General features: G+C 40.2%; 15 protein-coding genes and 1 long non-coding RNA gene across 25 annotated transcripts in view; 9 read left to right on the top strand and 7 right to left on the bottom strand.

The window, feature by feature from the left end:
* Positions 1 to 6326, top strand: part of LOC135483105 (C-type lectin domain family 4 member D-like) — an 11750-nt gene extending 5424 nt beyond the window's left edge. The window contains exons 2-3 of the mRNA XM_064763637.1: positions 2603 to 3658; positions 4583 to 6326. Of these exons, the coding sequence (XP_064619707.1) occupies positions 3052 to 3658; positions 4583 to 4830 (855 nt within the window). The 5' untranslated portion in view covers positions 2603 to 3051 and the 3' untranslated portion in view covers positions 4831 to 6326. The remainder of the gene's footprint in view (positions 1 to 2602; positions 3659 to 4582) is intronic.
* Positions 6327 to 11582: 5256 nt separating this feature from the next.
* LOC135483017 (adhesion G-protein coupled receptor V1-like) lies at positions 11583 to 16891 on the bottom strand. The gene is made up of 12 exons (XM_064763514.1): positions 16839 to 16891; positions 16259 to 16482; positions 15710 to 15930; positions 15414 to 15567; positions 14528 to 14751; positions 14105 to 14232; positions 13709 to 13837; positions 13255 to 13469; positions 12808 to 13046; positions 12389 to 12646; positions 12002 to 12136; positions 11583 to 11600 (listed from the first exon to the last, which is right to left on the bottom strand). Exons 2-12 carry the CDS (start codon positions 16377 to 16379, stop codon positions 11583 to 11585), a joined length of 1842 nt encoding a protein of 613 aa, XP_064619584.1. The 5' UTR covers positions 16380 to 16482; positions 16839 to 16891.
* A 6383-nt stretch (positions 16892 to 23274) lies between these two features.
* On the bottom strand, positions 23275 to 24854 carry LOC135483016 (adhesion G-protein coupled receptor V1-like). Its single transcript, XM_064763513.1, has 4 exons — positions 24684 to 24854; positions 24036 to 24290; positions 23453 to 23557; positions 23275 to 23304 (listed from the first exon to the last, which is right to left on the bottom strand). The coding sequence occupies exons 1-4, from the start codon at positions 24852 to 24854 to the stop codon at positions 23275 to 23277; spliced, it is 561 nt and encodes a 186-aa protein (XP_064619583.1).
* A 6105-nt stretch (positions 24855 to 30959) lies between these two features.
* LOC135483799 (transmembrane 6 superfamily member 1-like) lies at positions 30960 to 35070 on the top strand. 2 transcript variants are annotated; one of them, XM_064764845.1, is made up of 8 exons: positions 30960 to 31260; positions 31784 to 31985; positions 32328 to 32410; positions 32624 to 32739; positions 32829 to 32927; positions 33198 to 33278; positions 33478 to 33597; positions 33862 to 35070. In XM_064764845.1, exons 1-8 carry the CDS (start codon positions 31062 to 31064, stop codon positions 34096 to 34098), a joined length of 1137 nt encoding a protein of 378 aa, XP_064620915.1. In that variant the 5' UTR covers positions 30960 to 31061; the 3' UTR covers positions 34099 to 35070. The 2 variants fall into 2 exon arrangements, with proteins under 2 accessions (XP_064620915.1, XP_064620914.1); XM_064764844.1 differs by lacking the exon at positions 31784 to 31985 and adding an exon at positions 31536 to 31737.
* A 934-nt stretch (positions 35071 to 36004) lies between these two features.
* LOC135483798 (voltage-gated hydrogen channel 1-like) lies at positions 36005 to 39569 on the bottom strand. 2 transcript variants are annotated; one of them, XM_064764843.1, is made up of 3 exons: positions 39445 to 39569; positions 38516 to 39033; positions 36005 to 38184 (listed from the first exon to the last, which is right to left on the bottom strand). In XM_064764843.1, the coding sequence occupies exons 2-3, from the start codon at positions 39030 to 39032 to the stop codon at positions 37916 to 37918; spliced, it is 786 nt and encodes a 261-aa protein (XP_064620913.1). In that variant the 5' UTR covers position 39033; positions 39445 to 39569; the 3' UTR covers positions 36005 to 37915. The 2 variants fall into 2 exon arrangements, with proteins under 2 accessions (XP_064620913.1, XP_064620912.1); XM_064764842.1 differs by lacking the exon at positions 39445 to 39569 and adding an exon at positions 39271 to 39297.
* Positions 39570 to 39738: 169 nt separating this feature from the next.
* LOC135483797 (PRKR-interacting protein 1 homolog) lies at positions 39739 to 42427 on the top strand. 2 transcript variants are annotated; one of them, XM_064764840.1, is made up of 6 exons: positions 39739 to 39834; positions 40322 to 40400; positions 40636 to 40736; positions 40995 to 41080; positions 41340 to 41398; positions 41654 to 42427. In XM_064764840.1, the coding sequence occupies exons 1-6, from the start codon at positions 39745 to 39747 to the stop codon at positions 41806 to 41808; spliced, it is 570 nt and encodes a 189-aa protein (XP_064620910.1). In that variant the 5' UTR covers positions 39739 to 39744; the 3' UTR covers positions 41809 to 42427. The 2 variants fall into 2 exon arrangements, with proteins under 2 accessions (XP_064620910.1, XP_064620911.1); XM_064764841.1 differs by having other exon boundaries at positions 41340 to 41418.
* An 819-nt stretch (positions 42428 to 43246) lies between these two features.
* Positions 43247 to 53194, bottom strand: LOC135483103 (HEAT repeat-containing protein 6-like). 2 transcript variants are annotated; one of them, XM_064763632.1, is made up of 20 exons: positions 53021 to 53194; positions 52005 to 52112; positions 51457 to 51597; positions 50951 to 51066; positions 50481 to 50595; positions 49870 to 50193; positions 49489 to 49689; positions 49154 to 49276; positions 48804 to 48880; positions 48227 to 48356; positions 47808 to 47907; positions 47063 to 47537; positions 46457 to 46760; positions 46072 to 46319; positions 45610 to 45847; positions 45293 to 45370; positions 44772 to 44993; positions 44443 to 44587; positions 44035 to 44148; positions 43247 to 43715 (listed from the first exon to the last, which is right to left on the bottom strand). In XM_064763632.1, exons 1-20 carry the CDS (start codon positions 53189 to 53191, stop codon positions 43639 to 43641), a joined length of 3507 nt encoding a protein of 1168 aa, XP_064619702.1. In that variant the 5' UTR covers positions 53192 to 53194; the 3' UTR covers positions 43247 to 43638. The 2 variants fall into 2 exon arrangements, with proteins under 2 accessions (XP_064619702.1, XP_064619703.1); XM_064763633.1 differs by lacking the exon at positions 44772 to 44993.
* Positions 53195 to 60113: 6919 nt separating this feature from the next.
* LOC135483796 (phospholipase A2-like) lies at positions 60114 to 62859 on the top strand. The gene is made up of 5 exons (XM_064764839.1): positions 60114 to 60148; positions 60499 to 60650; positions 61063 to 61225; positions 62250 to 62407; positions 62773 to 62859. Exons 2-4 carry the CDS (start codon positions 60518 to 60520, stop codon positions 62395 to 62397), a joined length of 444 nt encoding a protein of 147 aa, XP_064620909.1. The 5' UTR covers positions 60114 to 60148; positions 60499 to 60517; the 3' UTR covers positions 62398 to 62407; positions 62773 to 62859.
* Positions 62860 to 63697: 838 nt separating this feature from the next.
* LOC135483795 (uncharacterized) lies at positions 63698 to 65717 on the top strand. The gene is made up of 4 exons (XR_010446377.1): positions 63698 to 63814; positions 64228 to 64372; positions 64620 to 64785; positions 65490 to 65717. It is a non-coding gene; the product is annotated as an uncharacterized LOC135483795 (long non-coding RNA).
* A 2873-nt stretch (positions 65718 to 68590) lies between these two features.
* Positions 68591 to 71460, bottom strand: LOC135483102 (X-box-binding protein 1-like). The gene is given in 4 exon segments (XM_064763630.1): positions 68591 to 70125; positions 70128 to 70260; positions 70498 to 70815; positions 71116 to 71460. Coding segments are annotated over 4 exon segments (1227 nt in total). The 5' UTR covers positions 71316 to 71460; the 3' UTR covers positions 68591 to 69549.
* A 1132-nt stretch (positions 71461 to 72592) lies between these two features.
* LOC135483101 (major vault protein-like) lies at positions 72593 to 82347 on the top strand. 3 transcript variants are annotated; one of them, XM_064763629.1, is made up of 13 exons: positions 72593 to 72676; positions 74326 to 74487; positions 74809 to 75004; positions 75238 to 75361; positions 75607 to 75833; positions 75997 to 76509; positions 76765 to 77003; positions 77309 to 77506; positions 78364 to 78508; positions 79457 to 79668; positions 79887 to 80130; positions 80499 to 80687; positions 80904 to 82347. In XM_064763629.1, exons 2-13 carry the CDS (start codon positions 74348 to 74350, stop codon positions 81051 to 81053), a joined length of 2577 nt encoding a protein of 858 aa, XP_064619699.1. In that variant the 5' UTR covers positions 72593 to 72676; positions 74326 to 74347; the 3' UTR covers positions 81054 to 82347. The 3 variants fall into 3 exon arrangements, with proteins under 3 accessions (XP_064619699.1, XP_064619697.1, XP_064619698.1); XM_064763627.1 differs by lacking the exon at positions 78364 to 78508 and adding an exon at positions 77823 to 77967; XM_064763628.1 differs by lacking the exons at positions 72593 to 72676; positions 78364 to 78508 and adding exons at positions 73192 to 73377; positions 77823 to 77967.
* A 2283-nt stretch (positions 82348 to 84630) lies between these two features.
* LOC135483100 (tumor necrosis factor alpha-induced protein 8-like) lies at positions 84631 to 89529 on the bottom strand. Of its 3 annotated transcripts, none has more exons than XM_064763625.1 (3): positions 89410 to 89529; positions 87758 to 87815; positions 84631 to 86694 (listed from the first exon to the last, which is right to left on the bottom strand). In XM_064763625.1, the coding sequence occupies exons 2-3, from the start codon at positions 87768 to 87770 to the stop codon at positions 86126 to 86128; spliced, it is 582 nt and encodes a 193-aa protein (XP_064619695.1). In that variant the 5' UTR covers positions 87771 to 87815; positions 89410 to 89529; the 3' UTR covers positions 84631 to 86125. The 3 variants fall into 3 exon arrangements, with proteins under 3 accessions (XP_064619695.1, XP_064619694.1, XP_064619696.1); XM_064763624.1 differs by lacking the exon at positions 89410 to 89529 and adding an exon at positions 88016 to 89352; XM_064763626.1 differs by lacking the exon at positions 89410 to 89529 and adding an exon at positions 88548 to 89350.
* Positions 89530 to 90602: 1073 nt separating this feature from the next.
* On the top strand, positions 90603 to 107104 carry LOC135483099 (clustered mitochondria protein homolog). The gene is made up of 29 exons (XM_064763623.1): positions 90603 to 90801; positions 91704 to 91858; positions 92025 to 92196; positions 92467 to 92610; positions 92897 to 93079; positions 93329 to 93413; positions 94040 to 94118; positions 94329 to 94375; positions 94497 to 94600; positions 94778 to 95006; positions 95216 to 95318; positions 95654 to 95774; positions 95986 to 96077; positions 96183 to 96357; positions 96990 to 97095; positions 97451 to 97553; positions 98832 to 98928; positions 99080 to 99207; positions 99490 to 99702; positions 99839 to 100000; positions 100316 to 100467; positions 100690 to 100876; positions 101292 to 101483; positions 101713 to 101793; positions 101964 to 102089; positions 102402 to 102487; positions 102760 to 102889; positions 103308 to 103516; positions 104251 to 107104. The coding sequence occupies exons 1-29, from the start codon at positions 90687 to 90689 to the stop codon at positions 104492 to 104494; spliced, it is 4020 nt and encodes a 1339-aa protein (XP_064619693.1). The 5' UTR covers positions 90603 to 90686; the 3' UTR covers positions 104495 to 107104.
* A 2058-nt stretch (positions 107105 to 109162) lies between these two features.
* On the top strand, positions 109163 to 115836 carry LOC135483793 (adenosine deaminase domain-containing protein 1-like). Its single transcript, XM_064764835.1, has 12 exons — positions 109163 to 109235; positions 109711 to 110130; positions 110384 to 110731; positions 111083 to 111299; positions 111665 to 111791; positions 111948 to 112089; positions 112317 to 112449; positions 112963 to 113133; positions 113378 to 113493; positions 113743 to 113928; positions 114065 to 114302; positions 114525 to 115836. Exons 2-12 carry the CDS (start codon positions 109734 to 109736, stop codon positions 114769 to 114771), a joined length of 2322 nt encoding a protein of 773 aa, XP_064620905.1. The 5' UTR covers positions 109163 to 109235; positions 109711 to 109733; the 3' UTR covers positions 114772 to 115836.
* Positions 115837 to 116642: 806 nt separating this feature from the next.
* Positions 116643 to 119609, bottom strand: LOC135483792 (uncharacterized). Its single transcript, XM_064764834.1, has 7 exons — positions 119461 to 119609; positions 119212 to 119307; positions 118927 to 118982; positions 118590 to 118646; positions 118197 to 118317; positions 117789 to 117961; positions 116643 to 117529 (listed from the first exon to the last, which is right to left on the bottom strand). The coding sequence occupies exons 1-7, from the start codon at positions 119498 to 119500 to the stop codon at positions 117437 to 117439; spliced, it is 636 nt and encodes a 211-aa protein (XP_064620904.1). The 5' UTR covers positions 119501 to 119609; the 3' UTR covers positions 116643 to 117436.
* Positions 119610 to 119891: 282 nt separating this feature from the next.
* On the top strand, positions 119892 to 139653 carry LOC135483098 (TNF receptor-associated factor 4-like). 2 transcript variants are annotated; one of them, XM_064763621.1, is made up of 7 exons: positions 119892 to 120114; positions 133124 to 133175; positions 133710 to 133814; positions 134688 to 134849; positions 136619 to 136780; positions 137170 to 137325; positions 137671 to 139653. In XM_064763621.1, exons 1-7 carry the CDS (start codon positions 119972 to 119974, stop codon positions 138283 to 138285), a joined length of 1395 nt encoding a protein of 464 aa, XP_064619691.1. In that variant the 5' UTR covers positions 119892 to 119971; the 3' UTR covers positions 138286 to 139653. The 2 variants fall into 2 exon arrangements, with proteins under 2 accessions (XP_064619691.1, XP_064619690.1); XM_064763620.1 differs by lacking the exon at positions 119892 to 120114 and adding an exon at positions 126601 to 127672.
* The last annotated feature ends 396 nt before the right edge of the window (positions 139654 to 140049 follow it).

The raw sequence follows: 140049 nt of genomic DNA, 5'->3' as shown, positions 1-140049 counted from the left end.
AGAACTTCTCAACTTCTCAAGTTCTCAACTTCTTGGGACAAAGGGTTAAGCTGTCACAGCGCCAGGATATAGCGGACCACTCCAGGGAATCTCTCCACAATTTTTACCAACACACATCTCTTAGCATGTCCTTTAACCTCTCTCGACTTAATTACATCAACTGTCAAAGCATGTTAGACGATCACAGAATCTCAGGTCATAGCTAACGGCATTCCGGTTATGGTGTTGTGAAAGACATCTTGAACTGGAAGGCACGATTCTAAGGATTTATTTTTTAGTAATCAACTAAGAGACATCAGTTGCCTTGGGTAACTGATGGCTAAGAATGAGGAAAATGTTAAATTACTTGACTTAGCAGATTATTTGATAATAGCTTTTATGATGAGTTCAAATCTAACCTCTAGAAGAACCTCTCCGCGACACCCTTGGGCTTGACCACTGCTGTCCTTAAGTCAAAATCAATGGAAAGAACCAATTAGAGACCAAATTTAGTGTCCTTGAGGTGTCTAATAAGGGAGGTTCCACTCAACTTGTTTGGTATCATGATGGCGCATTAGTGACAGGTTCAGACTCTTGATAGAAACATTCGGGGCTTTTGGTAGATGCAATAAGTCATGCACATTTTGCTACTTTTTCACACACCTTGACCATGCCAAAGCTCTTTTAAACAAAAATTTCACAAAAGAGCCATTGGATATAAATACTTATTGGAAAACAGATCACATATCAAGCTGTCATGTCAGCCTTCTTAGCCTCCAATTTGTGGCCACAGAATATCCAGATCAATCTGATATCTACCAAATGTAATCTAACTAATCACCAATCAGACCAGAAAAAAACTCACTGAATGATTCTGTCCTGCTTTTGAAAGGACTTCAATCAGTCGATAGTGGCACATTCTCCACAAAATGATTTCCAATGCTACACACAATTATTCGGAACAAGAGGCTGTTGCCCACGAGGCTTGATGCACCGGTATCACCGCACCAATCATTTACCTGATCATACAAATACGATTTAAAATCATATGTCATTTAATTGTCCAGACTTTGATTTCCAATAAACATTGGTTTTCAGTAATGATGATGCACTTGGTGACTGATGCAGGCAAGAGGTAAAACCTGAGTTAGGCCTTCTATTGTTCTGTCACATGTAGCTTCATAACTGCAACATTAGCGAACTACAAGCAAATCGTGGGTAAGCGTAATACTTGAATGGATTACCATCCTTTACCTAATGACGTAGTTTAAAGTTATCTGTTTTGAGTACAGTAAAAGAGCCATAGCGCTGGTTTACAATGAATCCGATTTGGTGCAGTTGAGCAGGAAATCACGAAGTACAGCTACATGCCTTGCCAAAATTACATCCAGTGTAAACCTACCCCAACAAACAAGATTGAAACTTCATATCAAGTTTTAGTCAGCAATAAATGACAAAATTACCCCTTTTTAACTTCAAGGTATCAACCTTCCCAATAAACTCGAAAGTTAGAATGAGAAGGGAAGCAATGCAGACGTCATTCAAGAAGTTTACCAATTTGAGTTTTGAATATTGGCACCGAACATCTGTATTCAGTTCATGGTGCTTACCAGATTTAGTGTCAAAAGCTGACAGTCAGAATATACCCATGAGATATGAGTGGAATTGAAACACATGCCATGGGAGGGGAACACAAGTCTAGAATTCTAATATTCTAGCTGAAAGTTCTCCAAGCTGATGGTTCAGTGGGTGAGACACTGGACTATCAGATAGTCACTCAACCAACCAACCGACCAACATCGGGCTGGAACATATCTGCAGTGTCACGGGTGAGCCACCATGCTTCCTGTATTATCAGTCACTGAGGAGGTTCCTAGCTTAGTGGTTAGCACTACTGGCTACCATGCAATAGAGCATGAGGGTTCGATTCAGAGAAAAAAGTACCTTGAGATGGACTGTTCCTCTGGTTAAAGACAAGAGTTACTTGGTCAATAAACCCAATTAGCCAAACTGTAGTGGCACTAAAAAAAGTGGGTGTCACAAGTACATGAGAGGTTATGGAAAACTCTTCATTATCAGATACATTCCAATACCTCTCAGTCCACTGAAACCTTAACTTATCAATTCCAGACATCAGCTTCGCCCACGTATCTAAAATGCTGAAAACAAAATGATCTTGATCATCATTTTCCCATCATAAAAGAATATGGATGTTGGTGTGTTTGTAATTGATAGTCATAAGACAAGAGCAATATATGAAACTCTAATCTTAGCAACCGCCGGTCTCCGAAGAGATATATTAGCAGTCGTAACCTAAGTTGGCCAAGTGAATGCGAGATTTAATAAGAATGCTTGGGGCGGGAAGAGACACCATCGGGCGTAATGAGGGTACGGATCATTTCATGTAATCATAGAAAACATGTGTTGGAAGTCTCATCGCGATGCCATTGATTGTTTCAGTGCACCGCATTCACTTTAGCACCTCAAAAATGGCCGATATAAATCGCAGTGTGAAAAATCATGATGAAATAAATGATCGTGAAAGTTTTACTGTTTACAGTTTCAGACTCCATATCTCAGGTTGAGAATTCACTATAACTTCAAATAACTTTTCTATTTTCAGATAAAATCATTCGGAACAAAATGTGGTATCTGATCTAATTGCAAGAAAGCGTCAAAAAGAATTGACAGTTTTACAACAAACTCGGTCGGACAGAAACCCAGCCTAACCAACAACCGTTCTCCTGTGAGTGGCAAAGAAAAAGATAAACGATCCACCAATTGAGATACTTTTTGCAAAAGGATAGTTTATGCAGTGCTTACATAGTTTGTTCAGCTTCAGTGAACATACCAAGTAACGATTTGGAATCTGCCAAAAGGATCAGCAGAGGCTTCGCGCTGTGAATACCAATTCAGCGTTATCGGAAACTTTCTAATATCGCTCTCGGAGACACTTTGAATACAAAATAAAACATCCGTCTGTAATTGAGGACTTTTTAATTGAGGATAATTTTGTTTTGGAATTCACTGGTAATTCACGTTGGGATTAAAGTGGAATAAACAAAGATCAAAATGGATTACAAGTTTGTGTTAACGGTAACGATAATCTGTGCTGTCGCCATGACAACTGAGTCTAGGAACATAACAATGAGAGCCTGTGGTCCAAGGGGGAAGTGCACTTATGACGAAATCATGATGAAAGTTTCAAAATGTTTTGCAAATCACCTCACAATAGATGAGGAGGTCCACGGGAAGAAACCTCTGACGACCTTGGATGCATTAGAGGCACGGCTGACCCGCCAAATGGAGGCACTGTCAATCAGAACATTACGAGGCGTCCGGCGGATCGAAACAAAGATGCAGGAGTTGACAAAAACAGGGATGGATCGCCGTTTAGTACGCCTTGATGCAGAAGCTCAAGGTGGTTCTCAAGGTGGCCTCAATGATCAACGAATAATTTCCGAGCGTTCTATTCTCTGTAACGAACGTGGCGAATCCAACAAATGTCCGACGTTATTTACTGGAATCGACGGTTGGGAAACATGCTATCTGTTTTCAAACTTCAACGCCACCTGGCAGCAGGCACGAGACTACTGCGCTGCACTTGGAGCCAATCTTGTCGTGATGGAAACGAACAAAGAACACTACCTGGTGAATCTCCTTATCAAGCAGAAAATGAGTAAGTTAGAATTTCACATACTTTTTGTTATCCCCACCAGCAGTATAGATGACATCAAAAACACATTGATGACATGCATAGATGCCAAATTGGACGGCAACACATGACCAAAGATGGCAAACTAAAAGTTTACAAAATCAAACAAATCAATTTTTTATTTGAAGTAACGTGAAAAGGAATTTCATATGAAAGTGAGGCTTTAACCAAAATTTGAGCCGAGCTGAAATCTGATCAAAAAGCAAAGCAAAACTATATCAAAGTAAAAAACTATCAGGTTTTTATAACACGACCTGAAGCTATGACAATTCCTGATAAACCACCGAGTTATATCAGTAGATACATCCAGAATTTGAATTGAAGTTATAATTGTGCCTCGGAGCAGGAAATGTGATTTATTTTGCAGATAAAGTTTTTTACAACTCAGTCTCATCTTTCTGCTTCTCTGAATAGGCATAACAATGTTTTGAATATTAAAATTGATTTCACTGATGTTCAAGACCAAGAGGTATAAGAAAATGTCGTAGGGACGTAGATCTACATTCGACTTTCGGATGGCTCCCTAATAGATCTACTATACCTTGGCTAATGACATTAGTGCCAAGAATTTGGAATGGGTGTGGCTTGAACATCAACAGTCAGACAATCATTTAGACCTAGTACCACCTCGTGGTTGATTTTGGAACTGAAATGTTTCTCTGAACATCAGAAGATTTTAACCCTGTTACTCCAAGTGGAACATAGGTCGCCAACAAGATTTCTCCCTTTTCTCCAGTCCTGGGCAGTTCTCTAAACTTGGTTCCAGCTCATCCACATCACCCTAGCCTCCTGTTCTGACAATTAACGCCTAGTAGTCATTGGCCTCCAGAGGCACCCTTTCAGGAGATTTTGATATACTTCTCAATACCATTCGCAATTTTTTTCCAGCTAAGGCAAACGGCACAGCTTGGTGGACAGCCGGTAACTACCAGGTGCAGTCCAACACCTGGATGTGGGCAACCCAACTCCATCTGCAGCCATTCCGGTTCCACAAGTGGAAGAACGGCACACCAAAATCTGAAACGACCAAATGCATGCTCCTCCCCGGTGATAACGCCCATACATGGATCAGTGATGTCTGCACCGAACCCTATAACTTCATCTGTGAGACATCTAAGATCATGAAGATGAAATAAGTTAGAACTCAAACATTCTTTGAGTGACAGTGAAAGGGAGGACAATGGTATATGGATGGAATCTAGTCAAAACATGCAGGTGTTATCTTTTAAACTATTTTTCTTTTCAGCAAATATCTGTTGGGTATGTCCTTGTTGGGTACACATATCCCAGGGTCAACAGGTTTCAATTTGCTTTCTCGCAAGGCTCCTTTTTAATTATAGGTTTAAAGAACATCAGCGCCAAGCTATAATGTTGAATGTACGTATAGACTGTGTGCCATATTTCTACATTTATAATATGTAAGCTACAACTTATCAGCTAGTCTTATAAGCAGTAAGCTAGTCTTATCATTTTTAGTGTACTTCAATGTACAGTGTATTGGCAATTTTCTTTGAGTTATTGTGAGTGACAAAGTAAGTTAAATGTTAAAAGTAAACCATGGCAAATCCTATTTGAAAAGTGGACGTTTTGAGAAAAACAACTCCAAGTCTTACATAGAATATATAGGGCTGAAAATATGCTTGTCTCTTTGAACGTATCTTGAAGGCATCTGTGATGACCACTTTTTATAACAGTCACACAAGCTCAGCTCTTTGTCCTTACACAATCAAAAAAACCTACCCTTCCCCATGGGCCATAAATCAGCAGCAAAAAGTCAAGAAAAGTTTGTCTTATATTGTTTCCATTAGAAGAAATCGGTTTCGATGGATTATCGGGCAGTTTGACATGGCAAGATCTATAACCCCTATAACATCATTTGATTCCTGCCTAACCTACTTATCTACATGGAATGACCATTGATTTGTGATAGTTTGTATCAAGGGGGTATCTCAAAGATAATAAGTGTGTACGAGTCATGATCCGGGCAGACATCAGGGCTCGCAAAAAGTCATATAAATGTCAGATTTATCGGTAATAACAAATTTGAGAAATGGCCACTGATACTGCTCACAGACTTGCAATCTTTTTATTGCAGTGACAAATACTGCACATCACTGTGCTAAAAAATATTATCTAAAGTGTGCTTTACCTCATTCGATAGAGATGTGCTCTCAGCAGCCATGTTGTTAGTATAACCATACCTTGGTTGCAATGTTGAAATGTAAGTTCTCATGTTGTGTTATTCAAACAGTAATTTCAAATTGAAATGACTCTTTGACTTTAACCCGCACATTTCTGAAGTCTATTTAGGAGAATTCATTGTTGCTTTATTTCATTTTATCAAATGCCCTCTGGGTATCCATGGCAAGACTCAGTTGCAGCAGGCATGCATTTGCTGAAAAACATGTTTTTCATGCAGATCTGAGGTGAAAATCAGTGTCCTGCTCCCATGACCAAAGATTTGCTAACTACTGAATGACCGTCACTGATAAGGGACAGAATTGTTGTAAATGCTTTGTATATTGCTTTAATTTAAAGTTGTTGTCAAGTCTAAATCTATCAAATCAAATGTAAATACAGATTACTTAATGGTTAAGAGTAAAGATGTATAAATGTTATGTTGTCAGTAAAATGCCTTTTTTTCTTCCTCTCATGTCGGATCTCTGCCATGGTATAAGCACTCTGGACCATTTGTCCTAGCACAAGACTAATTTCTTAATACCATGCCTTGCATTCGGACATACAAAACTCAAATTACAACACTATTGCTGCATAAAGGTGGTATAGAAATATGATTTACGTGCCAAGTTTCATCATGCTAGCTTGTCCAATAACCGGACCACAGGCATCTTTATTACCAATTTCCGGTGGACCACTCGTAACTTTATGGACGACTTGGCCTTTAACACATCAGGAGCAAATTGTTTCTCGATTTCAATTTTGTTCCGTCAGAATTTAATTTCCTGTTGTTAATTACAAATAGCATTGGTACATAGAGTTTGACACCAATCAATTATCATCTGTTTTTAGAGGAAATTGACAATCATATGTTATTGCTAGCTTGGTGAATGGCCAGGGAATTGATGATGTCAACATCAATAACATGACAGGTTTTGGGCTTGGGAACTCATGATAACTGCACAGGAGACAACACAAATCAATAGTGACGAGTTCAGAAGAGTTAAGAAAGATGTGCCCTTAAAACTGAATTAGCTCAATACACACCTAAGCCTTCCTTCAATTAACCGGTAACGTACACACAGATCTTCAGACTTCTTCTATGGAGTATCAATCTATTTCTTGGCAGATTTCTAAGGGGTGCAGACCATTTCACCCTTCTGTCAAGAACTGTGGCACAGAACTCTTCTCTGGAAGTTTGTTTTCCACTCCTAAGTGTCCATCACTCAACACCCTCCAGTATTTCGGCAAATTCACCACACAATTTTTAAGTAAGAGTTCTACTAGATCATTGATCTCTAAAAGTTCGCTGAACACAAATTTCTCGTTCAAAGGCCATGGATTCCGTCCGCTTACATTATTGGCCATTAGCAAGAGATACATTTCCTGCGAGACACCAAACTCATGTTTGAGAGTTTATAGGGGAGATATTTTGTATGGTCTGCTGGAGATAGTAATCACACTGCCACAGAATCCTGCAGTATCTCACAGCAATCTCTCAGACAAAGAAATGTCTGAGTGATTAACCCAATTCTCATTATATTTACTAATAAGATAAACTCATGTGATTCCTCACTAATTATCCAACTCTCATTCACTAATTAACCAAACTTGTATAACTTTCCAGTGACGATCCAAACTTTCTTGACCCTAACTCATGGAGTGCTAATTGCTCCAGGTTAATTCTCCATCCAACATGGCCAGTTTCCCCGTCCTACTAGACAAACTCTTCACATGTTGCCATGACTTGCAAGTATGTGTCATTTATCAATATAACTGACTACTGACATCATCAGCAGCTCCTTCAACCGGCCATCGCTGGCGAGAGGATCTCGCGAGCACCAGCTGATTGATCCATTAATGTGCTCCACATCACAGTCCAACCAACACATTCTGTTACAATCTTTAAACTGACTTAATTAGGCAAGGCCATCATCAGCAATCCCAAAGGGGGAAAGAAGAGCCTGGGGCCCCTGATTTCCGAAAAAATCTTTGAAAATGACCGCGAAATTTCAACAGTTTCAAAGAGAAAACCTGAATTCATAACTAAGAATAAGAATATCAAATTTCTCTGTGATCAATGTTTCAAGTCATTATCAATACTTTATGACAGTCAAATTGCCTTGTAGGCAGCAGTGACCTCACTTACCCCCTACCCTGCTTTATTCACATGGACTAATTGGTTCAGACCCCTTGCCAACTCAGCTTCTTTATAATGAGAGGTCTAATTAGTCCAATGTTTCATGTAGCTGACACAGCACGATTGTTAGAGCTCTCTTTGAAGAATACATTATTGTACCAGCATATCAAAAATTTGCTCATGTGAAGGGATTTTCAGCTTCGCTCTACCAAGAAAACACCCTTGAAGCTTAAAGCCCCCTCCTCCCCTCAAAAGGACCATGTTCTTTCTTTAAATTTTATACTAGTGCTCAGTTTCTCTATAACAAACCCTATATATCATGCTTGCAAAGCCAAACGTTGGAGACACATGTGGGAAAGGAGATGAAAGACCATAAACCAGTGAACTGAAACCAGACATTATCAGAAATCTTTTATGGGTTTTTATACTGGTGCAAATATCATTTCACGTATTCCCGATGCGAATTCCATCTCCAGCAGAGTATGGATGACTTATTGGAGAAAGAAGTCATCTTATCCCCATCATGATGACCCAACCTGCCGGGCTGTTGAGTTTCGTTCTAAGTGTATTGGAATTCAATATTGGTTGTGATGAGGGCAACAGAGATGGTCAATTTAAGGCTAAGAGACTGAGCAAGTTACATTAACCGGGAACAGGTTTCATGTACAGTGTTATCAGTGTGTGTTGTTAACATCCACACAACCTTACCATCTGGAGTTTTATCTGCAGTCATCCAATGGGCAGAATTAAGAGAAATTGAAAAATTCTATTTAATTATTTGCTGGTGAATAGGACAGCAAGGATGCATCTGATAATGGGCTAGCCTGTGATGCAGAATATTTCCAGGCAACAAGTTTGGTTACTCTTGACTTGACCAGTACATGAGGAAAAAGAATACATTGGAAACACATCATGAAATCAATAGGGCCAGAGGGTCATCAACGAAGTGAATATGAGGGTAGAAAAGTCATCAGTCTCATCGAATATTAAATTTTTTCCTCTTCTCCATCATGGCTTGCACATCAGCCGATATCCAGGTATTGGAATTCAATATCAGTAGCAGATGGTCACTTAAAGTCCACTTCACAAGGACAATATTTTTTTCATGCAGTTTGATATGACCAAGCTCCATCAATCACTGCCAAGTTTGGCACTGAAATTTGTCGGTGTTCGCGCTCTGTTCCTTGGACAAAGTTGTCATTGTTCTTGGTACAGAAGACTCTGAATGAAGCGCTTTGCGCAAAGACCTGCCAGTGGAAGTGCTATAAGAAATCTTTTAACTGAGGATCGTCTTCCATCACGTCTGTGTACATAATAAACTTCATCTTTTGTCAATGTCTTCCACCTTGGGGGCTCCACTTCCCTCCAAGTTTGTAATATAAATCACCCAATATTGCTTCCAATTCTGAGCCCTAGATATATTTTTATCAAGATATTTGTCACTTCTTATCACTTATGCCAAGGAATATGAAGAAATATGATGATCTTCAAGTTTCCATTGATACAGAGCTGCAAGAAAAATATCATTATTCACCCAGAAGAAGGTGTACTACATATTACGTTGCAATATCTAATTTGGTATTGTCAAATAGAACAAAGGAAGAGGAGCCTTCTTTCTTTTTCCATATACATAGTTTCGGCTGTTTTTAAGGGCCAACATCCACAAAACTTGTATAGCATGGTGAGAAGGATGCAATTCGTCGTGAGACCTGATCTGGTTTGAAGTTCCTAGATTGGATTTTGAGAAGTGTGGTGCCTGAGACAACCAGAAAGACGTAAGAAGACAAGACAGGCAGACAGAACGGCGAACAGCAAGTTACAGATACTAACAAGATCCAGATCATCTAAAAACTGAATCCCGCACCTCATGTGATGGTGTCTCACATTATTGCATGCCGCACATGCTGTTCAGCAATTACAAAAAACACGACCATCACATTTGCAGCATCATGGGACTACTACCGCAATGAAGAACCAATAAAATCTAGTCAAGTTTATTCAAATTTGATTACATCGTTAATGCAGTTAACTAGGTTGAGGTTTTTTATGGATAAGAATTTTCATTTGATGGATCTGCACAAGAGAGGGAACTAATCTCTTGAACAAGAATTTCAGACCTGGCAATCCAATATGGTTTGTATTAAGTCAGTTATTATCTCCTATTGAACTGTAATATTAAAGGCATGGTAAGATTGTCTACATACTGGTTCAAGAGCTCTTGAGGAAGGTAACTTCAGTTCTGGCTTACATTTTCACCACGACTGTCTGTGATCTGTGATATGTACCAGAGTTCAGAAAGAAAAGATGTTCATCACCTTTAAGAGTCATTAATCTTTTAATGGACATGATTGACAAGACCGGCATATTTCTTAATTGAACGCGGCAACTCTGAGGAACGATCGAATTAACTGATGGTCTAAGGTGTCAGAGCTTGCACATCTCGTACGCGTGAAAAATGTCAACGACCCTAATAACTCGAGCGTACAAACTGACATCTCATTGATAGTTAATGATCGTTAGCAATCGACCGCATGCCCATCTTCCAATTTTAGTGTACGTGGATTCGATTTGCCAGTGCAGTGACCCAGAAGAAGATTACTAGCGGAATTCTGTCAATGTAAACAAGACAATTCATTACAATTTCAATTTCGTTTTATCAGCATTTAATAAAAACCAGAAAGCTTTTTAGACTTTCTTCAAACATCTGAGGTGTCCTGTTTTCTGTTTCATCTTCTAAAATCTCCTTTCAGAACCTGTGGTTTTTACTGGGGTAACCTCATACATTGTACCTATATTGCTACTGCATGACAAGTCTTGCCACCCCACTGAACATACCTTATGAAATCTCTAGCCGACCTGTATGGCTCTTTTCAGATTCCAGTGATAGAATGGGTCAGAGAAATATTCTAGAAATATGAAAGTTCAACGGGAGGCCATAACCTTCAGGGTATTAGCTCAAAAGTGAGTCTTGGAGGCTGATTTCAGCCTTGAGGCTTGAACATAAATTACTAATTCACAATAGAAACAGAAACCCTTTGATATTGGTTTGATATTTGAAACCAGTTGCATGAACAACCAGTTACCAGCCATTGCTACTCAAGTATTCTGAGCACTAATTGATGGCTAATCTGAAATTTGCAAATTGAAGCCATGCCATTCGATCTGTCATTTTGGTTGTCAGAACAGCTTAACAGGGTGCAAAAGTACATCAATCTCTTTCTGAAAGCTTTTGGGGTTACGTGAATGTCTCAACACATTCTTGACATTAAAGCATAAAGTACGGGCAATGCGGGAACAGTAAGACTGAAAACTGAATTGATTAATACACCAAGGGACGTTCACTTTGATTGGAAGGCAGAAACTACATCTATCATTGAGAGACCCAAGATGATGACTTGGCAACTAATACAGCTACTATGTCTTCTGAGCAAGACATGATCGAAGTGCAATGTGACCATAAACCAGATGAACTGAGGGAATGGTACATGCCAGTAAACTTAAGGGGAACACAAACGCAAAAATGACATTACTTTCATTATGATTGTAAACTACTAAAATGTGAAGTGCTGTTCACAAGTTATATGAGCACTGTAATGATGATTGCCATCTATACAATGATCAGGAAAGTTCTAGTAATGATGAAGTTACAAATGATACGATATAAATCCAAGCACTGAAAGGAATCTGGCACATTATCATCTGACTTGACATGTGTCTGGATCAAACTCACGAAGGTGATTACTTAAAGGCCCAGTATACCAGAACTTCTGATCTGGCAAATAAGATTTGAAATGTTCATCTCTGTCTGTATACTAACAACTTCACAACTCTTATCCTATTGAAAGTTGTCCACTGGCAGAAGATTCATCACAGCATAATGGGCATTTGACTCATCATTCCAGATTGGTCAATGAGCAACAATGAACAATAGCAATAAAGGAGGTACCAGCCTTTAAACCTGTTTTGAAAGAAAAACCTAGTAGTCCTACCTGAAAGTCTGCACTTGCCCCCGAGCTGACAGCACTGCCCTCCATGGTCAGCCACTCCACCTTCACAGTGCCCACCACGCCCTGGGCCCTTACAACCATGAGAGTGGCAACACGGGCTTCCTCTGCCACTCGAACCTTCAAGATAATGATTGATAGATAATTATGAACATGATAAAACAAAATTTCAATCTTTTGTATCTGGATTAGCTTTCAAAATCATCAGGAGTAAGGAAACTAGCTGCAAATATCACGTCAGCCCAGACTGTTCTCTCTAGTGTGTCTGCTTATAGTAACTTTGTTCGAACTACAGAATGATTTGCACGATTAGAAAGCAGCCATCGTCGTCAATGTTCACCCTATGATTCAGGGTGAGAATGAGAATCGTACCTCTGGTTTCTGCATCAATGGCTTTACTACAACTCCACTAGGTGGTGCCACTAGGTTTGTTGCAAATTCCATCAAGCCATACGGATGGTCGTTTTCGCCGACCGTAATCTCCGCCATATTAGCCTTTGCATCGATACTAGCTCCACTGATATTGGTAGTGCCTATGAGACCATCAGCAGTTGAGACAGATTCCAGTTTGACGGTGAACCTTTCTTCAAGTTCTGGCAATGTGTCATCCTTCAGGGTAAAGCTCAACACCTGAAAAGTGACAATTGATGAAATATCATTCTTCTGAAATTATCTAATGTTAATTATTTGATATTTTCTCGGCTGACTGAGTATGGCATGGTAACCTTCAAAAGTATACAGCTTTAAATCGGATGACAGCAAATTGATTAGGACATTGTGTATATACCCACCTCCTGTCTGTCGCCAGGCTTGAAAATCACCTCTCCACTTGACTGGACAAAGTCTGCACTTGCCTTGACCAAGGCATCATTAACCATCTGATAAATTTTCCATTTCACTGTAACAGTGTCATGGTTCCCTCTCCTTCTGTCTACGTCACAGTTAAAGGTGATGTTCTCAGTTGTGGCAACAGTCGGTTTGCAGCCACTGCTGAACCCAAATAGCCCATTTGCATTGTCACTTTTCAGAACTGAAAAAAAAAGAGATTTTTAATGCAATCGATGCAATCGACAAAATCAGAATTGGCAAAATAGGGGCTGAATCTCATTCAGATACTGATCCAAGCTCCCTTTTAATCTTTAGCATAATCTTGTGGTTAAAGTGTCAGCTCATAATTTGGATATCATGGGTTTGAGCACTTTGATATCTGACTTGGCTCATTGCTTGTTACCCCCTACCTTTAAGAATGCCTGCGTAATCATTCGTCGACACACGTCCCCCTCCCTTGGCAGAGATCAACCTGACACTGAACACTTCATTGTTCTCTTCCACTGCATCATCCAGGGATGAAAAGTGGATGAAGGCCTGTCTCATCTTGTCAGGGAAGCGGAGATATCCTGACAAAGGGGTTACATCCTTACGAGAGGGTGTTTCAAATATCTCCTTGATTTCACTGAAAATAAAAAATCTCGCCTGAATTGACCATCTTGGAGGTGTGATGCCATCGATTTACCGATTGCAGACATACAGGCAGACACGTTAAGTCACCAATCCACCATTCTCTCATCTCTCAGTTCTACTTCAACGCCTGCTTGTTTCTCTGTAATTTCTCAAAGAAGCACATTTTCAAGAGTATTAGATGATCAGTGGATTAATGAGTGAACAAATGAAAAATCATTTGGACCAACTCACCCTGGCTCAAGCTTCCTGCTATAGACTATAACATCCTGCATCAGTCCCTTGAAGGCCTCAGCACCAGACGGTAGAGCGCCAACAGCCAGGTTTCCTGGTAGATCCTCCGTTTGCTTGTCACCAAGTTGACTGAAAAGGTAAACAACAAACCAAGTATATTGACAAGTGAAATATTCTTTGCCTTGCTCTGCCTTTAATACCAGGAGAGCAAAGGCTCTGGCAGGCGCATTGGTCCCCTCACCTGCTGTATCTCAAGGAGATATCTGATTGTCATTTGCTTGACCTGGCCCATCATTGGACTCTCAGGGAAATGGAATCTAACTTCAACACCAATAATTAATGGATGAGGTTACTGACTTGCTCAAGGTCATAAAAGAGATGGTGAAGCATACTTACGTGTTTCCAATGTTGACACCATCCAGGTAGACTCCCACGTAACCACTATCGACTGTGATTAGGATGCTGTGCCACGTTCCATCATCAAGAGCTTTACCAGTCACCTTGATTGGTGCATTCTGACTGTCCTAGAATGAAACAAATGTCGCTACTAAGAAGAAAGGAACCTTCACCTCCAAGAGTAATTAGAACTTCCTTGCCCATGGATACTTTTTGGTTGCAAGTCCTGAGTTCAAATCATATGGGTGGATTGTACGAAGATTCAAATGACTCTGGGATGTCTGATATTACTTGAATGATTTCTGAATAAAACTGTTTTTTTAACATCCTTTTAAAAACATGTCCAAAGGTGATTTTAAACCTATCTGCCCTTCTCGCTGAAAACAGTGAGCAAAGCCTCAGATTCAATGCTAACTGACTTACTTGATTCCCCTTCAAAGCATATCTGAAGTCAATCGTAGTCAATGGCTCAACCTTCTGAGTCTTGACCTTCAAGCCGTAATAGACCCGGTCTCCTTTGGGTGATGTCTTTGCTACGATGAACCCATCTGTCGCGCCAGCTGGTTGAATCCACGCGCTGATGCTGAAGCCTGATGTGATGTCTGCAGGAGACGGCTGATGCGCAGCCGGTACAGAGACCCATGAACCTAAAATTTGTATGTAAAGCGATGGAGAGTGGATGCAACTACAGAGTTTATGCTGAAGTTAACTTTCATGACTGTTTTGGTTTAGCATTTCAAAGGTGAGACATATAACATTAATCAGGTAGTCGAATACTAAGAGACAGCCTGGCATTAATGGTTTAAAGGAAGCTGCTGTCATTCAATTCAAGTACATGTACATGTACCTCCAGTTATTGAAATTAATACACTTCCCACCCAAGAAAATAAACTGTGCAGGTGAAATGGTGTGTGCAATATGAAGTCATTTGGACTGTTTTAAGTGAAATCATCTAATTTAAATCGAGTATGTTACAGAATCATCTTCAGGTCTGTCTTGATATTACATGCATTTATTGCAACATAGACAAAGACATAGCAAAGGTAGAAGTGAATGGAAAAGGATGATGAGTGAAGACTTTACCAAATTATGGGCATCATCAGCACGTGTCATCTGCTTGTGCTTTTGTTAGCCCACCTTCGGCTCAAACTGCAGCACGACCATGCATCATTTCTTGATGGCTGTCAGTAAATTCACAGCAAAAGCAATATGTGATTGGAAAAGGAGTGAAGATTTTACCGACATGTGGTTGTGCATCACCGTGAAGTGCCGTCTGCTTGTGTGTTCGTTTTGCCAATCTTGTACTCACCAGCTGTGGCCTCAAACTGCAGCACAACCGTGCCAGTACCAAGTCTTCTCTTGGTGGCTACTTCCTTCACCGACGTCGGGACAGTACCCAAGAAGAGAAGGTCATGCATACTTGGTAGGTTGGTACCGGAGTCAGAGTAGATACCCCAGACAGCCTGAAATATGCAGTTCATAATAAGATAAGATAAAGAGACAGCAAGGTTATGGACATGAAACTTAAATGTTTAAATCACAGGGACACCAAAATGGATGTTATCAAAATGTTTCCTAAACCAAAACATCAAGCAACTCCCTTACCTCAATATCACCCACATCTCCCATCGTCCTCTGAACAGTGAAATTTGTCTTGGTTGTATTCTTGAACCCAGGGTAGTAGTCCTCTGCCACATCTCTCTCTTTGGACGTCACTGGGAAGCCAAGTACGCCATGGGGGTCGTCATTCATTTTGATGGTCAGGTTTACGGTCAAGTCCGTCTTGGCGAGTGACGCTTGTAAGTTATCAACATCGTCAGAGATGACTGGAAGGTAATAGGGATAACAAGCATTATACAACATGACACACCACTGCCAATGAAGATACACACCATGCCTATTCTATGTCTGAGACCCTGAAAGATCACAGCAGGGTCAGGTTGGCAATGTTTGTAAACGTTTCCTCAATGTACAACACAGAAAGAGAAGTCAAAAGAACAACACTTTCACAGCTTTACATTGGGGACGAATCAGGTCTTTAACAAACATGTTCAAGATACATTTCATCAAAGTCAGAAGTGCATCATCTTTTGCCACAAAGTAATACCCACAATGCTTTCCTTGAACTAATTCAATTTCCAGTGGTCTACTCACCTGAGGTGTTAAACAAAACAATCTTGAACATCTCATCAAATTCGGGCACGCCATCCGCCTTCGGTGTAACAGTCAGCGCTTTGACCTTTTCTCCTTCCTTGAAGACCACAGAGCCTCTCATGTTGTCAAAGTCTGTGCCGTTAGGGTTGAATGTGTTGCTACTGATGCTGTAGATCTCCCAGAAGACCGCCACACTTCCAAATTGCGCAATATCACGAATAACACTAAAAATAATGGGATAAACCTGTTCAGACACAAGCTGTTTATAGCGATTAGAGCACCATGTTTCTGACAGTGTGGTAGTATGGGTTTGACTCTCATGAAGACCACCACTGCTTAATCATTGTCTCTTTGAGCAAGACGGTTGACTCTATTTCAAACTGGATGATGCTGGCAGAGATCGTCAGTGTGAATGTTTAAAAGAAAGCCAGGAGTGCAGAATCTTATGTTCCTTCAGGGAGTTGAGGTTGATGATGAGCAGACAAAGTAGTATCAAAATAGCAGCAGCTGAAATCAAAATTCTTGTCGTTCTTTCCTTTAACCCTCAACTATGTTATATCTACTGTACATTTCTACTCACTTGAATGAAGTAGGGCTCCCTTCCTTGGCATCCTCAGACAATGGTGCAGTAAACTTGAATACCCCACCAGCCATGTCATTGCTAAGGATGCGGACAGTCGCCTTGGTCGCCCCGAAAACAACCACATCACCTGTAATTTTGAATTTGAAAGAAATTTGTAGAATCAGAATTTGTTTTGTCTTATGATCTCAGACAACTGTTCAGAAACTATCTATAAATCTGTAAGGTTTTTTTCAGAAGAAAACTGTAGTGTTATACGGGAGGCCTAACTTCCAATGTGGGAAGGGTATCAATGAAAATTACAAGAAATAATGTTTACATTTACAGAACACTTTGTATGGTCACATGGAAGTGACAAATTCAGACTCGAACACTTCTGTTTTTACCTTCTGCATCATATAGCTCCACAAAAAATGTCTCATTCGGCTCCGGCAGTTTGTCATTCAATATTTGGATCTCAATCTGCTTCTCCTTCTCTCCGACAGCGAACGTCAACTGTGCACCATCTATTGGCACAAAGTCTAACCCTCCAGAGGCTGTACCATTTACCGTCCTGTATTTGACTTTAGCAACTTGTTTGGCATCGCTGTCTCTGACAACGGTAAATTTGACACCTTCCGTCTCCTGGATGTCTACAGAGGCAGGGGCTGGAAGAACAAAAACATGTACAAATATTCAGGTACTGGTACTCTAAACTGCCAAGGCTATAAATGCAACAGCGTTAATAGAAACATGCACATTGGCTCTGAATATCTTGTTTTGATTGTAAATCACCACATCCTTGATGATACTCACCTTTGAAATAGATTGCATCATCATTCTTGGATATGACAACCTGTGCAGAAGCCGGCTTGCCAATCTTTGCTCCATTGGTTGGGTTACTAAGTTCAACACTGAACGTCTCAGTATCTTCTGGAATCTGAAATGCATAAATATTAGAATTAGATCTCTACGCAATAACCATTTCGTCCTGACATCAAAAGTTAATCCATGCCTTTTAAGTATCCCTGTCGTGTCAGATTAAGCCCACCACACAATCGACATTCAACACATGTCTGTTTAGCATAACAGACAATTTTTTGTGATTCCCTTTTCGAAACCTTGACAATCGTAAAAAGACTATACCTCATCTGCCAGTGTCATAATGTTGATAGTCGCCTTGCTTTGCCTGTTTTCAAATGTGACAGTGCCACTCATGGGTGTCAGGTCTGATGTGTTCTTGACAACCTTCCAATCCACTGTTACTTTCTTGAAGGTTCCTCGTGTCCTCAGGACATCAACCTCAGCTGTGGTGATAGTGCTTCCTTTACTCTCACCTGAAAATGTCACATAAAAACGAAGTTTTTGGTTTAGTCTGATATCGACAGCATTAGTGGCTATCAGCTGACTTAACACTTTAACCCTGGACTTTCTTGAATCTTTCAGCAGACACAGATGAGCAGCTCAATCATACCCATTCATTCACCTGGGTGGAGTGAGGAAGAGCTGACTGAGGGGATCGAACCGGGGATGGATGACACCTGGTGTTGTCTTGATTCTATGCATTTAGATGAATTAACTACTCAAAAGCAATTAAAAGAAAGCAACAGTAACTTACTGACAGGAACAACCAGAGCCGACTTGTTGAAGACGATCACACCCTCAGGATCATCATTGGCTAATATTGTTATGTTGATGAGGCTATTGTCACCAATCACAGCAGGGGTAGAAGCCACAGCCAGATTATAGGATTCGAGTTTTAATTCGAACAGGTTGTCAATCTAAAGGTAGAGTTAACAGTAAATGTGATAATTAAATTTTCACTTTTCCTCAATCATTAAATTTCTTCTTTTTCTTAATGCTGCTGGGTTAACACATGTACTGCATCGAAACTAATCCAACATGCTACTTGGCTAGGTACCAGGTACAAGGAATTTGGGCTTCACATCTCATTCAAAGGACACATTAGTAAAGAGGCTTTCTTGAGGCCACAAGCGCTGTATTCATATTGGGTATCAAACCAATGACCCTTAGATTAGAAATCCCACACCTTAACCATTAGACCAATCTATCCTTGAAGCCAGGCATCACAATCAACTTACCTCAGGTATGTTGTCATCAATGGTGAGGATGGTTCCCGTCTTGAACTTGTCCCCCTGGTTGAACACCATGACATCCTGAGCGCCATAGAACTGTGATGCTCCGTTTGGACTGATTGAATAAAGAACTGACCTCTGCACAAGGGCACCTCCTGATCGTGTCACATTCACATAGATTGGATTACCTCCTTCCTGAAATTGGATGACGACATCTCTTTCTTCAACATTGCTGATAGTATCGAAGCTGTGACACAGTGGTATCATGGTTGTCAATTTGTCTTAAAATAGCTCAATTCTGTGCAGCCAGCTTGGATAGTATAATGTCCCAGTTGAAGCTTAGTGCTCATTGCATCCTATTAAATGCCTACCACTTTTCTTTGAATCTCCCATAAAGATAGCCATCTAGACATACATGTACCTTTGAAGTCTTTGGCAAAGAATTGATATCAACAAACCTTGAGGACATAGTTGCCTGACATTTGAGCCGAGAATTCAAACGTTCCACCAGGGTTGTCATTCTCCTTGATGACAATCTTACGCTCTGTAGCACCGGAGCGGAGTTTCTGTTTTGGTGACGGTTCAACCTTTTCCAATGTGATCATGAGTTGCTCATCAATTTCTGGGATTGTGTCTGGCTGGACGAGCAGGTCGATGAAAGCCTCTTTCTGGCCTGAAATACACAAAGAAATGCTTGGAAGTCATTCCTTAATAGACGTACATCACTTTGATTATCACCTGTGTCAAAACACAATGTTCAACACTGCAAACAGAGAATCAATCTAGACTTAATGACGTACCTGATGTGAAGCTGACCTGGCCACTCCAAGGCTTGATGTCCCCTGTAGTAACAAGAGAAGCATTCGGCCCAGATGCTTTCATACTCCAGGATACTGTGGCATCACCATTGGTACCCTCACGACTCAAACCCAAGCGAACCTGAAGTGCAATGAAATCGTTCTCATAGTTACAACTGTATTAGCAATACATATATAAAGACGTCTTGGTTTTTAGGACAGGTTTGGGATTGTTCTCCTTGGATCCAAGCCTGAATGGAAATCAAACTTACCAACTGAGCCTTATCTGGTAATTCCTCTGCAAGGACATCTCCAGATTGTGTAAATCCAATCTCACCATCAGCATTCTCAGCTGTCACGTTCAGGAGCATCGTCGACTCACTGCCGATGCGAGGACTACTGAAGTGGACAATACCTTTGTCTGTGAGGTCAACGCCGTCAAGCGTTGCCTGGAAATACGCCCCAACGTTGAGGAACGTTGACGCTTTGATAATCAGCTTCAGTATCTTCTTCTGCTCAGCTTCCCCGAACACAACAGAGCCTGTGCTTCCTTGTTCTAATGCGTCCTTGTAAATGGTCCCATTAGTTACGTAAACAATGGTATAGTTGAGCTGGACTTGGCCGATGGTGCCGCCAGATCGGGTAATCGTCAGCTGGATATGTCGGGGCACGACAGACTGAAACATGGAGGTCAGATAAAGTAAGATGAGATCAAAGACTTCAAAGGGAAACCACATTCGAACACACTAAAAGTAATAAAAGGCCTATCCTTGAAAATCATTGGTGCAAAAACCCGCCCCATGATGTTCCTTATTGTAAATCCATTTGATGACTTATCTCAAATGATTGTATGTGTCTGAAGAACTGATCTGCCAGCTCTTCACTCACTTGATTCAAGGTTGTGACATTGTCAGTGCAACACATATTTTTCACACTTACACTCTCCAGCTTCTGTTGATCTCCACTTGCAAACCCAAAAGCACCGTAGGCATCATCGCTATCCTCAATCGTCAAACTCCCAGTAGTAACCTCACCAAGCCTAGCTCCACCAGTGACTGAACCATTAACTAAAGTCACTTTAAACGTTTCAACAACTTCTGGCGCAGTATCCTGTACAATCAAAATTGTGATCGGCTTTTCTGTTTCTTTTTCCTTGAATTCGATCGTTCCAGAAGTAGGGGTCAGATCAGCAACCGGTTTTCCCGAATCTTGTGTGATTTCCCATTTCACAGAGATGACCCCGAAAGAACCACCACGCCGAACTACAGACAAATCTGCTGTAGAGACTGTAGTATCTTCATTGACCTTTATGCTGGGACGAACAGCACCTGATTTAGATTTCACTTCCAAGATTCCATTGTGATCATCATTCGGATTAATAACAACTTCAGCAACTTTTGGTTCGGCGAGGACAATATTGCCAACAGGATTTGCTAGAACTACGGTGAATTTCTCAAAATATTCAGGAATCGTATCAGGCTGGATATAGATTGTTATGGAGTCCGTGCGAATCTTTGGATCAAAGCGTATTGTCCCGTTACTTCCGAGGAAATCCTGTTGATATTTTGCCGAGTTTGACACAAGGAAGTAGTTTACTGATGCAAGTTTGTCCGCCGGTCCAACTGGAGCACTCCCATCTGCAGACATTCCTCTGTATATTGGAATCTGTAAGGTCTTCTGGCTGTTCAGTTCATCAACAATGAATTGGGACTGAAAGAAGGAATTAGGGATGATGTAGGCATTACGCGATCAGTCCAAACATAACAGCCTCATTTCAAAAGAATACAAGAATATGCAAGTCCCATTGATCGAACAGAATCAGATGATCTACAGTTGATCAAAAGATCATCGCGTTGTCTCCAGAAAATAGTATAAAGGCGATTATTTCAAGTTCAAGCCTACTGGAATAATGACTCTATCTGTCAAAAACACAAAAGGGACTTACATGCAAATATTGTTCCTTTACAGACTTATTAACTTTTGGGTGATGTCCACCCAGATTCAGATTAGCCCCATCTCCTCCAGGCTAAATATCTTCTTTCTTGGACCTTTCTTTAATACGATATGTGAACAGATGGCAGGGTATGGCAGCTAGATGAAAGGCCTACTTTTCCCTTCACACAACAATCAATCAACAATCTGGGAAACTGATATATCAGGATTAAGATGACCGGACAATTTTATCTGGAAACCTACCTTAGCAAACCTGACTGGTGCATCATTCTTCACAATGATAATCTCGACCACTGAACTCGCGGTGTTGAGGGTAGGCCCAACTGACTTCAGGGATAGAGTCACCTGATACACTTCATTTTCTTCTGGAACCTATTGAGATAATACATGGTGAGAAAATGTCCGAAAAAATGAAATCAGTGATTTACCACCATTTAAACCTTTATTACTGTGCTTTCTCAATGGGGTTCTAAATCTCTAAAAGCTCTTATTTTACTGATTTGTCAACACCACAAGAAACAATAGGCTTCAAACGATTGAAATATTTTGCTGCAACCAGTTTAAACTATTAAAGAGCAAAAGGCATTTCTATCAAATAATCAGTTCATGTCCCAGTAGAGGAAACTCCATCAACATTTCATAAACCGTTACCGACATTAATAGGCTAGTTATGGTTGTGGGCATTGATTATTTCACTGTCTGCTAGAGTTTGTAGCACTTCATGCACACATAGTATAAACTGTAGTAGTTTCTTGTATACAGTCAGATGGGCGTACCCCAGGTCTGACAAGTTCAAGTTTTGGGAACAACCAAAAAAACAGTTAATATCCATTCAAGAGTTTCATAGTTATTATTCCAATGCCAACCACACCCAAGTTTGGTTCCTCCAACCACTGAGGTTGGCGAACTTGGCGAGATGTATTTGTAGCCATTTCTGGTTTACTATTTGGTTTATCATCAAGAGGTTCTCCTCAAATCAATCTTGCAACAAGTTTTGTAACAATTAGGTGAGTGATAACAAAAGGTCTAAGGGTTGCAGACTTAGAGCAACCCCATGTCAGCTGAGCAGATTCATCTGGGCCAACTCCTGCGACCTTTATCATTATTGTTCCACCGCAGGAACTTGCCATGAGAATGGAATAGCTATAGTCATGGCGTAAAATTTATTCAAAATCACATGCGATGTTTTAGCACTTTACCTCATCTGGTAGGATACTGAAGGTGAGTATAGCAGACGCCTGGTTTTCTCCGAAGATGATCTCACCAGCTGTTGGACTGATGTCAGATGGACCGCTCAATGTTCCATTATTCCAAGATGTCTGAAAGAAAGTCAATTGATTATGATCATGTGCATTTGTCACTTCTGCATAGTAAAGCTGAGAAATATTTATTGTTGACATCGACAATACTGCAGGTCAAATATACCATACACAATATCCTTGAACATGATGGAGAAAACCACATGTTTTTACGAGTGGAGTTGAAACTATAACCCTGAGGCTAGATGATAAGCTCTGCTTGGAAGCTGACTGTTACGCCCGGGAGCGGAGTTAAGACTATCTCTGCTACTTCGTTGGACACCCTGTTGACACAATTAGTTGGTTTATCTTGTCATTTTTTTCTCAAGATCTGAAACCTGAACTGGAAAATCATGGAAACAGAACAGCATATTTCATTGTAGGTTTACTGTTTTCCTTTACTTCAACGGAAGCTTAATATTTGTGAATAGATTTCTCTGTCTTTGAATTACTTGAGAAACATCGTACACATCTTCAAAGACCAAGGTTACCTGAAATGCGACTCTGGCTGATCCAAACAATCCCTGTGTTCTCTTGACAGTCAAACTCACAGGATTTGCTTTACCAATCAGTTCTTCTACAGATTTGGCTGACGGCTGAAGAAATCAATAGCGTTGAATATTACTTGGAATATGGGACATCAAGCCACAAAAACAATCTCTGCATGAAGCCAAAAGAACTGTTGACACTGACTTACTGAAAACCTTGGGTAAGCCAGTGGGACATCGATAAAACGTTTCATTTATAAATACTCAATACAGTCATTTTAGTCAGTGAATTTAAAATGGATGCAAGTAAAATACTATGGGATGTCCTGATCATGTAGTGTAGCTCTAGGATTTAACTTGAGATTAGATTATACTGAAACATACTAAAAGCCTAAACTTTTTTAGCCATATAACTAACAAGCTAATATATCTCCATCAAGCTCATCATGTATTTAACCCTTTGGAACCCAATTCCTAAAGATTTTCTAAAGTAGCATTGATACAACGACCCAGTAAATAAGACCAGAACAGAATTTGATAAGATGTTAATGTAAGTGTTGAATATCAAGCAACAAAACTGACTTACATCTGCAAAGCCAATGACACCAAATGCATCATCATTAGCCAAGATGATGACAGTAGCCTTCGATGGGTCACCAACCAAGGCATTACTTGGCCCCTTGATCACAAGAAGCTCCAGAATAAACGTTTCATTCTTCTCTGGAATCTTATCATCCTTGGTCGTGAAGATCAATTCAACTTCTTCATTTTTGGCTCCCTTCTTGAAGACCCAGGCAAGACTTGTACCTTCAAAGTCAGCAGGGTCGGATTCAGGACTCAACTGAAATATAATAGACAATGCCAGAGAAAAACATGAGGAAGCTTGACAAATAGGACATTACTGTAGAGAAAATACAATTATGATAATATTACATGGCCCAGTCGCTCAAATGACATTAGAGACAAGCATCAGTGTTAGCTCAACTGAGCTTGAGCCTGAAGCTTGAAGGGTTAACATTCACAAAATGATTGCTCACTTCTGGTGTGCGGAAATAAGCACATCAGAACGTTATTAATTTCAACCCTTCAAGCGTCAGGATGAATAAGAGTCATGCCCTTGTGTATCTTTGTGACGGTTGGAAAAGTCCTTACTCTGACAAGACGGTCCTCACCTTTGCTAATATAAAAACTAGAAGAGGAGACACAAGGGTGAAATAAAGGAAAAATCACTTACCCGCACGACCACACTCAGTTCATCAGATGTCTCGCCCATGAGTTTGATTTTCACTGGGAACTGGTCACCTTCCTTGACGTCTATCTGGGGAGTTGTGATGACCACGACTTGTCCATAACAAGGACCAAGCAGCACCAAGAACAGTAGCGACACCTTCAAACAGCTAGACATTATTCTGCCTGGATTGCTGGAACATACAGAGGGTTCATTTGGGGAGAACAAGACAATTTCAGGTAACATGCAGTTCTGTTAAGGCTTGAGTGGATTTTTAGACATTAGAACATAAGCTTTTTACTTCAAACTTTTGGTCGAGTCTGATTGAAATTACTGAAAACAGATCATAACTTCTCTAAAATAGTAAGATTTTATCCAAGCATTTCTTCTTTCACAGCCAATTAAAAACAGCGGCAAGACTGATATGAACTACCACTATGAACTTGGAATGTAACAATGGACGCTCCACTAGTTCGTAACCATGGTGGGTCTCATCAATAATCATCAAACTCCGCTTTTAAATGTCACCACCGTATTGATTAAAACTTGGAGTGACTCACCATACCATTCTTCAAGAGTCATGCCAAACCAAAGACATGAAATCAATGAGCCTGTTTTCACTTTTTGTTTTGTATTTATTTCTCCATCTCTCAACATTAGAATTATCATGAGGCTAAACATTTTTTTTGCACTCACTGTTTCACTCACCTCGATCTATCTTGAGATGAACTAGATTTCACCAACCCATCATACAGGGACTGATTAATCTTTTATATCTGAAAGTAGAAAAGACATGATCTTCATCAGTAACTATTTATAACACAGCTTTCTCTTTTTATGACCCAAGACTTTCCAATCACTTCCCATTGATCCACTTCAAAATGATAACAGCTCATTCTCATTGCTCATCTTTCAAAGACAATAAGGTCAGCCTAATACAAGTCGCACCAGCTTGCTTCATTCTTAGTGATGATACAAGAAAATCAACACCAAGATGCTCCATTATACAGACAGGTTCTCAACACCATGTATGTTTCCCCAAGATCAAGAACATTGAATCCTGATATTTCTAAGTTCAATGGGCAGGAGAATAAGCCTACAAGATATCTGAGTAAAGAAAAGGTCCAGGATTTTGCTACCTATCCAAACAAGCTATCAAATTTGCTGATATATTTTTCTCCATTTTATTTCTTATTGATGAAAACTTACCCAATTCTGCAGGCCCGGAGAAAAATTACCACAAGATATATAATCCAGTTGCACAGATCAACTTTATCCAAACCTCCAAAGAAGTTCAGGGTATCCAACTTCCTACAGAATATATTCCAACTTCAACAGAAAGTTCAAATGAGGCATCCACTTTTTAACATATATGGTTCTCTTAAGCAAATGAATAATCCCGTTTAAAGGTACTCCACAGTGGTGTCACAAACGCTTAGCAAATCATCAATTTGTACGTAGCGAGCGACAGTTGATGTCACTACATATCCGAGTCAAAGAAGTTGTCAAAAACAATGCTGCATGTGTGCAAAATAAACACCACACATGCGCCTCCAGCCAGCAGCCCGTGGAAATACAGGTATGCTAGCCGACCTGCCCTCATCAAAAGAAAAACTATGAATAATTGATTTCATTAACTCCATGTTACTTTTATTATGGATCATGCCCCGGACAATGCAAGCCTACGCAAAGCATATGAAAATTCCAGCACATGATATGAATTATTGCGGGTTATGAATAACTGATTGCGGATTATGAATGTGGTTCATTTAAGATGCAAGCAGTTACACCCAGTGCGTGAATAGCATGAACTTATACAGGACCATGAATTGAACTGCTGGGGACAGTAAACGACTTTAGCCTGAAATCAGTGAGCTTTATAATTTTATCACCAATGATATTAATACTTTTCAAGTGAAATATAACACATCCAAATATTAAGGCACATCCATCGATCTAAATGTAATGGAGGCCTATGCAGCCAGTAATATCTGATGCGTTTCAGGGGTCATCCCTAATGAAAGAGTGGCTCAATGAGATATGCTTTGAGAGTTTTAATCAAATCTTGATAAAACATATGGATGGATTGAGACCACAAGGTTGATGGGAGGCCACGCTCATCAGATCCCCGATAGACCACAGTTTCCACGGTGCTTCCTCACTTACTCTTAGTGCATTCTGTTTGACCTGTCATGTTGAGCACCATTACTGGTTGTTTACATGATTGCCATAGCAACTGAAGAGACAAGTACCGGCCCCATGGGTAACAGTTAAGTCAAAGCACGGTTGAATTTCGATGTATGTAAAGCCAAAATGGATTTCTGAGCAGTTCTGTTATGAAAGCATGCATAAAATTCCTGGTTTTAAAACCTAAAATATATGAGAAAAATCTACTTTCTGAGCTTTCAGAATTAAGTAGAACAGAATATCTCAGATAACAAAGTTTTTGATGGGTCAAGACTGAATGAGTTAAAATATAATCTCTTCTCAACAGGCACACTGTGAAATTGAAAGTATTTTGGATATATCCAATTGGACCACAACCAGCATCAAAATCAATAGTTTCTTTCATGGAATTCACACAAGCCAACCTGTAGCATAATTACTTCAACCATGTATTTGAAGATAAATACAGTAGAACCTCTCTATTAAGGACACCCTTGGGACTGACAAGTGCTGTCCTTAATAGAGAGTTGTCCACTAAGAGAGGTTCTACTGTAATGCATGCGCATGTTCTAAATAATGCATGGTTGCATGTGAGACCTTATAAGTTGTCGGGACAGTATCGGAATTACATTTCTGATTGTTTAATCTCACAGTAAGGCAGCTACATTTACCTAGATAAATTGAGACAATGCAGACATGCCAGGAAGGATCCAACCATCAAAATTGAAATCATCAATTAAAAAACAAGGTTTGCAACCAAATTAAGGTTACCTCCTCTTGGTACCAACGGTCACATCTTACCATAATAGTAGCTGGGTATCAATTCCACAGTGCTAATCAAGTCCAATAGAGGCACCCTAAGATGTTTTAGTTTCTTCAAAGAGAACCAATGATACCAGACAGATGATATGCATATTCAATTTCAATTTATCAAAATTACAGTGGAACCTCCCTTAGCGGACACCTCTCTATTATGGACACTACTTTTGGTCCTAAATTGGTTGTTTCCATTCAAATTGCCCTTTCTAATCAGGACACCTCTCTATTAAGGACAGTACTTGTCAGTCCCGATCGTGTCCTTAATAGAGAGGTTCTACTGTATATAGACCCAAAATTGCCAGAACTGATATTACCATTACATAGACTCCAAGTCATTTGCAAGTTGTACATTCAACTCGGAGATAATCATTCCCTTTTTTTATGCAGCAAATCAAAGTTACCAGGTAATTCAATTTCCCATTTACATTTTGGTCAATACCGTCAATTCATACAGCGATTCTGCATCAACCTCTCTATTCAGAAAATCGTTCAATATCAATTAACTTGACTTGCAGTCCATTATTTGGAGTAGGAATTGTATTTCTGAGGCAGTCTCTGTGAATTGAATAAGCTACAAGCTAAGCATAACCCCAGCAGGTGATGATGGACAAGCCACATTCAGCAAAATTAGATGATTGGGAATGAAATGCTCTGATGGCAAGAAATGAGAACAATAAAGAAATCACACAGCAAACATTATGTAAGACTTGCCCTAACATTTGCATACATTAAATTTCTTTAAATATCCTCGAAGATAACTGCTCTTAAAACAGGAATGCAATAATCTTTGTTAGTGCTGGGCTGCAAATTATCTCAGTACTTGCTGAAAGCATCGATGTTTTGATTTTTCATTAAGTGTAACTTGGGACTTGACTCTAAATTTCCAAGTGTGTACACTGAACACTCATCAGTGTGGAATAATGGGCAACAGCGCTCAAACTTACACCATGCTATCAATATACTGCTTTTGCAGGAGCACAGCTCATTACTGCATGGGCAGTAATCATTACAATAGTGTTTAATATTGATCACACCAGCTAGCTCCAGACAAGAGCTGCAAAGTGTTTTGGTTACCTGTTTGGTTGCTGGGTGTGTGACCATTCATAGTTCAGCATTTTCTGTGTCATTGACTGCGCATATAATCTTTCCACTGGTTCATCTTCACCTAGATTGATAGAAAAACACATTAAAAACTTGTTAGGGAAGCCACATATAATTACACTTTTTCAATGCCACATCATGTCATCACTACCCAGTAACTGACCTGCAATCTCCTGTAATGGCCAAATCATGTATATTTTGACCAGAAAAAAGCCTCATCATCACTTCACTCTAAGCTTTTTCTAATAGATACAGTGGAACCTCCATTAACGTACACCTCTCTATTAAGGACAACCTCTCTATTAAGGACAACCTCTCTAATAAGGACACTAGTTTTTGTTCCCAAAGTGGTTGTTGCCATTCAATTTGACTCTAATCAGGACACCTCTCCATTAAGGACAGCACTTGTCAGTCCCAAGGGTGTCCTTAATAGAGAGGTTCTACAGTAATTGATTGTGCATGCCAGGACTACCAGGCTTAGGCCTTCATCTCTCTATCTCTGTATTGAAGATACATTGATATGCACTACAGGTAGGTTATGCCGATGTGCTGTGTATGCGAGACCTTAGAGTAACCAACCTATGTGACCAAGGCGATACTTTATATAAACATGTACCACTTTAGCACTGCAATACAAGCAGTAGGTCAACCTATCGGATTGTATCACCACCCCTTCAATATATAGAAATTCATGTAGATACTCATACTTTGCTACCTTTCTTCCGTCTTTAATGAGGCTTATTGGATCCTAAACTGCAAAACCCGCATAAAACATCCCATTTGTCACGGGATCCCGATGCGATTAGACTCCCTGGGCAGTCCATTGCGTCATCCTAATTGGATATCCTTATACATGTATTGAGGGACGAAGCCGGTCTACTGCGTCCGGAGCGTTTTAGATGCTACGCGCCATGCCAACACGTGGCCAGATAGCGACGGGCCAACAAAGTCAGCGCGGTCTCAAACAGGCTATACTAGGGAGATCATTATTGAAGTTTACACAAAGAAGCGATGACAAATTACTATGATTTAGCTAAACTTTGCTGATTTTTAATATCTCGTTCCGCTCTCTGCCATTATTATTGTAGTGTGTTTGTTCTTCTGTTGGTTTATCAGGAAACTATTTTTCTGAACGTGTCTGATACTTTTCCAATTTTGTTTCAGCTCTTAGACAGTAGAAAAACGCGTTATTCGTTATTTTCAGTTCGCGCAAGTCCTGGCGCGAAGACCTTTCCCGCCACGTGAGTGCGCGCCGAGATCTCATTTCGCATCACCCCGCTATTAAGACGCAACGTCATTTCCATTTATCGGCGTCGCTGTTGCGGGGTCATCAAACGCCATCAGGGTAGTTCCTAGTTTATATTAGTGCATCGTTCCATGGGGTATCTAGAAACCAAAGACCTTTTTAAAGACCTAAGACCTCTAGAAACCTTGGAAAGAGTCGATGCGTGGAGAGCTATCGGAGTCAACGTCGGAAAATCGCGATAATTCAGTCAGATTTTAAATTTTTACTTTTTTTGGTGCAATTTGTTGATGGGAACTACTTATGTAGAATAGGAGGTGACTGGGCAGCCGATAGCTGGATAATTTTGCCCTTAATCTCTGACATATTGAATGTCATAGGTCTCTATGAGAAGGTCGCCCTCCTTTCCAGCATTCATTAAGGGTATAACATCTCATCAATTCCTCAATTCCATTCATTCAGAGTGACCTGATAAACCCTGGTTAGTCACTGTCGGGGTATCTTTTCGCTAATCTTTCGGAACTGTGGGCTCGGGTGTGGAATACCTCCGGCATGAGTCTGTGGGCTAAACCAGCAGGGTCGTATGTATGAATGGCTGGTTATTTTAGAAATCTCTTACTAAATACAGTGGAACTTAGCGGACACCCCTCTATTAAGGAAAACCTCTCTATTAAGGACACTTGTTTGGTCCCAAATTGGTTGTTTCCATTCAATTTGACCTCTAATCAGGACACCTGTCTATTAAAGACACCTACTAAGGACAGAACTTGTCAGTCCCATGGGTGTCCTTAATAGAGAGGTTCTACTGTACAAGATCCCCCCACACACACACACACACACACACGCAGACATTAGTGATGATGAGATGGTCCCTTAACAAAGCTGGTTGTATTTGCTGGTCATAGGTGGCGTTTGGTACTGGTATGAGTAGCCGAGCACGAGTTTGACAACATGGTTGCCAGGTCCAAAAGTCAAACAGTTTTATCCTTGAAAAACTACTAAAAGTCATCCTTTTCTCCACTTAATTGCTCGAAAATACGAATCTGCACGTTACAATGGGTCTTTCTGCATCGACTGCTGTTTTCCTGGCTTCCCTTACTGGGATACCCATCGCGTATATGTTGAATTTGATGGCAGCATCTCTCGACGAAAAATACGTTTTTGCTGCTGGAGTGATCAGTTTGATTGCAATTGTTGTCTTGACCTACGTGCTTGCTGACAACAAGAAGAAGCTTAGTGACCCACTTTTCTATGGTGAGATGGTCTGTTTTTTTGATAGACATACTGAGTTTTTTAGCTTTACTTGAGTCAGAGTGCACACATGACAAAATGCATGCCACTCATCGCTGTGATTGTGTGACACTGTCCGTGTCACTTGCAGTGTCACTGTTGACACCTCACAACCAATCTCCAACTCCAAAGAAGTATTTACCTATGTTAATCCCTCCTGTCGAAATTGACAAGACAAGTCTGTCAGTGGATTTCAATATGGCCTAACAATCTATACTATTATGGTTTTCATGTATTAGTTTTCAGTATCTGCTGCTTCAGTTCAGTTATTGACCTTCTGATTGGTTTGGAAAATGATGGTGTTCTGTCCGGCTTTGTGTCATTCTATCTGAAAGATGGTGAACCATACCTTAAATCTGCCCATGGAACTTTGATCTGCTACTGGGATGGTATAGGACACTATGTCATGTACCTCATGATGCTCTCTGCTATGGCTTGGAAGTAAGTTGAGGCTTCATTTCTTATAGCTTGCTATTTTGCTTTTAAGTTTTCAGCATTTGCTGCTTCAGTTCAGTGTGTGACTTGTTCTTAAGTTTGGAGAATGATGGCTGGGTGACGGGTATCATGGAGTTCTACCTGAAGGATGGGGAGCCCTATTTGGCATCTTCAATGGGAATCCTTGCTTGTTATTGGGATGGTATTGGACACTATGCTATGTACTTAATAATGCTGTGGGCTATGGACCGAAAGTAAGTCAGCGCGATTGCCTTGCATCATGCTACCTCAGCCCACCTCAAAAACAAACGCGTGATGACCTACTCAAAAAAACACCTTTTCACGTTTGATTTTCCTCAAACTTTGTGATTCATTTAGAAAAAGTCCATTGCTTATCTGCCCCTTTGACTTGTTTAAACTTCAAGCATATTGTATGTAGAGAACATTGAATCTTTGCTTATCTGGTATCACTTTGTTTTGCCTTGCCTCCCGTGATGTTTCCATGATTTATTCAAACGAAGTAATTCGAAGTTTACTGACGCCATGACTTATGATTTGGTAGTATTCAGCATCCATAGTCCTCATTTTTGTTCCAGCCAAGACTTCCGTGACTGCGGTCTCTACTGGGTTGGCTCTATTGGCCATAGCTTGTTTGTCTTCCTGCCAGGAAATGTAATTGGTAAGTTATAACACTGTATGGTGATGCTGTGAAATAGAGATTGAGAATTTAACTTGACACACTAAACAATAATCTTTGCAATGTGAGTATCTCACATCAGATCTGCTAAAAAATAGATCCAATTTATTTTGTCAAAATTTATTTTCGGGAATCAAACAAGCAGCATCTGTACAGTGTTGTTTCACTACATGTACATTACTTTTCTGTTGCCAGGAAAATATGGTGTGAAGTGGTCCTTCCTTCTCAACGTTCCATATGTGATTGTTCCAATATATGCCCTTGCTCGTTTTCTCAATGAGAGGCCCAAGGCTACCATTCCCAAGAAACAGGTAAATAATCCACTTTTAAAGGTCTTGACCAGTTGTTTGATTGTGAAAAGCACTGCCAGTCTTATTCCTTCTTTGTTTTTGCATTCCAGTCTCAAACTGAGTATTCTCCAATCTGGAAAAGACCTGTGGATATGTTGCTCATCCTGTATTTGGCTGCATCTCTGGTGTTGGCAATGTTCAGGGGATTCGTAAGTAAATGACTTGTTGCTTGTGACTATTTGTTCATCGAGTGTCACTGTAAATCAGTGTGGGTGGCTGTTACTAGCGCAATCATAGAGTGATTATGATAAGATTTACTCCACCTGATAAACAAGCAGTTGGTTCAAGGCAGTTTTCAACTGCTGCTACGATGGGTAGGTTCAATGGAGAGTACCTGTCAAAGGTGCATGCCAGTACATGACTTTGACCAAGATGACCGCCATTTGTAATGTATTTCAAAATCATCAATCTTTTTTCAGACTGTTCTCGGTTGTAATCCATGGTACATCAGGGATGTAGAACCATACTTGACAGATCCCACATCATACCCAATGTTGCAGGTAATGTAACACTAGTTTAATGAACATTTTCTGTTTATTTGATACTCTTTTAAAAATGACTGATACACATGCATTGTTAATTTCTCTAAGAGTTCTGCTCCTTCCATTTGTGGTACCCATTTTATGAAAACTTCTTAACAGTTTATGTTGCAAGTAGTTTGACCTTAGCTGACACACATCGTCTTTCTGCATACTACAGATGCTGGTGTACATGTTCTACTTCATTCCCTACTACTGTATGGCAATGTATGGCCTGGTCGTCCCTGGTTGCAGCTGGATGCCAGACTGGGCGATGGTCCATGCTGGAGCAGCGATACAGGTAAGCTTATATGGAACTCGGCTCACTTGGGTGTAGTGCCACAGGGCTAAACTAATAACCACACACTTCTTGGTCAATGTCCATGAACAGTCACTGGTGTCCTGTCGAAGGAGTGAGGGTTTTCTATATTGAACAAGTTGCCAAAACAATTTTTTGGGGCAGGTTATAGATTGCAATTAAAGAGTAAGTAGAATGGAGCCACACTGCTTTTCATTCCTGTAGTCACAGCGAAATGATTTTCGTTGATCATCTTATCATTTCCAGGCACAGATATCCCACATTGGCTCAGCCATACATGACAGGACCCCGTACATCCACCGGATCCCCATGACCTTTGACTCAATGTTGCCCTTCCTGGCGATCAACCTCCCACTGCTGATCATTCCTCAGCTCATGGCTGCCAGATGTCTCATGAGCAGTGAATACTTCATGCCTGTTGAGGAGAAATCTAACGATTCATTGAAGCCTTCTCAGAAGCGTGAGACAAAGAAGATTAAGTAAAGATTTGCTGTAAAAATGTTGAAACTTGATATCTTTGGTTTGTCAAGTTTAATAGGTGTTAGCTCAATGTTATCATGAAATACTTGTGAAATTTTATTGCAAATGGGATATTGTATAATTCTGTGTTAAACATGTTAAACCGATTTAGTCTGAATTACCCAGTCTCACAATTTTTAAATTTTTCATCAGGATATTCTTTTGCACTTGCACAATAATTTCACACACTGACATGATATTTCTACATTCCATTAGTCTTTCTGTTTCTTGATAATATTCATGATGGGAGTGACAAATTATTATTGAAATCATAGACGTAGAGTGTTAGTAGGTCCATGGTTAGTAACAACAATAGATTAGAGCTATCCTTGATGGTGATGAAACACTAGCTTTCATAATGCTTTTTTGTTTGTTTGTAATAATTGTACTACATGTACATGTAGCTTGGATTTGACAATGCTTGTATATCATCTGGCATGCCAGGCACTGTGTCATAACTTTAAGGGGATTTTTGAGGCAGGAGGTACAAGGTTCTGTTGGTGCTATTTGGTTAAACTACCCGGTTGTGATTAGAAATCCTCCTCGCACAAGGGACAATGCGATAGGAGAGACAGCTATCAACTGCTTGGTTTAGTAAATCTGGCCCACTTGAATTCTATCTATTGTCTCCCTTTAAAAACCTTTACTTCATGACATCTTCTAGATTACTAGTCCTTTGCTTAATACTTTCACATATCAAAATATTGTTCAACCTAGCCATCATTACTCATTGCAGCATTGCTATTATATTAGTCAAAGCCTGATTAAACTGCCATACATGTAAGTAGTGCCAGCGATTTGCTCTTGTGAACAGTATGTACATGTTTTTGTACATTGTTTTTTCTAAAGTACAATTTTTCAAAATCATCCACATGAATACTCCATGCTGTCCACTCAATCTTGTGAATCAAATAAATCTATTTTCAGTATTAAAAATGTCTTTCGTCTTGTTTTGTCAGAGCACACAATGGGTTTCCATGGGGTATAAGAGGGGAAAGGGTGTATCTGTCCCACCACTGCGTTTAGAGAAGGCCTTGTCAATCCTAATGGGGGCTTTTAATCCACTGCTCATCCTGAATCCTGATGAAATGTGACTGGGTACATGTATCCAGTACATCAACAACCCTGTATCTTGGAGTAACATTAGGCTGCATAACAGGCAAGACATGACAGGAGTGAACAGAACGGCAACTCTTTAAAATGGTGGGTGTCCTGACTTGAGCTGGGATAATGAGTTACTGTAAGTGCTTTGATTGAAGACCAATCGGAATAAGTGGTATGAAAGTCCGTCTCTATCGGCGATGTACCAACATGCTCTCTTCGAATGAATGTTTGTCAAGGACTGCTAGCCTGCTCAATTATGGAGGGTTACCGTCTTGACTTCCCTCGTCGTAACAATATTCCTTGATTGGGAGGACAACCTGATGAAACTACCTTGCATGTTCTTCAGACCATATCTGATACAGCTAACAACTTGATGATGGTCCTGAACATCAAAATTCAACAACCCCGGGGCTCTATTTCAGCCAGATGGTGAGAAAGGTCCCTACAGCATGTACGTACAAGCTGTTGGCCAAAATAGCTCAAGCGGGAATAACACGATCCATACACACCATATCCATGTACATGTACATGTAAAAACGGCAGTACCTGGCAAGTTATGTAAAGGTGAGGTATGTGGTTGACCACCACAGGCACTTGAAGATCAATCAATCGTCCCTGATCATTCCATCAACCCAATCAATTGATCAAATGCTATACACACAACAGGTGTTCAGAAGGAATATACAGAAATTCTTTCAGCACCTTCTTTGCTTTTGATTCTGCAGACAAAGGAATAGAGCAACAGGAAGCAGTAGGTTGCGTAAAATTTATGCAAAATTTATTTTTACAATATAAATGGTAATCTGTACAAATTACTTTTATCTTGGTAAAAAATGCCCAAGCATTTTAAGAATTTGATATTCCCCTCCATCGACATCAACAACACCATATGCACCATATTTGAATATTTACACTACCATTTTAATTTTTTCCACCTTATGTCACTGTAAATTTTTTTTCATAAAACTTCAAATTATTCAAGAGGGTGTTAAGATCTCCTTATGAAACAAAAAAATTTGAGATTCGGGGATGGAATAATTTCCTCCTGATATACCCCAATTGAAAATGTGCAAGGAATGAAAAACCAATATTTTCAAGGTCTCATTCCACTGAAGCACTTCCCTGCTGTGATCACCGCAGCACTGTTTGAATTACCAAATACCCTTTGGGGACACAAGTGAAATAAGGCCTTTAACACCTTTCGTCTTAGCTTGTGAATTCGTCAAAAATTGGTTACTCTGCAAATCCAATGCAGTAATCAGTGACACAATTTCAAAAGGTTCTATAACTTTGGCTGGTTCATCAAATAACAACATTGAATATGGAGAATACTTATAAAGTTTTGAGCATATAGTTTGATTGAATACTATTTAGTAAATCTAACTAAATGATGTTCTAATACTTGGTTGGAGGTAATCCCTGTAATTTGCTGAATAACATCAAGGATCACTAATTCCATACCTCGAAGTCAAACATCGCAGCAAAAGCCAATGAAGATGTTACCAAATTTTATATAAACCCCTCTATTTACATGAATACATGTACCTGTCTAGGAATTCCTCACAATCCCCCCCCCTTCAATTCTCAAGACCCCTATCATATGGGAGTATTTATTCACAAGGATTTTTTATCAAGAACACATTAGAAATGATGGTTGTCTATGAACCAATTTAGTTAAAGCTATTCTTGTCATGTAGTTAAGGATTTCGGACTTCTGATAACAAACCTGTCCTCCATTGATAACAAAGTCGTCCTAAATTGAAGACAGTTATCAGGAATCAGTGTCAACATCCTGAACTGACCAGAACAGAATTAACAAAGTACATTGTACATTGACAATCTACTTATCAGTCGTATTGTAATAATTGTTTACAAAAATTATCTACAACTTTACAATACATATAGTAATACATGTATTATTGAATAGCACTACCAATACAGGAGTGACAAAGGTAAACCTGTGCGCATGTGGAGCTTTTGAACAAAAACGTATCAAATATATCAAGCTTAGCACAAAACTTTTTTGGTTGATCTGCCTAAAATAATGAGCGCTGTTATAAATGAACTATAGACCACAATGCTTCACTGATTTCAAACTCTTTATAAGAATTTGCATCAGAAGTGTGTAGACATGTATGGCAACAACTTTATATAAATGAAAACATTAATCACAAAATTAACCATACCAGTACATATTATTTAGTTTTTTCACTGTCTTCCTTATTTCAGAGCAATCAGGCCAACAGAATAAGGATTACTTAAGTCCAATGCATTTTCAATTTAAAATTTCTAACTTGAAGAAATTTCTCTCAAAAAGCAAAATTGGATGGATCGTGTTTTGCAATGAAACTCTTCAAAAAAATACATTAGTAATAACGTTAGCCTACATGTAAGCAATCTCTTTCCATCATGTCCTCGATAAAATTGAGTGTATTTCGAAGGGTCCATGGTATGTTTTGAGGTTGACGCAACCTTCAGACTAAGATACCATCAGCATTTTTGAAACACTGACAATCATATCATTCTGAGCATTTAACAGAAACCACATGTATGTTGATATACAATTTTCATCAAAATTGGCAGAATAAAAGCACAAATTTCCATAAAAAATGCATCCATGATTTTTCTGAAGTTGATTCAAAAATTGTTCATTGTCTTATGTCATCGAGAAGATAACTCAAGCACTACTAAAGTTTTCATTGTTTGTTTTTTCAATAAACTCATTGACTTCTGCCACCACATCAATTTTGTTGATCACAACTGGCTTTTCCATTTTTTGAAACTCGATGCCATGTTTTTTTAGAAGACCTTGCAAAATCTCAATTTCTCTCTCCTGTGCTGAACAATACTCCCTAAACTTGGACAACTCCTGTTCAACCGCTTGCCTTGAACAGCGTTCACGAGCCAGTTTTTTCTCTGCTTGCACCTTTACTGATATTACAATGCCTGAAAGGAGAAAACAGAGGGTAAGAACAAGAAATAGAGCACTGAATGACTTTCAAACTACCCGAGCTATTCTCAAACTGTAACAGAAGAAATTTACACTCTGGAAAATCAAATGAGGTTTTGGGTGGGATGTTTATCTCAACCTTTACACCCTTGACTATCATGAATAGACTCTTCTAATGAACTACATTGTAACCAGAATCATCCTTGTCGAGAAAAGAGGGTGAACCAGTTAACATGCTAATTATGATATGCAATTTTTCCATTCAACATATTCAAGTACTCCGAAGTGTGTGGTACCAGGAAGTTACAATCAGCATCATCCACTTACCATTCAGTATTCGTGTCACTCTCCACAAACGCAGCACAATAAAAAGTCCAAGTCCTGAAATGATCCCTTCCTCATTTGCAAATGCAATATCCAAAGCAAAAGACAACACAACCACGATTCCGTCAAACACTTCCATTTTACTTTTAAAGAACTCCAGTCTAAACGCATATATTTTTATGCCAAGTTCCACAAGGAAGATACTCAAAATGGCAATACTGATGTAATGGAGAATGTGCGGTGCGAGACTTTCATGGATGCTCTCCTCACCTCCAGTCTCAAACACCTTCAAATCTATGAGTAATTCTGCGATCACGATGATGCAGTCCAAGATCACCAGAATCACAACAGATATCTGAAATTTGTTTGTATGAAGCAGATGCTTTAGATGTTGACGATGGTCCATCATGGCGTGTTTTGTTTCATCTGATTCGCTTGTCATGGAGCTGCTGGTTTCCTCCTTCTCGATGACCCGCTGCAGATCATCGTCCAGCTTCTTGAAGTTCTTGAACCCATCCATGCTGAAAGACAGAGTGAAAATCAAAATGAGAACCATGCAGACAGGATCACTGTGAAGGTGAATCATGCATGCTGTCACTCATGACTATTAAACTTAGAATTGAAGAGAGAACATCCGGTACTTTATGTTGCTGCTCACGACCAAGTGCAGGACTCATGATCTAGTCATCATGACATGCCACCATCACTTCCATCAGTATGTTAATCACTGACTGACGTGACCGAAGACTGACACTGACACTCATTGATTGGCGAGATCACTTGATCACCGAGGACATCATGACAATGCCATGCCCATGGATTGGAGGATGACCAGTGTCAGTGATGAGAAAAAAACTAAAGAAGATGAACACTCTCACAAAATCCAAAATCATAAAGACACTGACAGGGTGATGGGATTATTCATGGCATACCTTCTATTTCTCTGACACAATAAGTCAGCTCAGCGAAAAATCATAGGCGATTTTCAAGGCTGGATGCTTTTGAACACCTGTTTTTTGTTGAGATGTCTTCTTTGTTGGGGGAGTTTGTTTATATCTTATCTGCGGATAGGGGGCGCTGAAAATTCGGCCTGAATTGTTATTTAGATTTTATTTATTACATTTGATGAATGATACACTTGATATTAGTATATCTACCATATCTGTGGTAAAATCATAATTCGTTAACTGTTTAATTAGACGTCAATTACTCTCATTTCAACGTGATCCATCATGGCGGCCAAAGAAGAAAAAGTTGTAATTGTTCCCCAAACTCCAGCTGAGATACAGCGCCTCAAGCTTCAGAAATTAATGAACAAACCCGTATGTTGATACTTGCTTTCTTGTCCATTGGTGTGACAATTTTAAAAGAAATTGATTGCCTGTAGCGTTAGTTATGATGTAATCAATGTTTAAGGTAGCTTCTTTTCTGTGCTGCACACATACATTACAATAATCGGACGTATTATTTAGTATCTTTTTCCGGACAGACCTAGGCAATTGATAAAAAAACTCTCACTCACTGTACTGTACCTGTTTACTCTGTGCTTTTGGTATTTTAGTATTGTGGTTGATTCCCAATTTTGGTAGACGACTAACCTACTCTAATGTCAAATTTTGAACCCGCCCCCAATTCGCCACGATATACATTTTGCCTGCTTCGTTTCCATTTGCCACTCTTCTCATGACTCACATGACAATGCAAAGGGATCTGCCAAACACCATGTCGGATCTCATATTGAACATGCAATGTTTATGATTGACAAAATAGTTTGATAAAGTCATAGGCCCAATGTACTTAATTTTATAGGATAAACCTGTAGTGATTCCTGATGGCCCCCAAGAAAAGGCACCAAGAGCACCTCCAGAATTTGTCCGAAATGTATGGGGTGAGTACAGTGTAACTACTAACTTTTCATAAATCTTTGGGGGTTGCTCGTTGTGAAGAGTGGGCCAATTCAACTGAAGAAGTGATTTCAATCTTTGTCATCATAAGCGATCTGACTCGCTGTCCAGGGTAGATAAAATGATTGACTTTAATGCATTGTAAGTGGCATAGTAAGCTTAAATCATGTTAAAGTTGTTACTGAATACCTAGATTTAAAAAGGTCAATTTGTTCGCAGGATCTAGTGCCGGTGCTGGAAGTGGTGAATTTCATGTCTATAGAGGAATAAGGAGGAGGGAATATGCAAGGCAGAAATTCAATACAGAAAAGAGTGAAAGGGTAGGTCCATAGAAATGTTCAGAAGTTGCACATTTCATATTGGTGATGACCAAACTTGTTATTGTGAGAATCCAAATTTAGTGGTCTTCAGAATGCAGCAGGTGAAGCCTTAAAACCGTGTCTTAAACACCCTGTGAAACTGAAATCAAAAACTGATTAACCACAGTGAGTAGGAGCAAAATGTGCATTCCACTCAGTTGTTAGATGAGCAGTGTTGAATTGTGGCTACAAAATTATTCAAGGTTTTTTTGTTTCTAGGAAAAATTGGATCAAGAGTATGTTGATAAAGTTGAACAGAATAAGAAAGCAGCAGAGGAAAGAACAGCCAAGAAAAGAGCAAAAAGGTATGAACAGTTCCTCATTTTTATAATGATAATGGTATTGACAAATTGTTATAAAACTAGGTGTGAATGTTTCATATGATAAGGCTTTGTAAAATGTTGAGCTTTGTCTCTATTGTCAGATGAAAAAAAAGATTGATGTTTGGGTGAAAGAAGTAGTTGGCTTGAGTTGACTCTGAAGTCATGAAACTGATGTTGAACATGAGTGCGGTATATGTTTGTGAAAAGTACGCATAATGTGACCGTATCTCTTAACTTGTAGACAAAAAAAGAAGCAAAAGCAGAGGTCAAAGAAACCCAAGGCAACAGAAAAGGATAAAGGTTGGTATGGGAATGTTCTAGTAAGTGATTGTTGTTTAAGTTTCCTCTTACGTAGTACACCATCCAAATTTACTCCTTATCTCAGTAAAATGGACTTCCTCGCTGAGAATTAAAGGATGTTTGTGAACAAGCCTTTTACAAGTTATATGGGAATTGATTACCCTGCTGTACAACTTACTTGAGACATCAGAATGATTTCGGTTCTAAACAAAACAAAAGTTGTGAAAGTGATGTATAGAACTTGGTATATTTCAGGAGAGGAAGAGGAGGAAGAGAGCGAAGAAGAAGAGGAAGAGGAAGAAAATGAATATACCATTCGACCAGCGGATGTAAACAGCACAAAGTCCCTGAAAATTTCTGAAAAACTGTATGTTGTTGAGGAGTCACATGAAACAACCGAGGACAGATGAGGCTGAAAAAACTAAGGAAATATCTTTAAATTGATACATCTATTCTCCTGGTTATCTAGACATTCTCTAAGCCAGTGAGCATTGTCCAAGGTGGACGAACTTGAGTCTGTTCATTTAGTTCAGTCTGTGCTTGTCAGGAAAAGACATCTTACAGTGTGTTCCATTGTTTGTGTCGGAGGTGCCAGCCATATCCAGCTACATGTAGTGGAATCAGACCCTGGGCTGCAGGTTTCTGCCATTGTCTGACCAACGGTGTTGATAATGAAAATACTAAGGAGTTGGGATGTTTTATGCTTAGTTTTGGGCTTGGGACATAGACACCTTAAGGTTTAAATCTGTCTATTCAGCAGTGAATGTACATGTAACAATGACGCATTTGCGTTTGTCATCTTTCTGTGTCTACATGTAAAGATTTCGTTGAGAAGCCACTTCAGCCTGAGCAACTGCTGATTGTACCAGGTACTGAAACTTCTTGTAGGGTCCCTGTATGAAACCAATAATCTGAATACACGTATGCCTTGCAAGGAGTATGATAGCTGAATATATTTTTGTCTCAGTATTGATACCAATAATATGACCCTACATGTTGCTTGTCAATAAACATGTTTTATCAGTTAAATACAGTGTTCCTTTCTTCATTGCCATCTACGCTGTGAGGTACATGTATCGAGCTCATTTTGGTAGATGATCTGGATAGGGACAACAAAGCAGTGAATGTGCAGCCAAAGAGACTTCCCACTCTTTTCGTTTGAGAGGCTTACCCATGTCATCCTACAAAAGAAGGCTATATCAATGGGACAATGTCACAATTTTACAAGAATAGGCTCAGGCGAGTGTGCCTGAATTGGTACAATTATCAGTGGTCTTGGTTGTGATGAAATTAAAGATTTCGCGATGAGCTTCCACTCATTTGATTACTGAAGGTTGCCATGCTGTCTTTCTGTACGAATCTTCAGGTATTCCAGCCAGACAATATCACAATCAAACGCAATGGTCCAGGTTGACATCTGACCAAGTATAAAGCACAACCAAGCCAAAGGGTCAAAATTGCATTGATGACTGTGTCATCACGTCAGGTCTTTGGTAGGCCAATGACTTTACCTTGTTTGCTGAGGAGTACATGTTGATGCACATGTAGGACAAAAGTGACAAATCCTTGGAAGGCGAAAGTGAATGGTGTGCTGTCACTGACTGGTGTCCAATGAAGGATCTGCCCTCCAAAAATGATTCACTTCAGTCCAGGAACATCAAATACATTTATGTTGGGGTATGCATGTGGCTGACAGACATTGTCCATCTTCATTACATTGGGGTATGGGCCAGTCCATAGAAATCCTGTCAGCAGCCTTTGTTAAGACTCTTTCCTATCACTGGTTTAGTGTGAAGATATGAGTAAGTCAAGGAACAAAACAATACAATAGAATCTTTCAGCAAAATACCAGAATATGGTACATGTATATTTATTCCATTTTCTATCACAATTTATCAGCACAATGTAAGCTATGGCATTCATGTTTTTCAGCTCCTGAACAAGAACAATAAAACTACATTTGTATGAGATGAATAAAATTGATCACATGGCCACTCGTAAGGGGGTCTACAGATACGTATTGGTGAAAACTAGTCATTACACGAAAACTCTTCCACACATGACTGCTTGATGTAGGACATAGATATTGGCCAATGGAAGACAATTATTTTATTGTACTCTAATCAAGCACCGCCACTGGACTGATCCAGTAATATGCGAGTTTCAGGATGCACTCATCCAATTTTCTCCTCCTTTGGCTGAGAGAATCGTCTTATCGTAATTTCCAAGGCCCAACACACCTAATCATAAACTTGTCTGAAACCGGATGAAATGATCGTCTTCTCAGGAGTCAGAGATTCTTCGGACAATTCAACCACTGAAAAAGAGAAATATTGTATTCAAATTTAAGACCAAGTACATGACGTGAATAGTGCAATAATTAAATATGATCGAGGTGAAGGTCTTAAAATGAAACATAGACTAAGATCCTTTGAGTAGACCAATCACGATCAACGCGTGTAGGTTGACTCTGAACATTGAACGTAAACTTTCTCAAAAAGACGTTTAAGGTATCTTCACACATAAGACCCTATTGTACTGTCCAGTTTGATGAACAAGATGTCATTTTACAAAGACAGCTAATATCTGGAAGGTCATAATTTGCCCTTGGCAGATCTGCAGAGATAATGACTTACCAGTTTCAACAGTGTACACATCTATTAGTAAGCCTAGGGTTTCAATCGAAGTGGCATCCTGGGTCTCAGATTGCTGGGATTTTAGGTGAGCACAGGTCTTGGATAGCATGGTCACTGAAACGAAAAAGCCACAGTCACAACACCAATATCAGGTTGACAAGCGATCGGAAAGCCAGTTTAAGTTAAATATGTGATAGCTCACTGTTCTGGGACATGGCAAGTAATCATTACACCCAACATGCTGGCTCAAAATCCAGACAAGCCCTGTCCTCGCTTTCACGCATTTTATAAAAGTTAAAGATGTTCCGAAAGTCTTCATACAGGGAAAGTTGATTTTCCCCAATTACAATAACATCATGCAATGCATTACATTTATATTACATATTATAAACATGAACAAGTACTTACTCTTTTCAAGATTCTGCCCATTCCTTTGTTTGTATTTTGTGAAGTAATCTTTGAGAATGGGGTCTTTATCCTTCACTAATCCACCAAGAGTGGGGATATCAGACAGCTGGATGATGCTGGAGAGATGACCCAACGTACCACAAACCTGAAACAGGTCAATATCGACTTAGAATACATTGTATTCTAAACCACTTCATGTGATAATGCATGACCAGTAATAAAATCGATAAGAGATCAAGCTGTCAAAGAGCCATTGATGATCTAAGAATATTTGCCACAGTGTGTCTGACTTCGACTCTGGTAAATTGGAATATCTTTTATCAAATTACCTGATCTAAGAGGTTATCCCTATACCTATATTCTGTGTACTCGTGGACTAACTCAGAGAGTTCCAATGCAGCTACCAAGCTCTCCCAGATCACAGCATATTGTGAGGCATCACCATAATGCCCACGTTCTTTTGGCACGGAAAGGGCAAGTGCACCGTTGATACGCACTTTGAAATTCTTGCTCTCTTTGACAACAGAGCAAAGAGCACTGTAGACATTGCTCTAAAATCATAAATATGAATAAGCTGACATCGATTTAGAAAAAGTTTTGAAAAGCATCTCGCTTACTTAGCAGTTTGTCTCTTCCCCAACTGGAAGGCGTAATACCAGTGTTTTCATGCATAAACCTACATGTACATGTATATTTAGTCACGTGCCAACTCAAGAATAAGTGGTATACATGGTAATAACTTGATCATGTCTTACATGTAGCTGAAAACCGAAAACTTTCCATGTACAATAAGAGTGAATATCGGGATATCAAAATATTAGGGTTTGGCTGAAGAGGGTTTTATACTCACTGTCCAGCTAGCTCTTCCAAGTGGCAGTAGGTTATTCCTGAACATGTTACTAAATGCATAGCACGCATTCCATCGCACCTAAAACAGACAGGACAGAAATACATTACTTACAATGCCTTGTGCAAATGTACTGATTACACTGATAACGCTCATACAGCAAGGCCAAAATCATTTGCAAAATAGATATGATTTTTGGTATCAAACAACAGTTTACGATACATCCTTGAAGTGTACCTGCTATTGCATGTTACTTACTTATGTCAGCACAAGAACTACACAAGTGATTATGTTTTGTTTTATTCAAGATTATCACTCACTTTCATAGTGCCAGTTCCAACATTCTTTATGAGTGCAAGTACACTCTGTTCCATAGTGGCCATCATACTACTCTTCTCCAGACTGCGTTCCGGCATATAGCGTAGGAGATTCCCCAGCGCTCGGACGGAATTCGACTTGACTTTATCATTATCTTGGCTACCCTTGGCGGCAACTGTCAGCATCTTCTGGAGTAACATGTCCGAAAAATCCAGAATGAAGTCAGCATCATTTTGGTCCCTGCAAATTCAGACCAGTGGAAAATGGTAGCCTCTTGTCAGAAAAAGGTATCCCTTAACATTGACCTTTTGACCAAGAACAGGTTTTCCAATACAAGTACAGTACCTCTCACATGCTCACAGTATGAACCATGAACTTGACAGTATTACCGGTACATCCATGTGGTGGTCATCAAACTGCTGAAATCTTTTTCCCTAAAAGGATCACTAGGCCAAGTAACTTACTTGTTCAAACAAATAGCATCACTGATGTTCCCCATTGACCACGCCGCTTTCATTCTCACAGCAATGTTTGCATCTGCCATGGCAACCAGTATAGCATTAGCAACGTCTGCCATGAATGACACGTCCTCCCTCAGACACTGATAGTGCACGTAGACCCCCAGAGCTCTAATCGCAGCCGCTTTGACGTTCTTATCTTCGTCATTGGTGTGGCCAAGCAGTAAGGTGATACACATTATCCTCTTATCCAGCTGAGATTGAAAAGAATCTTAATGTTAGAAGAGTTAATAAAACTATTATTCTGTTTGGAAAAATTGAAAGATATCTTGTAATCGGCCAAACTAAAAATCAGAAATTTGAGCAAGAGATTACAGGGGTAATAACTTACTGGTAACTTTTCAAACACGTCTGAACCAATGGTAGAGAGACAATCACAGCCAGTGGCCCTGAGGGCACTGTTCTCCTGGTTCTGTAGTGCTCCAAGGAGCGGTCTGTTCAATATTTCGATCCAGAATTCAAACGATTGCTCAGTATCCATGTGGGGTGGGGCTTGAAGTGGTAGGTCTGTGTGCTGGGGTGGTAACAAGGTCTGTCCCAACTCTTCAAGAAGTTTAGCACCATGGAGTTGGACAGGGTGTTCCTGGTCTTCTAGGCAGCACTGCACCACACGCTTCAGCAGGAGGAAATTGGACCTACATGTAGAAACAAATAAGTCCTTTGACACAAGAATACACTCTTCAAGGACAGTATGTCTAGGTCTACGTACAGTGTTTGACTTCCTGAGAGCAATTCGTTTGATACGAGAAGTCATCGACATTTATCAGCACAAAAATTCACATCTGTACATGATCACTAATACCCGTAGGTTTTGTTCTTCCATTCAGTTCTTACAACAGTGAAATTGATATTAACATTTAAGTCCTTGTTACTTTTTAACCCAGAGCAACTGGATAAACCCTCGGAATATTTTGGCATAAACTTTGCTCAAACCTACCTAACAGAAGGAAAATAGTGTTTAACAAGCTTATTCAACACTTGAAGAGATTCCAGTCGCACAGGCAGTGGCTCCACAGCACCCTGGGACGCCAATAACCGTCCAGATGCACTCAGGTCATTATTAAGGACTTGCGGTGTCACATTCATGATACAATACTTGGTCACCCACGAAGCTTCCATCACACCCCTGACGTCTGCCAGTCTCGGTGTCATCGACCCGGAAGAAGAAGATGGCGTCGTTATGCCAGAATCTGTCGGTGTCCGATGGCCAGGAGATGGAGGAGCGCACTCAGCACCTTGCGATTCAGTCCTCAGTCTACCATTGTCTTTTCTGGGGCTGTTCATATGATTTGGCTCCACTGCTTGATTAGATGGGTGCTGAGCTTGGAGAATGTGTGTAACTTCCAGCAAGGGTGCCTGGACACTGCACACAGACCCAAGGCACGTCAGACAGGCAACTCGTACATTAGGATCTGAAAGAGGAGTGTTGAGTAAGTTATATAGCTTAAGAACCCATAACAGTCTTCATGGCTGTCGCCTCACAAATATTAAGCCTTTCCTATGCTACATGTAGTAAATGTACTCATATGCTCAAAATCCAGCTAGGCTTGGTCTGACTTAAAATAAATGAAAATCATAGATTGTACGCTGCTTCTGTTTAAAATGAAATCTAGCTAGTTAGAGAAAAAAAACATCATCTTCCTTTTTGCCCACAAGTGCATTGCCTGTATGTGTGTTCTTACCTCTATGATTTAGATATCCTTTTATTTGACGCACGATCCTACCAAGTAGACCTGGCCTGAGCTTGCCGTAGGGAACATTTACAACTAACGTGCCAAGACACTGAAAAGAAACATACCATCATTTACAGATTGAATTTTGATAAATGTAAACAAACATCAGGTAACTGCCTGCACTCAAGGCTGGTTAATTAAGCACTTAAAAGTATGTATGTATTGTAGACTCATCTGACAATTCCGATTACCATACTCTCATTAAGTCATCTTGGCTTTCTGATATATTGGTACTACTATCTCATCTCGATATTTGCCACATGATTTTGTCATGCATCACTTGCAGCCTGCCCTGATTTAGACAAGATACATGAATCCCTCTAGCACCACTGGCTAATTATAAAGTGTATTTGTTTCACAAGTTTTACCTTGATGAGCTGAGTTAGAGTGAGAGAGGCATTCTCAGCAGATAAAGCCAGCAGCAGACAACGATGAATCTCTTTGATCATGAAGCCAAGGGTCACAGAAAATGGTGTGAAAGCAGTCTTGTGTTGGTCACTGAAAGAAAATAATAATATTTAGTTCTGGGTACTTGACTCACAGAGCCATCTACAGGGATTAATCAAAATTCCCCTTCCTCATTGGGAAATTGGCCAAGTGACTTCACCCAGGAGGAGGAATTCTTCACAAGTTACACATGTTCCTCACTTGGATGGAATATTTTGCAAGCCCTAACTGGCATAGTAACCAGAAAGAAGGAATCTCAGTTTTACATCTCATTCAAAGGACATGACAATCGAAATAAAGTGACTTGCTCAAGGTCCACTAGTCAATGTCCAGGTTGTGCCAATACCTGATGCTCTGGCCTTGCATAAGAACTCTGGCACAAGACCACTATTGGGTACATTGTTTAACTGACACCTCACTACAACTTCGTATGCATATGTATGCATTGATAATGGATTGGACTTTCGAGAAATGGAGTTCAAAATTCTCGATACATACCTATCATCAGCCACAGCCAGGTACTGTTTTGATCCATCTAATAAGGCAGTCAAAACTAATAAGGCACCGGTCCGGACCTGAAAGTGGTACAAGGAACTTCTTACAAACACAGTTAAGAGTCTGTTCATCATTCCGCATGCACCAAAGGACAACTTTATGCCAAATGCCCCAGAGAGAGATGGTTGTACCTCCGTCAGATAGGTAAATAATCCTGTCTTAATAAACACTTTTAAAGCAGACAAGAGGGAGGAAGGCCTCCAAATTCAGTGTTTGCTTTGTTTTAGTGTTTGCCTTATTATCTACATACGAAGTCCTAACCCAAAATGAAGAAGAAGTCAAACAGCCCCTACCTTAAAACTTGGATCCCTTAGAATTGGTGTAAATAGAGTGGGTTGAGGTGGACTACCTCGCGAGGTAGGGATGTCTGGAATGAAGTGAGACCAATAGCCAAACATCCGCCTTCTTTCCACTTTCTGCAAGGCAATGAACATAAATAGGGCATATTCTTACTCTCATTTCTTTTACGAAAAGCACATGCATATACATGTTTAGGCGTACATGTATGTACTACAAAATGGAAGAGTAGTGAAGATACATAATGCCACTAACGTGAGAAGTTAAAGCTTTCAGCTTACATGTAGGATATAGCACCCACATGTACACCTTGAATCAAATTACAACCTACCTTCACAATAGATAACAGGCATCCTAATGCAAGCTGTCTGACCTTTGACTGATATGATCTGAGTTTTGAAGCCTGGCCACCTTCAGTGTCAGAGTATTCACTATCCGAGCTGCTGACCCTCCATGCAGGCTGGAGTGGGAAATTGTCTGTCTGGCCCATTGAGTTATCCAAGAGTTTGAGGGATGACACTTGGCTTTCTACCTAAAGTCACAAAGAAAAATGCAAATTAGACAAAAATCTCTCTGCCATATACACACCCTACCACCTTGAAGCCCAGAGGGACAAAATGTGAAGTACAAGCCAACCAAAACAGCTGGGACCAGTAGAAGTTTTGCCATGTTACAGACACAATATATTTCTGTTCATTAAAAAACACCCTACCTGGTCCATATCCTCCTGCTCCCCATCCTCCTTGCCTTTCCTCGCTCCCTTTCTCTTCCTCATCTTCTTCTTCTGTCCCTTTCCACCCTCCTCCTCTTCCCTACCTCTTGCTTCCTGGCTCTTCGGGGATGGAGCAGGGTTAGGGTCATACTGGCTTACTGGTGTAGGATGTAAGGTAGTCAGCTGTGTAGCAGCTGGGGATCCTGGCAAGCCAAGGAGCATGAAGACCTTCAGAGCAGCTAAGACAACACCGAGCTGGTCTGGGTCAATTAATGGACTGTAAGTTAGGATGTTGTTGAGGCCTTTTAGAGATGAGACAAGTAGCTGAAATAAGAGGCAACCTTCTGTTTAATTATATCTAAAAAGGCAGTTTTGAGGTCAGATTTGGTCCTGTCATCTTGTTTGAAGCCAAATGTTGGACATAAGACAGTCAAGGTGCAAGTGTGCCCCGTACATTTTCCTGGTGAACAAAAATGGGTGGCATATCAATACCGAGATACAGCTTAAAGTTTAAAGCTTGCTAGGTTGAATTGAAGGACAATAAATTTGACAACAGGAACTAACTTATTGGGTATTGAACTAATGAAGTAAATACTCGGAACAATGCTTACCCGGCAGTAACTAACATCATCTAAGCCCTCCCTCTTTGGCGATTGAAGAAAATGCAGGAATGTTCGAAAGCAAGTGGCCACATACTGATCATCTGGATAAGGATATCCAACCGTTCTGCGGAATATGAGACATACAATAAGATGAGACATGAACTTGAATTCCATATAGATTCAAAGTCTTTCAAATACAGCAATTAAATTACATGTGATCAAGAGGTATATGTGAAGACATAAAGAGACACAGTCCTTTGCTTGTATTCTGGCAAAATCACAAATAGGAACTCATCATAATCAAGATAAAGATAGGTCTACAAATAACTTCTGATTACTCGCAATCCTAGTGCAGACTGCTACAGTGAGTTGGCACCAATAATTAATGGCTCGTAAGTTCCACTTCTTGACCTGGATAAAGTTCCATTTTCAGTGCTACTCATGCTTGCAAGAAAAAAAAAGGTTTTTAACTATTCTACCTCATGCAGATGTTTTCAATGCACTGGAGGGCACCTCGCTGGATTCCTTCATCTTTGACATCCACATGTGCCATCTTGAGGAGGAGACCTTTCCATCCGATCAGGACATCAAAGAACTGAAACAACATGCACAGTATATTCATCTAAAAACTGACTGCATAGAAGTCCTCTTGAACAGACAGCTGTCGTAATCATCATCACCATCATGCCACCCTTGCGAAGACCTTGCACTTTTGGTGATGTGCTCCCTCAGTAAAGGGAATAAGATTTCTGTCTTTGATCCTGTCCTGTAATTTTGTCAATTAGTGTGTAATCAAGATTTGTAGAAAATCACACAACTTATAATATTCAAAAGATGTGTGCTTATTATTTCAAAAGGTTTCTTGCCAAAGCAATACCAAGACAGTTCTATTTCAGTACGAAACACCTTTGACACCACATTAAATGATACCAGTCTCTGGTGTCTTTTGTTGACACCATATTTGGATTGATGTGTCTTATCCTACCTTTTGAGCTCGGCCTCCATTTTCATAAAGGACTGATCCTAGTGCACGGAGGATGTCAGGGAGAGCCCACGAGTGACAAATCTGCACAGCATTCACCAGATATTCCAACAAGATATCAAATGTGCTTTGGTTCAATGTAATCTGAAAAAGATTGTATGAATTGGATCAAGAATGTTGAAAAATGAGATTTTAGGAGTTCGGGATTAAAATATGATATGACTGATAGCAAGGAAGAGACTGTAAGTTTACTTTGTTGCTCTGCTTGAAAAGCATCTTTAAAATTGTAAGCAATAGCCTAACAGATTTCCCTCTCCGACTATGAAGAAGTATCCACCAAATATGACAAGAAATCCTTGGTTTTCAATGCCATGCCAAAAAGGTTAATACTATGTCTAGTAGCCAAATATGCCGAATATATCAGGAACAGAAGCCGATGAAATCTTTCAAATACTAAATCGTATCTGAAACTGTTTCACTTCTATAGAAGAACAAGACTTGACTATGCTCTTACTTTCACGGAGAGAACAATAGAATAGAATTCACCTCACCTGTTGTCTTGATGTGATGTTGACAATCAGCTGACACACTTTGGTGACCAACAGTTCATCTTTTGTCGAGACCAGCATGCAACATTGGCACAACACACTGAAAGCATCCTGAAATAAGCAAAAGAATGATGTTGAGAATTATCAATGAAAATAATTATGGCTACCAACAGGCCAGCCATCCACAAGACAGGGAATCTGTGGGCCATTATGGAGGGTCTCAACAAAGGGGGGTTGGGGGGGGGTTCCCTCCATTGCAGTGGGTATACGGTAGAGCTATCAGCTATCGTAGGGGGTTCAGGGGTGCTCCCGACATAAAGCCCGAAGGGGGCTCACTAAGTCTGTGACTTTACATATTAAACCTACCATTTGTTTGGTGTTCAATTTGCAAAACTTGGCTGACATTATTCTAAAATTGGTGATATCCAGAGACCAGGCCAGATAACAATACATGGCTTTGATAGCCACTGACAATGTGTTTTAGCTTTGCTCTGGGCCATGGCAGCTAGGCCTGCCTGCGTCAATGTATTTCACGCAGTAACGTTACTTTAGGCAACTGATTACTAAAGTAAACTGATGAACATTGTCATTGATTGACTGAAATGATAACAGTGTGTGGCGACTTGACTTAGTCGAATGAATCATCGACGTATATTGGCGGAGACAATCGGATTTACGCCAAATAGGCCTATATACAGAAAGCTTCTTTGAAGTATTCTTTTAACGTCGTAAGTTTTTTAAGACTAGTGGCAGTAGTGCAGTAGTGGCGACTGGCGAAAGATAGAGCTAGGTATAGGCCTAGTATTAGAGGACTTTCTTTACATTGGCACCAAAATTTATCCTGGCATCTGCTGTCAAGGCTCTGGCTGCCCCTCTCCAACTCGGCTCCCCTCCCTCCCGATCTCAAGAGTGTCAGATTAGCCCGAAACACAATACACAAATAAAGCCACCATAAACCAAGTTGTCACGGCGCCATCTATCGGCCAATTACATTAGAGACAGTTTCCACCAGTTCTTACTTGATCGCCTGCAATTTTTACAGCGTATTCTAACGCATTCAGTTGATCCAGAATTTGATTAAGTTCTACTCTAAAATTTTCATCGTTTCTGAAGACCATAGACGCTAATCTGGAGCTGTAGCGGCGGAAATTTGCCTGCTCATTACGCAAAAATTCTGAATCGTCCGCCATGTTTAGCGCGTTCGGCCCTTAGGTCTCGTTAGGGAGTTTTTCCCGAATGTACGCGATGATGACGTGGGGCCCCATTAACAGGACGTAACCGTAACAATATTGCCATTTGGGATGGTGAACAGAGCTCGGAGCAAATGCGACGCTTATGATTTATTTAAAGAAATAAAATGCCCGGTTTAACATCCTGCAGAATCAGGGGAATCGGGCGTTTCCAGTGATATACGACACAAATAGGAGGTCCTCATGCATTCACTTTGGAAACGCATTTTAAAATAGATGTTACGTCCTGTTAATGGGCACGTCATCATCGCGTACATTTGGGAAAAACTCCCTAACGAGACCCAACACTCGACTGTGAGAATTTCAGCGGGTGCATGTAAAATTTGACAGACGGACCGAAGACCGGGAGACTGGTCCATCACTTCTTTTGATATGTAAAGGCTGGGTGTTATTTTTTTCAAACTAGGAAGAAATGATACATCTCAGTTGTGTATTTTTCTTTTGATATTTCAAAGCACTTGATACTCATTCTAAATAATGTTAGACCCTTCCGATGTCCCCTGTTGCCATCTGTTGATGTTGGTTGAAATCACATCAAAAGAATCACTTGATTTATAAAGACAATGTAACTTTTCAAATCTAGATACATGAGAAATTTCTTTGATATATCTACAATGACATCTTCTCTGATATACTTCTAAATATCATACCACAGAAGAGGTATCGTTACAAGAAAATATCAAAATTTCCAAAATGTAAACCATGGGAAATTTTAAACTTTTTGAAATATATACTGACCCCAACTCTCATATTTCCGAGGACCTCGGTTGTCTGATTACTCTTATATCCCGAAGTGGTGTCTCACTGCTTGAGGGGATTTGGGTTATATTTCCCTAAAGGGAGGGGTCGGAATGTGCCTGCAAAACCCTTCAAACATTAACTTAATGGATCCTCTCTTTATTTTCATCTGTATATTAATGGCGGTAACTGTGGTCTCAATGAATGTGAACGGGTTATATGAAAAAAGGACGAGTGTTTTAAATAAAATAGTAAGGTTAAAGTGTGATGTGGCATGTATACAGGAAGTGCATGTGGTGCCGGACAATTTGGGACCATGGATTAATCGGAACTACGGACTTCATTTCTATAGCAGTAGCCAGGCCCACGCAGGCGCGGCCATCATTACCAGAACTGCTGTAGAAAGGGAGTTTGTGGTTCCAGGGGGGTTAGAGGGGAGAATATGCCATGTGCGCCTGGGGTCCGGCACGCATGTTCTCTCTGTATACATGCCCACACAGAATCCAATTAAAAACCACGATAAAGCTATAATCTTCTGTCAAAAGCTAAAAGAGTATGTGAGGAAATTTAGGGGGGAACAGTGGATTTTAGGGGGGGACTTTAATTTTGCTTCGGGAAGGAACGATAGAGGGACGGGGACTTTGTTACCAGGGGACATCTTGTATAAAAAGCTTTGGCAGGAGATTATAGATTTATTAAATATTAAAGATGCATTTAGGGATTTAAATCCCACGGTAGATAGTTTCACTTTTTATAGAGGCCAAACTAGGTCCAGAATTGACCGTATTTATACGAATTTAAAGGTAGGTAAGGTAGATCATGTCCCACTGGTTTTTACAGACCATTACGGTGTGTTGGGTGCGGTAGAAAGTACAGGGAAGAAGAAAATGGGAAAGGGATTTTGGAAAATTAATAATAGCCTATTAGGGGAAGAGGGGACAGTAAGGGAGGTAACACAGTTTTGGAAGGGTTGGCAAAAAAGGAAGGGAAATTTTGGGTGTCCAATAGAGTGGTGGGAGAAGGGGAAACAAAAGTTACAGGGGATCTTCAAAAGGAATGGTAAGAGGGTGAACAGGGAGAGAGGGGAAGGTATTTTAGCTTTGGAGAGGGAGTTGGACTTTTTGGGGAAGGAGAGGGACAGAGGGGTGGACATTACAAGGCGGTGGGGGGAAGTAAGAGGGGAATTGAGCAAATTGGAAATGGCAGATTTGGAGGGGGCAAAAGTGAGGGCGGGGGCAAAATTCATAGAGGAGAGGGAAGCACCGACCACTGATTTTTTCAAGGTAGAAGTGAGGACAAAGACAGTTATTGATCAGTTAAAGGATGAAAATGGAAAGGTTTTAGAAGAACAAGATGAAATTTTAAAAGAGGTACAAAGGTTTTACGAGAATTTATATAGGAAAGGTGATACGGTAAAGGTGGCTAGGGACAGGTTCGCATCAAAAATCCATAAGAAACTAACTGGGGAACAACAAAATAAATTGGAGGGTTTGTTATCTACAGGGGAGGTTTTGAGGGAATTAAAAAATATGAAGGCGGGAAAATCACCGGGGATTGATGGGTTAGGAAAAGAGTTTTATTTGTATTACTGGGAGCTATTGGGGGACGATTTGGTAGAGACTATAAATAATGTATTTTTACGGGAAAAACTGGGGGGAACGATGAAAACGGCAGTGATATCTATTTTGTTCAAAAAAGGGGATCCGAGGGATATTAAAAATTATAGACCTGTAAGTTTGCTAACGGTAGATTATAAGATTATCACCAAAGTTTTAAAGTCGAGACTGTCGGGGGTCATGGGCGACCTAGTGCACCCTGATCAGGCATGCGGAGTCCCCAAAAGATCAATCAATGATCAACTGTTCAATATTCAAACCGTCATCGAACATGCGGCGGACTCCGGGGGTGCACTGGTGGCCGTTGACCTCCGAAAAGCCTTCGATTTAGTATCTCATGAATGGCTATTTCAATGTTTAGAGACCATGAGGTTTGGCCGAAATTTTATGAGATGGATGAGGGTGCTGTATGATGCGCCGGAGAGTAGGGTGCTGGTGAATGGATTCCTGTCAGGGACATTCAGGGTGGGCAGATCAGTTAGACAGGGCTGCAGTCTGTCCCCGCTGCTGTTTGTACTCTGCCAGGAGCCGCTCGCCTGCGCCGTGCGCTCCGACGAACGGGTGCGGGGCATTAAGCTGCCTAACGTAAAACAAGAGGTTAAAAACATTGCCTTTGCGGATGATGCCACGCACCCGATTGCAGCACCCTGTATACGAGCTCTATTCTCCATATACAATGATTTCGGCCAAGCCTCGGGGTCTGATATAAATATATCAAAGACAGAAATATTATTGTTAGGCGGTTTTTCGCACCAAAACATCCCTATAGAGTACAGGAAATATATAGTGAAAATTTCAAACATTTTGGGGATACCCTGGAACAAGGCAGGGCCTTGTGGGAAGACATATTGGAAGAAAATCATGGAAAAAGTGGGGAAAACAATAAAGTTATGGGAAAATAGACACCTGTCCTTTATAGGGAAAGTTTTGGTGATAAAAACCGTCCTCGTTTCTAAATTATGGTACGGAGCGAGAATTATGAAATTGCCAATGAAATATTGTACCGGGTTTGTGAAATTATTGTTTAAATTTTTATGGTCAAACAAAATGGAATTGATTAAAAGAAGCACTATGGTGCAGGCAATTGAAGATGGAGGGGTAGGGATGCCGCATGTAGCCAGTAAAGGTCGGGCCCTGTTCATGGAAAGGTTAAAAAGACTCTACCGCGTACAAGACGAGGGGGTCACACAGCCATGGATAGGGTACGGCATTTACAAAGCGGGCATAACACTGCGGCATCACTGCCCCGAAATTGCCAAAAATACTTATATGCACAGAGTTATTGGTAGACACGGTGTGTGGGAAGAGGTTTTATACCAGTGTAAAGCGGCAAAGTTGGGTATGGGTAGGTCACAATGGGTTAAAATCACAGCTGCTGCTTTATATGAGAAAATTATGAAAAATGGGGTTCAAATCCCACATACCGTGGGTACCAAAATGTATAATATCAACTGGAAAAAGATATGGAAAAACATATGGCACAACAAAATTTTATATAATAATGAGAAAGAACTATTTTATAAATTTGTACACAGAGCATTACCTGTAAAATCCTTGTTTAAATATTTGCCAAATATCCAGAAGAACTGTGCGAGGTGTAAAATGCAGACGGAATCCATGAAACATGCTTTTTATGATTGCGCTACGATACAGCCTGTTTTGAACTCGTTGTCAAATTTGTCAAGAATACAAGGATGGCCAGCGCCAACCTGGGAAAATATCACATGTCCGGTTTTTGCAAATAGCAAAGGGGTAGATAAAATAGTGGGGGTTTTGGGGATTTATATTCACACGATTTGGACAGGGAGAGCCAGTCTTTGGCAGGGGAAAAATCGAAATGAGCAAAACGAATTCGACAACAGAGTTCAAAACAGACTGTAAGGGGATTCCCCACAATGTGGGAATGGTATACGATTTTAAAAATTCACGTCGTTAGCGTATCGGCTTGCTAGCCTGTCGGGAACGTGCATGATTCGGACGCGGGAGGTCCCGGGTTCGAACCTGCCATATTCCACTGTTCAATTTCCTTCAAAAATATATTTTTTTCCCTCTTGTTTTCTTTTTCCTTCATTCTTTTTGCATTTTACATCTTGCATAGTTAGTAAATATATGTATATAGGGTATTAATTGAACGCACGCACAGAAATGTGAATTTTAAAACATAGTATAAAATTTTTTGGCGACTTAGATTAGCCCAGTTCCCAAGCAGGGGTCAGAATGAGACCAGATGGATGGTCTCGACCCCTTGCACTGGGCGCACATATGTATATACTTGCCATTGAGCACTATAGGCACATTGTTTTAAACATGAGTTATGAATTATGTTATTAATTTATGTTTTAAACCTTTATGTTTTATGTTATTATGTTATTATTTTATGTTAGTATGCCTTCAATTTACACTGGCACGTTTTATCCACATTGATTTAATCAGATAATTAAATGTTCCGTTTCTATTGGTGCTACAACAAAAATAATAAAATGTTAAATATCAAAATGCAATAAGTGGTGCCAATAGTTTTGAATATTCCGTACACGTATATACTTGGTGCTCACATGTTAATTAATTCTTCCATTGGTGCTAAAACAAAAAAAAGTAAACAGTTAAGATTATAAAGTGAAAATTAGTTTCAATGGACATTATTTGGAAGGCGTATATGTATGCATGTTTTGTAAATACTAAGTCTGGGTTCACAGAGAGCGTAAGGGGAGTACTGTGAGGACGGCAACGGGCCGTTTCGGTGCCGGGGTCGGCGACACAAAGTATGACGTCGGTCTGGGCATCGGGACGGTTCGGGGGCGGCTTCGCAGTAGTCCCCCAATTCCATATGGAGTACTGTGAGATCGACGGGGCCGTCGCGACGCCGAGTGCTGTCTCGCCAATAGGGCTTTCAGCACGGGCGTCGGGACGGCACCGGACGGGCTCACAGTAAAATAATGAAAAATTTTAAACAAATAGATACATCTTTTGTAAAACCCCTGTATACAGTAATTGTAAATGAATAATTGTATATGCCCGTTTGGATACGTGAAATAAAAGATACCCACTGCGGGTTTATGCTGCAAAAAAAAATATATTTCCCTAAACAGCTTCTTCTTCATATGTTGCTGCTATTAGGGCTCTGTGACTCTTTGCACTGTGCTGCGGTTCATGGTTTTTAGTCCCCCCCGGCGGCTTCGATGTATTTTGAGATATTCCCTTGGTGGGTGTGCCTTCGCCAGAGGGTGAATTGCAAGTTATCTGATCTAGGATCTTTTGTTTGGACAGTTGCTATGGAAAAATCTGCTTATATTTTAGATCATACAATCACCTTAAAGAGTGGTATTGATTGATTTTCGGTTTAAACTCGTAATTGAAAAGAAAAAACTCACAATGCTAATAAATATAGATCAGGTGATGCGAGAACTGTCGATATATGGTGAATCAGGAAATTGTTTCAATAGGATATTTTCTCCATGGCTTTGGTTGTTGCTGTTGCATCGATTGGCTTCAAACGGTTCACTGCAAGACAATAAGACAATGCCCCTATTTGGTAGACTCCCTGGACAGTCCATTGCGTCATCGTAATTGGATCTCCTTATGGTGAGGGACGAGGCCGGTCCACTGCGTCCGGAGTGAACTCTTTGGGCGACCAAAAGTACAGTTTCCCTTCATCCGGACTGCATTTTGAGTCATTGATTTCAATAGTAGGATCAATCTGAATTCTATAGTCATCAAGTCATCATTGGCATCATAATAATCGCTGTTGAATGGTCATCTGTATCAGAGAGGTTCAGATTTGAATCCGAGAACGAGAAAGAGATCGAGGTGAATTTCTTTTCTGATTGACGTCATCAAATCGATTAACTTGCACTATTGCTTGTTAAGGCGTATTCGTTGCATGTTGACGATGAATATATCGTGATGCCTGTTTCCAATGAAACAGGTGTGTCTAACAGTCAACTTGCTTTGATGACGTCAACTAATAAAGAAACTCACAACTCGCAATTTACTTGATTAGATTAGATACACTGGGTTCTATTTTAACCATGTGTTTGACTCACACAGAGATTATCAACGATGAACAAATAGCAAACTCATGTCGGGAGAAGTGGAAGATCGAGGAAGAAACATGTATAAGCGGGTTTCTGCATTGATAGCCTAGGCAATGGCCTTTCACGAGTTGTGTGCGAGGAGAGGGGCATTTAACATACCCTGGGTTCGAACATGCTTAGTTGAAGACCCGGATGTCTGCATCTGTATTAGACTCTTTCACCAGTATCCTCCATTCACTCAGTACAGAGGGTCGAGGTTACCTGGACTACATATGTGAGTTGGAGCACCAAAAAATTAACCATTATCAGCTCATTTTTTTATGGAAAATAAAGCAGTGCACTAAAAGCTTTTATCCCTGTTGACTTTTACAAACTTGAGGACTCCAAGAGGAAATCTCAAAAAGCCCCACCTGAAATTAAAATCTTATCAGTCCGATACCTTATCCATTAAGCTATAATATAAGTTTTTTTATCAGTGGTAATTTTGTTTTGGTCAAAGGTACATGTAGGTGAGTTCGTCGTATTTTCTATATGTACATGTACTTGATAGGCTGCACAGCCTCCTTCATCTTTTACCTAATTTCTTTGTCCTAAACATCCTTTTCTTAATCCCTGAATACTAGGTTCCGTTGCAAGCTCCTCCCCTCGCGCGCAAGCTTGGTAAAGTGCCGATTGGTTACTCCCTTTGAGTGTGCTGCTCTTGTTTGTTTTGTTCTGAACAAGAACTTTCGGATGACCGGTTTTGATAGACGGTACAGGTATTGATTGAGTCCTTATACATTTTTGTTGATATAAAATATCTCATGACGTCCAAGGCTTTTGGTTTTGATAACTGTATGTTTTTTATTTCTCATTTTAGTGTATACCGGTAGTTCGCCATGAAGGTTTTGATCATCCTCGCAGTCGTCTTGGTGGTAGCTATTTCAGCTAAGCGACCCAGGTTCAAGCTAGCGACAAACACTGAGAAGGATCCCAAGATGACTAAGAATATCTTTCAGGGGATCTGGCCAGGTTGGTATGGACTGCAACCTTGCAAACCAATGTCATTTGCGTGCTGACCTGCTGCAAGGTGTCCCAAGAAACGCAACTTCGCTGTACAGCATAAATACTAGCGAGTTTGTGATGGGTCAAAGTATCACAATGTTTGGAAGAAGTTGAGCATGACGGCCGTCATAAATATATTTGCAAAGTTACATCCTCCACTCGAACGAGGAGGGACTAGCTAACCCTCGGTAGTCGTACAGACGCGCCAGAACCGAGAGATTAAGGATTTATCCGTAACTGCAGTATTACACACATTTTCGTAGGTGACCCAATTGGTTACGCTCAGGGACAAGAGATTGCAACGCCTGAGCGTAGAAAAGGAAGTAGAGAATCAAACTAATTTTCATATTTCACGATACATCATTGCAATATTCTATAGGGACTAAATGGTGTGGGTTGAGCAATATCGCAAACGGGACGGAGTTGGTAGATGGTCCTGGTCGAGCTGCTGATTTCTGCTGCAGACAACACGACAGCTGCCCAAAATATGTTGATGCTTTCGCAACTAAATATGGTGTATTCAACCATTTACCTTATAACATGTAAGTGGAGTAGGGCAGGCCGGATCAGTGAAGTATTGGTCTTGCAGTGGTGAAGAGACAAGGGGACTTCATTATGACTGATATAGATGAGGTGTCTGTGTACCCAGTGTTTGTGTCAGGTGGCATTTTATAGCCACAACGTCATGCCCGTTTATCAAAAGTTGAATGAGAGACTTTGGGTAACACTATGCACGTTATACATGTAGAATTCTGAAGTATTTTGACTGCGAGTTGGCAGCATTTTGTGAGTCTCCTTTGTCTCTCCACAATCATGCAGACGTTCCGCTGTCATTAACAACATAATGGTCAGCGTAAGCTTTCGGAAAAAGTGTTGTAGAGAAATATAATGCAATCGATATACATAAATCTTCTTCCAAATCTATAGGAACGAAATGGTGTGGCGCAGGTAATATCGCCGATCATGAGGACGATCTTGGTCCAGTCAAGGCCGATCCTTGTTGCCGTGAACATGACCAATGCCCTGATTATATTCATTCCTTCAAATACAAACATGGCATCTTCAACTGGAGACCGTATACGATGTAAGATATTCTCATGCTTTTAAATGCTGCGCGTGGCGGCAGCATTAAAATACATGTGCGCACAACCTCCACGTCTGGTCTGAGAAGCCGTCGTTGAAGAAAACCGTTGAACGTATAGTGTTCACCTATGATCCATGTGATCGGGAGTGGATCGGGAGTCACAGCATCCTCATGTAACTTGACCCTTCCTCGAATTCCAGACTATCGGTCTGTCAACACTCCTATACACAGTGGTTAGAAATATCATCTCCGATAGTATTTAGGAAAGACTTGCGTTATTAAAACGTCACAACAGCCTTACGAGTACAACATTTATATTTGGGGGAAATTCTCCTTAAGTCGGCGTGACGAATGACAACGACGATTGTTCATTCGACTGCTTCTCTGACCTTGACTTTTTGACTTTGACCCATTTGCTTGCTCGCTTGCTTGGTTTGTGGCGTGTGACCTTGACCTAGATGTCGTCTGCTTTTACTTTCCAGCCTGCACTGTGACTGTGATGAACTGTTCTTGGATTGCCTGAAGAACAATAATGACCAGGTGTCCAACAGCGTCGGCCAGATCTTCTTCAACTTCATCAGGGTGCCATGCTTCAAGGATAACGGAAAGTTGTACAGAAGCAAATATTAATGATACAAAGGTTTCACGTCGTCCGAATCACCCTTTTTCCACGCTTTGAATTTCATATATTGGCTTCGTATCCCATGATCCATGGTTTTACTTCATGCTTATTTGCTTATTGTCCGATTAACGAAAATAAGACCTTTTTTTCAATTAGTTTCTCTATTGATTCATCAATCAAATTTGAAAGGCGGAGTATATTGAAAACCACTGGTTATACCAGGATCCTATTGATTTAGATATACAAATGTAAAACGAATGCGTCTATCCCGCAGGTAAATAGAAATGAAAAATGGCAATTAATAAATGCTGTAACTATAATGTATTGTTAATCAGTAAAAATATTTACATGATTAATACATGCTAAACAACATTCCTTTCCAGCTCATTATGTGATTGTGATCAGAAGTTCGCCGACTGTTTGAAGGATACGGAAGACTCCGTCAATTCGGACAACATTGGTCACACCTTCTTTGACGTTTTACGAGTTCCATGCTTTACCCTAGATGGAAAGCTTCATTACACTGATTATAACTGAACTGTAAAAATGTGATATTAATAAACTGCTGTGACTGCTTGTTTGAAAATTCGTCTTTACCATCTTTACTAGGATTTGAATCCTATCTAAGATCATTCTGAACGTCCAGAGTTATTCCCTCCGTACCCTCCGCAACACAGTGAATTGGCCTCGACCCTCTCGAAATAACGACAAGCTTGCGCTGCCACGGGACCCCCCTCCCCCATAATTGATGTTCACTGCGGTGCGCTATGACGTCATTTAATCATGATATTATGTAAAATTATTAATGAGAACATGCACTTTCATAGAAACATTCTAGCAGATGTTTCATTACCATGTCATGACAACAAAAGTAGAATACGGTGTATTTACATGAGTTTCATGTTAAGTAGATTTCATATTCGCCATTAAAGTTCTGCACTTGAGCCGAGGTGAAATTTCATAGATTTAACTGCACGACGACGTACATATTCTGCACCTATTCTGCAATCACTGCGGCACTGTATTAGAAAAGGTCTTTTACTACCTCAACAACCTTCATCAAGAACGCGTAAAATTGTCACGCAGCAAATTACCGGAAAATCCCGCTCAACTTCGCCGCCCCTCCCATCCAGCTAACGTGATTTGTGGCTGGCAGAATAGAACATGACAAGAAGATAGGCCCCCGGGATTTTTACGAACTTGGACAATATAGAATGTACTAAACCCCTCACATATGGTTTTGATAAATGGGTAGTATGAAAATTAATAAAGCAATGAATAATTGAATTTTGGAATATATTCTTAAGCGCCATATGGATACAGAGGACAATAAAACCTATATAATTCCCCTTTCCTGCTTCAGTCTCCTGTCCAGTAAGTATTGCTGCAATTACGGCGAAAAAGGCTGTCTCAAACTGATAAGAGGTAAGATATCTTGATAGTCTTGATTCCTTTGGAACGCTATACTCTCCGTTCCGAAATAAGTTGTTGCCCGCAGCCTCGGCTTAGTTTGCTATAGGGAGAGTGAGGTCAGGAGCACCGGCAGTGAAGTGACCCGATGGGGACAAGTCTATACTGAAAACCCACCGAGCGTATACCAGGTTGTCGTTAGCCCCCATATACGCCGAAACCCGGCCTGTGAATTCAATTCGAAGCCTGGTTTTATACATGTATTTTCAAGTAAACCGAAAACTGAGAAGAAGATCATCGCTTAGTAATATACAAAGCAGATGATGTTGACGGATCTCTGACCCCCAAAGATTATGCATGAACAGGCATGGCGAAGGAATTGTATGAATCATATTCAATTTAGCTTGGTTGTCATTTTACCGTAACAGTTCGCGATGAAGATTCTGATCGTCCTCGCGGTCGTCTTGGTGGCTGTCTCGGCATCCTCGTCAATATCTGCAGCTGAGAGGTACCGAAGAGGATTGATCACGCAATCGCGAGAAAAGAAGAGCATTTTCAAAGGAATCTTTCCAGGTATACCTTGATTTTCAGTAGAAAACGCTCGGAAGCTCACCAAAATGACTGACGCCAAATCAAATCCCTACACTAAACCTAGAGTAACCAGACAGACTAAACATCCAGACATTTAGGGGTTTTCTCTCCTACGTAATAAGGAAAATTGAGATGCGGAGTCAGTATCGATTGAGAAGACCGCAGAATCCCATAAACCGTCTTTGAATGTTTACAAGAACAATTCCATATTATCCCGTATCCCTTTCAGGCACGAAATGGTGTGGTGCTGGCGATATCGCTGAAAATTACTCGGACGTAGCGACAGGAGCTGGAGCCAAAGCTGATCTTTGTTGCCGTGCACACGATCATTGCCCAAAATATATCCCTGCCTGGGGTTACAAATACGGTATCTGGAACTGGAGATTGTACACGATGTAAGATATAGTGTCAATATGCAACATACTTGCCTTGTGAAGGGGTTTTGCATGAGGTGAACAGGAATAATTGGAATGATGTTGAAAATTTTTCTATCTACAACATGACGATATACACTGAGGGAGTAAGTATGTATCGAGTGGAATGGCCTGATATTGTCAGGGCATGGCGAAGGTTAACTACACGGGCATGAAAGGTAGGCCACGTACCTGTAATAAAGTTTTAAGCCGTTTTCCCTTTCTACATGCTCATAACTTTTTCCGAGACGTAATCTGGGAGGAACGCTTTCAAAGCCAAATAGACCTATCCTAGCCTGTCAAACCATGAAATTTTCGTTGCACGTTATGCATGATAATTTCAGGGTTTGGGGGGGGGGGGGGGTCTGAACTTAGGGGGGGGGGGGGGGTTGACGGCTTTTAACCCGCGAGTCAGCTTTTTCACCACGACGGGTTATATGGAGCCTCAAAACCACATAAGTAAGCCAATTGGACTGAAACTTCATCATTTTCTTCATTTTAAACACACCTTATTCTCAATTTTAGAAAAATTATATCTTAAATAGAAAATACCATTCAACTGGTATGGTGAGACCACGTGTTGATTGGTTTAATACAGGTGCGTGAGCGGTAGATAAATGGTGCGGTATATACTTCGCATTGTTTATAAACCGGATTAGTCGAATTGTTTGAATTAACTTTTGCAGGTCTCTTTGCGACTGTGATAACGCGTTTCGTACCTGCCTTCACGGAAACCACGACCCTCTCGTCTCTGACGTAATTGGTCATACTTTCTTCGACGTTCTGGGGACGTCCTGTTTCACTTTAAGCGGGAATATAGAGTCCAAGAGATACAACTCGTAACTGCACGCGAATGTCATGTGATTTTCTGTCAGACGAAGCATTACAAATTGAATAAATATTGAGAAATTTCATTTCGTCTCGACTCATTTTCCTTCATCAATTCATATGCTCTGGCTATGATGTATAAGGAATGCTGAAAGACATATTGACTCATTTTGTCCTTGCTCCTTACCAAGTCTCACTCTGAGATTGAAGTGGACCAAACTATTGAAATGCCATGGTCGCTCTAGCCCTAAAACCGAAAAATAGCCCACACAGCTGTCTATTGCTTGGAAACACTGACATTTGGTGAATTACCAAAAACGATACACTGGCTCCCGAGAACGGGACGTGGGTGAGGAGTGAGTCGGTCGCCGAAGTCGCCGCCGACATGCATTTGCCATTTGACGAGTTCGAGAAATCAGTATGAGCAGCCTAAATCAATCACAGTTGGGAGCAGAACGTCCATGATGATGATAATCAAATTGGAACTCAGAGGAAATGTAGTTGGAAGCATATTCAAAGCTTCAGCATTCGTCAGCATTCGTCAATATTCTTACTTTGAACAAACTTTATGGCATTATGCCCGATAAAAAAAACAATGACATTCTTGGCAACACTAGACTCCTATGCAGTTCATTTCGTCACCGTCTTTCCCTTTTAAATGCGTATCAGGCGTCAGGACGAGGCCGGCCAACTGCGTCCGGAATGAATAATTTGTAAGAATAATTAGGATTTTCCAAAAAATCCGTATCTACGTCCACTATATTGTATGACGTTATTCATTCAGACCTAGCGTCACCAATGGCAATGAACGATGACATAGGTGTGACGTCACACGCGTAGTAACAACGCATCAGGAGTCATGAAATCTTCTTTCTTCATATCAGAAACTTAGAATGTCATGAGGTAATGGGATGCATGGTTTAAATATCCGTACCTATGTTGGCCTATTAAATGGGGTGTGTGTTTTCTGAATACTCATTTGAAGAGGATGTTGGCGACAAACAGAATGATGGGCGACCGGATAAAAGGTCAGAACGTGTCGCCCCCCACAATTCCCGGACTCGACCGACAAAATCTGGTGAATCGGGTAAGTAACGCGCCAAGTAGGCCTACTCGTTGGTGAATCCCGGGTATCAATCCATCCTGGCATAAGTGGTTTTCAATATACGCCGCCTCTCGAAATTTCAAACGAAGTACATGTAGTATACTTATTTGTATACGAGGTAGGAGTATCAAAAACCTGAATCTCATGATGGTATCAATCAGGCCCCGTGTCTTTGCTCCAATTAATTAAAGTAATGCCCCGGGAGTATTACTCGTTGGTGTGTCCATGACGAGAGTAGTTTGTCATTGCTTTTCTATAGCGTCCGAATATGAGTAAGTATATGCACCATTGTCACAAAACTGAAAGTTGGACCACTAATTCCATTGTTTTGCAGAAATGATTTTATCTACTGTCATCACAACTCCATCAGAATGGGACAGTATACGAATGGGCCGTCCGGTTTTACCACCTATTGTAAAACGCCTGATGGAAGAGGGACCAAGGAAGAAGTCGTCAAACACTGGCCCTGATGCCAACTCAAGTCAAGACAGATTAAACAAACGGCGAGATTCAAGCCACTTTTAGAACCGGAGCTACATGTCAAATACAAAGATGTGAAAGAAGCGATGCGAGTTCTTGTGAAATAATAAAAGATAAAGTCTGATATCAACAAGAGAAGAGATCATCATTCTTTATACACTACATCTACGGCTGTTATAATTACCAATATTTCAGTGTTTCCAAACAGGTACTCTCCCGGGGAAGTCAATTTTGTCATCCTGATCGTCTCTTCTCGTGTGACAGCCCGGGTGACAGAACTTGAGGAGGAGCCCAGTCCACTGCGTCCGGAGTCTAATATTAGACAGCTATAGCTGGAGAGACGATCGAGGACTTTCCAACAGGCGGGAAACATGGAAAAACGTCACAATCTATCTTTCAGCGTTCTAAAACAATGAGGGGACATAAAAACGGCGTTAGACCGGTCTAGATATAGATATCCTGAAACTTTTTTAGTAGAACTCGGGGAATTCGTGGGTTCATTCGCTTTGTGTGCCGGGCCGACGGCGCGAACATTGACTCGGCTCCTGATGGATGTATCAGGATGAGTAGAACCAGGTTAATACTAGCTGGTACCAATGACACTATACACAGGGTAGAGTAAGGCATGTAAGGCCGAGGCAGACAGACATGCCCCGAGCTTAGAGTAACCAGACTGGGGACTGAATCAGGGACCTCGTGGCTGCTGGTCGATCAGCCCACTACACGGAAGTTTTATCATAGTACCTCCATGGACTACATCACAGCGTCATGTATATTTTCCATGTGAATTTTCTATGGCACCCTTTTCAGAGGGTACTCCTGGTGTGACTAGAATGGTTGAGACAGTTCCCACATTACAGCTTATGGCCAACATGTTGGCCACAGTCGGTCAGGATACAAGCTCTTCTATTTCGGCCAACATTGGTATACACCCATACTATCGACTCCTATGCGCGTTGTCTGGAAGCTGAGCAATGTAAATACATTGAGGGCCAAGATGGACTAAGGCGGCTCATAATTGGACACAGCCACAACCATGTGACAGTCTCAGTTAGCATGTCTAGAGTAGAAGACAGTGGGGAGATATATCAAGGACTCCCACCTCCCAAATTGGGAATATCCCCCATGCTGTCCATTTTACTTGGGCACACATTCTTTGATACTGAGGTTCATGTACTTGAACCTCCTTCCCATCAGATGTGTTGAGCCAATGTATGCAGGTGATAACACCCATTTAGATCCTTACAAATCTGGGTCATTCACATGCTCCTAAAGTTGCAGGTAGCCAAAGGAACAAATAGATATCAGGCTGTTGATGTTTTAAGGCTCATATTGGTGAAGCCAAGATTCATAGACATGTACAAACAAATATCGTGGTATGAACTAGCAACTAAATGCTTTTTATTTCCAAGGACAAATTAGATATGTACACCACTGATAATAGGAATAGTCCTAGGTCAGTTTCTGCAAATTTGTAAAGTTTGGTAATTCCCACAAATGACACCTACTTACATGGTCTCAAAATACCTGTAAAAGAATAGCGGTCAATCAATTTCTCATTGCACTTTCAGTCCATTTGTAAATGTGTAAATATAGGCCAACTCAACCGGAGGGTCAGTCCATGCATTGAGACAATAAGTTCTGAAACTATAACAGCAATACTTTTAACAAGATAACAGAGTCACAAACACCGTGTTGAAAACTGACATCCTGCACCAACACCAACAGCAGACTGGAGAAATGGTAAATTGACGAATCCTTTCATTATTAGACTTCTTTTCCTCCCTTAATACACCACAAGATGAGGAGATGCACGGATGGCATTCTGACATCCGAAGATGATATCTAAATTGATCAGAATGATTACTGCACAACATGATGTATAGTGCAATCTGCACTTTTCCTTTAATATCCATGGTATCGGAAGGAAGAAAAGTTAGACCTACAATCACCAAATGTGTTTTTGACTGTCTAATGAGTAATATGATCCAAAATGTACTTTAGTCTTCAAGATATTACTGGCAACTCCACAGTGGTACAAGTAACAATCTGTTCCTTACGACATTCTTGATAATAGACCTGCTTGTGTTAAACTGATGCAATATATTCCCACATAGACCACAACTTTTTGACAAAAAAATAAATATACTATTTACACTTCTAAATTTTTTTAAACCTCTGCTGTTCACAAAGATTACAATATTGTGTAAAAGACACCATCCTCATCAAAATGAAATTTGACCCAAGTCACCACTACTTTTAAAAGTGGTGAGATTGTGTTCATTTCGCCACTTTACCCCGGTGAACAGCAGAGTTAAAACGTTACATTTAATTTACAATAAACATGGGAACAATTCACCAAATGACTCCTCCCATGCATCATCACTCAACATAGACGAACCAACACTATTAGGTGACCCAACATCACTGTAGCTGTAGTCACTTAAACCAGAGTCACTCAGCGATCCTGCACACATATTGTCCATGGTGCCAACCGGGGCCAGTTTCGTTGTGTCCTGATGCATATTAATGGCATGTGAGCCACTTCTTGCCTGTGACTGCACCTTGGTACAATCTAAGGGCTGGTGTAAGGCAGCACTAGCTCCTGATAATTTGTCCTTGGAAATCGTGTCACAATTGTCTGTTACCATAGAAATCCAATCCTCTGAGAGTAAACTTTCCAATGACTCAAAGTCCTTGATGCTGATAACATTCTCTGGCATATGAGAGTCATTATTATATTCTTGTTTGTTTCCACTGTTTTGCACGACAGGGACAACTCCATCAACAGACTGGGTTTCCATGGCAATTGGCATTTGTGTCATTGCGTTTAACGTTGCTGGTTCAGATTTGAAGTAGACATGATCAAACTTAATCAGTTCATTGACGGATTCCAATTCTTTTGGTGCCGCCCCCACCATTTGTGAGGAGGCGCTGTGTGTTGTAATGGGCTGCTGGGCTCCTTGTGTAGATATTCCTCGACTACTAATGACTGCGTCAGTGTTTGCGCTGATTTCTTCGAGTAAACCAAGCAGTATGTCAGACTGAAAGTATAAAGAAAAAGTAGACATAAGTACAGTCCTTGCACTTTTTAGCTAAAATGGCAACAGAGATTATTTTTGTTAAACAAACAGTAATGAGTAACAAAAATGATTAGAATTTACAACCTCAGCTTGCTTAGCATACAAATCTACTTCAACAAAGGTTGTAGTCACAGACCACGCTACTTTTTATGGCCAAAATGAGAAGACAGTGATAACAAGTAAAGAACCTGAACTCACCTCAGCGTCAGTAGAATTGCCCTGCAATGTGCCATTAGTTGAGAAAGAGCAAACACCTGTTCCTGCGGCAGAGAAACATTGAGTACAGCAGACTCGCGGGGTGTGTGCTCTTTCTTAACCAAGGGCTGTTGCCCAAGCCGATCTCGTAATGTCATGTTTTCTGTTGTAAGGGCTCCTGTTCGTCTCAAAAGTTTGGCATTCTCTTCTGCCAGCTTTTTGTTTTCTTCCTCTAGCTCTGCAACCACTTCTTCTAATTCAGACATCTTGGCCTTTTTCCGGTCACGGGCAGTCTGGGCAGCAACTCTATTCTTCAGTTTTCTGCAAAATAACAAACAGGGAACCATCAGCAATATAGGCGACAGAAGAAAATGAGCCAAAAATGATCGTTATTACAATCTTGCGTTAAATAGGGATTGGATAAAGGAAGATATGACAGGGACGACTGAGACAGCATACAAGGGTACACCTTGCCTGCGTACACTGGAGGACGCACACACTTACAGGTAGTGTACGCACAGTACAAGGTGTCACACTCATATTTTTACAGCGCAATAACAACGATCCCTCCAAACAAACCGTAATATGAAATACGGGAAATGAAAAAAAAACGTGTTTTACCTTCTTAGCATCCGCTCTTCTGGACTGAGATGTGTCAACCGCCGACGTTTTCGAGGTTGTCCATCGGCAGTCATGTCTGGCGAGCCGAGAACAGCTGCCATGGGTCTTGTGATGGCAGACATTTGATGTTGTTGCGTTCCTATGGTCGATTTTCGTGGCAAAGTCGTAATCACAATCGTTTTCGGTGTAACCGCTGCCATCTTTGTATATTTGGTTATTGGCAGGGATCAACGAAAATGAAAGGAAAGCTTCTGAGAGCTCAGAATCGGGATAAATATCGCAGCAATTTGACTACACCATCCTCCTGTTTGTGTATGGATTACTAGAAATGATTGCGGCGAGGACGTGGTGTTTGAGCATTGGCTGGTTGGTGGTTTGACGTCATAAGCTACTTGAGTGTTGATTGGCAAATGAGTTAAAGGTCGGCCTAAAAATAGAATATGATGTCAATTGTCGAGTTTCATCAGAAACTGATGTAACCCTTTCCGTCTATTTTGATACAACAAAATTAATATATTGTCAATTGGCGTTGCTCCAACTTTCAATCAATGCATAGATCTTTGCTTAGAAGATCCTTAGAGATCTTTGTATTAATTTTTACTGCGAAATCGGTTAGGAGCTGTCACGACTGTGTAGTGTTACCACTTCGGGTGCTTTTTCACGTGATTAATGATGTAATTGGCTCCGGACCGATTTTACAGTCTGGTAAATAGTGAATTATTATGACAACATGGAGACCGTATCAAGCGGATGAATTGGTCAGGGGCCAGCACTTGCATTATAGAATAGATAATAAGTGCAACCACATCCAGTAAGTGATGACAGCTGCTAACTAATTTTGCAGCAAAGAGAGAGAGAGTTTCATATGATTCCAGTTATTGATCTTTACTCTGATCATGGGTACATGTACTATTAAACTTCCTTGCTTTGATGGGTCGGCTAGTCGTTTAGAGGGGAATCTAATCAGTAATAAAGATTTTTATCTTTTTATGTTGGGTCTGTTGGTCTGTAATACTTATAGAGGGGAAAGTTTTGCTTATCTGTGAAATCTTTCTTATATCAGACATCACAAGTCAGTGCTTTTGTGAATTCCATTGATGAATCTGGCACAAAGTAAAAATGTGAATTGCCGATCTACCGTCGTTGTGCGCATTTTCCATGGATTGATATTCGGCATGAAATGTGATTGTCGCGTCTTCCATCACCCTGTACATATTGGGAATTCCCACTATTCCAAAAGCCTCGTTTTCAAAACTGTAGGCAAATCTATCCTTTGCACTCGACCACCGTATCAGGTTTGGTTTGTTGTCATGTATTTATGGTTTTTATGACAATTTGTTGTATTTACAGAAAACCATTCAAAAAATAATTACCTGGAAGAAGTTTAAGTTAGTTGGGTGTTATTATGGCTATTCAGCCCTGCAGAAAGATACCAAGATTCTCCGCTGTGGAAGGGGGTAGTCAGTCATATGAATAGAAGAGCCTTGTAGAAGAGCCCAATTGCACTTCAACTTGACTTCCGGGTTGCTCAACATTCCTGACACTGAATTTGCTTGCACTGGTAAATCAATTTTATCTGCTAATTTCTCATATTTCCTATCAATATATTTTGTAAAACTTTGATGCTTGTAAATCATTAGATAATCTGGTATATACTAGTTGATCTGAATTGCTTGCAAAGTACCTGTCATCATGGGAAAATGCTCTCGAATGTTGCTCTTAATTTCAGCTCGACCAACGACCAACGACCAACCACCAACGACCAACCACCAACTTGGGGGCCGGTCATAAATTATCTGATTATGGAACTTCTTTCTTTTCATGATGCATTGCATATAAAGAGGCTAGATCTGTATCCTACCACTACCTTAAAAAAACGTGTCTAACTGTACGACTACAAAAATTGCATGGCACCAGTTAGTTGCAGTGGCATTTGCAACTACTATACTTCACCCATTTAAATGGGGATGATGATGTCATGACTAGCAAAAATGCCAGGCAAGCATATACTGGTATTGCACAACTAACACAGAGATTGTGCCTTTCTAGATTATTCATCAAATTTCATCATTTCTAACTGGGATATAGCCAGTCATGTAAAGCTAGATTCATGCTTAGTAAGCGATAAACAGTCGGCCTATAAAGTTCTTCTTGGACTCCGTTAGTCCTTATATTCTAGGCGTATATTCTATCCATCCATAGGCTTAGTCCCAAAGACTGCCAACAATCTAGTTGTAACTGGGGATAGGGCACAGAACTGTGGTAAGTTCCATATTGATACTACAAGTGTGCATGTTCCATCATGTCTAGTTCAAACTTCAGAGAAAGCTCCCTGGAACTAGCATTCTGATTCTGGAGTATCATTCTTTTATTTGGCTACTCAAACATTTTGCATGTATATAACCTGAAAAACTTTAAAATACTATCAAATTCTTTCATACATGTACCGTATATAGTACTGCGTTGAAGAGAGCAAAGGGGACAGAGTTACAATCAATGAGCCAGTATGGTCCAGTGTGCTTCTTTCTTCTCTCCCACTCTAGTCCCAGTCAACCTGTCAACATAGCACAAGATTGGGCATGAAATCAAGCTGTATAGGGAAGGAAATATATTTTCAAAATATCAGATAGATTTTTTTAGAAGCTATTTTAAAAACCCTATCCTGCTGAATGTTTTTTGACTTTTTTATTGTTGCCTTGCTTGCTATTTCTTATGATTATGCAATTCAGCAGACCAGTAATGGTGCATATGTATGGTAACGATAAGGCTATAGTTTGTTCTGTGTAACGTTGTGAGGATGGAATAACAAATGCTAAGCATATAATGGTAGAGTAAGATTTGATTTTGTCGACCATGATGTCTTATTTGCCATGCTGTCTTGATAAGTCACAAACAATAGAGTGCATTTAGGCAGATTTAATCATACCTGAGTTGTCACTGTGACAGTGGGTAATGCAGAATACCAATTTTATGTTATGTGCAAGATATTTCAAAGGAAGTAGGCCTTGTTTTTGGCCTCGTGTAGTGTATAGGTCTTCTCAGTTCCATGCTTGTAGGCCTTCGTAGAAGATTGAGGGGGTCTGGCTGACTTCGTCATCAGACTTCTTCCATGTGTTGTTTTATGGTCTAAAGGTGCTGAATTGGCTAAAATCTTGGCCCTTTCATTCAGGTTACTGGTATTTAACCAAGAACTGTTTTGTCTACCTTCAGCTGATCAGCTAAACATACTAAGATGGCGACCAGACGGAGTGCAACTGACGATTCTATCGTCCGAATCCCTCCCTATTACTACCTCCATGTCCTTGACCAGAACAGCAATGTCACACGATTGGAAATTGGACCACAGACTTTCATCAGACAGGACAATGAAAGGTAAAGGAAGTGCCTTATGATCAACATTGCATCATCAAGTTCTTCTGCTTTTCCTCCTTTCTTCTGATAGTTTGTAGCGTATTACTACAATTGGGGAGCAGTTGGAGTGACTTCGTCTTTAGTATTGAAGAAGAAGTTCATGACGATGCATATATTTGTCATTTGACTTGGGTCTTTTGGCTGTGAGGGCACCCTAGTTTTCATCCTAAAGTGCATGCTCTGATGATACCACTTTTAGTGCCAAGAATTTTGAGGTGTTTTATTGGTCTTTTCCTTCTAATTTTGATGTGATCTTTAACTGTATGCTTGTTTCTTTTCTAGGGTTGTGTATGGGCCGGATAAGATGATCACAGTGCCCCCAAGGCACTACTGCATAATCGAGAATCCTGTCCTAAGAGATGGTGATGGTGAGGTTGTCTTCGACAAAGTCGGACAGGCTAAACTTCTCCATGCTGATCAGGATATCAGACTGGCCCAGGATCCTTTCCCTCTATTCCCTGGGGAGGTTCTCAAACAGGTTGGTATCATACCTTGGCTTAGTTGTTCAAGTCAAGTTGGTCGTTAGCTTGACCTCAACACCCGTGCCCTATGTCCAAGGTAGTAAAGAGGTATCACCAGAGGATGTTTTGAGCTTTTGTGTGAGCTGCTTAGGCAATTCAAAAGTGGCTTGAAAGGTTTACAAACTCAACCCAGCTAAAAAACGAGCGTACTGTTCTTGGACGTCCCTGTTACAAAATCCTTTCCTTATAGGCTGTTACTCCACTGAAAGTTGTAATCGCTAATGCTGCCATTCGTCTACGCGCTCTTCTTGACTTCGAGGATGCCAGTGGAGATAAACGAGTTGCTGGAGATGAGTGGCTATTCGAGGGACCAGGTATGCAACACTTCTTGTTGTTGTTCCAAATAATGCCAAATGTTATATAAAGACCAAGTAATCACCGGAGGTATTTTCGGATGAATCTTTACATCCTGTATACCGGATGTTTCAAAACCAATGCAGAGTCTGTGATTCGATGTCAATTATGTAGTTCAGCTGAGGCTTTAAAAATCCTGAAAATTGTAGAGGCGTTGTCCAATAGTTAAAGTATTATGAGTTTGTTTCCCATCTTCCTTTGGCAGGCACTTACATCCCGAGGAAGGAAGTCGTTGTGGAAGAAACAGCCCGTGCCACGATTATCAAGCCCAACCAGGCCATCAAGCTGCGCGCTCGTAAAGAGTGTGTCGATCGTGAGGGCACCAACCGCGTGACAGGAGAGGAATGGCTTGTGAAGAAGACTGGCGCCTACCTTCCTGGTGCTTATGAGGAGGTTGTTGATATCGTCAACGCTTACGTTCTGACAGAAAAGGTATGTGTCAAGTTTGTCAATGAGAAATTTGTCAGTCGTCGAACAGGAACATGAATGCATGTCCTGACAGAGAAGTTTTGTACTCAGAATAATCCCTTGGTTGTTTTGCATTCATAAGTGTTCTATCATTAACTTAGCCATACTTTCACATCTTCTGTTACAGAAAGCACTCCATATGCGTTCTATCAGGACATTCAAGGATGACTTCGGAAAGGTGCGAAAGAACGGTGAGGAGTGGTTGATCAAAATGACAGACACAGAAACACATATTCCGGCCGTCTATGAGGAAGTTGTAGGAGTCGTTGACATTACTACACTTAACAACAGGCAGTACTGTGTTATCATGGATCCTGTCGATGCCACAGGCAAACCACAGCTCGGACAGAAAAAGCTTGTTAAAGGCGAGAAGAGTTTTTTCCTTATGCCTGGAGAGAAACTAGAGCGTGGAATCCAGAATGTTTACATTCTTGGCGAGGATGAAGGACTCATCCTTCGTGCGACTGAATGCTTCAAGGATGTTGCCATTGACAAAGAGCGCAAGCCAGGAGATAGGTGGATGATTCGTGGACCGGCTGAATATGTACCTCCAGTTGAAGTTGAAGTGGTAACCAGACGCCAGGCTATGCCTTTGGATAAGAATGAGGGTATATATGTCAGGGATGTAAAGACTGGTAAGGTAGGCATCAGCAGTCAGTTAACGGCTCAAATGAAAGCAGCACTTGTGCTTTATTGTGTCAAGAGCTGTGTATCACACTGGGTATACTTTTGATGCACTTTATACTGTCAATGTGAATTCACGAATGCGAAAAGTTAAATCCATCTCTTTGTTTCCTGGAAATTACTTATAAAATGACCTCCAGTAAACTGTGCAGAAAGGTTAGATATCAACATTGTCTTCCTTACACTTAAATATGTCGAAATTGTCATGCAGGTCAGGGCTGTCACCGGTGAAACATACATGCTCAACCAAGATGAGGAATTGTGGGTCAAGGATCTGCCTCCAGCAGTCGATGCCCTCCTTGCCCAGGGCAAAGACCCTTTGGCGGACAGGAGTGATAGGTCTGCCTCAGGTCCCCCTGGCAAGGCCCGCGACAAGACGAAAGTCGTCACGTTCCGAGTGCCCCATAACGCCGCTGTTCAGATTTATGATTATACTGACAAAAAAGCCAGGTTAGTCATTAGAGTCCAGTTCAAATTTCGTGGGATTTATGTTGTTGGTGCAGCAGTCCACTAATTTCAGAAGAATCAATTCTTTAGTTCTAATTTCTACCATGGATAGAAACTTTTGACCTAATTTAAATGAGAAGAATGCAGAATAAAGGCAGTTTTCTCCTGTCGCTTTTTTTGTCTGCAGGTTGTACAATGAATGCTTTTGGTAGTTTGCCTGTATCATGCAATACTGAAAAAAGATGTGGCAAATGCATAGACATAGTCATTACATAGTGATATTAAGTATAAATCTGGCTCTCTTTCAGAGTTGTGTTTGGCCCAGAACTTGTGATGCTAGGTCCTGACGAGCAATTTACTCAGCTGAGTCTGTCTGGTGGAAAGCCCAAGAAGCCTAACCAGATCAAGTCCCTGTGCCTGCTGCTAGGCCCTGACTTCTGCACTGATATCATTGTGGTTGAGACAGCTGATCACGCAAGGCTGTCACTGCAGTTGTCATATAACTGGTAGGTACAGACAATTGTTAAATTTGTAGTTGGGTAAACAAAATAATTTACAGCCGGGCGCCTTTTGATTATTTTTTACTGAAAGTGCATTCCCAAGTGTTGGGTTGAAGAGCTGATAAGTTTGTGCCCTTTCCAAATTGTGATGTGTTGTATGTGCCGATGGTTAATTTTCCAACATGTACATGTATGGCCAAACAACTGATTGGTTGTTTTCATGTAAAGAGTTTAGAGTACCGTACTCTTCCAATTGGCATTCAGAATACAAGTTCTCTTGTTAGTCACTTATAAACATTTTTAACCTTTGCATCAATTTTAGGCATTTGGAAGTTGCAGACAAAACTGATGCAAACGTAGGGCCTAAATTATTCTCCGTACCTGATTTTATTGGTGATTCCTGCAAAGCCATAGCATCTCGTGTTAGAGGATCAGTTGCAAGTGTTCCTTTTGATGATTTCCACAAGGTAGGCCGTTGTGTCCAGCTTTTAATCTGACATTTTCTTCTTGCAGATTGTAGAGAGTTGTTCTGAGAAATCGTCTGAAATACTTTGAAGTCTCCATTTTGCCACAAATTTTTCTTTTTCTACTTCTTTCACTGAGGCCAACTTGAAGTTTTTGGTTGTAATCATTTGACACTTGTTGAGTCTGTGTGTACTTTTGGTACCAGCCCGGCATTTATAAATACACACTGCTCCTTGGATATAAATTTTATTGAATGCATCCTTGTAATCAACTGAAAACTTGGGATGATTTGCGAAATGTGAACTTCTCAGTGTTCCACACGATTCTCTCACCAGTCCAAGGGGGTCTGTAGATATTCAGCCTATTGATTGTGATGTTATAACAACATTTATTTCTAGGCATTTTGATGTTCCAAAGAAGGATTCTGTGGAGATCGCAGCCAAAATATTCAGTGTTCCAGACTTTGTTGGTGATTCATGCAAAGCTATTGCCTCCAGAGTTCGTGGAGCTGTAGCCAGTGTGACTTTTGATGATTTCCATAAGGTATTTTCTTGTGACATCCTTTTGAGATAGCCTGCATCAACCACCATCTTCCTCAGGAAGGCAGTGTCCATTGAGTGATATCCACCTAACACCTTATTGTTTCTTAAAACCTTCAAACTCGACAGCTTTGAATAAGCTGCCTTCATGTTTCATGAGTGCAGTAGTTTTCAAAGTTGTAAAAACTTGGTGAACCTTCAGCCCTAAGCGGAACATTACCATTTTCACATCCTAACCTCACCATTTGTGTTGAGTTCATAACATGTCATGTCACAGCCAGAAGTTTGTTCAAATACTTGAAAACATGAACCCAGAAATCATATTTACTCCTTTTGGGAGTAGACCTTGAAATTGGTTTGGATGTTTTTAGTGTGGTGATTCAAACGCCAGATGCGGGCAGCAGGGAGTAGATAGTGTGAATCTATTGAATGAAAGCTTATAAGCCATTCAAGTGAGCAGAGGCTTGCTTCACTTCTCTGCACCAGAGAAAAATAAATTTGTCGGCTCAAAAGCCAGCATCACTGCACAAACTCACCCTTCCTGACAACTTTCTGCTCCGGTCAGTGCCATCTTTACCTTTGTGAAATGCTCCCTTGATCCATTACAGTATACCTTGCTTTACTTGCCTCCATCAGGGTTCACTTTCAATAGTAACACACACTTTAGCTCGGTAACACAGTTGGTTTCTGGATGAACATGTAGAATGCTGAGGCTGGGACTGCCATCCATTGCCCATTCAAATCTGTTTTTGGCCAAGTTTTTACCCAAGATATATTTTTGTAAAATCTCAACATTGTCACATCATTTCGCACACTTTGCATGACAAAGTTGGAGATTAAATGATGCTCAATTTGCATGACAGCACTGTAGATTTATAACATGACAATGAAAATGTCTGTCCTTTACTCGGACCTAGGAAATTGTCAATATAACATTGTCTTTACTTTTCAGAACTCTGCAAGAATTATTCGCTCATCTGTGTTTGGCTTTGATGACAAGAGCAAGGTCCGAGATCGCTTTATCTTCCCCCAGAATAACTTGGTGATAACCAGTATTGATATCCAGTCTGTTGAACCTGTTGACCAGAGGACCAGGGATGCCCTGCAGAAGTCTGTCCAGCTTGCTATTGAGATTACCACCAACTCGCAGGAGGCTGCTGCAAGGTGTGTTTCTCTTCAGTTTTCCACACTCAGTGAGATGTAGAGATTGACATAAGACCACAGGGTCAAATATCAAAATCCAGGCTTGTGTAGTTGTTCATTGGCTTGAATACTTAGAAACTTTGATATTAAAAATCACTTCAACAAATTTCATTTCATACCAAAAGCTTTGTTGCCCTTTTGTCATTGTTTGTCTATAACCTTACCTAATTTATATTTAGGCATGAAGCCGAGCGTATTGAGCAAGAGGCCCGCGGACGTCTTGAGAGGCAGAAGATTAGTGACGAAGCAGAGGCTGAGCGCGCCAGGAAGGAGCTGCTGGAACTCCAGGCCAACAGTGCCGCTGTTGAATCGACTGGTCAGGCCAAGGCCGAGGCCCAGTCTCGTGCTGAGGCTAACAGGATTGAAGGCGAGGCTGCTGTTGAGCAGGCGAGACTCAAATCTCAGGCTTCAAAGATTGAAGCTGTAAGTATACATTGTGTTATAATGCTTGGGCGGTAGGATTTTAGTTCCTATGATTCCCTGATGGTGGCCCCACTTGTGGGCCTAACCGAAAATAGATTGAGTGAATGGACAAGTTGTGCTCAACTTGTGAAGGGGGATGGCCTTTGAGGAGGACACCCATTGTAATCTGGGATATTCACACCATATTTGTATCATCTCCCATCCCTTGTAATGTGAGTGTGGTTTGGATTAATTGTCGCACCAATTCCTTATGTGATAGAAACAGTCACCCTATCTCTCTGATATAGTGTAAATTTGCTTCAAGGACTCTTGTTCCCCCCCCCCCCTTTGGTTAACATTTAAACTCATTACATGCCTCCTCTTTCTAGGAATCCGAGCTTGAGCGTCTGACCAAGGCTCGTGAAGCTGAGAACAAATACATTCGTGAGCAGAATGAGCTCGAGATCAGCAAGGCCAGTGAAATGGCGGGCATTGAGTCGGACAAGTTCAAGAATACCGTCAATGCAATTGGTGCAGACACCATCAAGTCTATTGCAAATGCTGGCCCAGAAATGCAGGTAAGTGTGATCGGAAAATTTTGTTGGCAATTGTAGCTCTGAATGCTAAAATCCCACACGCCTGTAGTTTCAAAGGACTTGTGGGGCTCCAGTAAACTTGGGTATTTGTTGATTTTAAATAATATGTAATGTTGGCAGAAATCATCTCGGAGGGCAGAAAGCATATTTATTTATAATGTTTTGATGAAAACTGCATAAGCTTCTTGCTTCTCCTAGGTTAAACTCCTGCAGTCTCTCGGCCTGAAGTCAACGCTGATCACCGATGGAAGCAGCCCGATCAACCTCTTCAACACGGCCAATGGTCTGATTGGTAGTATGATGCCTGCTAATCCGCCACGCCGCCGGGAGAGCGATTATGAGGATTAAATCGTTAGAGTCTGAATACAGCAATTGTTCATATAATATGGTGTACATGAACGGCGGTATATTTCAAAATTAGAAATGTGTTTGAAAATTTTACATTTGTGTTATTAAACACTGAGGTTGATTGCATTAAAATTAGAAAAAATATGTTTCTGTCTGAAATCATCTTTACTTCCTTTTAACCTCATGGTACTGACAGGTTGTATTCATATACTGTATGTCTTAGACACCATATTATTATGTGCTTGTAGAAATCATTAGTGGAACTTAACCGGGCTTTTTGGGCATTGATGTCTGAGTGAATTATAACGGGCAGCTACAACAAATAACCAAGAAGTCGTATGTAGTAGATGTGAGGAAGTACTTACGATAAAAAGTACATTTGTACCACCGGAACATCGTGTCATGTGTTCTGGATATAGCTTAGCATTAGTTGTGTACTGGCATGATTTAGATATCTTTTAATGGATCTATAAATTGTGTAAAATTAATCGGAACTCGTCATATTCATCATGAATTTGATTGTTTTGCGTGGGGTTGTGATCAGAATTAGAAAAAAAGTAGTTTTCATCTTCAGGTATCCAGGGTGTAGGTTTGTTCATGCTGCCTTCTCCAAATGCCCGGTATAACTTTTTCTCAAAAGAATTAGCAAATTTGATGAGGAGGACTGTGTTGAGAATGATATTTGTGAAGTCCATCCTGGTGGTGAAATATCCTTTTTTGGGAAGTGCACGTATTATTGCTGCTGATTAATTGGTCCTGTTACTTCATCTCATTTTCATAGAACTGTGATATAAATACATGTACTGTAGATTACTTATTGCATACATGTGCTGATTTGCATGAACCTTTGAGAAAGGATTAACGACATGTTTTCATCCCTTACCAATGGTTTTGATGTATTCTGTCGGTGACATTCATGGTCTTATGGTGGACTGAAGTCAGGAAATGCAACTCGGTCACGTTGCTTGTGATTGGTTCCACCATTTGACCAAAACAGTCACTCCTCGTGCCGCAAAATATATGACATGCTTTTGCATGTGATAATTCTTGCCAAACTTAGCTCCAATTGCTTTCATGCAAAATATTCATCTTGTATCTTTCTATTTTTGTAGCAGTTTACTCAGATTCTCTTATCCTAGATTTGAGTGAGTTGTATAGCCGACTATTGGTGAGCTAGCTCGGAACGACTTGAACTATTTCTTTGTTTGGTTTTCTGATCAATTCTGGCTGTAGATTTATTGTGCAATTGTGTTTTGTGATGTAGACAAACTAAATAAATTACTTATCGCATTAACTCTTGATTTTAGTGTTAGATCATTTGTTTTATCAGGTAGACCCCATGCCATTTTGATAGTGCGGTCACTTTGTTGGTGCATGTTGATCATTCTCAAACATAAGTTGTGTTAACACCAACCTGGCAGCCAGAACATCGCCAGAAGGTGCGAGATATTTTTTTGCGGCACTTGCTAAGTTGTACTGAAGCAGCCCCTGGTGAAGCCAGTCGTCCATTACATCTATTGGAGTGTCAACTTCAGCCACACTGGGATCTAATCAACAAAATTTATTGCAGCTCTGCAATCTAAATGATTCATACACATGGGTAATCACATTGTTAGGTTTGCTCAACTTCAGATACAGAATTAACCCGATATTGATACTTGGGTCATTACAGGGTTATTTGTTGGCCATGTGTGCATTGCACAAAGTTAGATCTATTTCATGGAAAATTTTGTATTTGCTTGCAAAATCTACACTTTGTGTGGTAGGCTGACCATGCAGATCTGGTGTGAGGTGCTCATCCGCGAGTCAACCGTTCATCTCCTGACAATATGAATAATGTCTTGGTTCATCAACAGAAAACTCCCACCATTGAGCATTATGTCTCCAAGGACAGTTCATCCCCAAAGATAATTGGTCAATGGAGGTTAAGGTAATCTTCATTAGTGACGGCCTGTGCAGTGTCTTGGGACACTCTTTCCCAAATAATTATGACAGGCAATATCAAGTTTCACATGAGTGTGCCGCTACTTGAACCTTGGTAAAACTGTTATGACAATCAAATATACAGCTAATCATAACACCGTCTTAAGAATCAAATACTCTAATTATCCCATTAATGACAATGATACTGCATATTACCATAACATTAACGACCCATATCCGTCCCAGGGGTTTGATTATTTGATTAACGCCTGGTGTTATTTCCTCTGCAACATCATTACAGGATCAAAATGCAGGATGAAGCAAGCACATCATACGAGGTCGTCATAGAAACTAAAGCAGGTGTGAAAAGGGGAAGTTCTGGATATCCAATTCATCAATAGTCTTGTTGGCATTAGTCCCTAATGATATTAAAATTAACACGATAGGTGAAGTTAGGATTTTGTCCATGACAAAATAACAAAGCTAGTAAAATTTGTCTCAAGTGGATGGACTCTCCAATGTTACTCTTAGCAATATAAACCTTGCTATTTGCATCTCCAGCAGACAATGATAATAATATGACATTACCCTGTAATATGGTTTGATTGGAGGGTTATGACCCCCTTGTTCAGAGGACAACTGTGTCAAACAATCGCATTTCACCCGAGGATTCTGTGGACATCATCACCTGTTGCACTTGTACTAGACTTGAGTTTCATATCATATCCACAAAACTCCCTGAAGTGCTCTCGAAATCTAGATCTCATTTCCTGAAAGTCCTCATTAGACACCATACCATGCAACACTGTCACATGGAGAGAAGAAGTGGCAGCAGGATGTCCTTTGCAGTTCATCTAAAATTCCAATACGTCTGATAATAATGAATGAAAGGGCATTCTCCAGCATGGACTGGAGACGAGAATAGCGGCAGACGTCAATAACATTACAGGGGCAACAGGCTATGTTCAGATAACTGCATTGACTTATTTATCACAGAGAATGTCGGGTTTAGACAATCAATCAATGTGGAGATTGATTTTATGTGGAAGCAACTCGTTTGGGATCCATGAAGTCATCGCTAGACACTGGGAGAAAAATGGAACCTCCATACACAGTGGAACCTCGCTTAGTGAACACCAGCTCCGTTACAGACACTGACTTTGGTCCCAAATTTGGTGGTCCTTCTTCACTCATACCAGACTTCTTTGGAAATCAGGAAAGCTCTCATGAAGGACAAGCATCTGTCAGTCTGAAGGGTGTCCATTATGGAAGGGTTCTAAACCAGATCTTTTAGAAAAGAAAATGATACCTCACTGTGGGTTCTTGGTTGTCTGATCAAGACCACTCAGTTCGACCTCAAATACCGTCAAAACCATCAGCTGGTGCCTCAGATTTTGGTCTACCTGAGCCTTCTCGATTACACAATCAAGGACCACCACTCCAGCTAGGAATTAATTCTTTCAGCCAATCATAGGCCAAGGGGCAAAGTGACCATTAGCCTTTAGCATGTTTAGGAATATGAGCAATGAGCTACAAAATTTCATGAATTGACAGTCCACACCAAGTTCAATACTCCCACAAAAACCGTCTTCTCTACCTACCAACATTTACAATAAATGGAATAAGTTTTCTCTATTCAATACAGCTTTATTTATCAAATGTAAAAGAACTTTTCAAACTGCATGGAACAAACTCTGGAGGCATACCAGTAAAGGAAAAGAACATGAAAGTTTTTATGAAGCAAAGCATCAGACTGAGTTTAATGGATTGCATGGAAACGAAGTCTGTAGCATATTATTTCTCCAGTGCAACACGCTTCATAGTTATATGAGAGGGGCGTACATGGGTGAAAAACCATCACATGAAATGAAAGAGACCTCGAGGTAGAGAAGGGTAAACCATTGGATTGTTGAATGCTCTGATGTAGAGACTTTGAGGGGGGCAATTAGGCCTGTCAAGCACCGAGAGAACTTTCGAAAGCCATTCAAATACTCATACATCAAATTTAATGGTTATGTTGACCCACAACACCTTGCTAGATTCATATATAAAATGGGAAATATTAATCCTAGTCTGGAAGCACAACAAGGAGACTTGGTCATAATCAATGTATTACATCCTTTCAGAAGTAATGGTTAGGCTTGTAGAACTAAGTATTAAGTGGTCTAGGAAAGGATCAAGCACAGCGGGACCTGAACCATGATAGCTTTGGGGTATTAGGCCTACCTACAACTCTCATTTACCATATTTACAGCATATTATTTTCAGTCAAGTTTCAGTGGTTTTAAAGTCAAAACATAAACAACCTTTATCTGTGGACAGGAGGGAACTAATAAGCAATTTTCCAATTCCCAAGGTCATTACAGAGTTGACATTACCTTTACGGTACCCACACACATACTTGGCATAAAGCTACCAGCACATGCGCTTTATATTAACACAAAATTGCTTTACATCAAAATGATCAATGCAAAAGGAACAGAATAGCAATGGATGTGCAGTCAGCATGTGCACAGATACTTCATCACCATTTATGATCATTTATACATGCATGAGCTAATATACGATTATAAGCACACATGTTTACAAAATGTATATGGGCGCCAATACGATAGATAAGTTAGAACCATCGTTTCCAAACAAGTGAGATTCTTGTTCATCTGACATGTCTGACATGTTTGTTTAAAGACAAAAAAGACATGAAAAGAGCACCTTGTTACAATGTAGATATCAACAAACACCCTCAATAAATCATAACACAGATCAGATGTAAATATTTAAGTTCATGAGGAAGGATGATTAAAGAGAACATTTTTTCAGATCTTAACTCTTTTTGAACTACCTACTCAAGAAGTACACTGTATGCAATCATTGGAGATGGTTGTAATTTAAAACTGAAAAACCATCAAGTTTATTGCAAGTATTACAGAAACCTCATCAAAACTGCCAGGACTGTACATATAGTTGAGATGCCTGTAATGTAATAATGACAGGAAGAATTCTTGCTTAATACTATTCAAAAGAACTGTAAACTACAATTCTCAAAAATGCCCAGTTATAGACCTGGAATATATGTACAAATTATGAGCGGAAATACCAAACTCTCTGAGAATATGAAATTATCCACCAAATGTTTCACACAAATTGCTTCATAAGATGCCATCATCCATCATTTTTTCCAGATCTTTGACGATAACTTTCAGTGTGTCTTTGTATTTGCCATCAGGTGAGAACATTACCTCTAAGAAATTTGCCTCCGAGAAAAATGAGAACACATTATCCACACGTCCCTGTGACTTTGCCGTCAAATGGCGTGCAATCAATTTGTGCAACATCTCGCTGCACTCGTTGATAAGTCCGGAGAGATAATTTCTGTCAAAAGTGAAATCTACTTCATGGAAACTAATGATCGTCAGCACCAAGGAACGAAACTTTCGTTTGAATTGTTCAGCGATGGTTAGCTCATGCGTATCAAACTGGTCATTGCGATAGAGTATTCCGATTTTGACAACAATTTTAATGATGTTTTTCATGATTTTTTCAGCTTCTTTTTTCCCTTTGTAGTCCTTTGCGATGCGATACAGATTGTCCAAGACCCTACTTGTTGTGTCATCAATGAAAGCTTTCAGAATCTTTCTGGTCGACATCTTGCTAAGTAACTTCTTTTGAGCTTTCAGGCCAAAGCCCTTTGAATCGAACCCAGCGCCAGCTTCAGCCACTGCAAAGACAAATGATATCGTTTATGAGATGATTACGAACTTAAGGTGAATGCAAGTTGAAGTCATTATATACGACCTAAGTCCAATGGCTGTTGCAGCATCCCCATTCAGTACTCTGAAACAAACTACAGTGTATAGCAACAAGAGGCCTAAGAATCATGACGCTCAGCTGACCAAGAATGGAGTGGTTCAGTTCAATTAGGTGGATGGGAACCTACAAACGACAGTACATGTACATGGAAACAAAACAGTAAATTTGTACCATTAGCGACTTTAATGTTGTGCTTAAAAACGCCAGAGAATAATTTGCCCTATCCCCCTGGGACTATTAACTGTGAGACCATTTATCCTGAGGACTAATCATCTCCCGGAAAATTTGTCCTTTCATATTCGTCTTTTTTCCCTTCAGAACAATTCTCTGTTTATTTCCTGGACAGTCTTGTGAGTGTATTAGTGGAAAGGATGACATGTATACAGTCATGTATCAAGTCTCAAGTCAGGCAGAAAGTATGCCACAGTACAGAGGTCAGTTGTGACATGATGCAACACAATTGCTTGACATGTAGTGTATGGGTCAATAAAGCTTTGAACATCCATATCTGCCATTACTGCTGAACCATGCTCTATGTTATAAGGTCACAGATTTGTATACTTTCATAGCAATCATAAATGTATAACCACCTATTCGACATATCGAAATAACAATTCAACGATTGCTGTGATCAGGCAGCATCATGATACAATACATGTAAGGCCTAATAGTGATAGTATTCAAAACTGCCAGAACATCCGAAACATATACCTCCAGTTGATCAGCTAAGCACACCACACATTTTGGAAAACACTGATCAATATTATGAGAGCTCTTGAATTGGCCTTATAGCAGAAGAGTTTCAAAACATAATCAATCAAACACTGCACAAGGGATGTTGGTGAGGGCGAAACACAAATCAATTAGCCTAACATGCCCTATGAGGCAAGTCAAGTGTAATTTTGATCTCTTCCAAGTGAAGGCTCAAAGACATGAGGCACTTAAAGGGTTAAGGGTAAATAACTACTTACTCTCTCCAGGCATGAGGCCGCTTTCTTGAGGTAAACTTTCGCAGGAACTGGAAGACTCCTGGAAAGAGACGTAAAACACTGAGAATTGGTGGAATGTAATATTAGTTTGAGCTGGAATGTGAACATGACTGAGTTTGGTCAAAAGGTTTGAGGTTGTTTCCTGAAGGCGGTCAGCTCAGCTTATCAAGAAAGTAACCAGTACAAGATATCCAAAACACTGAAAGTCTATAAGTAATTTACAAGCACAGCTAAACAAACCTTAGCCATGATGACACTGAAGACAGAAATAATACTGAGAACAGAAAGCACATCCTGTCATAGTTGGCAAATGGTCTCAAGTGTGTGTATTATGTTACACTTTTTTCATAAGTCGTGATTCTTTCAACTGAGAAAAGTCCAACAATTTAGGTCATAATTTCTCACATTGTGCTGCTGGTCTAAATTTGCTGACAAACAATACCAACACTATTAATATGCCTATTAGTTCCTACTTGGCCTCCTGTATCAGAGTTTCAGAAGCAATCTTCATCCATTTTTTTCAATCAAATCAATAGCATAAGTGAGCATTATCCCACAAACAGGAATGGTATTACACCAGAAATTTCCAAACTTACCATATTTCTAAAGTAAGGCACCGCTGAATTAGTAGGCCTATCTCTTCCCCACTGGACTTCACTGCATACAAGGTTTGGTTGGCTAGTATGTTGGACTTAGAATGTCCTGTCTTATTATTCTAACAGCTTTCAAAGGACAAATTGGTGATTATGTGCGGTAACCTAACAGAACTAACTTGACTCCTGGTGTGATGTATATGTTCATTGAAGGTAGACAGTGACTTCCCAAATCTCCTGGGGGTTGGTGCAGTCTCATTATTTCTCCCAGGTTAGTATTCCTGTACCCTGTGTCAAACACATAAAAAATGCATGGCACGTCCAAAATCCTCGATATCTTTTTAGTTCTCCTGTGCAAATGACATTGTTTATTTGTTATCTCCGGGAACTCCGAAGTGGGCGCGGGGAGTAGAGACACTGATCGCCCTGATGCAGTGTTACAGTGTTTTCTTGCATTTTGTAATAAGAAGAGGTCAGTGATGTAATCTGTTGATATGACACGCATGAGTTTTTGGTGTCAGATGTATAGCTGTAGCTCCATTTGCCAAGTGATGGTCTGGCATTATCCTGAGACACTCCTTCTTTAATGGCGATGTACCTTTGTGAACATGTTTACATACCACATGCCTGGCCCTGACCCTCACCCTTAGCAATTTAAATGTGGGGGGGGGGGGGATGCACGAGTTATCTTGAAAAACGTTTCCCTTTCCTGTTTCCACACGAGTCTTGAACTTATGTATAATGACCCCTGTCCCCCTTTACCGTCCGAGGAAATATGAAGGCACACGTGTAGTGTCCCCTTAGTTATAGGTATAGGTACCTGATTGGGGCACTTCCAAAAGATGCCTTACAATGGGGAAATGGGGAACAGCTAAATATACTATTTGCACGCGAATCCAGTATTAGCTTGTACATAGTACAAATCATACTCGTGTGTATCATGTGTACTGTACTGAAATACAATGTTTCAATGTGACGACAGTGGCAAAATAAGTAGTACGGAAGTAAGAAATACGGTGATAATTAAATGGAATAACCTACCAATAGAATTTTGGAATCCGGTTAATATTCCTAAGTGCTGGTTTTGACACACAATTATTGCCGCAGTGGACTACTCAATAACTTGCTTCCCGGTCGGGTTTCGAACCATTGGGTTGTGACTTTTGAACATCTGCAAATCTTGACACTAGAGGCGCTGATTTCGTTCCTTTTTAATTTCGGCACTGGGCGAGTTTGGACATCTGAATGCCCAATTTTCCCGATAGTGACGCCACTGTCTAATTAATGAGGTAATCCCTGAACAAGTACGGTGGCTGGGAAAGGACATCGAAAAATTCTTTTCGGGGCGAGACGACTTATCAAGTCGGGGGGGGGGGGACGACTGAGTAATTCGGGGAGGGGGGGGGGGACGACTTATTTTTGGTTTTTATAGGTAGGATATGGAATAACTGCAGTGGCATTGACAGTCTGAAATAATTCTGCTGTTCGTCAATCCCGAAAAATCGGTAACTAAATTCCGATAGTATATAGGCCCTATCCCGTTTTGTTGTGATTTGAATACAATCAGACTTGGCCGTGATTTGGTTCATTCAAGCTAAACCGTGATTGTACTTAATTTATTTCACTTCCCCTAGTGTTTGTACAATCACTCATTTATCTAATATCTTGCCACATGCGTGTTACTCTGTTAAATATGTTTATGGTTTTTATAAAATTTTAATTGTAACTATTAATCCTGCTTTTGTGTGATTCCGCAATCACATTTTTGTGTCAATTTACAATATTACACAATCATGTTTTTATGTGATACAAGCAATCAGGATAAAGCGTGATAATTAGATAAAGGAACAGTCAAATCACGTTTTTTCGTGAACTTTGCACCTAACTGATGTATTCCAAGTTCCCGTTTCGTAAATCTTTTCATTAGGGGTGAGTTTGGAAGTCCAATACATAATATGTTAGGGTTTTGAAACTGCAAGATTTATAAGAGAAAATTTTATTGCTTTTGTAACAATCTCTAAATATCTGGGTCACACCGCGCATTTCTACATTTGAAATAGGTCAAAGAAAATTTTACGCAATGAACATGGTGAACGTTTATAACATTTTATCCTAGTGTGAACAGAAAATATATGGTTAAGGAATGTTTAGTCAATACACATGTGAAACTTTTGATACAACACACTGCTAAGCAAAAGTAGGAGAACTATTTTAATGTCGCGGAATTACACACCCATCTTTCGCTTTGCAAGCCGAGCAAGGTTGTTGCACGTGTGTCTCCGATTTTTGGCTGGTGTGTTCGTCCTTTTAGTTTGCCAATGGTGCTCTCTGAAAACGCAGCAAAACATCCTACTTTAGACATGGGTGATCCAAAGGAACAGGCCATTTCACCTCATGATGAAACAACACTGAACACACCGGGAAATGCGTCTGGTAAGGTTGTTCGATGATTTCAGTTTTACGTGCTTCGCCTGGTAGTGGTAGTGTGTAGCCTTCTTAAACTTTTGGAGGTCATGCGTTTTACGCAAGGACTTTCCACCCACAGAATGTCTCGTTTGCATGGTACGCTTCTCAGTCTGTCAAGAAGAACAATATTGTCTTTTAAATGTAATCATGCATTTTTGGTGTTGTAAGTGTTTGGCTCCGGCCCGGGTCCTTTGCAATAGTTGATAAGTAGCCCTACTGCTACTCGTTAGTCTCCTGGTCCCCTGGCGGAGACTTTAGAACTACAGGCCCAACTAGAAACTTTTCAACCCATCCCAACCTCGCACCAGGCGGAGGAAGCCACCGAAGGCCACAACAAACAAGCAGCAGACAAAAGACCGTCTGGCATGGAGGTATTATTACTGGTGTAAAAGGGTCTATCGTGCCCACTAGCCTGAACAGGGTCTGGTACTGGATATCCTGAGCATGCATGCTCTCTCGATGAGATTATATTTATAGCCCCTCCTCCCGTCATGCCCGTCCCGTCTTGCTTGCTTTGCATTCATTATTCGTAATCGATTCTGATGATATAAACTAGGTATAGGTGGTAAGGTATAGGCCGACCGGTACCGCATGTACCCAGTTTGTCAAGCGAGGCATAAAAGGTGGAAAAATGGGTTACGCCAACTAGCAGCTTATTGCCTCCTGTTAATTTGTAAGGTTGCAAAACAAATTGAGATAATAATATAACAGCTCTGAAAGTGAATAACTTGTTTTTTCGGGCTTGTGCACCTCTGAAAAACTTGGTTGTATAAGTTCTTAGTCACATACTAACTTAGTGTAAGGCCAAGGGGTTAAACATTGGTTCACCAAGATCCAAAAATTGATAATGATGGACTTCTCTATTTCAGTCAATGGCGATGTTGAACAACCTGCCAATCCAGCTGAGGCAGTTGATGGCGAGATAACAACCCCTGCAAGTAAAGACCCGGAAGTGGTTCTTATTCAGGACACAAGTTTCATGGTTCAAATTCAAGCTCCTGGTGTGGAACCATTTGACATGCCAGTAAGTTTACTAAAGTGCATTTACCAGTAGTTTGAAAGTCCAGACATGCCAGATCCCAATTCCAAAAGTACCCTTTTTGGCAAAAACTGGTACTGTACCCTTCTGAAAAGAATTTTTAGGCCTGTAAAGTTGAAGTCGATGACTCTCATATATATTTTTTTGCCAGGTGAGCTCAATGGAATTGGTTCAAGAGATCCAGCAGGTGCTACATGATAAAGAAGAAACCTGCCATAGAACGTGTTTCACTCTACAGCTGGATGGTACAGTTCTTGACAACTATGCAGAACTAAAGAGCATTGATGGTCTTAATGATGGCTCAGTCATTAAAGTTGTTGAAGGTAAAGCAAAGCAGTTAATTTTCTGGGTTGCGTAGTATCATATAGTGGTCTGACACTTGAAATTTTCAAAAGCAGTTTTTCATGCCTTTAGATTAGAAATACTTGATCTGGCACAACTATTCCTATTATTATGAACTGTGTTGTGTCATCAGTTCCACTTCCTTTATAATGCAAGGTTTTGGTTTTGTTAGTGTCTCCATGAATTATTGTTTTGTCATAATGCTGATGCAAGAATTTAAAATAGTTATTTTCTCCTCTGCTTATTTACAGAGCCTTACACCATGCGCGAGGCAAGGCTTCATGTTCGACATGTGCGGGATTTGTTGAAGTCCGTTGACCCTACAGATGCTTATAATGGTGCTGACTGCATGTCGTTATCTTTCCTTAATGCAGTTACTATGGGAGATTTAATGGGTAAGTTGTCTTCAGCATAGCTCAAGATTCATAATCAGAAGGTCATCCGTTTTACTCGGGTAAAGATCACAACTGTTTCGTCTTTGTGTCCTTGCGCAAGTACCTTAAACCTTGCTCTTCTCTATACGGTAGTGAATGGAAACTAGCGTTAGTGATGGTAAAATATAATTTCTTGTCCTGAGTGCTGAATACATGCAGCTCATATGTGATAATCCCTAACTTGCTATACAAAACAGTCTCGGAATTCTTAATGCTGAGTCTAAATATATTCTATGCATCATTGCAGATAAGAAAAGGATAAAACCAGAAAGCATGGACTGTGTTCCTCCCGAGTTTATAATGCCAGGAAGCAAGGACCGGCCATTTCTTCCCCTCCATCCAGTCTTCAAAGATCAGAGGGCACCTCAATGCCTGAAGGTGCTGACATGCAGTGGCTGGAATCCACCACCTGGCAATAGGAAAATGCATGGTAAGTAAGCAGGCCTTGATTCAATGTTATAAAACAGTATGCATGGGTCTATCCAAATTCAGTCACGTGATTGGCGGACCTGTTACTGGGACTTTAGTGTAATATCATCATGTACACAAGGTCGAATTGGATCATTATTAGATTTTTGCTTGCCTGAGGGGAAAATGTGTCCTTCTCATAGTTTAAAGTCATTTTAGCATCTCATTTATAATTAGTGCAAATGAAATTAAAAACAAGATTCTTTTCCAGGTGATCTCATGTACCTCCATATTGTTACCCTTGAGGAGAAAAAGTTCCATGTGACATCGTCAACACGCGGCTTCTTTGTAAACCAGTAAGTAGAACTAAAGTCTAGGCGCACTCTTGAGATTTTGTTATCATGAACTCATCTTGATGAATCACATCGCTATGACAAATTTCTCTTGATAGTCTTGCAGTTAGTGTGTCTTCTGACGGCACCATGTCCATAAGAGTGCATCATATTGTAAAAGACTGGCAATATGGACAGTCATTGCTTAATAAATTGTCGCTTAAATTGTATGTTGCAAAGTTAAAACTTTCAGGTCATGTTTGTTGCGCAGAGTGTTACGTTACACCTGACTGACATCTTCTGTGAATGGAAGTACAAATCCACTGTAATTCTATGACCATCCACTGAGAAGTTGATTACTCTCAGCAGCTGGTGGCAAGCTTGGGATTTGGCTGATAGACCTCCTCTCACGTTTAATCAAGTGATTAATGAAAAGACGTCTTAAGCATGATGACACACATGTGCTATTCTTGAATTATGCACATGTGTTGGATTACTTCATCTGTTCCCACACTTGTTGAATCTTTGTTCAGAATGCGAAATATACAAGTTTCCTTGCAAATGTTTCTCCCCAGTGATGATATTGTGATCCAATGACCATGGTTGTCACAAAAAATAGACTGGTAATCGTTTGGACTTTCTTTTGATAGGTCCACTGATGAAGTTTTCAACCACAAGGCTGCTCAACCCAAGCATCTATGCCATTCCTTAATTGAACTTCTAAATCAGGTGAGTTGATAGCAGCAATAGCACCATACAATACTGGATTTGTTATCCTGCTGATCAAGGGATGAATATGTAAAATTGCAACAGGTCCTTCCAGTGTGTGTTGTTCTTGAGCCTGACTCAAAGCTAAAAATGTAGGACAGTCGTCGGTTTTCCTGTGATTGTTGATTTGTCTAAAATATGTGACTAAATCATGATTTCTTTGCTTTGCAGATCAGTCCAAGTTTCAAAAGAAATTTCTCAGTCCTACTGAAAAAAAGGTAAGACTTTTGCTAAACACTGATGTTATGCATGGAATGATATGCCAATTGCCAGGTTGTCAATAAGTTTCATGGCAGATTAACATAATGCATATTCTATGTTATTTTGTTGTTTTTCTAGGGCCCAGAAACATCCGTTTGAGAGAGTACCTACACCATACCAAGTATACAGTTGGCTTGCCCCAACCCAAGAGCACCATGTTGATCTCATCCGAGCTGAAGATTGTAAGTGTGCAATATCAAGTTTCATCCACAAGTTGACGGTGTCAGTTTCATGCATTTTCCAATTCAGAGTCATGATTAGTAGAGTTTAATATGAAGTCACTGTACAGACTGCCGCAGTGATACTATTAACATTCGCCTTGATTTGAAAATACTTGCTCAAAATTGTGCTCCTTACAGCTTTTTCAGGCAAACTGGCCAGTGAAGAACATATACCAGGTCAGACGAGGGACTGGAACGAGGAACTACAGACAACCCGAGAACTCCCTCGAACAAATCTACCAGAGAGGCTGATCAGGGAGAGGGCTGTGTTTAAAATTCATAGTGACTTTGTTGCTGCTGCCACTAGAGCTGCCATGGCAGTCATCGATGGAAATATCATGGCAATTAACCCTGGAGAATCTGCCAAGTGAGTCTCAAATTGATTCTGAATTGAATTAGTGTCTGGTTGCTGACACAACTGTAATGATATTGGCATATCCAAAAGTTCCTTGACGCAAACCATTTTTGAAACAGGATTCTTGTAAAATAACTGTAAAACAGCTCTCTCGCCATGCCTGATTTAAAAATATGTTTGAGGTAAATCTGTTGTATTCATTGAGTTGTCTTTCATTTCAGGATGCAGATGTTCATTTGGAATAACATCTTCTTCAGTCTTGGGTTTGATGTAAAGGATCACTACAAGGACTTTGGTGGCGACAGTGCTGCTTATGCTGCCCCTGTAAGTCGACTAATGTACATTCCTATTGATTCATGTATTGTGTATTTGCATCTTCTGACACCCAAGTCATTGTACTTCTTTAGCCATATATGAGGCCTAAATCCACTGATTAAGTTTCTGGGTTGTTTTAAACGCTCATTGTTACTACTGAAATGAAAAGCAGTGGTGTTTCAATCTACCTCCATCTTTTAAAGCAGTGCTCTGAAGGAAGACAACTTAGGTAAATTCTGAGGCGCCAACATCGTTTCGAATCCAGTCCTATCACTCAACTGAAAGCTTAGTCTGAGTTTTATTCCCACTTCTTACAAAATGTTCTCCGTCTTGATTTCATGTAGGGTACTGATCTGCAAGGTGTGAAAGCTTATGCAAGTGTTGATGCTGAAGGTCTTTTCACACTTGGAACTGTTGTGGTGGACTACAGGGGTTATCGAGTGACTGCCCAGTCCATTATACCAGGTAAACTTTCTGGTCTTGTTACACAGTCTATGTTATAGTTTTGTCCAATGTCAGATTATGTGAGGGATAACTTGTTCAATACCTTGGCTGTCCGTTCACTAGACTGGATACCTTTCAACAGTGTAAAGTTTTTTTGATAATGCAGACGTTTTGGATGGTTTGTAAAACGCTGACTACTATCATGTCTTTCTGAACTGTCCCTCATTTTCAGGTATTCTGGAGCGTGAGCAAGAGCAGTCTGTTGTGTATGGATCAATTGACTTCGGGAAAACTGTAGTGACAAGTGAAAAGTATGCAGAATTGGTAAGTTTGATTGAGCAGATGTCTTAACTGATTTTATCATACGACTGTCGCTTTTGATGTATCATCCTTTTGAATCTAATCTTTACTCCTTATGATTTCTTCCAGTTAAAGAAAACTGCTGCCCATCTCAAAATCAGGCCACACAAAGTTCTGAATGAGAAGGGTGAAGAAGTTGAGTTGCTGTCCTCGGTAGAGTGCAAGGGTATCGTTGGTAATGACAACAGACACTATGTCCTTGATCTGCTACGGACGTTTCCTCCGGATGTCAATTTCTTACCAAGTAAGTAAAACAGTATCATTTCAGTCTTTTAATGAGTGGTTGGTTATCTTGAAAGAGAGAATAGATAGATTTCTATTTTCTGCACAAACTACTGCCTATTGTCTCCATCCACAAGACACTTGGTGTACAATTTGTGCTATATTAATGCAAGTATTCGCTAACACCAGAAGGGCTGTATTGTCCAATGACTGGGGTTTGACTGTAGGACTTGCTACAGTTACTTTCATTTACATTATAAACATGTAGAATTACACTTCCGCACGAACTAGAGCCCATTGTCTCCATCTATAAGACACTGGGTGTAGAATTTGTGCTACATTGATGCAAGTATTCGCTAACACCAGAAGGGCTGTATTGTCCAATGACTGGAGTTTGATAGTAGAACTTGCTACATAACTCCTCAGAAAAACATGTGAAATAACATTTTCTGCACAACTGCAGCCCATTGTTGTCATCAACACGACATTGGGTGTAGAATTAGGGCTTTATTACGTATGGCTTTCCACCCAGTGACTAGAGTAGAACTTGCTGCAGTTCTTGGATTGTTAAGTTTTGTAATAAATGTCCTCTTCTGTGTCAGTCACTCAGATCTTGCAATCTCTAATGTCTCTCTTCTGTATCCGTTGTTCCAGTGGAGGGAGAAGAGCTGAGCAAAGCTGTTATGAAGGAAGGCTTCCCAGTGGCTCACAGGCACCGATTGGTCTCCCTCAGACAGGAACTGATTGAGGCATTTGTGGAGTACGTACATGTAAACCCATGTCTGCTTGACTTTATTTCACCAAAGGCCTATCTGTTTAGTTAGTCGAAAAAGTGTAACAAAGGTGATGCATTTCCAAATAGTATTGGACGAAATGATGGGTTGATTGTTCCAGTGTCTACTCAGATGAAGTGGATGTTATGCCTTGAAGAGTGTGGGGGAGAGGAACAGGGGTGATGTTTGGAGAGATTATCTACAGGATAATGAGCTCAAGGACATAACGGCTGTTGTTCAGTCGCTGATGTTGTAAGTTTGCCGGCTTATAGCTGATCTAGTTTCACGTAAATATTTTTAAAGCTTGTCCAATTACTGAGATATTATGTTTCTTTACTTCAGGACCAGGTACATGGCCTTCATCAAGAATGCAGCCTGGCAGTTCCAACAGATGAGACTGAAGAAGGAAGCTGACAAGAAAAAGGAAATTGAAGATAAGGAAAATGTGAGTTGACGGTTTTTGACGATACAGGATTCCAGGGTTTTTTCCAATCTTTTTTAACGAGACATATCATTCATTTGCGCAATGTACCAAGCCCACTGTCTGTTTAACAAGGCAGTGGGTGTGGATTTTGTGCTACATCGAAACAAGTCCTCACTGACACCAGAAGGGTATCTTCCCACAATGACTGGGGTCTGATAATAGAACTTGTGACATTTTTTAGGTACCTGTAGAACACCCCATCCCAGAGCTATCAAACATGTTTGTACAGAAACAACTACTGGAAATGTTTTTCCTTGCACCGGAGGCGACATTGTTGCCTGAGTTATCTGATGTTGATGACGATACAAAAAGCTTTCTATCATTACCGGATGTAATAAATATTTTGCGCAATGTACCAAGCCCACTGTCTATTTTACAAGGCAATGGGTGTGGATTTTGTGCTACAATAAAACAAGTCCTCACTGACACCAGTAAGGGTTTCTTCCCACAATGACTGGGGTTTCAAAGTAGAACTTGTGACATTTCTGAGGTACAGGTTCTTGACACTGGTTTAGGTACAGGTTCTTGCTACATTAAAGCAAGTATTCGCTATCATCAGAAGGGCAGTTTTGTCCAATGACTGAGCTTTGATAGTAAAACTTGCTATGATTCCTTAATTTCACTTGTTTTATTGATGAGCATGTAAAATAGAATTTTCTGCACGAACTAGAGCCCATTGTCTCAATCTATAAGACACTGGGTGTAGAATTTGTGCTACATTAATGCAAGTATTCGCTAACACCAGAAGGGCTGTATTGTCCAATGACTGGGGTTTGATAGTAGAACTTGCTACAGTTGCTTCATTTTCACTTGTTTTATGGAGAAACATGTAAAATTGTATTTTTGCACGAACTAGAGCCCATTGTCTCCATCTATAAGACACTGGGTGTAGAATTTGTGCTACATTGATGCAAGTATTCGCTAACACCAGAAGGACTGTATTGTCCAATGACTGGGGTTTGATAGTAGAACTTGCTACAGTTACTTTCATTTACATTATAAACATGTAGAATTGCATTTTTGCACGAACTAGAGCCCATTGTCTCCATCAGCAAGTCACTGGGTGTAGAATTTGTGCTACATTAATGCATGTATTCGCTAACACCAGAAGGGTTTTCACCCGATGACTGGGGTTCGATTGTAGAACTTGCTACAGTTTCCCATCAGTATCTGGTCTTAAGAGGAAGTTGAACTGAAATATACCTTTGTTGTTCACTGTCAGAGTATTTCTGATTTCAGAGCCCAGAAGCTGTCAAAGAGGGCGAGGATGAAAGTGTTGAAGTCGAGGAAGCCAAGAAATTGGTCGAAGAGATAATTGGTGCCGATAGTCAGTCTTGTAAGTGTGACAGTATAGTTGATTGACTTGAGGTGAACACACAGGAAGAACAATTCTTCCAAGCTGGCATTGCAGTTGGACTCCTTCAATTGATCAATGCAAAGGAAGTGTTTTGTGTGTTTGTGAATGTAGTTTCTTTTTCTCTTTTCAGTTGAAGATAGTAGTAAGGAGATTGTACGGGCGGCTGCTAAAGCTGTGGGATCATTGACAGAGAGTGCATTTGACTTGACATTCAACCCAGATGTATTCCAACCCCATGTCAAACATGCTGGTCAAGATGTAAGTTGATGAGTAGATAAGTGAGAAGATAATCCATCTATTAGACAGTTTTCTGAGACGGATTGTATGTGTGTTGTAAGGGCATCATTCTGATAACATCAGTAAGGGCTGGTAAGAAGTACCAAAACGTGTCCTACTAGAACTGGTGTTGGGTGAATGTGACCTTTGGGTTGGGCGATTCCTTTATTATGCAACTTGTGGCCTCTGGCCTAGTAATTTGCCCCACTTAACCCGGAAATTCAATCTAAAATCAGATTTAAAGTAACACATTTTTCCCTTCAGATTGAAAAAGATAAACAGCTTACAAAGGATGCTGCGGAATTCCTGCTTCTGAGTCAAATTCCCCAACTAGTGAAGGAATGTTTGGAGCATCAGGTTGCCCCCATTGATGGCGTCACACTCACAGAAGCTTTACATCAGCGGGGCATCAACCTCAGATACCTTGGAAAGTTTACAACGCTGCTGGAGGAACACACGCAGCTGGTTTACCTGCATGTAAGTCTTCCATTTGTATATGTTGCTTGTTAAGAATAGATTTCTATTGAGAGGGTTATGGTTACCAATGATGACAACTTGCTCTGTATCTGACTCGGACGTGAAGGTTTTACTATCAAGGTATATTTTCTTTCAGAGTATAGCCGTGAGTGAACTTGTGACACGGACAGCTAAACACATTTTCAACACGTACATGCAAGGCGTTGAGATGATAAGTCTTGCCAATGCTGTTAGCCACTTCCTCAACTGCTTCCTAGGCTCTTGTCCGTCACTTCATGTACAAGCCAGTCCTGAAGAAGTAAGTATGGCAGTGATCTTTCAAATTTGCTCAGATCTTTCAAAAAGTTCATTTGATTGTGGTGACCGTGAGACTTTTCATTAGAATTTACACTTCTGGCAGCAGCTGCAGGCAAATAGCATTATAGACGTTTGTCTCAACACATGTTTGCTTGCTGCAGCTGTGTTGTTATCAAACACTCAAATGGCTACCAGTAGAGCTGTGAATTGTACAGGCGAACTCTCTGTATGGCTGCTCTTGTGCTACGTAGTCTGGCTGTAATTTGTGCTGTCTCTTGTTATGCCTCGCTGACTAACCGTGTGTTTTCTGTATCAGATTCGATCTAAAAAGAAGAACAAGAAGAAGAACCATAAATGGCGCTGGTTGACTAGTCCTGATAATACTGAATGGGCCTCTGAAACACCCAAGACATTATGGAAGAAAATCTCAGAAGAAACTTCCAAATTTTTCCTGTACAACTTGGAATGGTAAGGGGAGATTTTCAAACTTTTCTTTTAAATCTTGTCATTTCTTGACTCAGAATTGGGTTGCCAATGATGACAACTTGCCTCATAAATCTGACTCATGTCGTGGAGGTTTGATTAGTCTTACTGAGGAGACCCAATTATGAAATCAATCGTCATAAATATTTAAGATGAATCTTTTTCATTTGTCTTGCCTATTCAGTTTATAAGTCATTCTTTTCCTAGTGACTCGGTTGACACACTCGTTGAGAAGTACAACATCCAAAAAGCATGTCTGCTGCGCTCATTCTGCCAGAAAATGGGCTTACAAATCTTATTCCGGGATTACAACCTTGACAGCAAGAACAAACCTGCATTCTCCGAAGATGATATCGTGAACATGTTCCCGATTGTCAAACACGTACATCCAAAGGTAATATTACAAACTGGAATGCTTCTCCTGACACTGGCAATAAAACATTGGGTGATATGATGATTACGAAATGCTTCTTCTTCAGTTGTGTAGTGAAAGGCATGGTGTAAATGTACATGAAGTTTTAAGTACTATATATGCTATTCATATCACCCATTGGGTTATAGCACTTTTTCACAAGGTTACCAATGATGACCACTTGCTCTTTTCCTGACTCTATCGTGAAGGCTTGATTAGTCTTACTGAGGTAACCTGGAAGAAATGGAAAAGAAATAACTATCTACTTCGATGTATATGAATAAAAATACAGGAACGTGTGAATTATCTTTGGCGATAAACTACCATCAACAGTGTCATGTCTAGATTACTTGCATCAGATGATAAATAAAAAACTTCTTTCCATCTCTATTTGCAGGCATCTGATGCCTACCATTTCTTTACGAGTGGACAGACCAAGATTCAGCAAGGTTTCTTGCGAGATGGCCATGAGTTAATCAGTGAAGCACTCAATTTGCTCAACAACGTCTACGGACCGATCCATCCAGAAATAGCTGCCTGTAATAAACTCCTTGCCAGACTGAACTACATTATGGGAGAGCATCAAGAGGTGAGTTGAGAGTGAAGGTTAATGCTTCGTTTGTATCAAAGACTACACTCCCTTCACGTTCTCAAGGACTCTATCCTACCTAGAGAACCTGGTTCTTGAAATTTCATGTACATGTTGTGAACGGTGTGCACATATCAGTATTGCTTTTGAAGTGTTGGAATTTCAGTCAGTTTGTACACATTATTCAATTCTGATCCAGTAGTACATACCATGATATTTTCTCCTTTAGGCCCTTGCGTACCAGCAGAGAGCAGTCTTGATCAGTGAACGAGTCCTTGGCATTGATCATCCTAGCACCATCACAGAATACGTAAGTTTGATAAACAGTGTCATCTTTGGTTTTAAGGCTTTAAAGGCTTGAAGCATGCATATTGATTATGCCCAGAGTCACGTTTCCCAAGCGGGCCATAAATATTAGATCAATGTATATGAGAGACGTATCTTTTAGCAGAATGTTTATCTGTTTAATCTTTTCTTCAGGCTCACCTTGCCCTGTACTGTTTTGCCAGCACCCAGATCAGCAGCGCCCTCAGGTTACTCTACAGAGCTCGCTACCTGGCTCTCTTGTGCAGTGGAGAAAACCACCCGGAGGTGGCTCTTATTGATGTGAGTACCGGAGCAGTAAAGCTGATATCTCCTCTCCAATCTTTATACATTCGTCTGAACACCAATGATGACAACTTGCCTCATAAATCTGACACAAGTAGTGGAGGTTTGATTAGTCTTACTGAGGTGATGATGAAACGCGGACGGCAGATTCAAGTTTCGATATTTCTGTGTGGATTATAATCATCTTCAGATAGTTGTGTAAGTTGAGCTGCAGTCCGCTATAGAAGAATGTTGCAGCTGTGTTTGAGATGTCTTTATGAAATTTTTCCACCCTTCTTCCCTCGACCAATCTCTCCATATGCATTTCAGAGCAACATCGGGCTGATCCTTCATGCAGTTGGAGCGTACGATGTGTCACTCAAGTTCTTGGAGAAGGCGTTACAACTGAATACATTGTAAGTAGCAGGGTGGCCTAGTTCTTGGTGTGTTTATCCTAGACCACAATCAGCTGGCTACCCATGTTGACAACATGCCTTGTAACTAACTCTGCTGTTGAGGTTAGATCAGTTTTACTGAGGTGACTTTTCTTTCCAGTGTATTACACCAACTACAGCGAAATAGTTGGGCTAATAACTGTTATACACAGCTCTGAAATGACTCTTGAAATCTTTTTCAATTTCAATCATTGGGCATATATGTTGCTACAACAGCTTTTTTCACTCTTCAGGTTCTTTGGCGCCAACAGTTTGAAAGTTGCAATGGGTCATCATCTCGTCGCGCGTGTTCAGTCATGTCGTGGTGACTTCAGGACTGCTCTCAGTAACGAGAAAGAGGCATACCATGTGTACAAAGATTTGGTGAGTGTTCGCTTCTACTCCACTGCAGGGCAGCATCCAAGTTTTCTCGATCTCAAAATGAGTGTAATTTTCACAATAGCATATGACCATGTGTCATCACCCACACAAAGGCATGATACAATCATCGCCACACAAATCTTTTGATTGTTCTTCTTGTAAATTCGAACAGGTGTGATGTATGCTCATTACTCCAGCTGGGGGTGGGCTGCAATGCTTGCAAGCCTGTTGAGTAAGGATCAGGAATCTCTTGCCCAAAGCACCACCTGCCTTGAAAAGTGGTCTTGTTCTGTCCTAGGCTAGGCCAGGCAACACCTAGTCTTGAACCAGCCCTTGCTATGACAAAGAGATTCACAAATCTGCATTTGTCAATTCTTTTCCTCACAACATATTTGATATAAAGCCGCTTTCTTTCTTACAGCTTGGGGATGATCATGAAAGGACCAAGGAAAGTTGTGAATGTCTCAAGCATTTAACGAAACAAGCTGTGGTGCTGCAAAAGAAAATGAATGAGATTTATAAAGGCGAGAAAGCAGTCGGTCTGCCCCCACTCCAGATTCAGACCCCATCTCTAGTCAACGTTCTTGAGACTCTCAATGTCATCAATGGAATCGTCTTTGTCCACCTCAGGTAGGCAGAATCATGGTACCTCTTTGATCCTGTTTCCTCCTCAGTGATGGTTCATTGGAGGGCTGTTTTGCAGAACCTAACAAGTCTTTTGTGTTGCTGAGGATGAGCAGTCCTTGATAATGGGCTCTTGCCTTTGATCTCACATGGTGCAGTGCCAGCCTATTTTGTTTCGGTTGATTTGATGGTTGAAATGTCGATTCTTGATTTCTCGCCGCAGCACCTGTTTAACACCTTCAGCGCCAAACCACGTATATCTACGTGGCCCAAACCCCCCCTCTTTGAGCTGGTTATCGGAGTCTCATGGACTTCATGAAAGAAAATACGCCATCGCCATCTTCAGGGTAAGGTAGGAACTGAAGAGATCAAACGGTCTTTTCAGTTCTCACCGTGCCCTAAAGATGGCGATGGCGTAGTTAAGAACTTTAAATGACTCCATGAAAGAACTACGCCATTGCCATCTTCAGGGCAAGGTAGGAACTGTGTCTTTTCAGTTCCTACCTTGCCCTGAAGATGGCGATGGCGTAGTTCTTTCATGATGTCCATGAGATTCCGATAACTAGCTCAAAGGGGAGGGGGATTTGGGCCACGTAGATCTACGTGGTTCGGCGCTGAAGGTGTTAAGTAGAACACCCCCACTTGTATTGCCTCATGTGCCTCTTTGATGGTCAAGGTTTCTTTTAAATCGTTTATTGCTGGGATTTCTGCTCTAATCTTCACATGTGTTGTCTTTACAGCCCTGAAGATATCGAAAAACTTCGCACCCAAGTTGTAAGTGATCAAACAACAGCCGAGGCAGAGGAGGGGGACAAAAGCTCAGATTCATCAAATTCAAAGGATGATTCAAGTGACTCTAGTGATACCATCCCTGCTAATGAAACTGCTGACTCTCTAAAAGCACAGGCCCATGATGGTGATGCACCCATTATAAATGGTACCGCCAATAAAGATAGCAACGTAGAAGTTGAGGCTGCAAGATAATGATTAGGAGTTTAGTCCAAAGCACATGCCTGTGCTTTACCACAGAAATACCCTGGTTGTTGGTTTTGAATTCAGATGGACTTAATACCTGTGTAAAAGGTTTTTTGTGGAGACCAGTACTACTGAAGTAAGTGCACCATGTATGTAGCCAACTTCATTATCACCAGCTACCAGAAGTGGCTGCAAAAAATGATTCACAAGAGTGATTTGAGTTTGATTGTGGGCTTTTTATTAGTAATTAAACATACATGTATATGAGGAAATTGGGCATATATCATGGTTATAATCAAAGACTGCTTCCACCAATGAGTGTGTCTTAAGCTATGGATTCTCTGTTTCAAACTCATTTAAAAACTGGTCAGAATATAGAACGTGGCAGTGATTGAAATACAACAAATGTTGAAAAGATGTTTCATACTTGAATTAATAATTGATAATAGTTATTTATTGATAAAAACTTCAGAGGGAGCAGTACAAACAATGAACATATGTAAGTAGAGCACCAAGAGATGTGTTTGGAGTCCCAAGTTACTGTGTACATGATTGTGTGCTTACTTTGTTTTTGGAGGTCACATTAGATAAGTGATAGAAACCCAGAACCCTTAGTAATTCTCATTGAAATAAAATGTTATGATAATCGGACTTCTCTTTGTATTTGGGTACTGGTCGATTATATTGAAATTTATTAGATGTGTTAGCCCAATGGTGCTTTAGAAAGCCAAAATCAAATGTGACTAAGTCATCACGGCATAATTAGAGCTCTGAAATGTAACAGAAAAGATGATAAAAATCGTTCTAGATTGTGTATATGCGTGTATTTGTTAATAGAAAAGTATAGAGTATAAAAAAGGCACTGTCTTTAACCTGCACGCCTGACCCCCCCTCCCCCCCCCCCCCCCCATGCAACTTCAGTTGCATTGCATACATGTTTACATGTAAGTTGCATTTTTGGCATATGGAATTTTCTACGAATTCATACAGGTTGTACATGTGTGGTACATATTTATAGCACTCCCATCTTTGTATCTTAGTATCTTAAAAGCTGATAATTTCAAACCATGTAGATGATTTATCTTGAACTATTAACGGTGACAAAATAGTATGAGCTCCCTGTTCTCCCTGTATTTTTTCTCAAGCATATCTTTGTTTTCGGGGTTCTGAGGGTTAAAGGGAATGAGCCTTACTCACCAAGTGCGAACCCCCCCCCCCCCAATCCTATTTGCGCAGATGAATAGATGAATGGGTAAAAAATCAAATTGTGTCAAATTCACCCGAAATTGTTGGCTCTTTCACCAAGTCCAGATGGGCTATCCAGTATTTTTCCCTTGTCTGTATTTAGTATAGTATGTTTTAATTTATGTACAAGAATAGATTCTATGAGGCATGTGTCCTTAATATGTTTTTTGAGCTATGTTCTGTGGTATATTGCATGTACATTTACTTTCATTTTGTAAGGAACATAGGGTGGTAGTAATAGTGGTAGTACATTCCATTTTATATATCTTTCTCGAATGTGAATGTATGAAGTCATACTGATGCATGAACCATGATAATTTGAATACTCACTTGTTTGATTTCATCAGCTTTATTTCTTCTGTTCCCGGGGTATGAAATAAAACACCCATAACAAATAATTTGGTGTATACTCATGTATGCATAAAATCAGTGCAGTGGTAGGAGGTGTATGACTATAATGTCTAATGTTAAGTCAGTGGTTAATGGTAACCACTTTGCAATGATGTTCTGCTCCTGTGGTTCACTCCGTCACTGCAGTGCCACATTAGATGATGCTCTCAGTGCAGCTAGAGCATGGCCAAAGTCCCCCTTTACTCTGTGTTTCCAATTCTTTTCTGTTTTTGTCTTCATGTTTGCCTTCAATAAGTTAAGAATAGTCGTCCTCGTCCAAAGAGTGATATAAAATTATCGTATTATGGGCTGTCCCAAAAGGAATAAGTGCATGTGAATTATCAAATATTACACCGATTAGTCTTTCAATTGCACTAGTGATTGCTCAAATGTCCCAAAAATGTTTTTACTGAGAGGCAGTGATCTCAGTTGATTGATATATCAAATATAAAAGCTATATAATGTGGAAGTATAGTCTTGTACAAGGTCAAGGACCTGATTTATCAAACCTGATAAGACTGGAATCAAAACTTTCTAAATGGAAGCTTTGCAATGCAGATTCTATTGCCTTGAAAGTCGTGACTGCTCCTGACTGTTTTACAGTTATTCAACTTTCGAAAACATTTCGCATAGGTGATACTGTTGGCTTAAGAATTTTGGTTGGTCCAGTTAGATAGGGTTAATGTGTGTCATTATCGCATCTTATGTATTGGGTAAATGTCTGGTTTGATATGGATACTGTATTATGAGTTGTAATAAGATAGGAATTGTCATCTTCTTTTAACCTACATGTAGGTGCACTTTATCTAGAAGTGTGGTTTGTCTAATCTCCAGGCTGGTTTCATCCCCATGGGTTTGTGCAGAAACTAGTGCTTTGTGTGATAAAAGTAGAGTTAGTAGCACTGCTAATCAGTCTGAATGCAATCTAAAAGCTGACTCCAAGTTGTTGTGTTATGAGCAATAAATGAACAAATGGATTAAAAAATACAACTGTGTTGTTTCTCAATGCAATTCTCTTTTAGTCGCCCTCTACCAAAGAAATAATTGTCTTTGCCTTAATGGACTGGGTTGCCATGGGGCTACAACCTCTTAAAGAGGGACTATAGGCAGGAGATAGGACCTGAGGGTCCAAGGATCATTGCCGTTTCATTTACATGTCATTAAGTTAGATGCTCAATCTTACATTGCTTCTCCCTTGCAGTACATGTGCTGTACATGTATAAATGGGTACCAGGCATGCCTGCAAACTGCAAAGTTAACTTGCTATGGACCACCATCCTGTCCAATGTATTATCATTCCTAGTTACTTGATGTCGTAGAAACTGTGATAAGTCCAGTCGGTCTGGTGAGCTGTTCATTGGTCAGGCAATACATCAGCCCTGAACACTCAAACATTGATCACAGAATGCCGGTGGAACAAGACGCAACAAAAAACAAGAGGTTGGACAATTTGAACTTTATTTCAAAGACGTATTGAGATGGTGAAAAGGAATAAACATAACATGGTACTTTAGATTGAGAGATTACTAGCAGCATATGATTGTTTGTCATCAACATGCCGTGATAAAGGTATTGAAGCTGCATATGACATTCATTCCTCATACTAGTTTACTTGCATGAAAGTTACTTCACCTTGGGACAAATACACAGAAGGACATAAATTATGAATAAATTAATGTACAGTATGGTATAAATGCAAAGGCAATGATTATGAAAGACTAATTTGGGACCACACAGAGCAAGAATCAAAACAAAGGCCATATCAATGGGCCTGAAGGAGGAAGAATGTCTCAAGATAATGCCTCGCCAGCACTAACAAAGTTCACAGACTTCCTTTGCAGTTTGTGCAACACAAACGTGCCAGGTACACATATGAAAATGTGCACAAAAAGTTTCTACTTCGGGAACATTTGTACCCTGGCTCAGTACAGAAACTGTGTAAACTGCATTACTGATGACCTGGCATTATCACGAGACACTAATCCTTAACTGTCAGTGTCTCATTCTTTCAGTCCATACAAAATCCTCTCAAATCTGAATGGAGTTTCGACTACGGTTTTAATGAACTTTTCTTCACAAATCTGATTATTGCATCTTGCCCGTTTATATCCAGACTTTAAGTGATCAAGGGCCATTAAAAAGCAGTCAGTCTAAATTTGAACACTTCCAGGTGATCAGCTGTGAGATCCATTCAGTTGGAATACATACACTTCCTGAAGTTAGTTTTTCAAGTCAATTTATCAATCATTAATCCACATGAAGAGTCTGTCCTGCATCTCGGATTGGATACTTCCTCGATAATATGATAGCACCAATTATTGTCACAACCACCACAGCAAATATGAAGAGGTAGAATGTCTCCTCATCAAAGATGTCAGTGAATGCAGGGATATTTGGAGATATGTTCCGCACAATTTTAGCCTGGGCAGAATCTTTTGGCAGCATTTTTCTAAATGGGTGGAAATTAAGCTCTTTACAAAAAGAGAGCCAATTGATTTCCAATGCCCTTCTGGTTGATTCTAAGAGGTCTTCAGTTGAAGTATAAGGTAGAGTCAGATAGGGTTTGCTCTTGTCAACTTGTGTAATTCTTTGTCTGAAAGTAGTAGAAAGGAAAAAACAAAAATGTAAAGTAACTTGACAATAATCATTCACATGCTACATGTATCAACATTCCAGACAGGTTTGCGATGGAATCATCTTTCACTCAGCAGATGTACACATACGATACATGACCTAACCATTACAGTGTATAGACTAGAAGGCTACATAGTCTATTGTTTCACCTAAAAATTTATAGATTTTAATCACCAGTCAAGCATGAATATTACATAAATTTAAAGAGAATACCCTCTTCTATCAACCTTACTTGTTCTTAACCAGTATTTGTCAGTGGAACTAATCAATTTTGGGCAAAAAATCTAACGATATTTTTCAGAAAATTTACAAACATTTCATGAACTTTACATTGCCTGCGTGCCAATTTCTCTGTCTCGCGCAAATCAAAAATATACTTTAAGGTACTTTCAGTGAAGGCAAAATGAGCCTTGCGCGAGATTCACCACATGCACATGTCAAATTTTCAATTTACAAAAGATATACTTTCACCAATATCCTGGTATGAGTCAACTTCCTAAATGTCGAAGTGATATATGAATAAAGTTTGTCTCCTTTTAATAGACTTTATTCATATAGGCTAGCCCTGTTTTGATTTAGCCTTTGGTTTTTCGTGCCCGCCACTTCGTCTTCCGAATACTCTTCATCCGAGACTTCGATTGATAGTCTTCAGAATTCAAGTCGACAACTGTCATGCCGAGTCGACTGTCATCACGATATGCTGAACTGATGACGCACGTGAAATCGTCATACACAATTTGAATTTTCCTGTTTCCCCTCTCGTCCCCGGTCTCGGTCTGCACACTACTTGCAACGACAACGTGCAGATATTGCGGCAAAGCCGAAGTGTTCTTTCAAAGTGGCCACAAAAAATAAAAATATGCAACAACCAAAAATCTCGTTGATAACAAATAGCCTAAGCCTGCAGCGATCGAATCGGAATATTTATGCTCTGGTATTGTTTGTCCTACTCCTAGGTCTAAGGTGAAGAGATCTGAAAATGTCGGGAGGTTTTGGTAAAGAAGACGTTTACCAGTACACCAATGAAAGCAGTGGGATCCGCTTGCCTCAGTCGCAACCGAAAGTTTTGACAGCCGTTGGTCGTGGAAGAGGAAGGGGACAGGCACGAGAAGACCCAGTTGCAGAAGCTGGACCACAATATCGGCAATTTCCAATCTTGGAGCAAAGATCAGCTCAGACAACACCAGAGCCAGCCCAGCCCAAGCAGTCAAACATGGCGTTCCAGTATGCCTTGGCTGCCAGGACTGAGGGTCTGCGGAGACATGATACTGATCCTTTGGCTACTGCTGTACGACAGGCACAGGTGCCTTTCAAGGAACATAGAGATGCTAAGAGGGAGGCGGAGAGAAGGAGAGCCGAACAAAAATATATTCCAGGTACTTAGTTAAACTACCCGTACTTTCTTGTTGACATCGGGCATCATTATAAAGAATCAGTAAAGTTTAGGTAATTACTTACTTACTCTGTAGTGTTATAGAGATGGGTAATTAGATGAGTTGGGCCTAGTGGACAAATTACCTTGCCTCAAGATGTAGTTTTGTCTAAGCTTTAATATTTACATTGTTCATGTCAGTATATTGAATTGGGGGTTCAAAGCTGTAATATTTCTTAACCTCCTATTCCCCATAGGTCTTACCCCACGTCCTGTGGAAATGGAACCGCCACCAGGCTTGATTGAGAAGGGAAATACCCCAAAGAAAGTGCCACCAGAGCTCATTAAAGCATTTCTCAATGGAGCCAAGCACCCAGTCAGTGCAATCATGGAATATTCGTCCATGGTGAGAGCAGAAACATCGTTTCGTGAAGTCTGTGTGGAGAGGCCCTCATTTAAAGCCAAGTTTGCTAGCGTTTGTACAGTGAATGGTGTCTCATACCCTCAGGGCACTGGTCCTACTAAGAAAGATGCCAAGACTGAGGCAGCAAAGTTGGCTTTCACAGCCATTTTGGGCATTGAAGATGATGATATAGATGAAGGGGGTAAGTCTGATTGGTTTTTCGTTGAACTTTCTTTCAATACCAAGAGCAATTCCCCATCCCTAGCTAATTCTGTTGGTCAGAAATATAGCCTGCCTGTAATCACAGTAATGTTAATGTCTTTCTAGTGATGGTTGAATGCGACAGTCTTCTCTTGATAGCTTGCTTACAAAAGGCAGCAGCCAACTAGATGTAACTGATGTATGAATCTTATCCCAAGTAATAAATTGCTTCTGATTTACATGATATCAAACTTAAAAACTTCCCACAAATTGGTTTCTTTGTCATATTGTTGAGAAGCAGACTCTAGACTCATCTTATTTGTTTAATATCTTTGGGTTGTCTTTATCACAGAGAGTGACACTATGATATACGATTCATTTGGTCGGTGTGTTCAACTAGATTCAAAGACTCCGATAACTGGGCCTCTACCACCTCCAGTAACAGCTCAGAATTTGGCGACGCTTCCCATGGAAATGTTGGCAAATCCTGTCAGCAAGTTATCGGAATATTGTCAGAAGATCCACTTGCCATATATTCTGACAGTAAATGATGGTTGGGATGAAAATAAGTAAGTATGGTTCTGAAACATTCAGTGACTCAGTTTGCATGAAACTTGGAGAAACAAATTCAGGGCCAGTGCCAACTGTCACCATTCACCAACTGAATTAAAACAAAAATTCCACTGAACCAGTACATGTCAGCATTGGAGCTTGAAAAAAAGAACATGAGAACATCCGCCACATAGTTAAAGGGATTTTTTTTGGTATTTTCTTAGATTTTTCCTTACAACAGGAGCTCTGAAATCTATTATTCCTAGACTGACGGTTCCAAATGAAGTCGGCAATGCACAAAACAATGTAAAAATTACATCTGACGACTATAATCTCATTGAATCCAGGTAACTGACTAACCAAATTTGTATTCCTCTTGTAGGAGGCCTCAGTACACAGCTGCCATTATCATCAGAGAGAAACCCATTGCGTCTGGTGTCGGTAAGAGCAAGAAAGATGCAAAGAAACTTGCTTGCAGCCAAGCATTGGTTGTACTACAAACTGGCCAGGTGAGAATATGCGCTTTTGTATCAGCAGCTGTATTTCATCAGGTATTTGCTGCAGCAAAGTAACATTTAAAAAATGGATCCCGATTAGAACATAACATCTCTTTCATTTTCTTTCAACTATGATGGAATGACATAGTTATTTATTTTTCCTTCCAGATTCAATTTGGAGATGATGAGGAGGTCACCTTTCACGACAGTATTGCTTTGATGTGCCACAAAACACATATAAAACTTCTGAAAAAGTGTCCCAACCATTTCTGGGGTGGAAAAATTATGGCAGCATTTGTGTTGAAACTGAGTAAGTTCACTATACTGCCATGAAAACACAGAAGGCAGTAAGTCCAAAAGTCCAAGTTTTGTGGAATGGACAGCTTTACATATAGCCCTTTAAAATGTTGACTTGCTCCCTTAGCCATGTCAATTTCTTTTGTGGAGACATTGCTTGCAGTGTTTCGTCATGGTGATGTGTTTAAAATCTATAAAAACCCTTGCGCTTTAATTCAGTATCTTGATTTTTCCATTAAGGTGACAAAGATGGAGGCCATGTTGTCTCGTTAGGTACGGGGTGCTCAAGTCTATTTGCTGGCAGGCTGGGTGCGGATGGTAGAAGTCTGACAGATGGTCATGCAGAGGTTGTTGCCAGGAGAGGACTCCTAAGGTATGAAGCTTTATTGTGGGCAAGTTCATGGCTGTTTTAGTTGGTATCGGTGTTAGCTCAGCATATCATTGTTCTCAGTTTCTAGTGCTTGAGTATGCTTGCATTGATGGAGACCCCGATTGAAAGAAGGGGTCACACACTGATGAGATAATCTTCTCTTCTCTGTGTTGTGTTCATGGATTGTCTTGCCTCCATTCTCAAAACCTTCCTGCAATTTGAGTGTTGTGTTCATGGATTGTCTTGCCTCCATTCTCAAAACCTTCCTGCAATTTGAGTGTTATGTTCATGGATTGTCTTGCCTCCATTCTCAAAACCTTCCTGCAATTTGAGTGTTGTGTTCATGGATTGTCTTGTCTCCATTCTCAAAACCTTCCTGCAATTTGAGTGTTATGTTCATGGATTGTCTTGTCTCCATTCTCAAAACCTTCCTGCAATTTGAGTGTTATGTTCATGGATTGTCTTGTCTCCATTCTCAAAACCTTCCTGCAATTTGAGTGTTACATTTGCTTGCAGATACTTCCACCGTAAGATCAAGGAGTATTATGAGAGCCCACCTGCTTGCAAGTCAGCGAGTTTGTTCAATCAGAAACCCGGCAGCTTTAAACTTGTCCTGAAACCAAACATCTCCATTCATCTATATATCAGCGATGCACCGTATGGAGACGCTTCAGCTTTTCTCGACGAGTGAGTTTTTTTCCTGCTTTTAAACTTTTTAATCTTAGAAAGACTGATGTTGATCTTGTTGCCTAAATGTGATTGGACTTCTCTGAAACTATCTGAGCTCTGGAACTCATCTTTGATCCGCTATCTCTTGTGAAGCAGATATAACTGCAGGGGTCCAGGTCAAATATAAAGGCATTTTTGGCTCTGAAATATGTGCTGAAACTTATTCATAGCCAGATCCTGATAATTTCTCGGTTCATTTTAGACCAAGTGCCCCACTGGATGAAAAGCAAGAGGAACTGATCAAAGGAGGTGCCCACTTTCCCAACTTTACTGAAGGAGAGGAATTCATGGGCTTGCTGTCTTTGAAGTCTGAAAATGGTAAGTGCTTTTCATTGGGCATGGACCACGTAGTCCTGAGCTGTCTGAATGGTTACTGAAGCATACATTTGAAGTTGACCTATTTTCATAGGCTCAAAATATGTTTCGTTGTTGTACAAGAAGAGGGAGAGATACTGGAGGCTCCAAAACAAAAAGAGAAAATTGCCACATTTTGCCTTTCTTTCCAATGAAGTCGATTGCTTGATTGTGTTGACTCAGTCATTGAGAACGTATTTGTTTACTTTCCAGAACAAATGGCCTCACCTGTGTGTATGAGTGATATTCCTAGTCCGACCATGGAGAGCATCCAAGCCGGTCAATCTATTACTGTGATGTCAACAAGTGATAAGATCCTCAGCTGGAACATACTTGGTCTCCAGGGGGCTCTCATTGGCTGCTTCCTTGAACCTGTCTACTTGTCGACAGTTACTATTGGTAGGTAACAGATTATCTCATTTCTGTTACTGTATCTATTCATCTATCTCAATCCTTTTCCTATGCAATACTTATGTTATCTTTGTTCCTCTCCTGATTGTTCTCACTATAATCTTATTTTGTTTTCTCTTTTCAGGCCAGAATTTTGACCATGGACACCAGGCGCGTGCTTTTTGCTGCCGTGTTGATGACAAGATTAATGACTCGTTACCAGCAGGTTTTAGGCTGAACCACCCACGACTTGACACCATTAATAAATATGACGAATCTTGGAAATGTCCCATCGTGAATACAATTAGCGTGAACTGGATGCATGGAGATGGTGACAACCAGATTGAAGTAGTCGATACCAGCACTGGTAAAAGTGTTGAAACGTGAGTAAATCTTTCTTCTTCTGGCAATTGGATTTTAACTTAACCGACACTTAGGCAAAGAAATGTTATGTTTCATCCAAAGAACAATGCAATTGGGGTAAGTGACTCACCCAAGGTCAGTCGTGACAGATGCATTTGTAAGGGTAATGAAACAACGGTATATTGAACAGATATCCGTAGATTCTTAAGACCATATAAAACGTGAACCTTTTGTTTTTGCAGTTCTCCATTCAGGACGAGTGCATTTGGAGCAAGTCGCATTAGCAAAGCAGGATTCTTGTTCAGATTCCGTGAGTTAGCAAAAGCTGCAAAGGTTCGGCAGCTTTACGATGCAAAAACTTATGCCAGTGCAAAGACAATGAATGAACCTTATCAACAGGCAAAGAAGGTATTCCATCAACATCTTGCTGATGCCAATTTTGGAACTTGGTTCAGGAAACCTTATCAGATGCAGATGTTTGCTAAGTAATTGACAGTTATGTACAAAAGTACATTCGATACAGTCTGGGTCAGAAGAAAATAGCACCCTGATTTTTGCAATATTTTCTTGGTCCAATGAATGTAAGTTAGACTTTCGCTTCAGCAGGTTGCTATTAACTTTGGACTCACATTGTATATGTACTCTGTGTACTTACATGTAGTACATAGCTCTTGAACTTCTCGCACAGGCAGCTGGATAACAATCCCCTGTCAGAGAATGCCCATCTGTGTGGTCGGGGAGGAAAATCTTTTATAGCATTTGTAAATTGTTTGGACCATGGAGGTATGGAAAAGCAGTATGGCCACACCCCTCTCTCTAGCTACTTTCTATGGCCGATTAGTCACGGAAGTTGCCGATCGCGACTCGGAAACTAGCTCGGCAGTTTCCGATACTTTCCGACATAACGCGCTCGGCCGGCCGGGGTATTGGAAGGGATTGTTGTCCAAACATCGGAAGGATGATTGTATCCTTTGAAGCGGGCTCCGTTCTCTCTCCTTCTTAATAATACCTCCATGTTTGGACACAGCAGAAGGTGGTGGTTCTTGGTTGAGTCGGCATACTGATATAGAGATGATGTTGATCTGTGGTGCCAGCTGTATCATGAACCAGAGTGCATGTTACTGTGATTGTTAAGAGTTTATATTTACCATTAACACCTCGGCGCCGAACCACGTAGATCTACGTGGCCCAAATCCCCCCTCTTTGAGCTGGTTATCGGAATCTCATGGACTTCATGGAAGAACTACGCCATCGCCATCTTCAGGGCAAGGTAGCGACTGAAGAGACCAAACGGGTCTTTTCAGTGCCTCTCGTGCCCTGAAGATGGCGATGGCGTAGTTCAGAACTTTATGACTTCATGAAAGAACTACGCCATCGCCATCTTCAGGGCAAGGTAGGAACTGTGTCTTTCAGTTTTCAGTTCCTACCTTGCCCTGAAGATGGCGATGGCGTAGTTCAGACACAGTTCTTACCTTGCCCTGAAGATGGCGATGGCGCAAGTTCTTTCATGAAGTCCATGAGACTCCGAAAACCAGCTCAAAGGGGAGGGGGGGGGGGGGGTTGGGCCGCGTAGATCTACGTGGTTCGGCGCTGAAGGTGTTAAGTGTTCTTATGAAATTGGTGCAAGTACCATTCTCGTAGTGTATCAAGTTCTTTATATGTTCTGGTGTTGATTTATCAAATACTGTTAACCAAGAGATATTTGCGGCTATCATAAAACATAGCATTTTATAAAATTGAGACTTTGGTATAGTTTTGATTCAGTGCTGACATCCCTGTATATGTACTACAGTAGAATCTCTCTATTAAGGACGCCCTTGGGACTGAAAATGCTGGTCCTGATAGGGAAGTGTCCTGATAGCTACGGTCAGCTCATATAGAAATGACCAATTTGGGAACAAAAACGGTGTCAATAGAGGGTTCCTGCTTACAGAGGGGTCCGCTATTAAGAGGTTACATTGTCACTTTAATGAGACTTTCATTTTTGTGGCACACCATGATTTCAATTTCTATGCTCCTCGATTTCCAACATATGGCTTTAGTTAATCGATGCATTTTCCCCAAGGCATCTGTGAACTTAATTGAGGCCCATTTGGATCATCACTGATTACACCATATTTTGTGCTGTGTATTAAAAAATTACATCAACTTGAGATTTGTATGACTTCATAATAAATTGTAAAATAGAACATGTGATTTGGTGTTATCTTGTTCAGATACCAGTTACAGTGGGCAATTATCTGTTGTGAAATCGTGACTTGGCAGATGACAGCCAAAATGCAGGTCAAGATAAAATATTGGATGATGTCCTCTTCTACACATAATGACAACAACATCTATAAATGATCTATTTACTCTTTTATTTGCAACAATTGCCTAGAAACAATAACAGTAGTAATATCTATACAGTATCACCGTTTTGTCATGTCTAAGCCTACATTCCTATAAAATTTGTAAAACATGTATAGGTATTGCTTAATTAAAGGCCCTTAATGTATGAGCAATGATCGAATGAGATGAATGTACTGTTTGCGTTTATTTAAAAGAAGCTTTAGAAAGCAGCTAAGCCATGCTACAGATAATGGCGAGATTGTCACCCAGGATAATCAATTTAGCAGCTTACTGAAAAAAAATTTCCGCAGCTAACTGAGAATCTGGCAAGCCTTCCAACTGGCCTTTTCTAGGAAAGAGACAGTTTTCAATAATACTGAAAAACTAGGTTGTTCGAGTCTTCCAACACAGTAACATTGTGTTCATCTGATAATAAGGTAAATAATCACAATAGAGTCTATATAAATGTAGAACAACTAAAATGCAACAGAAAATATATTGTGCATCCTCTTCAAATGGAATGGTTTCTGATAAGTGGAACAATTACAAAAAAATTATACATGATAGTGTACACTGAATGTTTTGGTATTGGATAATATCAGTCCTAAACGGTTTCATTCCAAAGACGAAAGACACTGTAAACCATGATGAATTATATTTCTGTTCACTGCTTTAACCATCCAGGCCTACATGTACCTGGGGTTTGTGTCTCGTCTTTCTACAAAGAATAAATTATCTGGAGACGTGAATCAGATGGTAAGCCAGCATGTACTATACTTAATCTTGAGACAAGTTCCTGGCTGCATTCAGAAGTAAGTGTCCTTCAAGTTTGCTGTGTTGTGGCAGCCTTTGCTTTGGTAGATTCTGCTGTGTCTTGAGACAGTAGATAGGAGATGTGGGTGTAAAGGCAGAACAGCTGAAAAGGAATCGTGCACTATTCAGAAAAATCAAACCTGTATTATCATATTAAATTTAAGTTCAATTTTCAAATTCTTTAAGAGCTAGCATGAAATAAAGAACGCCAGCAATGCTTAACAGAAAGCTATGGTAACGTTCATCAATAATCTTCCTTTATGATCCATGCTTGATACATTGGCATTCTATGAAGGTGATTCAAGAGTGGCATCTGGTTGGGTACAGATTATGCCAGAAGATTTCTTTAGCTCAAAATTTACCTCAACAAGAAAGCAAAGTGCCCTGCCAGAACTTAGTAATGCTATGATGAGGTAGTCTATGGCTACTGGAATTCCTATAGCTTTGGCTAAGAATCGGCTGCTGTGTGCATACAGCCAGATGGGTAGCACATGGATTCCAGCTATTGCAAAGAATCCTAGAGGACTCTTGAAGCCTGAAACAAGAGTCAAAAGACAAATAAATACTGAGTACATCGAGCAAAAGATGAAAATTTTGTGATTCTGACCAGGGAACACTGGCTGTTGTCTCCCCTCCCCTTGATATTTATCTATTTTCTATTGATTTGGGATGCTGTGGCCTTGAAGAAGCAATTACAAAATACCTTGTGCAGCTGTTTCTTATAGAATTTTGTCGCTGGGGGTCTGAGAAAGTGTTAATGCTCTGCTTACCTGCACTCATGACTCCTTTCACAAGTGGTGGTGCCTCTGCAAAGGCACTCTTCCAATCAGTCCCCTTTGTATGCGTACAGACAAATACAAGCCATTCAGTAGCCGCAACAAAATAACCCCACTGAAAATAAAAATGCTTCATCTAAATCAGCAATTAAAATTGAGGTTTGGGTGGTCAACAGATGTTATTTCACCCTTTCATTCATAACATTCATCAGCTTCCTCTCTGATGAGCATGGGGTGATGGCTCCATAGACTAGTATTTGCTGCCTAAATTTAATATAATGGTTTATGCATCAGCGTGGAAATATCATGAGTTTAATGTTCCATTTTGTCTCGTAAATCACGTGAATAAAATTCTCACAAATATTATCCAGTCGAGAGTACTCTTACCTCGTACATTCGACACCACAGCATTCCCCTACCAAGATTGTCTATCACAATATCAAACTGCAATGAAGGAGGAATTTGAATAGAAAAGAAAAGCAACAATACAGTAGTTATCTAATTATTACCCTCAGGAACAGTTAAAGGGGAACTATTGGGCAGGGGCTGGTTGTTCCAACTAGTAATCATCTTCAGGTGAAGAGTATGTACAGTTTTGGGGTCTTGTGTTTGATTCAGCAATAATTATATTTCTCATACAATCATATACATTGTTTTTGTATTGTGAGAGAGGAGATCCCTACTGGTGACTACATGTATTAAATAAACTTGAATGAATGTTTACCCATGCTCCAAACGCAGAAGTCTGCCCAAGTTTCCTTGCAAACAGTCCATCAAAATCTGTAATAGAAAATCATTATCTCAGAAAGTACATGACTTCATTACTGATCAAACCAGGAATACCGTATACTATTTAGCTCAAAGAACCCTCTGGGTATGTACTCCAGCTAGTCCATAACTATAATTAGACTAAAATGAATTGATCACATTTATGAGAAATCATTATATATCATTGGTAGCCTGGTTTTCTAGTGAAGCATGATACTTGGTGATATTACGTATTACTTACAATCAAGTGTAGCAGATACAATGTAAGCTGCCAGAAAGTAACTTGGTGAATGGAATGTGAAATAAGCCACTACTAACAGGATGAGCCGCACATAACCTGAAAACAACAGCAAATGTTATTTCATGCATAAGACTGTCATGAACAGCTATTAAGCAATGATGCATGTAAATTTTTAGGAGACAGAAAAGTTGGGAAAACAGCATGAATATATTCACTGCATACGCACAGAATCAAGAAAAACGGACTTACCGATGATGTTGGGAACATAGAGGAGTACTTCAGTTCCCATCTTAATACCAAGATTCCAAAATCACAAACTCGAACACGCAGTTATAATGAGATTTATTTGAGAGAAATGTCATTTCTTCTCCAATGTTGACAATCTGACAGTCAGAACACTTCCGGGCCGCACAGTGGCGGCGCCTATCGTCTATCATCTGGGAATTGGATCTTTCCATTATTTGAGTGGGGATGCACATATATTTTATATAATCAAAAAGATATGTTTGTTATGGTAAATCAATACAAATATCAACATTTATTAATATCATATACTATGAAGACTTTCTCAACTTATCATTCATTGTTCAAACTATTGCCACGATCTATCCACAAAGCGAAAATATCCTCAAACTAATACCCCTCGACAAATAATGAATTCGTCCCGTTCAACGCAGACAAGCAGAAACCACGTGTCGCTCAATGCTGCCTTGGCTGGGCTTCCCGCCGTTTGTAGTTTGGCACGTGCGCGTCCGTCAAAATGCCTGGATATACTGAAAAATTCGCGGATCCGATTAGGCGCAAGTTTTTCTGTCCTATCTGTCGCCTTCCCATGAAAGATGCGGTCCAACTCACAACTTGTGGTGACAGGTTCTGTGATACTTGCCTTCAAGAATATCTCAGGTTAGTGAAGCTTTATACATGTCGTCTGCGATCATTATGGCTATGTATGTGATATACAGCTCATCTGGTAGTCTGGTCTTATCATTGTTTATTCGTTAGCCCATCATGATACCCCTTTTGAGGTAAAAAAAAAACGTTGCTGGTGAAGGCAATATTTTTGTAGGCTTAAATAGTAGGCCTATATAAGATTAATTTTTGATTTTAACAATTTTCCTTGTGACTGAAAGCTGCGCTGTCACCTCTGTCTTGTCTGAAATCTAAGAAGTCGTATATATTACTGTTTGTATGCGTATATGTATTTATATAGCGTATATGTGTTTCTGGCAACCAGTTCAATTAAGCTACCATCTATCTGTACCTTTCTTCTCTGCTCACACCATGGTCCTGTAAAATATTTCTGGACCCCAGGGAGCTAAAGATGGCTTTGGAACAGGGCCTTGCCACTGGCCACCAATGGCCAGTGGCAAGTGATTTGGCTTTAGCAGTTGGGCAGCTGCAGAGAAATTTGAATATTGGCCCTTGTATTAAATTAAATGTGGGATGTAATAACACTGCTGTGGGATATATGGGATTACAATTACAGTGGAACCTCCCTTAGCAGGCTCCTCTCTAATAAGGACAACCTCTCACATTTGTTTTGGTCCCCAATTGATTGTTTCCATTCAATTTGACCTCTAAAACAGGACACCTCTCATTTAAGGACAGCGCTTGTCAGTCTCATGGGTGTCCTTAATCAGAGAGGTTCTACTGTATGTTCATAAACAGATTAATGAGGACCACAATGTTATCTTTACCTAGTCTTGTTATGACACCCTCCCCCTTTATTGACCATGTCAACAAGGGTCTGGGATGGTAACCTTCTGTGTGGGTCAAGGGGTCTCTTGATTGTCTCTTAATGGACAAAGGGAGTGCGGCATTGTTGATTTTAGTTGGCCGGATATCATCTCTGAAAGCCCTTTTGATATTTTCTTTATAATACTGGGGAAATGTTCTACTTTCCACAGCATTTTGCAATTTCTCAACCTTATATTTTCACCATTAAAAATGCATGCATCCATCCAATGTAGTGGTCAACACCATTCATAATAAAATACTAAATTCATATCAAAATGCTTTCCTCTAATGTATGCCATCTGAGAGCTTTTACAAAAGCCAATAATACAACCAGGACATGAATACAAAGAGTTGGACAAAGCTGACAGGATTCCAATCACAACCCACACCACAAGGCTTCCTGCTTGCTTTTTTTGAAGAAGAATTTAGCCTTCCTTGGGTATAGCATCCTGATGTGCTCAGTCAAGCATAATAACCATCAGGGAGGAAGGAAATTCCCTTCCCTGGTTCCATGGCACGCGCCAGAGAACACCCACTTATCTAATATTTCATCGAAATCTATTGAAATGGGGACATTTTGATCAAATTAGCCTAACCCTCCGGAGGGTTGATCAACATTGTTTAGACAGGAGACAGTAGGGTCATCTGCTGGACAACTGCATGGTGACCACCATGGTCTCATTGTCAATTGCTAGATCATGCCAAGATCTCCCATTGTGTTGGGCAGCCCACCTGTCGATTCACCAGATTTAGCTGTTTCGTTGTCTGAAGTTATCTTGGCACACTTCATCACCAGTTTTGAACAGCTGCTGCTGTGGGGTATCATTGAAATTGTGGCCGATATGACCCCCTTGCCAAGGCTATTGCTTTGAAAAGAACAAATCACTTGCAGATTCTACATTTTGGTGACTTTGCAGGCCTTTCAATGTTTCATGAGAGTTGACCTCTCCAGCTGTCTCAGGTGTTCTGACCCATGTAAGTATTTAAGTTTCAGTTAAAAACCTGAAAAACACTTTAAAAAGTACATTTATTATAAAGCCATCAAAGCTTCTTAAAGCATCGCTTCAAGTTATTATTGCAGTTGATTTTCGGCATCCCAAGGATCATCAGCCAGGAATTGCACTAAGTATGGGATTTTGGAAACCTTCTTTGATGTGTACCAAATAATGTTCTGTTTTGATCCTAAGAAATCTTTAACCTTAGTGGGGGAGATCCAAGATTTTCTTCAAATCCCTAATCAACACTTGGTAATACTTGTTGGTGATGTTTATATTGGAATTGAAAGAGAGATTTACTTGGAGATTGCCTTTTGCAAGAGTCACTACACATATGTAAGTTAAGATCCTGCCAAGCAATTTTTATTGTTTCCTCAGAGCAGTTGAAGAAGTGAACTCTTGAGATGATATCAGGAAGCATATACTCGGAGCGGGTTGCTCTCCATCTAAATAAGAGCTTTTTCGGCCAGAGGACAAAGATTGTAAAAACACAGTTCGAATAGTGCACAATTACAATATGGTACTACTCAACTTCAAAGGTCCCAGGCTTAATCCCAGGAAGCCCCACACAGGTGTTCCTTTTCAGAAACGTTCACTCCAACAACCCCCTATAAGGACAAAATATTTAATAACATAATCTGGGTCCTTTAACCACTGTGCTATACTGCTGAAAAACTAAACTGGATAGTTTGGGAAGTGTTACTTTGAGTGCACGCCATTAACTTGGGCCTCTGCTAATCCTTTCTAGTTGATTAGCGGCTTTGTCACCCAAGTAGTACGGCTTTGGCTGCGTCATTTCCCCTGCTGTGATGATATCTGAAATCAAACTATTTGCTTGTCTAGAATGTTTTTGAACAAAATGAATTACCTGATCAGCAGACTTACCCATATAATGGCACACTTTTGGGTATTCTTAGCAGTTTAATCGTGATTTCTTTTCAAGAAGGCACTTACAGCTAGGGTTTGCGATCTCAGATCCTCTTTTGTAAAGGGACTATCCTTGTTCCAGCAGCATCATGCATCACCATCATAACAGGCTTCACCAGCACACTCTTTACGCAACAAGATCATGCTAATTAGCTTGGAGATGTTGAGAGATCACTATCAAAAGATTCATGAAAACTCTCATGTTTCCCACAATTGATTTGTTTGGCATCAAATCAAATGCCTAAAGCAGAGGGGTGGAGACATGATTGACCTGGACTTGCTGGTGGTGGTATTAATAGGTCTTGTGGGAGTTGTACAAATTATCCCTATGATTTGTTTGCTAAGTGGACTAAAATACTTTGGAAGAAAATCTTTAAAATCTACTGTTATTCTATTATTAGATTAGGTCAAATCTGTTTACCGACACAAGTAATAAGTCTGTGGGAAAATTTTTGCGATGAGAAATGTTGTGTGGGTATAACTTTAAATCATATTTGGCATCAATTCAATGATAGCCTTCCTTGGCAATTTGTCTGGATGTCAGCATTGCATAGATCATGGAGAAGGATGTCAATTCCATAGATCTCAGTAATGTCTTTGATCAAAACACTTTTCTAGCCTTGTTTCTTGACAACGTGGTAGTCGATGTGGCCCCAGTATAGTCTTCAAATATTGTTAGCTCTCAACGGATCTTTTATCTCAGGTTGTCTCAATAATTAAATTCATCTTCTTGTCATACCCTTCTCAACGTATTTTGTTTCTAGGCATTATGATTTGCATTTTACATGGGAAAGTAAATTTCAAGTTGGTTCATGTTGAAAGTGTTATGATAGACACTCCCTTCATGCCTTGAGGTTATTTATTCAATCTTATATTGCCAGAAGTCTGGCATATGCTATTGTTCTTGGGTTGATATTGATATTGGTTATCTGCAGCACATTTTGTTTTGTCACTATACAGCTGACTTAACCTTCAGTACAGCTAACATGCAATATTATAAATCTGCTTTCCTAACATTGTATCATTGTGAGCCATGTTCTTTCGTGCATATGTGGTTATATCAATTACCATCAGAACCGGTCTTTAAATATGATTCGATAGCAAATCAGCTATCGACATCGCATTGATTTTCTTATTGGAATATCAATATTGGACCAGTTGGGTCATTAGGTATGAAATATGTATGTATGAAATAATTGTGTTGACACAGTGACATGATAATTCGACAATGCTCTCTGTTTTGTCTATGCAGATTAGCAGGGTGTTCTGGTCACGCTTTGGTTGTATTCGAAAAAGAGCTTGATTTCACCAAGCATAGATTAAAAGACTTAATCCATGCTTGATTTTGCCAATAGATAGTTGATATGTGATATCATACTTAAACATGTGTTGACTTGCTTTCATAAAAAGTTACATTCATTTCTGATAGATTTTATTGGTGCAGAACAATGCCGCTGTTTGGCGTACCAATTAAAGTTCAATCTCTTTGCTGCCATATCTATAACTGATGAAGGAACATGGTATAGCCTGGGGGAGGCCTGTCAATCTGTTTGTCCTGTGTCTGGCTTGTGCAAACCCCCACTGTCAGTTGGGAAATCTCCTTCGGATAGACTATTTCAGAGTAAAATCTTTGATATGGGGCATAATTTTATTCCCAATTGATTTTGGCAGAAAATCCCTCGCTGTTCCATAATGATTTGGGCTAAAATGCAATTGTATCTTCGAAACCAGTGATCTGTCCAAAAATGACGAGTCCAACAGATCCAGACGTCAGTAAAATAAAACAATTTCGGTCACAGCCATACAGGTTTATTAATGGAATTTTGTATTCTGATGTATGTATGGTGTAGGGTCTTTCGATGGACGCTTCCTGCAGTTCTTGGTCAAACTATCTTCTTGTAACATGTGAATTTGAATGGGAATGATTGCTTTTACATCTCGGCTTCAATGAGCTCCCGTATCTAAACTTCCATCAACGTGGGTAGGGATCGGTACTTATTTTCCCAGGACAATGAGCGAATGTAGTAGTGGAAGTATCGTGGTGAAAAGACCGGAACCCGATGCCCCGATGTTGTGCTTCGTCTATCAAGTGAAGAATGCTGAGGAGGATCGTTTTCTCATTGCACTGCAAGCCATTAAAAAGAGGTAAGTGTAAAGTTTTGTATTTGAACAATTTGAACAGGAAGTGGCAGGTCAGTGTCTGAATAAACGTAAGCGTCTTATGGCAATACTCATTGTCCTGACAGCGTCTTCTATTGTCAGGACAGCGTCTTTTAGTGTCCCTACTTTTTCATGTCAGAGTGATAGGTGTTTTGATGCTTTGGAACTCTGAACCTGTTTGATAATCCTCGGTCTGGTGCACATATCGGTGTGATGGCTTTCTGAAATGATTTGACGCTTCTTTGATCAATAAGTTTGTCATTACTGCTGTGCTTGCTGATAAAATGCCAACTGCAGTTTATGATAAAACTGACATTCTATAGGACTGCCTTCTGAACTTCTTGTGTATTCAGAGGCAGGGATGGATGGTATCTTAATTGTGACATATGAACGGAACATACATTTGCATAGCTGCCTGTCTTGCCAGTTTCTGAAACACTTTCATTGTGTCATTAACGCTCCTATTGTTGTCTCTCTTGGTCGATCCAGGCAGATGGTTAGTATGCATTCATCAGGCAAATCAGAACATGCTCATTAAACACTGAAGAATGAAGATGTGGATGAAATGGGAAAAATAATCTGGTGATCAAAGCAGTCTCGTGCCGAGATTGCCACACCCCCAATTGACTTGTTTAGAAGCTTTATTTTGCTGTAATTGGTATTTATTGATGCAATGTTTCTCGATCGATGTGCCCTCATGTCAAAGAAGAGAAGAGATTGGAGTGTTTAGGATTTGCATTGACCTCAGGTTGTGATTGCAGGCGGCCGCAGATGTGGCTCAGCATCATTCGGTAGGGACTATTGTAGCTGTGAGTGAACATAGAGGGACCAGCATCATAGCATTTGGTTACAGCTGAAGATTGTCCACATCGCAAAAACTACGTCAGCTCTTGGTATCTCTTCACCATCCTAGGAACTAAGGATTATACCTTCCTTTGACCTGATGAGCTCACGAACAGTGCTTGGGATTACTCGTGGAGTAAACCTGTGGTGAGAATTAGGATGGGACCATTGCAGATCATTCTGAATGATCTTGCAAATACTTTTCAGTCAAATTTGGATCGCTTCTTTGACAAAGCGTTCCATATTCAAAGAAAGGTGCAACGTTTTATCGTAAGTCCCGATTTGTTGAGTTATCCGTTTACTTCAAGACAAGTATACCTAAGGATTTGTGCTTCTTCAATATAAAATGTTCATATTTCATCGCTGTGTGGATTCCTTGAAATATGAGATGCTGCTGTATGTGACTTGCCTGAAGATTTAAGTCCCAGACTGTCCTCACTTTGTGTGTGGTGCGCTTCCAGGAAAAGTTATCCGCAAATGTATGCTTTGCGAGGATAAGTCAATATTGAACACTCCCTTGATATGTGACTTTGGTGTGGTTGCCGCTATTGGTCTCTTGGTTTTGCATGCTTTGTGGTGCACAACCTGTTGCACAGGATCTACAGAGAGACCAGTTAACTCAGCTAGATCTTATTTGGAGACAGCTTGTGGTACAGAGGATTGTCAATAGTGGATCTTTTCGTTCATTCATTCGTGACCCATATAGTCATGTTTTAGATATTATGCATGCATGACTTGCAAAGGCTTTGTAATGTAAAAATTTTTTCGATACAGTTTTTCATGACGCTCTCGACAGAGCACATCTGGGATTTACCGGCACAACCTGCATGCCGGGGAATATATAAAAGATACAGCTTTTAACCAAGCAATGTTGATATTCATTATTGGAGGGTTCAGACGAATGCAGTCTGTTTGTCAAAGTAGATGCATTTCTCTGATCAATTAGCCTGCTTTTGTTCAGCTTGAATGTGAATATGATCCTGGAATTATGGGTAAATGAGGATGTCTTGATATGTGGCTTTCTGTCACCTCTAACGGAGGACTCGCAGGTTATTTCGCTGAACTGCTTTGTGATCACAATTGAAGGACAGTGGTAATCAGTCAAAACATCCAAGGATTTTGAGACTTTATGAATCCTTGCTTCATAGATATTCATCACAGAGGCTTCTCAAGGATATAATGCAAAATTGCGGTGGCTTACTTCTGACAACTTTTGTTTGACTTTCTGCTCATTAGTTATCTGCAACAATGGATGTTATGCAGCAATCATTGATGGTTACTCACCGAGCCTCAGGCAATTTTGATTTTGCTTCATAATGACAAAAGCATTATTTTGTTAAAATATTCAATGTCCTGCAGCATTTGATTACCATGACGATGAGTAACCTGGATTTTCCATCATCTGCTGTCAGCCACGTATGGCATAGTGTCAGCAATGCTCAACAAGGAGTCGACAGAAGTGCAGGGCAAGGTGTCAGCAATGCATGGCAAGGTGTCAGCATTGCACAGCAAGGTGTCAGCAATGCACAGCTAAGTGTCAGCAGTGCACAACAGAGTGTCAGCATCACACAGCAAGGTGTCAGCAATACACAGCAAAGTGTCAGCAGTGTTCAGAAAAGTTGCAACAATGTGCAGAAAAGTCTCAACAATGCTCAGCACAGACGAAGTGAATACCGCAAGAAACACAAGATGCTTCCTCGCGCTATGCCGATTAAGTGTCTGGTGTTCCAGTTCCCTGATCACAATGGTAGCAACTTCGTGATCATTCCTGAAATCAATGGACCAAGGATTGCCAATAGGTAAGATGTGTCGATAGTTTTGTCTTTGTTTTTACAAGATCTTCCGTTGATACTCATGTGACAATTTCTTTGAAGATGTGATACAAAACTATTGAAGAATCTGATTCGAAAATGTCCTTGTATCCTATATGTTGGCTTCTAATTTGGCATATTGACATATTCGATTTGAAAAATATATCTTGTATTGAAATATTGGTGTTCTGAATGTTTTAGCGATGTTATTGCTCACAGCTGGTGACCTTTCAGGGGATGCTCTATAATGTCATTTAATCCCACAGCTGGCCGGGCCGAGTCTTTTTGATCACCAAATCAATGGGATGAACTGATTGTCATGTTGTCATCTGTTGTATAAGCCACCATGTGTTGATGACATGTAACTTGTCCTGATAATGATTTTACTTCATGTGTCCTTGGGTCTTCTCAGCAGATTCAGTGCTAGCAGTAGCAGTCGTGTGACTTGATTTAATAAGTATCTGGTTATTGGCATCTTTTCCTGTTTTAGTGTGATGGTCTGTGCCTTCAGGTCAAACAGCGGGAATCAGTGCGGGGTGGCAATTAGTGACTCATCCAGGTAGCTTACTAACACGTAAGTTTGATACACAATGAGAACCTTCACCTGTGTGCTCAAGAAGGGAATGATAGGGGATCTTGGTTCAGTCAATTTTTCCAGGCATCTTTGAAGCTGCATTCTGCACATCATAGCCAGAGACAACTGTTTGTGTATGGCAATGACCAGTAATCATCAGGTACATTATCCTCCTTGCACACTTCTCACCATACATTCCTTTAACGACTATTCAATTATGACCAACTGTATGATTGATCCTTAAATTTGTGAGCACCTATGGGTCTGCTTCTGATGATAACATTGTCTCTCATCATCAGCGTTGTGCTGAAAATAGACGAAGCATGATTTTGCTTGGTGACCATCGTGAAAAACCTAACAGAGGTATTGATTATGAAGAATATCGCCAGCAACGCAGCATTTTCTGCTTGCATATTTTGGAAGGGGGATATGGGGCCAAAATGAAAACGTTAATGTTTCAATAATTTTAAGCCTAATAAGGCTGCCAGGGCTAGCTCCCTCTCACAATTCATGTGCGCTCTTTGTAAACCGTCTGGTTTTCATCACATGTTATGTTGATGGCAATTGCTCAGCTTGAGCCTCCATGGACGTCAGTGGAATGGTTTTCGATTCTGCACCATTGATACTTGGAACAAGCGGTCACAGGATCCATATAGTGGGGTGCTTTTATCATATTGGATACTGCATGTTGTAACCAATTATTTTCACTCAGTTCACAAAGCAATGCCAGAATCAGTCAATAACATAGAAAAAAGACTGCTTATGAATACAGCCATCCATTCATAGCCAATATAAAGAGACAAATTGGTTTAGTTTCAGTTCTTTAGATATTTCCTTAGCAGTTCCATTATTTTCATCTTTTTATGATAGTGTGTGCTCAGCTGACAAATATGGGGCAGTATATGCCCTTGGGGGTACTCGGTGTAAAAATGATGTTCTCTTGATCTGTGTTGTATTCTTTGACAATCTGATGCATCTCCCTTCAATTTGTATTTTTGATGTTTTTCCTTTCCAATGTTTTTCCATTTAGAGTGTAATGATGATTTCTTTGTACATCATGGTCAGGTTGATGGCTAAAATCAATAATTAGATTGATTAGCTTTGGGTGATTGCATTTTAGTTATAGATAATTATTATCAGTGTACACACACAGCTGACAGATTCTCAGCAGCACTCTATCAAAAGTGCATTTTATCAAAAATCATGTTCATGATACATATTAGTAGCCCTCCCAGTAATAAAATTTATTAGTTTTTGAAATGCTGTTGGCTACCGTTGTGGGTTTATGTTGAAATTAACAACCAGAATCTACTGACCAAGAGCTGAATACTCAATGGCTGGAAGAAACACAGCATGCACCATTCGGACAGTCCAGTATTAACAAAGATGCACCCTAAATTATTGTAAATCAATGTGCATGTATAACACTTATTTCCAAGCTGAATCTATGTCAATCCTGAAAACAGCATGCAGGATTGCCAGATCCTACACAATGGTCAATTTTACGTGATTAGAGTCTGCAAACCATCAGAGTAATACACCTCATGGCATCCTTTTGTTTGTACATGGGCAGTGTCAGGAAGGGTCCACCTGATACGCTGTTGTGTGGTTTATAGCGTGACAATTAAGCTATCTCCCCAGTTCCTCCCCATTGTCTCTTCGATTCAGATGACTTGCTCATTTCATACGTATTTGTTCAGTTTGTGGCACTTCGATGTCTTCATCAATATCATCTCTGTGAACTTTACTTGACACTAGAATCTGAGAGATTTTTAATCAATATTTGACAAATTGGTTTTGATGAAGTGTGATCACTAAAGAATCGGGATAAATTGATAGTCGAGGAGGATGGCAAGAAGTATCCATGCAGGCTCCCTATGGTTGGTTTTACTGATATCGTATATATAGAAAGGGAATACAGATCAAGATGGTCAAGGACCTGAATATCAAACACAGTATAAACTATTTAGAGCAGTTGAGAACCAGAAAAAGAGTCCATGAATCAGAATTCAGGAGTCGAGAGATCAGGCTGGTGCCAGCTAGGCAAGAACAAACAATTGTGAAAGGGGTTAAGGAGGGCATATCAACTACGCCATATCTGTACCTTCAGGACATGTATCAATCAATCAATCGTGTATTCATAGATCAATATCTGAAAGATATTTGTACATAGTTTGTGCATTATTCATTGGATTCAACCACGTAAGTGACCTGCTACGAACATGAAACAAACACGTCACCTCTAACAACGACCGAATTGTTGATTAGTGGTGACAGTATTGTTTTGAGTTTTTGGAAAGGTTCTTGACAAATTTAAAAATAAATTGTTCCTCTGAATGATAAAAAAGATGACATACGCTGGAGGTTTGGCATGTGGTGGTCTTTAGGCCGAAGTTACATAGACCTCATTCGTTCATTTACCACGAGTCACTTTCCGGGTTTTTCTTTCATTCCTCGGTGAATGCACGCCACAAGGCCGTTCTTTTACAGGGGAACGAAAGCAAAAGGGGAAAATGAGTCCTGGGAAATGAACGAATGAGGTCTATGTAACTTCGGCCTTAGGGCAGTCATGCAGTTGTAGATGAATTACATCATTGTAACTGGTTGGCACGTAGAGGCCACCTCTAAAACCGAATATATATATCGAAAATGAGGTTTGTGGTAGTATATATATATAGAGAGTCTTTTCTCCTTTAACATTGCTCTTCACCACAGACATCAATTTCCAGCCTTGGTACATACTGAACAGCATACGCTTGCCATGTGTTGGCAGTCTAATTGCATGCACATGTATGCCTGAATTCTCGTAAAATTTCACGATATGCTCTTGAAGTTTTCAAGTGTACGGTGCCAGCTGCTTGTTCTTTATTTAAGTCACAAGCCATGAATTGATATACAGTTTTATTATTCCATGTGTCCTTTCCTTTCTTTTTCTGGGGTTTACAGTACACGTAGTTGTATGTTTAGTTTCATTTTCTAACCAGAAATCAAGTAAAAGATAAGGAAAACCTCTCATGTTGTGGACCCGTTAAAAATATTGCCTTGGCCTACTTGGGCGCCTGCCGAACTTATGCGCAACCTGTTCTCAGTCTGACGGCAAACCTGAATATTTTAGGTTCAAAAGCTTTAGATATCAATTATCTTAGTAATCTTTCTAATCCAGAAAATTTAAATTGCTAATCGATTGACATTATGATAACCAGGTTGGACCCACTTTTGGATCACAATTTATCATCAACTATCAGGTGCCTGATCGCATGGTGGCCTATAGTCCAGGGGCCGCATTGACGTCAACAGCATGGTCATCATTGGGATAAACATGTCCTGCCTAAAGTTTATAATGACGATCATAAATCCTTCAATTTCGTCATTGACCTATATTTTTCTTCTCTGTGAAATATCCAGGTTTGTAGAAAACAATGAGATCTTTGCTTCAAATATTTGATCTCCATCTGATCTAGTTGTCCTCTCAGCAGGTGAAAAGGTCACCGAAATGGTCCAGTCCCACATGACATTGTGTAGATTTCAATTAAACCATATTTCCTTTATCATTCTCGGGTTGTTTATTTGTAAAAGTCATATTTTATTGGTTTGATCTCAATTCCATTGACAGTTTGGAAACACATCATTCTTGTTGTCCACAAGCAGCATACATCCTGTCTTTCATGCAAATTTAAATGGAGTAATTTGAATTAGGGCAATGGATATCAACTTTGAGGTATTAAAGAAGTAATTGCAGCTAGATATTTCATCCATTATTCAAATTTTACCCCAAAATTCATCCCACACAGGTCACAAACAATGACACACTCCAAAACTTATTATGATATGACAGTTTTATAAAGAGAGTGATTATATTGCAATTCCGATGTTTCAAGTTGGCTTTATATTGAAGTCTCAAAGTTAGTGGGTCATCCCTTCTTTTAGGACAATAGAGGCAGCAGCTAACTCAAGTAGGCCCTACATGAAAACACAGGAAGAAAGGTTAAGTCTGGAACCAAAATAGTGAAGCTTTTATCTATGTGATAATCTGTTCTGCCTGATTGGACCTATCACGGCAAGTTTCCCCCTGTTTGCCCTGGAGTAGAATGGTCCTTGCATGATGGAACAAAGTGTGACCCTGTCATGAACCGTTGTATTCAATCAATTGCTTTCATATCCTTTTTGTCCAACTTTAATCAAAACTTCTCACCGTTTTGTCAGGTTTTCTTCTCTTTTGGCACCCATCTGTGATCACTGAGTAAAAACATAAAGACAGGGTGTTGTAAACCTTTGGTGATTGGACTCTCAGTCTATACGGTCCATTGTAAATTTGAAAATTTAGAGTTCAGCTTTTGAATGGACTGAACATTATGTCCCTAAATGCAAAGGGATCATTTCACATTATTAAGATGATTATGGTGATTAGTTCTAAAGAATTCAATTTGAAACTTAGTAACACCACCATGGTGGATTAGTTTTCGAGGATAATTGACAACTTCCTTTGAAATATCAAGTTCAACGCATTTCTGATACTTTGTTTCCTTGTGGATGTGACACTGTGGTTGCCATGACAAGTAGTTTAATCTCCAGTGCAGGAGGACAATGACACTGTGATACACTAGATGCATCCACCAAGTTGCCTCACCCTTGATTCGAAATTCAATTTGTGATGCTGGGGGGGGGGGGGGGGGAGGGGGGGCTATATGCCAGTGCTTGACACTTGGCAATGTGTTAACTGTTGGTCAAGAAAATGCCAAAAGTGATCAACATTGTTCATTATTTCTTTCAGCCAGACTGTAGAAATCTATTTAATTATGAATGTCAATGCAATATATCATAGTTTGAAAATTTCTAATTGTATTTTTCTGTTTGTCTCTTTACAGTGAAGGGGTATTTCAGTGTCCTGAAGACAATACTCCTCTTGACTATGCAAAGGTAATTGATGTCCAACAGTAGTCAGCATTGTCGGAGGGCATTTCATGTTCTGCTGACTGAATAATTGACCTTTTATTGCGTCATGAATATAGTTTATAGACTGACTACTGAAAACTGTAAATCATTCAGGAGAATGCCAAAGGCTATTTCACTTTGTTTTGGTGATAGAATATCTTAGTACTTGATAATCATTGCTATTGACGCAATATTTCCTAATCATAAGTGGGTAGGCTGGCCAGGTGGTGTATCTTGGTCACGAGGCCATATCAAAATCTAAACAGGCAGTTATTGAACTTATTTGAAGTGGTTTTCAATCAAATCAAAAGTGCATCATTGATCTGATATTGTTGTTATTGGCCATTGTTTTGTTTCACTTCATGGCAACTCTGGTAATCCTTCCTACAACAGTTATTGAGCAAAACCCATTAAAATTGTGGCAAGAACTACCGGTAGTCTGCCCTTCGAATGTCCTACAAGAAGCTTTTCTTAAAAGGAAGCTACAGATGATTTCACATTGTCCTTGTTTACTTCTAGATATACCCCGACAAAGAGCTTCAGGAAGAGATCCAAGCATCCATGGTCAGATGCCACTATCACATCGAAGGGTGTAAATGGACAGACAGGCTCTCAAATCTTAAGGTAACTAAGAAATCAAGTCTGATGAGTGTTTCTCATCATCGTCTTCATTGTCATCGTAAAGGCGTTGTGGCCTGGGCTTAATTACCAAATGTACACTGACGATAGATCAGCATGACACTCAGCAGCACAGAAACTAGCCTATTCCCTAATTAATGGCTTTTGCGAGGTTTCTGTGCTGCTGAATGTCATGCCGATCTTTCATCAGTGAACATTGCATGGTCTGAAAACACCCTCTTTACCAACACTCTCTGACAAAAAATCGGCATGCTGTGTGTTAGAAATTGTCTCTCGCTGTCTTTCATCAAAACTGCTTCATGTTGATTTGAATCGAGTGGGCAGTCTTCAGCTCGTTCAAGAAACTTTACAATCTTGGTGAAGCTATCATATGTCTTTGTCTTTCTTGTCACATCTGCATAAGTGTCCATGAGGTATGGTATCCATGGTGATGATGTAAACAATTCCTCGTTGCCAGGACAACTCTTTCACAACCTGAATGATGGCCATACACACACATGGTCAGTTATAGTGTAAAAGGATTGATACAATTTGCCGATATTCGATTCTTGCAGGGTCAATGAATTCCGTGGTCTAAATCTGCATCATTTTAGTTGTAAAACAAGCAGTTCATAGATAAAGGCAAAGATTTATCAAGATTATCCATATGATAAAGTAAAGTAAATCCCTGAAAGATGGTGACCTTGTACAGACAAAGGTTGTGAAGTCTGATGTGCTGCGATATTTACATGTTTTTGTAGTAACTGTAAATTGAAACATACCACTTGAGTATGTCATCGGTCCTCTAGCCCCGCCTATTGGCCCCAGCTGGTATTATCGACCCGTTCATTCTAACTGTTGTTTATCATTGCTCTCCAGGCCCACTTAGAGGTCTGTGCCTACAACCCCATCCCCTGTCCCAACGATTGCTCGACATTGGTCGCCAGGATATGCATTGACGACCATCTTGAATTTACATGTAGTCATCGACGGAGGTTGTGCGATTTTTGTGGGCAGGAATTTGCAGGTGACATGTATGATGTAAGTAAAATAGAAAATACTTTTCTATATCCTGTATGTAGTTATGACCTCACAATCACTTTGCCCTTTAGTTCTCACATTTTACATTTTCCACTTTTCATTCTTTTGCTCAGTATGTTGTTCTGTCATCTATCATTTCGCTCTTTCATTTCTGCTTCTGTCCTTTCGAATGTGGTGTAACTATCCCTCTGCTCTGGTGAATTTGATGTACCAAAAGGTGTGTTCAGTCATACCTCTTGCTTTTTTGTACTTTCCTTGGCGGCAGTGATCATAAGGATAGTTGGCAAGTATGCTTTTAAAGTAGCTCTTGCTTCTGCAGTCTTTGTTCTATCACAAACTGACTTTGATGCTTTGAATGAATAACCAACCTTGGATATTTGTATGTCATTGTGGTTGATGGTATCCTGTCTTTTACTACTCCATATTTAACCAGCTCCCTGTTTTGCCAAGTACCTGCATGCACATTATCTCTATTCTGTTTTGGTAAATGATACAAACAACATCCCTGTGGTAAACTTATCTATGAGAATGTTGACAGAGGTTAAAAACCGCAGAGAATGTCATCCCTCATCTTATTTTTGTGGTTCCTTGCTATGGAATAAATGAAACATGAAAAACAAATCTCCATGAACAAATTTCAGAAAATGTCCGGGGTGCTATTGGGTATAGTCTTTTTGCTTGGCTCAAACGAAACGTGGGAATAATGTGTACATTGAACACATTGTGAACCCCTGAAGGACCCTTCAGAATGCAACAGTAAGCAAGAACATTTGTGATACTTGGTCAAGGGCCAATCAACCTCAGTCAACCCCATGTTTGGTTCTTGTCATGCTTGCTCTTTGGAATTCTTTGTTGTTGGAAGGATCAATTGAATGATTTGACATCTGGCGAAAAAGTGCATTTTCTGTGGAGAAACAACCTTGGTAAAGAAAAGCCTGCAGTAAAAATACACTAGACATGAGACAATGTGTACTTCTTAGATAAAGGTGCTCATGTTTTGATGTACTAGGTTAAAAATCATTTTTATCGAATTCTGATTCTCGGGAATCGTGATGGGTTATCATTGCATTTTCGATATTTACATGTGAATATTGTTTTCATGGAGAGCTTCGCCACGATTTTCAAGTTTTGAGTAGGTATTATTTTGAAGATCGTGCAGATAGTCGATTTGTTTGGTCATGCGATGTTTACTATCTTGGACATTTAGCATGACTGACATGCTTGAAATGCACAATTGTCTGTTTTATATTTCCTTATTGGGACATTTCTAAGTGAGATGATCCCTAATGATGGGTATAGTATAAAAGCACTGCAAAGCTAACCCTTAAGTTCTCATGCAAACATATGTACAAGTACAAGTATATGTACAAGTACCAGTACGCACATTGCAACATAAACTCTCCCAGCATTTAGATTTGATGTGATAGAAAAATTTTCCCAGTTAGATGGTTTATGACTGAGAAAACATCTCTAACTATGTTGGTTTTTCTCAGACATTACATGTTCAAGTGTCATTCAATTGAGGACAGTTTGAATTTTACAAAATTGCAAATATTTTACTTTTGAAGTTCTCATTCTTCCATGTACTAGTTCTTCTTTTGTGAATGAAGATTGGTTGGCGACTAGGACGGCAAGATGAAAACACCTTTTTTAAAATATGATTTTCGATGAGATATCTTGGATGAGACCTATTTCGAGCCACCGCCACCCTTATTTAGTGTCATAACATTTGAATCTGTCAAAATCACGAACCAAAATCTCTGTTCCAGACTCACGAAGGGAACTGCCAATATGAGGTTGTCTGGTGTGAAAATAAATGTGGTGCTAAGCTCCAGAGACGGTTTCTCGGGAATCACACGAAGAATGAGTGTCATAAGCGATTAGCCAACTGTCGATACTGCCAAAAGGAGTTCTTGTATGAGACTCTACAGGTTAGTACAACTTTTTTTGACTCCTTATAGGATATAGATTTCTCTCGCAATTCTCTAGTCAACAACTGCCTTTAAGGTAGATACTTACATTGGGGAGAGAATAGTTTTCTCTAATCTAAGCTGTGTTTGACTGAGCATCAAATATAATCCTCGAACAAGCATAAATAGACCACTATTGATGACTTCGAGTAACTCAAACTGACCTATGGAGTCACTTTAGTTTTGGTGTCATTCATTCTTATGATTTACCATCGTACAGGAGGAACAACATTGAGTTATTAAAGGCAGTCCATACTGGCATGACATTTTCAATGCCAATTTTGTCGCTACATACTTTAAATAATCATTTGGCTCTGTCAAAGTGAACTTTACCCCACTTGTCCTTTCAGACCCATCAGTACTCTTGTCCACGGTATCCTATTCCATGTCCAAATCGATGTGAACCAGTCAAGATCCCACGGGAAGAAATCGACTCTCACATAAACGAATGTTGTCCGTCGGCTACGATTTCTTGTATGTTTAAAGAATATGGCTGTCAACATAAGGTAACTTGACTTCGTTCTTAAATAGATTGTTTCGGAATATTCCGATTTTTGCCATACATCATTAGACCCTTAGTAGAAGATTGAGTTGCCATCTAAGAGCGACAAGGTTAACTGAGACGATTTCTTGATGACAAGAGCAACACTGGATTGTGTTAAGATACTTTAGGTAAAGGGGACAAAAACAATTTAGTGCCCCCAAAATTTAGTTACCACCAAACATATCACCTAATTGGGTTGAAACTATGACATTATGATGTCAGATGTAGGCCTAGCTTTAATTGAATCTCCATGATATAAAAGAAATGCTGTGGAACTCTACGTAACCTTAGATTTCTCTCATTTCAGTGTCCTCGCTTTAACCTTGAGCGCCACCTGGATGACAATACGAAAGGACATCTGACAATGATGTGCAAACATGTCCGTCGTCAACAGCAACAGATCAATGCACTACGTGCAAAGGTGAACAATTTATCTCAGGTCACGGACGGTGTCTTCATTTGGAAGGTCACAGACTATAAACTGAAACTTGCTGAGGCAAGATCGAAACTTGGATTAGAAATCATGAGTGAACCTTTCTATACTAGTCGCTATGGATACAAATTAATCGCATCCGCATTTCTGAACGGTAACGGATCCGGGGAGGGGAAGTATTTCTCATTGTATATCAAACTTCTTCCTGGGGAGTATGACACTTTGTTGGAATGGCCGTTCAAGTTGCCTGTGTCTTTCTTCCTGATTGATCAGACCTCCAAATTAGACAGCCGGACTGATATCATGGAGAGTTTCGTACCTGATCCATCCTGGAAGCATTTTCAAAAGCCAGGCAAGGAAGACAATTCATTAGGGTTTGGATACCCAAAATTTGTCCCCCATGAGACAATACGAACCAGACATTATTTGAAGGAGGACTCGTTGTTTGTGAAAATCGAGGTTGACACATCGCGGATGTGTCCTCTCTGAAGTGTTGGACTTACTGATAGCTGGTTGGAGTAGGCCTTGTACAAGAGGTTAAAGAATTATTTAAATACATTTATTTGACAAGTTCAAATCTGATTATTAATTTAGATGAAGACACAATTAGATCGCCCAACTACAATCAAACTTTCGTATATCAAACTCGACAGGATGAGCATTTTTCGTCTGTAATGTATGAAGTGGGTTATGCCTGTCATTAACAGACTTAGAACTTGGGACTTGGAAGACCGCTCCGGTTTATGCAAGTCCAGTTAATGAAAGACTCTAGATTATTTTTTCAGTTTCGAAGCTATACATTCTGCCACCATTCCACATTCCAGGGATACTCTAGAGATTTTACCAGTACATCAAGCGGTGGCCAATTATATATTATGGATATTCTTTGGAAGGCACAACTGCTCCAGCTCATCAGTATTATCAAATTGCTAGTCTTTATTTCTCAGTCGTTTCCTTTCGGTGACTTGTAAATATTTGTATATTTGAATAACGTTAGTGTAAAACGCTCCATAGCAATTTTCGTCCTCTACTGAAAATTTTAAATTTCAAGGGATGGGCAGGGGCAAGCTGGACCAGATCAAGTTATCTGAAGTAGCCTAAATGTGTCTCCACGATCTCACATGGGCACTTTTTGTGCTTGTACAAGAAAGGTTTTTATCACTTAGTAAACCAGATGAAATTCTCCAACTGTTCATATAAGTCAGCTAGTGACCACCAACTTGAGGCCACCTAGCTCCTGCCTATAGTCCCCCTTTTAAAGCTTTGGTTTTATCACGGATATATTTGATCATGAATGTGGTCTGCATCTGCTAAGTTTTGTAGATATCTGTTTGTGCCATAATTTGCATTAATCTTAATTTATATTGTAAATGTCTTTCTCTCTCAAATGACTTACAACTTGGTCTTTATAGTGTGATTAGTGTGATTTTTGTAGAGTTCTTGTTGCTGGAGTAGATCAGTGTAATGAGATGTATCATTGTCATTTCCTCTATCTCAATGTCTCTGGAAACTTGTCAGCAGAGTATTACTCCAAACTTTATGGTGAGATTCCATAAAAGCTTATAATGTCTTCACAGTTGGTTTTGTACCTTTGATACATATGCATGCGTCTTTGGCAGATTAAAAAAAAAATCTTGACCTCAAGGGTGCATGTTAAAATCATATTGAAGCCAAAAAACAATCAATTTTCGTCAACTAATAAAGAACTGTTGATGCGAGAAGACACTTTGTTATTCTGCGGTTCCAGGGAGAGATATGTTTTGCTTTAGTATAATTTTGACATAATTCCTTCCTGAAAGAGGGCAACCTTCTCCATCCTGAGAGAAGGTGTAAATACTTATAAAAGTTGAAAATCAATTACTTAGTAGATGTTGTTTTTTCTTATTCATTGTTGTGTCTTCACTTGTGGCACACAAAGATAGATAAGATAGATGTTATTTTCATCAATTTCCCCTTAGTTTGATACTGGCATGAAAACCAATCAATTCCAGTTGTGAAATTGGCTCGAAAACCAATCAATTCCTGGTGTGAAATTCGCTCAGGCGACAGTGGCGCTGTCTCGCGGTAGCAAATGAAACTGAAATCTTCGTCCAAAACTATCAGTTCAACTTTTTACCGCTAGATGGCAGTACTGTCGCCAAAGCCACTTTCCTATGAAATTGAGCATGCCCTCTTAACTTTAGTTTTTAGGCCTTTTTGATATTGCCAATGACATAAGACACTGGGTGGGACCTATTAGCTGTATTTGAATGT

The sequence above is a fragment of the Lineus longissimus genome, chromosome 2 (genome assembly GCF_910592395.1).
Source record: "Lineus longissimus chromosome 2, tnLinLong1.2, whole genome shotgun sequence".
Lineage (NCBI taxonomy): Eukaryota > Metazoa > Nemertea > Pilidiophora > Heteronemertea > Lineidae > Lineus > Lineus longissimus.
This window is presented reverse-complemented; position numbering and strand designations above follow the sequence as displayed.

Coding starts and splice junctions, on each gene's coding strand:
- LOC135483100 (XM_064763624.1), bottom strand. Junction 86,695..87,757: donor CGGCCTCATGCCTGGAGAGA/GTAAGTAGTTAT, acceptor TTGTCTTTGCAG/TGGCTGAAGCTGGCGCTGGG.
- LOC135483793 (XM_064764835.1), top strand. CDS start 109,734: ATGTCGGGAGGTTTTGGTAAAGAAGACGTTTACCAGTACACCAATGAA. Junction 111,300..111,664: donor GATGGTTGGGATGAAAATAA/GTAAGTATGGTT, acceptor TTCCTCTTGTAG/GAGGCCTCAGTACACAGCTG. Junction 112,450..112,962: donor GCCAGGAGAGGACTCCTAAG/GTATGAAGCTTT, acceptor ATTTGCTTGCAG/ATACTTCCACCGTAAGATCA.
- LOC135483017 (XM_064763514.1), bottom strand. CDS start 16,379: ATGAGAGGCTCTGTGGTCTTCAAGGAAGGAGAAAAGGTCAAAGCGCTG. Junction 13,470..13,708: donor AGCAGGAAGCTTGAGCCAGG/GTGAGTTGGTCC, acceptor TTTTATTTTCAG/TGAAATCAAGGAGATATTTG. Junction 13,047..13,254: donor TTACGCAGGCATTCTTAAAG/GTAGGGGGTAAC, acceptor TTTTTTTTTCAG/TTCTGAAAAGTGACAATGCA.
- LOC135483099 (XM_064763623.1), top strand. CDS start 90,687: ATGGTGCTCTCTGAAAACGCAGCAAAACATCCTACTTTAGACATGGGT. Junction 95,775..95,985: donor TGCCCAGTCCATTATACCAG/GTAAACTTTCTG, acceptor CCTCATTTTCAG/GTATTCTGGAGCGTGAGCAA. Junction 99,703..99,838: donor CGCAGCTGGTTTACCTGCAT/GTAAGTCTTCCA, acceptor ATTTTCTTTCAG/AGTATAGCCGTGAGTGAACT.
- LOC135483792 (XM_064764834.1), bottom strand. CDS start 119,500: ATGGGAACTGAAGTACTCCTCTATGTTCCCAACATCATCG. Junction 119,308..119,460: donor CTATGTTCCCAACATCATCG/GTAAGTCCGTTT, acceptor TGTTGTTTTCAG/GTTATGTGCGGCTCATCCTG. Junction 117,530..117,788: donor CACTTTGCTTTCTTGTTGAG/GTAAATTTTGAG, acceptor ATTCCTTTTCAG/CTGTTCTGCCTTTACACCCA.
- LOC135483098 (XM_064763620.1), top strand. CDS start 127,245: ATGACGATGAGTAACCTGGATTTTCCATCATCTGCTGTCAGCCACGTA. Junction 133,176..133,709: donor CTCCTCTTGACTATGCAAAG/GTAATTGATGTC, acceptor GTTTACTTCTAG/ATATACCCCGACAAAGAGCT. Junction 133,815..134,687: donor ACAGGCTCTCAAATCTTAAG/GTAACTAAGAAA, acceptor ATTGCTCTCCAG/GCCCACTTAGAGGTCTGTGC.
- LOC135483799 (XM_064764845.1), top strand. CDS start 31,062: ATGGGTCTTTCTGCATCGACTGCTGTTTTCCTGGCTTCCCTTACTGGG. Junction 31,986..32,327: donor CTGTGGGCTATGGACCGAAA/GTAAGTCAGCGC, acceptor TTTTTGTTCCAG/CCAAGACTTCCGTGACTGCG. Junction 32,928..33,197: donor TGGCAATGTTCAGGGGATTC/GTAAGTAAATGA, acceptor ATCTTTTTTCAG/ACTGTTCTCGGTTGTAATCC.
- LOC135483016 (XM_064763513.1), bottom strand. CDS start 24,854: ATGTCTAGCTGTTTGAAGGTGTCGCTACTGTTCTTGGTGCTGCTTGGT. Junction 23,558..24,035: donor GTGTCATTGGCTTTGCAGAT/GTAAGTCAGTTT, acceptor TGATTTCTTCAG/CCGTCAGCCAAATCTGTAGA. Junction 23,305..23,452: donor CAGCCAGAGTCGCATTTCAG/GTAACCTTGGTC, acceptor ATGATTTTCCAG/TTCAGGTTTCAGATCTTGAG.
- LOC135483797 (XM_064764840.1), top strand. CDS start 39,745: ATGGCGGCCAAAGAAGAAAAAGTTGTAATTGTTCCCCAAACTCCAGCT. Junction 39,835..40,321: donor AGAAATTAATGAACAAACCC/GTATGTTGATAC, acceptor TTAATTTTATAG/GATAAACCTGTAGTGATTCC. Junction 41,399..41,653: donor GGCAACAGAAAAGGATAAAG/GTTGGTATGGGA, acceptor GGTATATTTCAG/GAGAGGAAGAGGAGGAAGAG.
- LOC135483798 (XM_064764843.1), bottom strand. CDS start 39,032: ATGGATGGGTTCAAGAACTTCAAGAAGCTGGACGATGATCTGCAGCGG. Junction 38,185..38,515: donor AGTGACACGAATACTGAATG/GTAAGTGGATGA, acceptor TTCTCCTTTCAG/GCATTGTAATATCAGTAAAG.
- LOC135483103 (XM_064763632.1), bottom strand. CDS start 53,191: ATGGCGGACGATTCAGAATTTTTGCGTAATGAGCAGGCAAATTTCCGC. Junction 45,371..45,609: donor TTGGAACTGGCACTATGAAA/GTGAGTGATAAT, acceptor TGTCTGTTTTAG/GTGCGATGGAATGCGTGCTA. Junction 44,588..44,771: donor GGGATAACCTCTTAGATCAG/GTAATTTGATAA, acceptor GACCTGTTTCAG/GTTTGTGGTACGTTGGGTCA.
- LOC135483796 (XM_064764839.1), top strand. CDS start 60,518: ATGAAGGTTTTGATCATCCTCGCAGTCGTCTTGGTGGTAGCTATTTCA. Junction 60,651..61,062: donor CTTTCAGGGGATCTGGCCAG/GTTGGTATGGAC, acceptor AATATTCTATAG/GGACTAAATGGTGTGGGTTG. Junction 61,226..62,249: donor AACCATTTACCTTATAACAT/GTAAGTGGAGTA, acceptor TTTACTTTCCAG/CCTGCACTGTGACTGTGATG.
- LOC135483101 (XM_064763629.1), top strand. CDS start 74,348: ATGGCGACCAGACGGAGTGCAACTGACGATTCTATCGTCCGAATCCCT. Junction 74,488..74,808: donor ATCAGACAGGACAATGAAAG/GTAAAGGAAGTG, acceptor TTTCTTTTCTAG/GGTTGTGTATGGGCCGGATA. Junction 76,510..76,764: donor GGGATGTAAAGACTGGTAAG/GTAGGCATCAGC, acceptor ATTGTCATGCAG/GTCAGGGCTGTCACCGGTGA.